Genomic DNA, 144,179 nt, shown 5'->3' with positions numbered 1-144,179 from the left:
ATTTCGATAACATTCAATTCTGGATTTATTCTACCATAAGGCTCACAATTTTTAGGCGAGACATTTATGTGGCGTCCTATATTTCCTGAATACGACTTGAGTAATAGGATGTTAACGACTGCAAACTGTAAGCATATCTAGATTCTAGATGCTTGGTAATACGCATATAGAGCGCGCGCTGCATTCTATTCCGGAAAAACGAGGTCCTTGAACTCGATTCCTCGCTGCATCTCGAGCTACCTGCCCGCTGAGTCGTCCTTTATCCGTCCCTATGGCCGTATGCAAAATGCATCTTTCACGCACGCGACACGCGTGCACGCTTATCTGCGTGATAATATAAACAGGGCGTGGCTCTAGAACAGATTCCCCTGTGGAAACTTCAGCAATGTGAAGTTCGATTTGCATGAAATTGAGTTTCCGAAACTGATTACCGTGTACGCGTCGTTTGATCGCGAACACAGACGTGTAAATTATTAGACCTAACCCTGTCCCCTTACAGCTTTGCTGACTTTCTGAGGGAACGTAACGAACAAGAATTTTAAATATTATTCTCATATATTACTTTGTCAAAACAGTCTTATTGGAAAAGAAATCACATGGTGGAGTGCAGCAAAGAATGGTCGAATAAAAGACAGGAAAAAGTGCTTGGAAAATTAGTTACGAACGAGCTGCTCATTTGCTAAAATGGCTGCCACCAGAAAACAGAAGTATTTATATTTGTTTTAAATATAAAAAGTTGAACATCAGCTGCACTATATTTTCTACAATATATTTCGGTAAAAAGTGAAATAAACGAAAACTGATACTCAGGCGCGTAGGACGACTGCAAAATGACATTGCTAAGAACATAGTTATTCGATATCTTTCGTATGACGTCTGTCACCCACGCATTTATTATGGAAATACAAAAAGCTGAATACGTAGGTGTACCGAATTTCGAAGGCAAACATTAGCAATGTAAAAAATTCTGATCCTCTAGCTCCCAGAACCAAGCGCCCATTTACACAGCAACGAATGATTATAATGTTGCATCTGATTATTTGTTTGTCCTCTCAACTTTGTCACGACTTCGTTTGCAAGGGTACACTGTCACTTAATATACAAGCTGGGTTCCATTTGATGTATTACGTGTCATTCATTTCATATTAATTCAGTCAGGAGCAAGAATTTTCGCAAACAAGAGGGCCAAGTAAAGTCGTCTGTATTTATGTCAATGATCCTGGTAAAAAGTGAGGGCAAACTGATCCACATCTGGGAGATTGGCAGCGGTTTATTAGCTATACATTTCGGGAAAGACAAAAGCCTCTCCATTAAGAGCTGCATGTGATGCTATGGAAAGCTCATCTACTCATCTTCCAGTATCTGTTATTTGATACATTCTTGCTCGAGGATGCAAGGAGCCTCACCTTTGTCTATTTCAAGACGATATCGTAACTAAATGAAGAGGCTCCACAGAGTCGCGTATTTTCTGAAGAGGTCCCTTCTTTTCAGGATACGATATTCGATCTGAGAATCGTTAATCTTAATATATAATGATAGACTGCAGATTTTTAATTGATTTAGTTAAATAATCGAATGCTAAATAAAAATCTACTTTGTTTTTCAGTTACTGTGTTCACATTCTATTTTTCATATTTTCTATGTTCTTGAGCATTGTATGCATTCTGTAACTTCCTATATATTTTAGGTTTCCATAAATGCATAAAAATCAGCAGTCTAAGGTATCATTCCAAGGTACAGGAATAAAAGTAGGGTAAGTGTGTCTATTATCACCAACCAATAATATTCTGAAATAGAAACATTAGTGGAATTGGAACTTGATATAAAAATGTCACTTACTTTTTGCTTGAGATAGATTAAAAATTTGGTAAGCGATATTAGGTACTTACTCTACATATTGTGCAATTGCTCAAATTCTTTGACTGATATTTCTCTTTGTATGTAAGTCCATGTTGCATAAGTAGACGAGACTACTGCTACTTCGAAAGAAATATAAACTAACAAAATTACTCCCTGAACTGCCGAAAGTTACTTTTCCTTATCGAATGTAGTTATCACAGAAGTATGATTTGAATAATATCAGTCCTGGTGAACCGGTTTCGAGCACTCGCTGTCGATTGCGACCTCAACGTCAATTCGAAATCGTACGAACTCTATGCATATCAGGCTATGTGATTAGAGAGCAGCAGTTTTCGAAACGTTTCATTAAAACAACGTAATAACAACTTGGAAGTAATTATCATTCATTATTCAGATTATTTTACAGCGCGCAAGATCAACCCTTGCTTTTCACCGAACCGCCGATTACTCATTATTCCCCTGATATTATCAGGTATATTTAACCCAGGCTCTGATGTACATCACGATCGCTTCATATTGATGAAAAAGTGAAAATACAGCGAAGTGAAAGAGCCAGAAAATGAATGCTCCGAGACCTCTCTCCGTGAGAATATTGTGCAGTGAACGGACACTGTTCACAAAACGCGAGATAATAAATCGTTCGATGCAACTTTGCTCCTCTGACTACGGCGTCGTAACGAGCCCATACAAAATTAAAGGAAAATCGAAAGGAGAGTTAGGCAGAGCTGTTCGAGGGTAATACATAAATTACTACGTGACTCTAACTGGACCAGCGATTCCTGGATTGCGAAACAAAGGATATTAGCTGTTCGCACGAAGAGCTGTGTAATAGTTGCGGCTGATTGTGAGTTACATATTGAGTCGAAGTAAATGGAGCGAGGAGAAAAATGGTCGAAGATTTTACGTTGCTCGAGGAAAGCCTGCGTTCAAATTTGTCCATTGGGGTATTCGTGAGATTTATTAATAGATATTGGCTCACTGAACATTTGAATGTAATGTAGAAGTTATTTCGTACAGAGTATTTTAGACTACATTGAACTAATTGTTTCAATAGAAATGAATGTATACGTTACAAAGGAATATAGTATCTTTTCGTTATAATTTTGTCTATTTTACTTATTAGTGCAACGTAGAAATTTTTCTTTCAAATGAAAATAGAAAATAGCTGCTTGCAATTAGTTGCAGAAATACTTATGTTCATTATGGTATTTGAAAATATGGAAAGTATCGATTTATATAGCAAAATCATTACTTAAAAATGATTAAAAAAAGAAAAGAAAATATTTGTAAAACAAGACTCCATTACTTTGAGTAATATATGCTCTGATCTACTAGCAGCACTCCAGATGTTTTTAAAAATGGGTTTCTTGCTATAAATTTGTCAATAAACTGTGAGCTTATACGGAGAAAACGTTGTATTAATTGATACATACGATAATGAGGAAACATTACTGGGTAGAAAATAGGGATGTAATACGTGCACTACCACCCACAGGTTTAAAATCATTATTCAAGTTAAAGAAAATAATAGCACAATTTATATACTAAACCTAGAATGTACAATTTATATAAAAAATGAACAATTGTGTTAATTTACCTGACTATATTGAAATGAAGAACACTGTAGTTACTCATGAAAGTGTTAATTTTAAATTAAAAGTATTTTCGCATACAGTATAATTTTTAAATGTTTGAAGATTGGAAAATTTGGGAATTTGAAAGGTTTTAATATTTGAATGTTGAAAAGTTCGAAATTTAGAAGCTTAAGATACTCGAAAGTTTCAGATTTGCAAGCTCGAGATAAGTATTTGAAAGTTGAAAATTTGTGTGCTTGGAATATTTGATGGTTAAAGATTGGAAAATCAGAAAATTCGAGAAATAACGCAATATTCGAAATAAAGAAATATTCAGAATTAAAGTTCTGAATGTTTGAAAATTCACAAGTTAAAAATTCGAAAACTATAATGTCTGGAATGTTAGAATGTTTAAAATTGGAGAACTTGAAAGGTTTGAGTATCTGAAAGTTAAGAATTTGAAAGATTCGATTATCTAAAAATTAAAAATTTGAAAGATTAGACTATCTGAAAGTTAAGAATTTGAAAGACTTGAGTATCTGAAAATTACTTGTGAAAATGTTTGTTTGATGAATGTTAAAAATTTAAAAGATTCGAGCATCTGCAAGTTAAGAATTTGAAAGGTTTGAGTATATCAGCGTTAAGAATTTGAAAGATTGGAGTATCTAAGAGTTAAGAATTTGAAAGGTTGAGTATCTGAAACTCACTAATGAAAATGTTAATGTGATGAAAGTTAAGAATTTGAAAGATTCGAATACTTAAAAATTTGAAGATGTGGAAGATTTATTTCACTCAAGTCACATTAATAATTACCAAATGAAGTCTCAACCACAATTTACTTATTCGAATATCTACAGTCTACAATCGCTCCTTCAATTTTTTTCCACTTGTATCCATATGCTTAAACTGTAATCAACATTGCATGCTGTATTTACTAAAACACTCAACTATCTTCGATCATCTTACCACCTCCTCACATGTCTTCCATCCCAACGTAATGCGTTACACGAATATACCTCGCTCATAAATGAATAAAGGAACCGATACGACCTACAGCATACTTGCCTCGGTTTCTCAGCGACGATCGTAAGCTCGTTACAGGATTTACAGGTTTCCTAAAGGGAAGATGCAACGGTTCAACGTCTCGATCATCACGATCCTCTTCCTCGTCTAAGTCGAGAAATTATTCAAGCATCGATAGACGTAGTATTGGTCTATCTCTGATCGACGAGCCGATACGCTTCGAATCAATTAATTTTTCGGGAACAACTAAGCTGCAATTTGCAAACTTTGCGTTAATAGACTGTGGATTTTTATGCATTTACGAAAGTTTGAAATCTGTGAAAGTTAGAGAATGAGTATAATGGACAAACAGTAAATCTAAAAACGAAGCTCAGTAAAAATAAAATTAGGGATAAAGCTACAAAGAATGAACCTTATCATTGCACTCAACATCAAACTGAATACTCCTGTTTACCACTCTTTCCCTTCGTCCACTAAACGCAAAAATGGTCAAAACTAGAGTACTAAAAGAATTAATTTTAGTTTGAAAAGAACTTTAACGAAACGTTAATTATACCTCTGTTTTTCATGCCTCTCCAATGTATTAAAGTAGAGGAGAAAAGAAAATCAGAAATGTTCCGAACAGTTTCTCTTTCTTCATCTCATAATTCAACTGGTAAGGAGATCCTTTCAGCGGAACATTCATTGCACGGCCATTTAATTGAAAATACGCGTAAACAAAGTTCGTTGGATTTCTTTAGCCGCTTCAGTGCTAAAGAAGCAATTCTTAATTTCCCTTGGATTATTTTATGTTACTCTGAGACAGAATATTATCGTCGATGCTGCGAAGACAAAGATTAAATTTAATATCTACGTGAAGCTTGCACTTACTGTACAACGTTCTACGAAGCCTCAATATGCTGCGGAGAGTTTAATTTATGAATGTAATTCAAACATTGTTTAATTTATAAATGTAATTTAGGCGTCTCAGTTTACTGGGCGATCGTAGTCGAAGGTCGAGAAGTTGAGACCTGAGCCTAACGACAGTAAATTATTTGTAAATTCAATTAAACAGGCTAATGGATTTCTTATCTCCACGATAACCGAGGGAACGTGTAAATCGTTGTTCTTGGATTTTGCTTCTTTTTGGAAATGTGGTGCTGAAGTGCAGTCGTTTGATTGCTTTCTTTGTTGAAGCCGCTATGTTCGCTTTGTTGGTGTTTAAATGTGTGCCTTCTATTGTATTGCTTACTTACAAATCGATCGTCAAGTAATTAAAAATTTGTTGAGAAGTTTGTAAGTTTTTGTTTGAGATTGAGTTCAGGATTCTTACGTTTTGAGTATTTTGAGAGTTTGCATGAAGAACTTTGTTAGACATTACATTATCTAGAATTAGACATTACATTATCTATTAAAAGGGTTTACACAGAAAGGTGGTTATTCCATTATTCAAAAATTCCCTTACCAGAACACTTCTGCTTCCCAAATTAGTTCACAAACGAAGGATCCAGGGAAGAGAGAGAAATGTCAAGCTTTAGCAAATCTTAAAAAACGAAAATTCATTTTTTAGCATGTTATCGCTTCGTATTTTCTCATATAACAAAATAAAAAAATTTAATTCACAGTAGGATATAGCTAGTGACAAAGGAACACATACAGAAGCATACAAAAAAATGTGAAATTCAAAATTCGTTAATACTGACTGTCCCCTTCTTCGCTTAGAAAAAGGACTCTACACAGTATGTGCTGAATTTTTTATCTGATTTTTCCAGATGTAGAGGAGGAAAAAGACACTTCTACAAAGTAGAAAGGAGTGACTCTGCTTCGTTTTCAAGAAATTAATTACCAAAAATGTGAAAATTCCTATGTACAAAGGTTAATCGCGGATATGCCAGTCTTCTCATTAAAACAGCTTAGCATACACATTTCCAAGAATTAATTTCTCGAAAAGAAGGCAGAATCACCTTTTCCTATTTTGTGAAAGTGTTTTGTTGTCCCCCTCTACATCTAAGAAAAAAAGATTCAACAAAAAATTCGGTGCATACTCCGTAGAGTTCTCTTGTTAGACTCTTCATATAGAAACCTCTATTCCTGTAGAGAAGAAAGGTATAAAAGGAATATTTATAAAAGCAACATTTTTTCCTCGTTTCGACCTTTTCTCAGGATAATTTGTGCAAGATTAGTCCTACCAACCTTATTAAAATTAAATTTGCACAGTATTGATATATGTACGAATTAGTACGAATAAACATACTGATTCGATCAGTCTTGTCAATTCAATCAGACAGATTCTTGGCAGCCATCTTGTTTTTATTTATGAAAACAAGCCTGAAATTGTCAAGAAACTGTCATGTAAATTTTGCACAAATTCTTCTCAGACAAAAGTGATAAATACTTCGTTCTCCACATAGCACCAGGATGTCATTAAAAAAGGCGAACTATTGCAGTTTCCTGTTTTCAGCAATTCTATACCAATCTATACGTAGCTTAAGGTGTCCAAATCATGTCGTAAGACGTTCAGACATAAACCAGACATAAAATAGCCATTTCCAAGACATTGTGTCTATCTAGGCCATATCTCCTTTCTTCTAAGGTTCTAGTATATATTTTCCTGCCTCTAAAACAATCCACTGAAACCCCCCAAACTCACAATTCAAACAGGGACCAACCTCCACGCCTCTTCCACCGCCTGGCGACAGCCAACTCCAACCACCAATCGCCAAAACACACATCGATCCCCCCAAATTGATTACCAAATTCCAGCTGGTCCGTCAGCCGAGGCGACCAGGCTCCCACAAGCGAGTCAAGGTTGCCGAAACGGGGTGCGAAGAGACTGCAGGTTCCAGGAACGAGTTGTCGAGCGATCGTACAAAGGAGAAAGTAAAAGAATGAGGACAGAGCCTATCGAAAGGGATCTGCGCTGAGCGACACCGGCTGGCGGATTCCAGCTGATCGCAGTCGGGTGTCGAGCTGCAGCAAGCGAGTCAAGGTCGCCGAAATTCAGAGCCGAGGGGATCAAAGGCGGCCGCCTCGTCCAACCGGAGATTGCTAAACCAGTCGTGCCCGAGGTGCGTTATGAGCGGCCGCGGGGACAGGCCCCGAGGTGGCGATTTCCAGGAATCCCGGATCTCCGCGTGGCCTCGTCCGCGCTTTCCTCGCGGATGCGTGCGCCGTTTCCAGCTCGTAAACACGCGCGGAACCGCTGCCATCGCCTTCACCTTCGGAGGCTGGCCACGCGAGCCTGCCAGCGCGGGAAAAATATCGCTGGATCCGGTACCCGACCCGACTACCTGACAACTGGCCCCGCTCTGGCCCGCGCCGCTGCTCTAGCTGGGCCAAGCTCCGGTCCAGTTGACGCGCATTGTCGATCGCTCGGTTTTACGCAACGCCTCTGTAAGAACTAGTTTTCCACGGAGCGTGCACTTGCTGGCACTTTTGTTTCCTGGTCGGCCGCAGAGGAGGAGGCGGGTTTAGGCGCGCGGCTGACCTTTCTTTTCAGCCGAGGCTGGCGGAGCTGCTTTCTGAATCGGTGACGCAGTCTTGCGTCTGATGGGCGGCGTGAAAAAATCTGGAGTCTATGAATTGCTGAGGTTCTTTTATGTTAATTTGTGGGTAAATTAGAGTAGTTTCTAGGCGGATGTGGGCTGCATTGAATGGAACGAAAATATGGAAAGAATTTTAGTGAGAGATTCTAAATATTTAATTCTAAATATTGATAGGAAAGAGAAAATTGTGATGTCTAGGGTAAGGATAGGACACTTCAAAATTACACATAAATGTGTACTCAAGGAAATGGAATCATGGAACCACCCTGCTGCTATAGCTGCTAAACGTCAATAATGATCTAACACATTTTGTAAGACTCCAGAAAATTTGAAATTTAAAGGTGAAGACATGGGATGAAGCCAGATATTGCTCTAAGCTCACAGGAATATGTAAAGGATACGATTAAATACTTCCTAGAATGAAATGTATTTGATAGAATATGAATGAATTCGTTGCTAATGATCTAGATGTCGATGTGACATTAGATTCCCATATAAGAAAAGAAAGAGTAGCTTTTAGTTGTATAGGAATTTTTAATTTCTAAACCTATCTAGTTGTCCAAATCGAGGCTGCAAGTTTATTGCAATTTTTCAGCCTTTTTTTTCCAGCAGATGTCACTGCGGTAAATTTGTCCAATTTGATTTTTAACATAGGAAGATGATTTTGATACTAGAAGTATGGAGATTAATTTATGCCTATTTCTTATCGTATACTAAGTTACAGACTTTTGAAGAAGTGTGTAATATATAGAAGTTAAGTTTATTTACATGCTTTTTATTATTGTATTAGCATAAACTGAGATCGTTTCTAAAATATAAGATGTATGTACGTAAAGTAGTACAACATTATTCTTCTCATTATGACAGCTCCTGTAGATCTAGTATTAATATCTCCAACAGTCCTAATTCTTTTAAGCGAATATTTATGAAGCTTAAATTGAGTTTCAGACAAAGTACCGAAAGATATCTCTGTAATTTGTTGTATACAAAATCTCTTCTTTTAATTGTCCTTTCTAAAGAGACAAAATGTATGGAAAATTCTCAGCCTCAGAGTGTAAAAAATTAATTTAAAACACATAAATATTTTATAGAGCGTTCGGCAACAGATATCAGAAATTTTAATAAGTGTCTCTAAGTGCCAAAATAAGAGGAAAATGAAGAATGGTGAAATCGAGTTTCAGACTTCACTCCCGAGATATTAATTTGCAGATGCACCTTCGAAAGTGGTAACTCAAAAAACGTGATTTCTTAATTACAGCTATCAAACAGATAGGAAAATACACCTCTATTCATTAAAAAAAGTTAAACTACTTTTAACTTTTTTTAAAAAGTTAAACTACTTTTAACTTTTTTTAAAAAGTTAAACTACTTTTAACTTTTTTTAATTACTTTAAACTAGTTAAAGATCAAAATTATATAATTTATTCAAAGAACTCTTCAAATATAAATTCCGAATTATTTAAATAATAACAAGAAAGTTATTTAATACAAGTAACACATAACTATTTATTAAATTAATTATGATTAAGTAAAACTACTCTTTATATCAATATTATGTATTTAGTAAATTAGTTTCTCCTAAACTCATAAATAATTTTTTGTTTCTCCTGTTTGTTTCTTGTGTTACTCTTAAAATACGTGTGCGAATTACTCTAAGAACGCTTAAAGCACACGTGAAATGTGTCTGAGCAGACGTATTCTACTGTCTTATTCTACTAAACCGCTGTGTACAATTGAACTAATGCACGTTACAAGTAGAATGAGCCCCTAAGTCAGACACAAAATGTAGGGGCGCTTCAGGCGTATCTTTAACAGCTCATAACTCGAAAATGCAACCTTAAATCCCATATCGTTATTCTTGATATTTCTTCCATTTTAACTTTTCGAATCACTCTACAAAATGTTTAACACCAGTTGTCGATCACCCTGCATATTAACGCCAAACTAATTCTCACAACATTGTGTCTCTTCTTTCAAACCGAGCAATTTCCACGTTCGTCATTGTCTCATCAACTCAAGTGGACTGGAATTATTCAACTGTATATTTTCATGTACCTGATGCTTCACGTTCTAGTGTCAAGATTCGTTCTCCGAAGCAACGAGAAGAGTGTTTCGCCCATTGGCGTTGTCTCCCCGGGCTTTGCACGAGTAATTCCCGCAAATGAGACGCGCATCGTCTAATTCGACCGTGCTTTTTCAATCTATCTCCATTACGCAGCCGATCAATTTAATTCACTACACTACCCCGTTCGTTGACTTCTTGATTCGCAGTTGCTTCACGGGTTTCGAAGTTGCAAATCTCTGCAACGCAAGCGCGGAAGGTTTACAATTTTCTTTACCCACGCCCTAACTGTGTGATTTATTCTAATCGATAGATAACGTGGTTCGTTGTATTTTTTCTCGGTGTTTTCCTGTTTGGAACCAGTTTGTACGCTACAGTGCATAAGTATTTGGACACTTTCACGTTATCGAAGTATGTAAAATAGGCTAAGTAAACTCCTGTAATATAGTTTTGGCTACAGGTCTCATCTCAGACGATTACACATATAAGATTTATAAATATCGATGAGAGTAATATATATTAGTTAATACAAATTAGAAAATGTAGGTGTTTCATGCATTTCCAGTCATGTGAAAGTATTCAAATGCTTATGCACGGCAGTGTACATAGATACTATGTTCACAAAAGGGCACAGGCTGTAGTTAGCTCTGAATTAGGTTTCGAAAGATACAGGTTTAGGATTTGAGTGCATTATAAGTTCAACAAAATTGTTAAATAGTCCACTTAACAAGACACGGATTTTTGGATACTTTTTGTCCAGAATTAACAAATTTTTATTTTTCACTATAGAAACAGATGATAACACAATGCGTTAGGTATCACTATAATATACGAAATAAAAGTCAACGTACTATTTAATACAAAGGAAAGAAAACTAGATGGTTCATTGGTTGTCCACTATTTTATGTTGACGAAAACTAAATAATTTGAAAACTTGAATATTAGATAATATTAAAAAATGTTACTTTAAGAATACAAAATGGGCTAATGAATGTTCACAAACTTTTAATTAACTTATCTGTTGGAATTACAGCTGAAATTAAACCTGCCGACAATTTGGTGCTTCTAAAATGAATTTTAATTTACTAGTACTTGAGAAATATAAACTCTGCAATGATTCATATTTGTCAAGAATATTCAATAAGCTGGTATAGACGATGGCTGCCATACAGAGATGTCTTAGAACGTCTTAAAGACACTCAGCAAAGTCCTAAAAACGTCCAAAAGACATATATGAAACGTCCAAAGTTACAAATCAGTATGTCTTTAAGACATCTGAAAAGATAGTTATAAAACGTCTCAAAGACGTCGAAATTACGTCTATAAGACATTCAGACAAAAAATAGACGTCTTTAAGACGATCAAAAGCGTAGGTCTCTAAGACATCCATATAGTATGTCTTTAAGACGTTTTATGTATGTAAATTTCGGAAGTCTTTAAGAAGTATATTTTTAAGAAGTCCAAATTATGCCGTAAAATGTTCAAGCATAAAATGGACATAAAATTGACGTCTCTAGGACGTCGTGTGCTATTTGGTAAGCGTCGTGATCCAGTATTTTAGGCAGTACGCAATAATGTTTCACTGAACTACCAAACATCGCTAAAAATACATTTTATTCCATTAAATTACAACCGATTCTGAGAGCATGTCCATACTTTTGTTAAAATCTCGTACTTGAGAAACACCGACCAGAGAAGGGCGAGAACAGAAGAAAGACTGGCTAACCTTGGAGATCGCAACGAATTCAATAAAGTATAATAAAGGACCAGCGGAAATTGTTAAAGGCTTGAACTAAATTATTCTCAACGTGTCACATGTCTTTGAGACCTTCTTCAGAGGACATTCGAGTCCCATTCTGCTCAGGGGTTCCTGAAGCTTGATCGTGAAGGTCCTCGAGTCGTGAAACTTGTTTGCGATCATTTTTCGCTCGCGATGATATTTGGATTACGAATGATCGTCAGGACCACTAACAATTGGAGATTATTAACGCAAAAGTTATAATAAAAGTACTATTGTTGTGGAACGCGGTCACAGAAAACTGTTATCAGAACTTATCTACGATAAGTTCAGTTTTGAACTGGTACATTGCAATGACTGTAAAAGGAGCAACTTAGAATAAAGACAGTAATTTGAATATTAAAACTCATGAGCATGGTGAGTACCTAGATAGTGTATAGTATAGATAAATTTTGAAACATTTATTATTAGTTAACACTTCAAATATTTTAAAATTTATTTAATTTTCGATACATTGTAGAATTTTGTGCATTTCTGTGTATCGAAATTTACCACACATGCATAAAGATCTGTAGTATAGTTATTAGACTAAACTACTAAGTTCTCAAATTTTTATTAAATATTCAAATACACAATTTATCAAACTCTGAAAACTCTGAAGTTCTAAATTCTTAAACTTTGAAGTTTTTAAAGCTTGAAATTCTCAAGCTTTGAAGTTCTCAAACTCTAAAATTTTCAAACTCTGAAGTTCTCAAACTCTAAAATTTTCAAACTCTGAAATTCTCAAACTCTAAAATTTTCAAACTCTGAACTTCTCAAAGTCTTAAACTCTCAAACCCTCAAGTTGCCAACGTCCCAAGTTCCCAAAACCTCAAGTTCCCAAAGCCCCCAGCTCCCAAAACCTCAAGTTCCCAAAATCCCAAGCTCTCAAAACCCCAAGTTCCCAAACTCTCAAGTCCTCAAACTCTTTATTTCTCAACTGCTCAAGTCCTCCAATGCTCAAGCCCTCGAGTCCTCAAATCCTCAAATCCTCATCCCAAAGTGAGATCGAAAACACTGCAAGTTACAAGCAACATCATTTGCTCCTAAACCAGATAAGGAAAGTTTGAATCGCCATTAAGCTAACTTGTTCCCAGTGATTTGCACGCTTCGAAGGTGAAGCATATTTTTTCGCGGTCAGGCAGCCGTTTCAAAGCACTGTGTGATCTGGCGAAGCAGCCGCGTAAAAGTTGCCGTGAGAAAAAAAGTGAGAGCGAGGAGGAAAGAGGCGGTGAAGGTGAAGGAAGCAAAAGTAAAAGCAGCCGATGCATCTCGCGTAGGATCGAGTGATAGACTCGCCGCTCAGGAAGGAGCGATCGCGACCCAACAAAAGTGGAAACCGGCTGGGCCTCAGCGTTCTCGGTGTGAGTGCGTGCCTCTGCACTCCTGTTATCTAATGCACATCGTCAATCGGGCCCTCGAAGATGTTACGGGGACTCGACATTATTCCTGCGAGCCGCGCCATCTATTACGATTTGTCGCGGATGAACGAGAGGACCCCTCATCCCCAGGCTCCGAGATTCTGAGCTTACTTTGAAGTTTCGTGTAAAAGGGTGCCGTGTTGTGGATAGTGTTTTTCAGAAGAGTATTAGCAAGCAGTTGATTAAGTGCTGACGATAACTTTGAAGAGAAACACAGTTTGGATGTAGGTAGGTATGTAAATGAATTCGGCAAGTTTTTAAGAAATATTTGAATTATGTTGGGGGGATAAGAACAGTTGATTGGTGGGATCGAAATCATTCATTTGCAACTTAGAAATAAATTATTAATGGAAACGACTGAAGTGGAAGTCTGTAGTGATTGACATAGTTTTTTTAGTGTTAAACAGTATTTGCAATTTAACTATATAGCTCATGCAAAATCACGTAGATAGATAGTGTTTCTTTGAAACTGTCATGAAACGGGAAAATATTAGAATATTAAATAGGTAGGAGAAACGCGTCGATCTAAAACAGCGCCGAATTAATTTACATACCTAATGCATACTTCTCATAAAGATAATAAAAACTTGTTGAAAGTATCAAGCATTTCCAGATATTTCAAATTCATGTACATATCTGATAGTATAAATTTAGGACTTGACTTGGACTTAGATTGGACCTTTTCAAAACAGTATAAATCTCCTTTTTTAAATGAATACTTTTCTTCTAAAAAGATCAAATTTTCATGTCATGTATCTTTTTAATAATTTCTTATTCTCTGTACTAAGTACAAAAATGGATATTCTAATTCTAATAAAATAATTGTACACCAGTATTTGTAAATGTATATTAATGAATAATAAAAGACTATTTATAAGAAGATGTGTTGTTAAATCTCAAATAATTATTTCAAAATTGTCCACAGTTCTGGACAAAATTATATTTCAATATTTCAAGATATATGATTTTAGAAGTATTCGGGCCAAAACATTCTGAAAAATTCTCGTATTCTTTATACAGAATTAAATTGTTCCCTCCATTCGATATGCCCTTTAGATTGAAAAAAGGAATAATCACGAGATTAGACATTTTCTGAAGCTTTCTTTGTGCTCTACCACCCATGCACGAGGCACGCTAACAAGGATCTAGTTGATCGGACCGAAACTACTACCCGAGGAACCTGCTTCCACGGTTTGTTTCGCTGGCATACGAAATTCAGCAGCGTGTCCCCGATATGCCTTCGTTCTTACCCGCAGCGATATTCGTTATTTATGCAAATATATGCGGCCGCGTGAAAAGTGAATTTTACGAGTTTCGATCGCGGCCACCAATGCATTCGAACGCATTCCGTGGGCCAACTGACCGAGACGACCGGGTGTATTTGGCTCGCGGAACTGTCGTAATGTTCTTACCTTCGAAAATTCTCTAGGAAAGCCATGGCAACCGGAAGTCGCGACCTGGACGGCTGTTCTTCTAATCAAATCGGTTCTTTATCGTGTTGAGTGATGGGAAAGGTGAGAGTGTTCTGTTGTGGTTGATGGAATTTTTTATGTACACCTTTTGGAAAATTGGTGAAGCTCTATTACTCTACATATATATATATTATCCTATGTAGTACAGAGACGTCTTAAAAACGTCTTAAAAACATCCAGTAAAGTCCTAAAAATGTCCAAAAGACGTCTCTGAGATGTCCGATGTTACAAATCAGTATGTCTTTAGGACGCCTTAAGAAACATTTATAAGATGTTTTAAGGACGTTCAGATTACATATATAAGACGTTCAGACAAAAATTAGACGTTTTTAAGACGTCCAAAAGCGTAAGTATTTAGGACGTTCATGTAGTGTGTCTTTAAGACGTTTTATAGATGTGAACTTTGTAAGTCTTTAAGATGTACGCCTTTAGATGTTTTTAAAACGTCTAAATTATGTCGTAAGACGTTCAGGCATAAAAAGAGCATAAAATAGACGTCTTCAAGACGTCGTGTGCTATCTGGGAACCCAAATAGCACAGAGACATCTTGAAAACGTCTTAAAAGCATCCAGTAAAGTCCTAAAAATGCCTAAAAGACGTCTTTGAGACGTCCGATGTTACAAATCAGTATGTCTTTAGGATGTCTTAAAAAACATTTATAAGACGTTTTAAGGAACTCCAAATTACGTATGTAAGACGTTCAGTCAAAAATTAGACGTTTTTAAGACGTCCAAAAGCGTAAGTCTTTAGGACGTCCATGTAGTGTGTCTTTAAGACGTTTTATAGACGTAAACTTTGCAAGTCTTTAAGATGTACGCTCTTGGATGTTTTTAAGACATCTAAATTATGTCGAGGGACGTTTAGGCATAAAATCAACATAAAATAGACGTCTTCAAGACGTCGTGTGCTATCTGGGAAAGTCCTAAAAATATCCAAAAGAGGTCTTCGATACATCTAAAGTTACGAATCAGTATGGCTTTCGTTTTAAAATCTTAAAATTCTTAAGTCTTAAAATTCAGTCATAAGGCATTTTAAAAGCATTCAAATTACGCCTATAAAATCTTGAATTAAAAAATAGACATATTTAAGACGTCCATGTAGTACGTGTTTAAGACGTCTTATGGACGTAAATTTCAGATGTATTTAAGACATACCCTTTTTCCTAGAGATTTCATTCGCTGGGTTAACAGACTTCGATCTAGACACGACCTGAAGGCTTCCCTTTTTAAGATTAATCTTGCTGCTGTCACAAGTTGCCTGTCTGGTTATTTGGTGCAGGATTTTAATACAATGCTCGATCTACGATAACTATAGAAATGTTCTAATGCACATACTGTGCAGCAAGGGATATTTTGCACCCTATACAATGGATGCCTTTTTGTGTGAACCCTTTGTTCCCCCTTTACTTATTATCCATAAATTTCAAAAGTTTCATTGCTTGCACTTTTAGAGCAGAATTCAGTAATGTACCATTAATTTGTTAACCCTAGGATCTAAGTTATTCTTGTAATGTTAGTATGCACTGCAATGTGCATGCTGTTAATAACTCCAGTAGGGGTTTTATGGTTTAATAAAAAAAAAGACAAACGCTGTTAGATGTTCTGAAGACGTCCAAATTGTCATAAGACGTTCAGGCATAAAATGGACATAAAATGGACGTCTTCAAAACTTCCTCTGCTATCTGGAATAATTAACCCTTTGTATAAAAACTTTATAGTTAATAATTAAAATCGAAAGTTAAGGTTAACTGTTATTTTACTGAAGAACATTTTTTCATTTTCATGGATGGTGCCACAAAAATATCTTAAATTATATTAGTCACCTTACTTATAGCTATATCTTAGCTGTACAATAAACATAATTAAACAATGATAGAGAGTCTAGACATTCAACTATTTATGAGTACTTCTGATTCAGTTTTCTTCTACAGTAATAATTTAAGGGTTACAATTTAGTTTACTTCAACAATAATGTTTCTTCCAGCTACTCGAGACATCAAAAGTTTCAAGTTGTTCTCGTTGTTTTTGCTCGAATCGTTTGAGTCTCGCTTTAGAAGGAACTGTTCTCAAGTTTTAATTACGAATTTTTATGAAACTTTGCAGGTTTCTAGTATAATATAAAAATATTTGAAGTATATCGCTAGTTTGTTGCGAGAATGGTATAAATAAAAAGATAAATATTTTGAGTTATTAGGATTAGAAAACTGGATTTTGTCTAAAATTATTATCTCACTTCGCGGAGAATTAAATTTTTGAGTTATGTCATTGTTGCAGCAAATTAGTGATATTTTTTTATCGTCAAATAGCTGTGTTAAAGAAATGAATATAAAAAAATGAGTACATATTTAAAATAAGTACATATTAAAAATGAGTAATTTGAATGTTTTATGCTATAAACAAGACAATTATTGTATCCATATTCTACTTACATTTTAAGTCCACCAATTCTATTGTAGTATTGTTATTCCTTGTTTATTGAATCATCGAGATTATCCCATTTGCCTGAAGATTCTTTTCCACTCACAAGTGTCAATGCTAAACAAAAAAAACGCATAAATTAGTTCATCATTAAGAAACTAATTATTAGAAGTTAAATAGCTAAATGAAACAATGACTGTTAAAAATAATCCTCAAATATAGCTTAAACGAAATAATATCTATGGAAAAAGTAGCAATGTACCATAGTAACTAAAACAGTATTTAAAATGTAATTTATGTTCTCTCAAACAATTTAAAGTAAAAAATTCGAACTACTTCTATAGAGATCGTTACACGCTTAAAAATGTTTAGTTGGTCGTTTTACTTTGTTAACTCTAAGAATGCACATGTAGGTACAGAATTAGAATTACAAATGCTCAATACGTGCATGCACGTGTCAAATTCTCATTGCCAAACTGTTTTCCGAAAAATGACAGGAAAAACACCTCAATGATACGAAAAGTTTTCATTGAAAACTCATTACCATTTTCAAGTCTCAAAGCTTCTAAAACTCGAGTATCTAACATTTAAAATATGTTAAGTAGAGTGATTAAACTATTGAAATTAAAAATACTGTATTTATAAATTTGTTTATTATTTCAACGACTAAGATATTTCAGTGAAAGAAATTGATTAAAAAATACTTCATTCTTAAATAAAAGCATTTAAGAACGAAGATTTAAAAGCCCGAAAGATCGTATCGCCAGACTAATTTTGATTTAAATTTATTTCACAGGCATAGTGATCTAAAATTATTCTACAAATTCAATATAATTTTCATAAAATGGCTATTGAGGACGAGATTCTTATTTCTTGATACTCGTTTCGTTTATCAATTGCTATTTCGGGTATCGTGGAATTCAGAGTCGAGAATAACGTCGCTGCTGTTTTGTAGAGACCTTTTTTCCCCCAAATCCTTGAATTGTTTTTACGAGTCAAACAACTGGAATTCTATCCCCCGTCGATTAACAGGAATCTCAAGATGCAATCAATTTTTATCGCTAAAGTTTTTTGGCCAACTTTCAATCGGCGGCAAAAACGTTCGGTTTCCTGGCACAAAAATTCCATAAGTCGAATAAAGGTGATTCAGGGTTGAAAGAAAATCAAATTCTTCCTGCTGTCTCTCTTTAACACAAGCGCCATGATTTACATCAACAGCCACCATTTTGGCTCACAATACTTCCTTAGAGCATCCACACGATTAAAGCTTGAAATATAGCAACTTTTACAGCTCATAAAGAATAACGTAGAATAATATTGTCTCTGGCAAAAAGTCTTCGATCAAATGCAACGGTATGAAATTATTTAAAAATGTATAAAGATTTATTAAAAATATATTAAAAATATATACAAATTTTTAAAAATTCTATCTATTACCATCTATCTATACGAATGCTGTACCTCTGATTTTAATTGCTTCAGCAAGTCTAGCGATAAAAAAGGTTCCAATTGTTTTGTCTGATGATTAGCTCGCGCTTGCGCCGCGAAATAGCAAGCACTTGCATTGGGAGATTAAAAGAGTCGAGAAAAAGACAAGGTGATGTAGAAATTTTGCATAAGAGCACAGTGAGCGAAGGAATTAAGCCAGAATCAGGTTCGACACGGTCGCGGTGGTTTAACATTGCTGAAAAGTCGATCGCTAATTGATCGAGTGCTTTATACTTTATCCAGTATGTAAAAACTAATAGAATGCATAAATCAAAGAGCAACGAGCTGTGGCATTCGGCGAGTGCCAGCGTCTTGCAACACAACACTGCGTGTACGTATAGAGGGAAATTTCGCGCAAACTTTTTGCAACCACTATCGGCTCAGCAGATGCATAATAACCGTGAACATTGAATTTGAAATATGTTCACTGTTGTAGAACTTACAGCTTATATCTCTTTTCTGTTCTTTATCTCGCCCATTTACATTGCCAATTATTAACGTTCACAAATACTTTATGTTCATAATTGCATCCTTTTGTTTACGATATGTTTCTTTCGATAATTCTCGCAGTTACGCTGCAGTTTAACGCCAATAAATGCTGTGATTTGTGAATTGTGAACTGAAAGAGCGTAAACAAAGGAAAGTTGCAATTAGACTTTAACTTACAATTAATTAGATTTTAACTTACAATTTTCTGTATAATTTTATTGCCGAAGCACTTGATTTATGCTAAACTTTTATATTTAAAATAAATATAAATACTTCTGTTTGATGCTAAATATGCCTGATGGCATATTTTTTATACCATCTTGAAAAATTAAAATGCCTCGAAGCACTTTAATAATTCTCCAATAAACCTGCTTTGTTAAATTTTATAAATCGAGATTTAAAGAAATCTTATAATCTCAAATTTCAGTGCAATATGGACCTTTTTATTATCCAGAATTCCGTGCTTCAAACAGTTAAAGAGAAAAAAGGTCAAGTAGAAAAATGGTCAACGTATGGGATGTTAAAATATTAAAGTATTTAAGAAAAAAATTGATAAACAGACCTAATATTCACCAGAATATTATTCCAAGGGCAAAGAGCTGAATCTAGTCGTGTCTACGATAACTAACATAACGACGCTCCTTCAAACTGGAACATGGTCCAGCTTGCTACAGGAAAGTGGAAACGATCCCGTGGTTGTCGCCAGCGAAACAGTAAAACTGACATGTTCTCCAATTTAAATCGCGCGTCGAGCAGATAGATAGATTAAACGAAAATTAATTAATTCGTGGAACTTAAAAATTAAGAAATTCCTAGAACCCGTGTGCCGCGTCGGTCAGAACAACTGGAGCAATTCAGCTCCCAGCGCGGCACGATTGCAACACAGTTGCGTTCGAAATTTTGCGGCGACCTTGCGTAACGCAGCCACGATCGAACTAGCATTTGGGAAATCGCCGGCTGAGGCGGTGAAATTTATTCATCGCGATAGACCATTGTTCGGCTTCGTTGTTTGACTCCTGTTTCCTTCAGCTGCGTGCGTTTCTGAGGGAAAAAGCGCTGAGAGTGAAGGACGCTCTAGAGTCGGCTAAACTCGGGTTAGTTCGCGATACGAGTTACCTCGCGGTATTCTTTACTGCAGATAGCTGGATAATTGTAAAATCAAAACCTAGGGTACAGAGGGAAGACACACGCGACATATTAAGTATAAATTAACGAATAGCACGATGGCTCTCGTGACATTACCTCGAGTGATTCGCTAGGACCTCACTTAGGTACAGCAGATGATCTATGGATTGGCGAGCCATGAAGGATCCTGCCTGTCCTAGCTTCCGTCATCAGGTACTCTTTGTCGACAGGTCATGAGGTGCATGAGGAGAGCCTGTGGATTAATTCAATTTACTTTCTTTCTTTTCTTCTTGCTTATTCGATTAGTTTTGGTACTTCTATTTATCTTTTCGAGCATAGATTCACGAGAGTGAATAGACTCAACAACTCACGTAAAGCCATAACCGTATTATCCATTTTATAGTGAAAATTTCGATAAAAAAGTTATATACACTGTTTATACATCTAAAATCTTCGCGTGTGGGTGTGTTCCCTTTCTTCTTTTCCAGAATTAGCAGCATTTCGAGCATACAATTTTCACCTAACAACGACCTGGCATAAATCTGACAATTTTCTATTGAATTACGATTTGAATTTCAAAGTTTGTATATTGATCTTTGTATATTTTTTAATCTGCACAGATTACTTGATTTAATGTTGATTTTGTTTATATAATTACATTGATGTTGATTGATTTGTTATAATAATATCAATTTGTTGAACACATGCTCGCCTTGTACATTCACCTGGCACTTTGGATTATCCTGAATGCCCTTGTAGCCACCATAGAGGCATAGAAACACGAGATACTATTCAACAAGTTCTTTCCTTTTGTTTTCTTCTTTCTTTATCGGGCATTGCATTTTCTTTTCGTTGCTCATCTTCCCAACACTGTGATTACTTTTCATGCTGTCTGTGTCCAGTGAATGAACCATTATATTTGCTACACTTTGATAATATATATACTGTTCTTTTTGTTATTTACGTATATATATATTGAGTTCATTAATATATTTTTCCAAGTACAAAATAATCCTAAGCCTCCACCTCTGAAGAAGTAATCACGTATAGTGGGGGCTCGTATGGAGCCAGATGATTTCCTAACCCATTTACCATTATCCTTTTGGATAATTAATTAATAAATCAAATTAACAGTAGATATACACGTGTATCGTGACCGAGCTTTCCTTTTATCTAAAGCCCGCTCTGCTATTGCCACCACATTATTGCGATCATTAGATAGATAACCAGAGTAATTGCTCGGTTAGTCATTTGTAAAGAGCGTGAGTATATTAGTGTATAAAATATATCTCGAGTGGCCTAAGCTAATTCGTAACAAAAATCGTATTGTAACGAGTGGGGATACGAACCCCCTTGCACGTAACAAAACTGATGGCAGCGGGGTTCGTAACCCCCGCGCACGTAACAATATTAATATACTTTTTTTAAGATATCTGAAATTGATATCTGATATCTGATATCAGATATGCGAAAAAGATTTTTTCAAAGATATCTCACTAATCCTAGTTCACACTCTAGCTCTAATCATGTAGATTAATTAGATGTCCGAGTTCTTTGTTTTAGATCATTGGAAATACCAGAATCCTGCCAAACATTGTTTTTTTAACACCTACGCTGCAAGGTTTAACTTCACTGTTATTTAATATTTTTGTATGAAACAAATTGTGCAGTGTCATATGGTATGTATAAACTAATGTGTGAAGCGACAGATCAATTCCTCGAATACTTCTCTTCTTACTGAATTTAAATAATACGCAATATTTTCGGTCATCTACATGATATAACTCCTTTAATTTCAGTAATGTCTAAGCCTGTCAAATATTTACACATATAGGCTAAGCGCAAGCAATATAGAACACTAGATTTTAAGCATCTGCCAAGAATAGATTAATTATTTCTTCCAATGAAGCAAACGCACAAACAAAGAAACTAATACAGAATCATATTTAAATAGTTAAAATGTTTAAAATTTCGTGGTGTTCCATATTACGTACTGTTCCTTATTACTTCATATTTTTTTAATTTTAAATCATTTTTGCGCCAAGTCAGGCCTAATTCGAAACGAATCGGTCAAAATTGGTTGCGCAACAACAAACAGGGAATGCTGTGGCCGCGACTGCGCCAATCTAAATTCCTAATTGCCAGTTCGAGAGGCAAGTTTAATTGCACGATACGGTAGCGGTTTATGATAAAGTGACATTCGTTCGCCTATAATCGCTGGCACTCGGTTCGGCTCGCCTGTTCTTTCCTGTCGCGCGTGTCGCCTCGAAAAACTTATTTCACCCGCTCCCTGATAAACTTTATCGTTACATAATTCGTCAACCGAGCGAAAAACTGGCACACGTTTTCCTTGCACGATTGTCCGAGAACGCTTTGCGACGTAAAATTGCTTTTCAGAGTGGGCGTTCGTGCCCACAGGATCCGAGAAACTCCTGCAGGTCGATTCGATAGACAGATGGCAGTTCAATAAATGATGAAACTGAGAACAGTGACGTTGTTAACGTTTCCTGCTTCAGTGGGTAATTTAAGTCTGATTTGATTATTTAGACTTTGGGGGGAAGCTACATTTTTTTCTAGAAAATCGCGTGGAAAATAAAAAGTACAAAAGGGGAAGGTAATGTGGTAGACCACCACGAAACAAATTTAACTAAATATTCACACGATCGCCAAGTTAAATAAATAATCTGAATAATAAGGTAAAGGTCGCAGTAGCCAATCATGTCCTAGTTAGTGATGGCGACTGAAACGTTTGGAATCGCTTCGAATCTATGTAGGGTGTCTCAAAATTCCTGGTACAAGTGGAATGGAGGTGATCGAGTACTCAAAACTGTACTTTTATACACTCGTCCATAATTCAAACTAAATTTTCTCGAAAATGAAGCACATTAAAAAAGTTTATTCTATATTTTCAATTTCTTTGTTTCATGTACAATCACCCCTTGTTTATATCACCAGTTCTGGGACACCCTATACATGTATTTACTCTCGAACGTTAATTTGAAGTTGTTATGGATACAAGTTAGTTTAATTATAATATTGATTTTTTTGTAACTAAGTTAATTGAATGCAATTTGCTATAACAGTTTTTATTTGTGAAATCATTCCTCCACAAAAATAATTAATATTTAATTCCCTGCAGCGGGGACCGACTACTGTGCCCCCATTTATTCTTACATGCTGAGAGAGATAAGGTCGAACTTTTAGGTTACGTATTCGAATTGAAAACATTTGTTCCATTAGTGAACAAGTTCCATTGAGAAACTGGGAAAGTTAACCTTAATGGCACCGTAATTGGTATTTTTTACCTTGTATCACTGCACTTGTATATTTCACAGCAAAATGCGAATTACTTCCAGTCTCTTCAACGTCTGACGAAAGACTGTCCTCATTGACCATTCCATTTTGAATCATGGGTTCCTTCCTCCCTTCTTCTTCGCTAGCACGCCCCTTCCTAGAACTGCCTTTGGTCCCAAATTATTGTCCATTGGACTCAACTATGGCTTCTCCCTTTTTTTACTGCTATACTTCTCTTATATATGTAGCGAGTAATTATCGAACAGTTACTATGAATACGAATAATGAGTCCACGAATTGGCACAAATGAGTTTTTACGACAAGAAAATTGAAAAATAAATACATAGATAGGAAACTATTGCAAAAATATTCATCGAGATTGTGTATAATTGATAGATATAAACGAATTACTTGATTTTATTCTCTTAACCTTTAATTAGTGAGCTTTGCGTATTATCTGTTATTACTAGCCATGCGTAAAATTTATTCATGGGTTAGGTATTTAGATTAGAATGAATATACAAGGTGTTTCCTTTAACAAGAAACGGTGGAATATCTCGTGAACATCTGGTGAGATAAAAGAAATGTTTGTACAAAAATTGTTTGATATAAGAGGAGACATTATATGGGTTAAATGATTTTTTAATAGGTAGACTAGTGAAGGAGATTTTAAAAACAAATTATTTCTTGTAAATGGAACCTTATATTTCTTTACTTACTACATATAGTATCGTCAGAGACCTAGTTGCTGATCAGAACCCAAGACCTAACCAGTTTAGTATTTAAATACATATATGAAGTTTATTTTTATAAAAATTTGTTCCAAAAAATGAGTATACAATTATTACTGTTATGATATTTACGCGTAAAATTGAGCAGCTTGTAGTGAGACATAATTTAAGCGATCAACTGTTGCTCTCTTCATATGCTTTACTTTAAGAACTAAATTATGATTTAATTGCTATTATTTTCGCACTTTCTTCAATAATAAATTGAAGTCGATACACAGATTTATGCGAATAACAAACAATTTTTTGGACTCGGTTAATTTTTCGCGAAAACGTTAGAAAAACCATGCTTCTTACTCTTAAGTGATTAGAAACAGCGTCCTTGGTGCTTCATTGAATTCGTCTCAACAAATTGAATGTAATCGCGTAACAAATGAAGAAAGAATAAGGTTCCCTTTAAAGAAAATAATTTCACTCTCTCTACTTTATCTACTAAAGTCATTTGCACTATGGTATGCCCTCTTTTCTATACCAAACAATTTTTGTAAGAACGTCTTTTATTATCACAGCAGCTGTTCAGGAGACATTCTTCCGTTTCCAGTGAAAGGAAACACCCTGTACATATCTGATCCTATAACATTCTACTGCATGCAGCGTTCAATGACAGGTGTCAGAAATATTATATGATGATTCTACATGCTGAAGTAAGATGAGAAGCTTCGTTTCTGATTAATCCATTATTGGGGAAACACCTAAAATACACGTGAAATGTGTCTGACTCGAGGAATATTCTACTAATTTCGCTGTGTCTGGCCTAATGCGCGCTGGCAGTAGAATAAGTCCTAAGTCAGACATATTTCATTCTACCCGTATAATTCTATTGATATTGAAATTCTAGAAAATATTCTTTAAAACCCATTTCCATAAATTGTTATTGGAGGGATATTAGTAACCTAACTCCATTGTTTGCGCTTCAAAAATGGGCTTTGTAATTTAAAGGTTAAATAATAGCGAATAAAATACTTTAATGGAAATTAAAGAATTGTTTATCAGTCCTCATTGTCATACAAGATTTTCATGCCATGACACTTTTGTTGTTGATATGCCCTATTTGCAGACTGATTGTTCAAGAAATGTAACAAATATCAAATACACAAGCTCACTCATTATGTCGTTAATAGGAACTGTTTCCATACTTATTATAGGGATTTGCAATGTTAATCGTTGGAACTATTTCTACGCTTGTCTCAATAATCTTTCACGCATTAAAGCTGCGCACTCTTTCACTTTTACTTTCAACTACATTTGTTATGTAATCATATCACCATCCCCACTTCCAAGTATGGAAAAAATTGTATGCAATTTACAGTCCAGAGTCTTTTAGATGAAAATAAGAATAAAGGATGCATTCTAGACTGTTTTTAATGATAGTAAGTATGATTAAAATTTTTGTTAACGAAATATTAAATACATTACACGTACTACTTTTTGATGGTTGAAGTTCTACTATATATTGAAGTAAACTTCTCACTTAAAATATATTGTTATAAATAATATTATCAAGTATAACAGGAGTTGTAATTGTCAGCTTTTCTACATTGTGTCTTGAAATTAGTTTAAGTATACCATTAATTATTTAGAGCGCACTAGTTATCCTTATTATAAATATGTACTTTGTCATTCGTCATACATCGTCGATAAAAATAAAAGCAGCCTGAGATATAGTTTAGTACGAGCTATTGTGTAGTAATTGCACATTTTCAAAATTAGTCGGAATATGTACGTCACGTTTAGTGTCATTTTAACTATTAAAATCTTTGTAGCGTTATTGTCACTGATTTTTCGAATAAATGTAAAACTGTGAAATCTTATCGTCTCTCAGAAAAAGCATCAATGATAAATACTGGTAACAAAAAGGTAAGTATATTGTTAAGAAATATTATTCAATATATATCATATTTTTACAAAAACGTTATCGTAATGACTACAATGTCTACATTATCAACCGAGATCTTATCTGTTCTACTTGAATGGATCAGAAAATGTTCATCTACTTTAATAAAATGAAGTTCTTCTTTATTTAACATAATAACGGAATACTCGTGGAAACTTCTGCATCGTATAAAAAGCTTTACTTGACAGCCATTCAGAATGATGAAAAGATCTTTGAAGTTACTTTCTATGAAACATTCAACATTTTCCAGCAGTCTTTTCAGACTCATTCATTGGGATAAAATCATAATAATTCCTTACAACGAATATTTTAGTTATTTATAAATCTCTGTTATTATTGCCTTAAGAGTAAGAAAATACTGCAAGTGAAACTGGAGAGATGTAAATAAGGCAATGCAACTGAATCAATACGAAAGTGTTCTAGAAACAAGAGCTTTTCCTTAAAGCAGAGGGTAGTTTTAATTTTGAAAATTTCATCTCAAATAAGATGAAACTTATTATAAAGTCGATATTATGAATTGGAAATACTTTAAATATAAATTCTATGGCTGAAAATAGAAAAAAAGGAAAAATTAGTCATAGAAGTTAAAATGAAACTAACTGAAAGCATAATTTGTATAATTTTATTTTACTGCATTCGCATAATGAAGTACCAAATGAAGACAAACTCTGCAGATTTAAAAAAAAGTACGTCAATTCGTGTTAATTTGCTGACTAACAAAAAAATTACTTTGTTAGAACAAATAAATAATAAAATAAATAGCTGTAAATATAAAAGTCTGTCATTTAAACTTACCAAATTTAATAAACTTAATACTTAAGTTAATAAACAATATAAGCCCAGGAAAATATTATATTATGTATGTACAATCAGAACACAACAATTCTTGGTGTTTACATGATATTTATTTTCATGTTTCGTAAGTAATTCTTATAACATTTCTTATACAATATGATAATATAGAACATACTCATGAGCAAATTAGAGAAATGAAAAAGAAATCGATCCATTTCCGCACACTTCAAACTTCATACAAAACAGACGGTATATACACTCTGTATCTTTTTCTCTCACACATAAATTATGGTATACATATGCAACATAGTCACTACACTCATTCTTTAAATTCCTTTTTTCAATGTACAAAGGGTTGTAGAATTTGATGCAACCTTAACAATTTTTCGTCACAATCATTATTACCAAGTAAACTGTGGATTAACAATAGGTAACCATCATGGTCTTTATACACCTCATGTGCGTGTGTCATTGCTCTATTTGCCTTTTGATCTCTGTCATTAACATTTTCTTCCGTGCGTTTGATTTCCTCCTCCCTTTTCATTACCACGTGCGTATTTGTTAATGCGCTTAGGTAACAAGGAAAAAGAGCCATTGAGGTAACAGCAAGAGCTGTTACAGAATTAAAAGAAGATTTAGTTATGAAACATTTCAAGCATCACTGGTGACGGGAAATACATCAACCAGTATTGTATAAAATATAAAAAGTTAATTTCTTGAAGAATTTCGTCCCTGGAATGTACATACGTTAGCTCTTTGTTTTTTCTTTTATGGTAGTTCCACGATATTTCTTGAAATGTATATAATATTGTTGCAATGAGAAAAATAATTTGTTTAAGAAACGATAGAAAAATTTGATAACTTAGATTTAAAGCTAGTTTTAGATCCACCTTGCAAGATGTTATTCGAATTACACATTTCTTTGGTCATTTTCGATTTTAAAATAAGTATTTTTATATCTTTAATAACAGTTTGATCTATTAGCTATTTTTGCTTAATAAGGACTAATTTGATCTTTATTGTTGTGAGTCATTTAACCGTTTCACCTACATTTACTTGTAAACCATTTATCGTATAAAAAAATGTTGCAAACGAAAGTTTGGTACCAAGAGAAGCATAAATGTAATAATTAGTTTTTTTATTATGTTACTTGTTCACTCCATATATGGACTCTACATACCTTAGTATTTTTTGGCTCAGCATTAAATGTCTTTTTGTACCTTTCATATACTTCTCTTTATACCAAACAACTTTTCTTTGAAATATCGTTTCATAAAACCAATAGTTTGCAAGTAAATTAAGGTGAAACTGCTAAATAACTCATTCTCTATACGACTAACATTTTTTCTAGAGAATTTTCCCAAAGCTAGGGTTAAAAGAATTCTACACTCGTCCACAAAATTAAAGACTCACGAGGTACTAAAAGCTCATTATTAGTAGTTATTGGTAGCAGCACACTTTTCATTTAAAATGCAATAAAAGGCGACACAGAAACATTGCTTTTACGAGATCATTATAAGCTATTTTACTACATCTTCCTGCAAGTTCATTGTAAAAAGAAATGCTAAAAAAATTTATTGACATTCGTAGAGTAGCATGAAATTATAAGATTGTGTAGAAAAAAGTCTCTATTCAGTTCTCTATTCCGATTTCTAATATAAACAATTTTTGAGAACATTTAATTCCAGGATGTGAAAGTACACGACGCTTTACACTTTAAGATGAGAACAAGTAGACTTTTCTATGATTTCTTTTCACAAAGTGATAGTTCTTCAAAAATCGACAATTTTTTGTCATAATTTGATGATCCTTTAATTTTGTGGACGAATGTCCTTTAGAATATACTCGTCGCAATATTAACGCCTGAAATTTCATTCAAACGAGAATCTAATTGTTCAGTCATACTTTTTAATTTTCCGTGCTTGTATTACGCATGAATTCGAAGAAGATTCCGCAAGAAATGTTTAGGATTTTGTACTAAAAATACATTGAACCATTACTTTACGCGATATGTTTTAATTACGTGGAATACTTGAGCCTAAACGAATGAGAAATGTATTTCTTACGGGTGCGTTACAACCATAATCGGAGACTTACGCTTATTCTGCCTCGCTAACATGACTTCGTACGCATTTATAGAAAGGAGATTCCATGACTGGAAAGCGGAAACAAGCCGCGAGAAGTGTTTTCCACCGCAAGTAGGAAATACGAAGTACTAAAATACATTCAATTCTTGCAGGTTCAGATGTTACTTGTCCTTCATCCATAAACTGAACTAAGTTATCGTCCAACTTCTCGCTGCTTTCACATAATTTACGTTCTTATTACCAGATATAAATTTTACTCGTTCTATTTATGTAACATAAAGCATGCTTTCGATTTATTCAATTTAAATACCCAGTAGTTAAGTAAGTCATCGACATCCTACATGTGAATCATGAACGTATAAAATCCATTCTCTGTATATAAAAACAACGATCCACTGTGTCTCATGGAACGAGATTACGAAGCCTTTGTCGATGATAGAAAGTTCCTGTTCACAAGTGCAATACAATTTCTTTGTTTGTGTCACGTCATTCCAGCCGATCGATCTCGAATCCTTAACGCGAATCGCCATATTGGTTTCGGTTCAGGAGAACAGTTTCATTTAAAGCAATTTCTCGAGAAACGACGCATCCTTGAGCCTGTTGCTGCAGCTTTGATCAATTCAGCGATGAATCGACGAAGCTAGTGCGTCGCAACAAAGAAGCAGAATTCCGTATTTGTTCGTGAATATTTGCTGAAAGTTGATACAGCTGTTTTCGCCTGTAGGCAACGCTCATGTGAAAGGGCGACCTTAAAAAGTTGCAGAGTTGAGCAACGACTGAAAACAGACGGAAGTTTTACCATGTTTGTTTCGAATCAGAAACGCTTCTTTTTGTCTTGTCTTTTACAGTCCGATGTGTACATTAATTTTCATCTTTGTTCAGGTCTTTTTTCGACTTCGTCCTTCTTATAAAGGCTTTCCTCTTTTTCCCTATTTAGATATTAAAGGATTAGGACACTTTGACGCGTTCAAAAATTACTCGTGTTTTAAAACAAGAGGAGAAAAAAGGAAACATTTGATTGATATAAGTTTTTGTGGTTTATTTTACAATGGCATAAACTATAAAAAAACAGCGTTAAATCTGAATGAATCTTTTTTAGTATGGCCTGATGGTATGCAGGATTCCCGCCAAACGGGTTTAATTGGAACAAAAATTCAAAAAATACTTGAAGCTGGAGTAGAGAGTATAGTATTGTAAAATAAGCCTTAGAGACTTATGCCAATCAAATATTTACTTTCTTGCTATTGTTTTAAAATATGAGTCATTTTTAAATGTGTCAAAGTGTCTTAACTCATTAAATGATGAAGGTTAGATGCTTCATGTTACACTTGCGATTGCTACGTTGAACCTCGATAACTAATGTGAAAGGAAAACCTGAAATCTTCGAATTATAGAGGTTTCGACTTATCGAAGTTTTCGAATAAGAGAGGTTCAACATACGAAAATTCGACTTAGAGAGGGTTTATACTAGAGTTAATAATTTGCTGATTGTAATGATTTAAACAAAGAACAATTCAATTTCAACTTAGAACGTGTTAGTGTCTTAACGTAATTTTACTCAGCGTAAATGCGAATACGACAATTTAAAACAATGATGGGAATTATGCGTTCAATTCCTTGAATGGATATGCATGGATGGAGGGGTAGAGGCACAGCATGTATCATTTTACGTTTTACAGCAATCATTTGTTTGACAAATTAGGACACTTAGCTGTAAATTTTAACTATAAGAATAAAAAATGCACTCAAATATATAGTGTACAGAATGTCAAAGCTGAAGCCTAAATTTCTCCTCTGTTTTAGGAGGAGATATTTTATTAATACGAAATTTTAAAAAACTGAAAAAAGGTACCCTACACAAAAGATTATTCTTTCATGGTATTTTTCCTTCAAAATCATTCAAATTATAGTGTCATGAAAAATAAAGGAGAGATCTAGGTGATCTGCTTCAGCATGAACACCCTGTATAATTTAACTTCAAGTAAGTTTTATTTTGATATATAGAGATTTTCACAGAGGAGCAGAAGAGAATGAATAAAATTTTTGTCTTATAGAGGTTTCTGAGTTAATAAGATTTGAGTTATCCAGGTTCGACTGACTTATGATAGTGATGGAAGAAAAATCCAAGGGTTGAATGATGATAGAAATATCGTCATGTTACTAGAAGACTAATTTATAGTATTTGTATTTGTTATAGTGTCACAGACGAGTTCAGTCAACTCTCCAATAATTGGTTCCGTGTGATTCTAAACTGTCATACGATACTCAGAATTCATACTAATTGTGTTTTCTGTTATTGAAAACCGTGTTATTCGATATTCCAGTTTCATACACGAATGGCCATCCAATTCGAAATTTTTAGTTTAAAAGAAAAATATTTTTGACTATATTCAACGAATCTTACGTTAGTGTAGCTCAAGGATTGTGTTACTTGAATGTTGTCTGTGTAATTAATGATTATAGGGAGGAACAAAAAATTTTTAAGCCTATTAGGTGCTTCTGTTTTTATAGGATTCATTTTTGTCATGTTTAACACAAGAGTAAAAGAAAATAAAATGTCAAGAAGTCAAGCTGAAAGCAACGAATCTGCCATAAGAAAATACGTACTGAATTGCAGAACTTCTTGAAACAAGTTAATGAGACATTTTATAATACGTCGTTTGCGAGTATAAAAAAATATTGATACCTATTAACATTTTTTAGCTCCCACTGTTAATAGAGGTAACGATATTATTTAAAATATTATTTTACGATTTATATTATTTTATGTAACTGTGAATCAAATTAGGAATCCTTAATGAAGCCTAAATGAAAACACTAATCAGTATCGTAAGCAACAAATCTGCTGAGGGATCTGTTTGACGTGCAACTTAAAATTCCTGCTGGCCAAACAATGTTGTTATCGGAATTTTCATGAATATTATGAACGATATTCGTCAGGCGGAATGCTACACAGCAGAAGGCTACATTCCAAAGAGGAAACAATTCAAAGTTGATCGAGTAGTTTCCTGTTTGTTCGAAGAACTTTTTCGTATGACAAAAAAATAAGGCAATAAGGTCTCATTCTTGTTTCAATTTCTTGCTGTCCCGAAGCAAAACACAGCTTGGTTTTTTCTTATTAGACGCCTTCGACACAAGGGAAGAATCGTTTAATTTATTAAACCTACGCAGTTCATGGAAACTTTTATTTTATTGGGATGGTTGCGTGAACATTCTGGATTTTGTTTACTTTCTGCGTCTTATAATTAGGCATACTCATCGCACATCTATTTAAAACCAAATATACCTGAGTGCAAATGTGTTTTCTTCCTCTCGACAGTTCGTCACACATTGATAAATTTGTTCATCTAAATAACTTTTCATTTAATCTTTTATTTGATAAATTTCTTGTCTGTCAATATCGAGTAAATACTTGTACAACTATTATTTCTGGAATAAATATAAAAATGAAGCTATCAATTTTTGCTACTTAAGTAGTTCAAAGTTTCAAAGAAATGAAAATCCACGTGACATCTGAAATTTATTTAAATTGAGAAATATGTTCTAGTCGTTACGAAATCAGGTGGAACTTTCAGACGTCTGCAAGAGTCTTTAGACGAATATATTTATTGAATATATCTGTTTTATTTAAAAATTTTTATAATTAAAAAAGAAGGAACTCGACGTTCCCTCGATCGATAATCGTCGAATCAAACTGTGGACGAACATTGATCTCAAGGGAGCACTAGTTAGTGTTTTGCTATTTCAATAGTGTTCTGACAATCTATTTTCATATTCGTCAACTTATGTACTGTCAGATGCTTCGTCGTTGAAAGTAATTCCAAGAACACAACGTTGAAGTCAAATACATCAAAATATGATAGTCTTTGCATGGGTCTTGCAGGATTATTTAAATTAATCTCAGTATTAATAAATTCAGCAATAAATGCAGAGTCAATGAAGCCAGAAAAATTACAAGAAATAATTGTATCTTCTTCTCAATTTTGATTCTATTCTCTTCTCTTGTAAACAAGTAACAGTAAATAATTAATACAAAATTTAATTAGATTCTACTTTCCCCATGGAATACCATCGAAGAAGAGAACATATGGAAGTCACAATTTTAAATCATTTTTTCGAGGCAGGATTTCGAATCACAAAGCACATTGAGTAATAGAATTTATGGCACAATCGAAATAGTTAATCCCTCATGAAACAACAGAATGATTTTCTACACTTTAGTTGAGAAAAAATAACATAAAAATTTAAACGATATAAACGATACCAAAAAATAGAGATTAACAAGTGTATAGTGAGAGTGTTATATTTAATTATTTATGTATATACAAATGTATTACAAAATTTGTTAAGTTACTAAGTAATATGTAGCGAGCTTATAGCGAGAAGATAACCCTACTTCGGTTACGCCAAAAATTCCTGCACGATCCTTGGTGACAGTAGAACTGTAGAAGTGAATGTCGTCGTTAAAAGGAAAAATGTGTGAAGAGTCCATAGCTCGAATGCCACTCGTCAGGCAAAATTATAATTAACTTCGGCGAGAGCAGCCTCGATTACGATGTCTTCGTCGCGAAGACTCGAAGTTTTCCACCATTCATTCAGTCATTTCGCTTTTGTACAACGATCTTTGCTCAAGAATCCCAAATGTCTAGCATTTGTTAAACAATCACACCAATGCAATCCCTTATAGGCTCTAAACTTCGTTCGATAATTCGATTGTCTGTTGAAATCATCTGAGGTACTTTCTTCGTCGCTCCATATTTGTTCTTTCTTTTTTTTGCCAATACACGAGATGACATTTATCTTTAGCACTTGAAGTACAGGGTGCTTAATAAAAATGGTCACACTTATATGGAGAATCTATACATGTATAGTGTTTCTTTGTTTCTATTTACAGAAACGATGATGATGTAGAATTAGGGATGTTTTAAGAACAGAATACACAATTTGTTTAGTTCTTCGAGGAAAGTTAGATCTATGCAAGTATTCATATTTTTTTTTTTGTGTTTTTTGTGTTACATTGTTCCATAAATATTAGCGGTCTTATTGGCTACTTTAATTTTTATTTATAGTTAGCTCAAGTACTCTGACGTTGTTTGATACGATAATAACAGGGATTCTTTTAGATTTCTTCAGTGGTTTAAAATACGCTTAAATAATATGTACTAAACTGAATTTTTTAATATTATATATTATACACTAATTATATCCTAATTATATTTTAGTTATTGGATATTACTCTAGTTAGTACCTTTAGTTCTATCGTAATTATAAATTAAAATTTATTTTCACTACACTTTCATTACTAGATTTATATAATACGTGTGCAGTTATTATGACTGTTTTATTAAGCCTAATAAGTTCATTTCAGGTGTATGTACAGATATGCAACGAGTAAAAGAAATCAACATTATCTTTTTATAGGAAGAACGCAAAAATTTATGGAACAATGTATCCTTTACTTCGATGTTTGACAAGAATTGAAGATATATGATTTTTAAAAACAATATTAGATAGCGATTTGTAAGATATCAATGGTCTACAAATAATGGTCATTAAGTAATAAAACTTATGAATAAATAAAGATCTATAAGTAATAAAACTTATATGATTCAACAAGAAAACGAGAAAGTTTTTATTATACAGTATTTATGGTAAAACTGCATAATACTAAAGAGATTTTTTTGAGGTACTGAAAGGAAAAACATTTATTATGGCAAAGTTAATTGATTATATTCAATAGCTTGTATAGAAGCAAAAAAGTACTTGTTCTGTCGACAGGATACTAAAATTGTTTGAATTATCTAAAATATGGAACTTGTCGAGAAAATAATCATTGAGATTTAATATTCTGGAGTTTGTTTATATTCGTTGATTCATGTAAATTTGAGCTTTGTTTGTTCAAATCACGATATTCATTTCTAAACAAGCAGGCAGCTAATTGTAAGTTCCTTTAATTCTCGATTTTGTACATCATGAAACTGTATATGAGATCTTTAATCGAGGGATGGTAAGACTACCACGTTTTAAACGATTGTTTTATAAAGATATTTCTAACTTATCCTAGATCATGAAATGTTAATTAGCGTACAGCTTAACCTAATCAGAGAGGATCTTGTATTTATGTACCTTATCGAGTATCTATGGTATTAAACTAAAGTTAGAGTCAGTCTGCTTGATTTTCGGACGCTTTTATTCAGCCTAAGATCCAGACAATGATCCATCATGCTCTCTAACTGGATCTTAACTGAATAATAATGCAGGACGCTAACACGATCGTCTCCCTTCGATTCTAGAGAATTTCAATGTTTTTTTTTCTATTGTCCTCGATTATTTTGCGTTCCTTCCGCTCTTGAAAAAACTAAACTCTTCACGGTTTAAATCGAAAGGCTCAAATGTACATACTAATGTTGAGTCCACCTTTTTGTCGAGTTAACCATTACAATTTCGGTAAAATCTAAACTTAATCTTATACTGACATTAAATTCAATTAATTTGAATAGATTAATTCAATGTTAAATTGTATTAATTTAAATATATTCATTCAATCACATAATTAAAATCCTTAATCACTAATTTCGTATTAATATCAAATTCCTTTTCCATCGCAAAAGTTAAGTTTACAGTCTGTGAAATGTAAAATATTGGACACCAAAGTAAGAAGAAACTGAAATAGTAGAAAATGAGAGATATTATGGAGTCTATAGTGAGAAAATACTGCTTTTCCTTCTTTTATGGTGAATCTTTTCAGTCAGCCAATTAATCTAAATAATATAGAAATTAAATACAAGTAGAAGTTAGAGAAAGTTGAACACAGCTATTATTTTATACATGTGAAAATACATGAAAGTGTGATAGTAGTACCTGTTATTGGTTCAGTTTAATGAATTTCAGAGAGTTTTAGTGAACCTCAAGAAACACACCATGGAAAATATATCTACTTTCTTCTGATTACACAACAATGTAATGATTAACTTTTATTTTATCAACACTGTATGCACCCACAGTACTTAAAGGGTAAAATGTCAACTTCTGTATTCGGTTTTTGGTTTTTATTACAGTAAAAAAAACATACAGTGCTTGTTACCTATGAACTGTAGTTGAGATACTAAATCTGTTTAATGTGCTTCAAAATGGAAGATAAAGATGATCTTAAAATTATGGCCTGTGATGTAAGTGTACCTAAGCATCCTAAATATAGAATTCTACATACACACAGTCGATTCCTTTATGGTATAAGAATACAAATTAATTTGGTGCTCTTAAAGTAAACTATTCACATCCCTATTCCAAGTTTAAATTCTCTGCCACTTTTCTGAAATTTGTAATTGTTAACTTTTCAAGTGGTAAACGGTGAACTAATTAGAAATAATGAAGAATATCTGGAGTATTGCAGATAAATATTGAATTTTGTAAAAAGGCACCGAATTAATTCGTACATCTAATATCTCTCGCTCATCATTACTAAAAGATCTTTTCTTTACTTTCCTGTTCTATCTCGTACAAACATGATGCGATTAAAAAATATTTAAACTATCAACATTTCCTATATTTACAATTCAGAGTTGGGTGAAATTAAACGCGAACAATAACTCTTTTTTATCACGCGTGTGATGTACGCCTGATAACGATTTTTGGACGAACGCTGGACGCAAGTAACAAACGTGTTTGAAGTTTGAAGGATGTATACCGTTTGTGCGAGGAAAGCGAGTGATATAAAAGCTTCGCCGAGACTCAATGATCGTGACAGCAAAAATCATGAACTCTGCTTAATGAAACGTGAAATATAGCAATAGTAAAATTTTCACGTTATTCCTTTGTCAATAGTTCAGCTCCTCAAGCTTCAAATGTGGAAAGTGATTGTCGAAATGAAACAAAAGAACGTGAAATGAAAAGAAGGAGAAGGTTCGCTAAATGAAGAAGGATAAGATTTCTTGGGAACTGTTGTCTGTGTTAGATTAATATTATGTAATTAGCTTGCAATAAGAAAAAGTATATACGTGTAAATCATAGTCTTTATTATTAAATCTTTCACTTGAATATTCGGTACAAGCGAATCGATATTCATATTCCTATCTCGTGTCTATTAAAAAAAGAAAAAAGAACGACGATTATCAATCGCTATGTCATTTCTCGCACAGATACGAGTACGTAGTCTTCACTGTCGGAGTCGAAAGACTCTCGATACGCATAAGCACGTTGCTGTCCGAATCGCACGCAAGTCATCCGACTTAATTCCAGAACTATCAACGTAGTCACTCAGCAAAACTAGAGGACTCACCCTTTCTAGCTTCCAGCGTCTACATATTACTTTCCATTCTTTCCATTCGTTATCGTAACTCACATTTTGTTCGAATGTTGGTACACAGACTGGCTCATTATTCACTGAAGTATTTAAACAAGCTCTTCTACAGATATAATAAAGAAACAAATTAAGTCAGCAGTGATTAGCACTCATTGCATTGCAAGGTCATGTCAGCTGTTCGTAATCACTCCAAAATTATTTCGAACACAAAGTAATCAGAATTCTGCATCACAAAGGAAACCTGCATAACAGGTTTCCAAACTGACCAAATTTCTTTTCACACACAAGAACCCGCTGCCATGGTAACAGATAAATTAATTGCAAAGCATTGAGTCTTACTTTTCTCCTAATCAGTTTTTCTGGTATCGTCTCTTTAATCGTCCCCAACTAGACCAGTGAATAACTAGACACCCTGTGTATTCTAGTCACAAGACAAACGAAAGCATTCGAAGGATAAGTCATCGGGCATTTTCAGCGAACGTGCGTCAGGACAGGAACGCGTTGACAAATTCTCTCACCCAACTCTGGCTCCGACACACTCACAAAAACGCGCTGTGATCGTTTTTCTTTCTCATTCGCCTCAATCTCTCGATCTCGCCCCCTTTGAATGCCGATCCTCTCGCGTGCAGGACGATCCCTGCAGGATTAACAGCTCGATAGAGCTTACGTAAACGCTAAGGACGATCGGCGGGACCTTCGGACAGTTCTCGCCACCTTAATCGGCGCGATCAGCACGCTTTACGATATCGTTAGGCGCTACGCTTCGCTAATTAAAGAGAGACGCTCTTGCGATTAGTCTCGCTTTTCCCGTATTAAAATAGAATGGCGATATATGAATGAGTAGAATGGGCGTGTGTCACTCTTATCCTAATTGTCTCACGCCGTTTAATTGTACAACTTCCGGGAACGAAGCTCCTTTAAATGCTAGGAGACGATCTTGACAGCGCACACGAGAGCTGTGGGATACCCCGAAGTGGGAGGGATAAGGGACATCTACACTGCCCAACTATGGAGAAAGGCAGGAACTACAGAAGAACGTGATATTAAGTTTTTTGCATTTTTGGATGATTTTTTATATTTGTTTCAGTGCAAAATAATAGTATATTTTTAGTAGTATTGCTTTCCTCCGTGGTTGGGTTGGATAGTACCGTCCATGGAGTATTTAGACACTTGGTGGAACTCAATTGAAACGTTCTTTATTTTCATGGAAGTGATCCTATCATTGAGGAATATCGTTGACATTAATATAAATTATCTTCTATGTCTACTCAAAATGAAATTAAAATTGTATGGTGGATACTAGGATTATTCGATTTAAATTCGATTCAAGTGGGACGCAGTAGGTTGTCATATTGATACTAATATCCAATTAAGAAACACAGATGTGGATTTCTTTATGACACTTAAAATGAAATTCAGAGAAAAAGGTGTTGAAAAAGTTAATTACTAAATTACCTAGAATAGTCAATGCTGTTTTTATCTAACAGCAATGTGGGAAATTTGAAGGGATGATTCTTCGTGACAAAATAAGACGAAAACACGTCTGAGAATTTGTCTGACTTGACTTATTCTACTGGCATTCCTGTGTCTGATCTAATGTACGTCTGCAGTAGAATGGTTCTCCAAGTCAAATACGTGTTACAAGTATTTTAGGTGTATCTTTTATAATTAGTAACACAGAAACGAAGTATCAAATGCAATTTCAACATTCTTCAAGTTTTTGTTAACAGTCGATCATTTATGAGCAGAGAAACGAAAGATTTACTTAATTCTTCTTAAGTTTGCTAATATACTTTTTAACAGATAACGTGCTAACTCTTTCTTCTTATTGTTATTGAAATAAACGTATAACCGTTCTAATTAAGTTCCTGTAAGTATCTGAATATTTATAGACGGCAGTGTAGCATAGCATCGACTTTTATCCCTATTTCCTTTCTCGATGTTCTATTCTTGGTTTTGATTCCGTCTCTGGTTTGATGTTCATTTAGCGTAGGCACATAAAATTAAATTAAACTCGGACAACATGCGGCTGTCTTTCGTCGAAGAAATCAAACGTCGCTTCTTTCACCGAAATATCCGCGGAATTTCCCAAACTCGAGAGAAATATGGCTAGACACCGTACAGAATACATGAATTCTAAATAAAATTTATAAAATCATTTTATGCAAGTACGCGTTAAACATAACAGTCACCGATTTGGGGGAAAAAAAATAATATCGGTGGTGTAGAAATAAGAACAGTGAACATTTCTCTCAGCATTAAGATACGTTACACCCACGCAATTTTTAATCCCTTTTTAAGTCTTTTTAATCCCTTTTTTTTTGTATTTGTATCAGTTACCTTGAAATCGCCAGCGTCACGCTGTCGATCGTGATCGAAGTCAAGCGTCGTGTCAGCGGGAGAGCAACACATGTTCCTCAACCCTTGAATAATAACCATAGTGTTGTGTCAGGTAAATGCATTTTATTTCCTTTTCTCTTTCAAATATAAAAATCATTATAATCATCATGGGCGAGTACAGTGTTGCACGGCAACGTACAAAAAATCCGTGTTAGCCGGGCATATGGTTATTATTCACGTTCCAAACTCGAGTATCGCGGACCGAATACACGACTAATAATATAATAATAATAATTAAAAACAGAAAAGAAACTGCACTTGTTCGCGGCATACACGATCCGCCCGAAATATCAAAACGACGCTTCCTGAATTCGAACATTTTCTAATCCCCCCTTTCCCTCGAATCATCCCCTTCCTCATTCGCAAACAAATCGCACATCATTTTTTTTTTCTTCCCATTTTCACGTTTTCTTCTCTTTTCTCGTTGCTCGTGGCGAACTAGGCACGACGAGTAATCGCTCGAAAGCATCGACCACCGCTGCACGCTCGTTACAATGACAACGAGGGATTACAATGAACATATTTACAAACGCAGTCTACGCAGCGGATCTTCTCCCTCGCTTACCGTGTCTCGCACATTTTTCTCTTTTCATCACGCTTCGGCTCGATCAGAGGCCACGCACGCTCCCATTTGAATCGTCGATCCGTATCAGCGAAGTCTCGATCCACCCGCTGGCTGTTTCATTCGAAATTCGCGGCGCGAAGCAGAAAGGGACCTCGCTATCGCTTCCGCTACGCCGAGGCGTTCCCGTTCTCGTGTCCCTTTCGTTCACGGAGATCGCAGAGGATCGTAGGGAATCGGCACGCCTGTCGATTGTTTCTCTAATTAGCGCAACTGATTAGTCAGACGCCTCTCGACCGAGGAAACTGCACGTCTTTGGTACGCTGAAGTCGTTGTCGTATGGCCCGACCCGACTGCGGGTCAGGAGGATTGAACGTACGCTGGAAGGAAGAGAGACAGAGAGAGAAAAGGTGAGGCTATCTTTCTGCTGACACAGAGTTTCCGTGACTGAAACGTGGATATTCCTATCGTAGCAGCAGAGCGTCACGACAAGCTTCTTAAACAGAGGAATCGATCATCTGGATCAGTTCTAGATTGTCGATATGCCACTTGCGAAATTTTGGGCTACACCTATGGGCAAGAGTTATTCTCGGGAAATAGGAAGAGAATGAAGTGGGTAGCTGATTGCCAAGAAGATACCGATTGCTTGGTCGTAGCCTTCCTGGGCTTCCATGACCTTTAGCGAGGGAGACTAACGGGAACTTTCGCGAGACCATCTATGGGGAGGTCGGAGGCTCGACTATGAGAATCGTTGGGATGAAAGTTCTGTAAAAATAAGGATTTATGGAACCAGCACAAAGAGTGATAAAAATGGAGAAATAAGGAAGGATTAATTTCGTGATGGTTTTTATGACTTGATTCTGAGTGAACTGTATAGCCAAATTTTCGTAAGATGAATTAACATGTCGATTATCGAGTGATAATTGAGAATTCGTCACGAAATGTGCGTGAGTTAATCTTGTGATTATTTCGATTCCTCTGCATCATGATTGATTGTCGAACGTGTAATCCCTCTGCCGCGCGAAGTCACGGAGCATTCCTCCACTTCAGTCACTTTTCTGTCCATGAAGATAAGTGATAAGTGAAGATTCTAATATCGCTGATTAATATCACAAAACACATATTTAAAACAGATTATATTTGAAGCCTTCTGGCTCGACGAGTGAATGATTGTATAAAATATTGATCGGCCTTTGTATAATCTAAAACTGCTTTGTTTCAAATGTTAAATAAATTGTTCACTTTCATCTAAAAATTAGATTCGGCGCGTTAACAATAAAATACTTCGTTCACTGGGTTGCAGCAGAAGAAAAAACAAAATTGTGAAACCTGTGAGAAATTAAACAACTTATTTTATAGTACACTTCGAAGGGAATCATTTTTAGAGGAAAGTGCGACCTTGAAAATGATTAGATTCTACGATCGACATCAGAATGTCCCCGATATATTTATAAAAGTATTAAAAAATGTTTACATGGTCCGAACGATATTTAACGATAAGACTCCAGTAAAAGTATGAAAGTTTGTAATAAAAAAACGCGAGCTTTCCAGATCCGCCCGGTTACATCCACACATGTTTAATTTATATAACGAATATAATATATATTGTAACCCTGTCACCTATATTAAAACGAACAGTAATTTAGATAGAAATTGATATATTAGGACAATGATCGATGGTAAAGACGCTATTTAAATCTTCCACGGATTAATTCATCAACGTAACGGACAACAAAACGATGGGAACATTAATCAGATGATTTCATTTTGATTCTACTACATTTATCTTTTCCCGACCAAATCACGGAGCGAGTACTTCGACTTTGTTATGTCGGAAGTCTATGAATCGCAGTCTTTCGATATCTTCGAACTCACGAGGAACATGTCCTCAAACTATACGCGATTTAAGTTTTAAGTCCGCGCTCAGAATCATGGGAAACTCTCTTAATTTACCCCCGATTTCACTTTTTCGTCACCGACATTCGACGATTTCAGATACGCAAGAGTTCGAATTCAAATGCTCGAGTTTGAACGAAATTTCAGCCACGACATTCCCACGACAAGAAACAGAATTCCCTGATTCGATATTCCCCATTCTCGAACTCCCTAATGAGAAATGAATGATCCCCCTTTCTATCGATGTGCATCGAACCCTTAGCACGTTCTTCCTAGAGTCTGGCATTCAATCTCCACTGAAACTTCAGCCAAAGTCTGATGAAATTTTGAAAAAAAAAGCACTGAATTTAGCAGCGAGGAAGATCGATCCTCCGTCTATCACAGGCTATCGAACTTAGGAGGCTAACATTTTCTACAACGCGTAATCTTATTCGAAGTTCTAAAGTCGAGATCGCCGACTCGAGTCATATCAGGTGTTCAAGATTCACGTAAACCGAACGCGTGGAACTCGAAAGCTCAAGCTCCAAGACTCCAGCTGAAGTCTCTGGCCAGCTCGATTCCTCTTCGATTCGCGAGGAACATCCAATTGTTCCGCAGTCGAGAGTCTCAACTCAGGCCACATTCGAGGGTTCACCCCTGGCGCGAAACCGTTTCAAAGTCGAGGGGCCTTCGAGTTATCCTAATGCCGAAGCGCTCTGTCTTCGCGAATTCCCTCGTCCTTCAGAGAAGACGTTCTCGGACAGCGGTGCACGCAAAGGGGGAAGTGGGACGCTCTATCAATGGGGGTGAATCGACGGAAGAATGTTAACAATAGCGATGTCGACAAGGTAGCGGTGGTGGTCGAAAAGTAACACAGTCGTGACGTGGATCAGAGTGGTGGTGGTTGGTGATAGTGGTAAAGCGGTAGAGAATAGACGAATAGAGGTGCACCAGGTGCACACTAGTCAGCCTGGCTCTCCTTAGCATTAACACGCGATATACCAGAAAAACCAGTTTGTGGGCTTTTTATTAGGCCTTTACTTTCGCTTGCAAACTGAAAGGAAGAGTGAGCGAGCGAAGGAGGCCTGCTAGAGTAGCCGATGAGCGAGCGAGCGAGCGAGCGAGCAAAGTGACTGACGGAGCTAACTAACGGGGTCACCAATCGGTACGGACACGCACATATAAAGAGAGACGCGAGCCGCGCACACATTGCCTCTCTCTTTCTCTCTCCGCCTCTCCATGCACACAGGCACGCACACGCAGAGACGCCAGGAGATCCGCATCTGGTGTTGCCTCTTTACGTACACGCGCAATGACACCACACCAGCTGGGATGCAAACGCACGCGCGCACACACAGATTTCACAGCGCACCGACACTCTCGCTCGCGGTATTAAATAATTACGGTATCTAATAAAGAAAGTTATGCAAACCGCTGCTGTGATCACGAGAGACTAGGGTCGTTGCAAGGATTGCTCGATCCCGCGGTCGTGTACGACTGCGCGCACGCGCGGCTGCGCACGCTGTCCCGTAGCACGCGCGCATGCGCGCTCGGGGCTTCTCTCCTTCGACCGAGGAACGCGAGCGATCGGTGTTTCCCCTAGGTCGCGTCGTTCCGCGTCATTCGATGGATTCCACGCGACACTTTTCTCATGTTCTATTGTTATAGGTGTTCCTAGAGAGAAGCGACTCTATTTTATTCGCCCTCACGCTCGCGCGACCGAACAAAAAGCACGTTCGCTTTCTGGGAAGCGACCGTTTGTCTTCTCTGTCGTGAATCGTGGTTCCGCTGTGCGCGTGTCCGTTTATTTGCGAAGCGTGATCGTGTTCACATGGTGCGCTAGTTCCCGCGAAAATGAAAGAAACGAACAGAAACGTGTCTCCCTTCCCCTCCCTCTCTGACAAAAGCTCGTCTTTTCCGTATCGCAATGAATGCGCCGCTCATTCTTGATTTCAATCTTATCACGTTAGATATTATCTAAATGAAATGTGTTCACAGCCACACATTAATATTTATACATAGATTTATACATGTATATTTATATATTTAAATATATATATATATATTTATATATTTATAATATTTTTCTTGCAAACGCCACGCCCGTTAATGTTTGTTTTTTGTTTTTCTAATCTTTACCGCTACCTTTCTCTTAGTACACGTTCTTGAAACGTTTTTTTTACGTTTTCTGTGTTTTCTGGGAAAGAAGAGCGACTGGAACGCCGTATGGACATCGTCTTCTGGGTTCGAACTCCGCCCCCAAAATCATCGTTCCGTTTTCGTTCTTCAATCCCCTTGTCCTTCCGTGTCTTCCGTCGATTTCACCTTCTGTTCCTCCACTTCCGCTCGGAAGCTTCACCCCGTGGCGTCGCCCGCCTTGGACGCCAAGGAAGCTCCTGAGCATACTCGAAACGCGCACAATATTCAATGCTCACAATGTCTCGCTTGCGACGCGCACCGATGAGCGTCTTTTGCTATCGAGTCTCCTCGGACAACATCTCCTCTCTGCGCGTGCATGTATGCGTGTTCTGTTTGTATCGATCGTTCGCATGTTAGGCACAACACATTGTTACTTTGTATTCGTTTCGCTTGGAGTCTTGTAGTCTCTCAGTTGATCCCCTACGACCGGCTAGCAAGTTGCCATCGTGTTTGGTCCTCTCCGCGACAACTGAGTGGAAACTGAGTGGTAGAATTCTCCATTCACAACCTTTTCCTCCCCTCGACTATCAGTCTTTCTGAACCTGATCACTGTCACCAATCCGCTCGAACGATGGACACCATATCCCACACAATCTCCGTGGCTCACCATGGTTCTCCCATTCCGACGAGCTTCCTCGTCTACGTCACTGCGCGGACCGTCTACTCAGTGCTGGGCCAGCTCGAGCGTCAACTGACGACCGAGCACTGGTCACTTGGCCCACGGCGAGCAGTCGACGGTCCGTCATCTCCGAGATCTTGGAGAACACAGGGGCTACGACGGTAGCGATCGCTGCATCGGGGATATTGTAATCGAGGACACGGACCTCCCTGGGCCCAGGTGTCGATAGCCCCGGTGTCGGAGGTCGTGGAGGTGCCGCAGATGTCGGTGACTGTGCCGATGGTGGTCGTGGCGGCGGTGATGGCGGTGCTAGTGGCGACGATGGCATTGGTGTCGATGTCGCATCACGACGAGCACGCCATCCACGAGTTGCAGGTGCACGTGTAGCACGCGGTGGGTATTACGGGAGCGTAGTAGTAACCGTTCGCGTAGACGTAGGTGGCTGGTGGGCCCGGCGGGGCCTGTTGGTGGTTCGTCAGCCGTTGCTGCTGCTCCTGGCAGAAGACTTGATAAGCGAGGTTCTCGATCAGAGCTAGAGTCTGTCGTCTCTCGTGGCCCATCAGGCAGACGGTGGACTCCTCCACCACGTTATAGAGCAACATCAGGTACTGGTACTTGAGGGCTTCCTCCTCGGGCCCGACGAAGTGGTTCCACAGGTAGTTCTCAAGCTTGGCGCGCTGCTGGCTTATATCCGGGAAGTCGATGAAGAATCTCGAGCACATATACCGCTCAAGAGTCTTGATGTAGTCAGGCTGGGAGGGTTTGTACATCTTCACGAGAAGGTTACAGTATTTGAGCAGACCACCGCCACGGATCTCTTCTGGATGCCTCGTTGAGATTAGTTTCTTGTGGAGATGGTAGAGCGCCTCTTGGAAGTCACCGTACACGGACTCGCCTACCACTGTCGGGTAGAAGTTCTCGCCGATGGGCAGCTTGCTGCACTCGTAAAACAGCAGCAGGGAGTCGAGCACGATCTGGAACGAGTCTACGGAAAACTCGAACTGCCGCCTCATCGAGTCGACGAATTTGAGTTCGACGTTCCTGTGGCCGCGGGAGTTGCCGAGGGAGATCAGTGACCATCGGTCGCCGTCGTTGTTCACCTTCACCATTTTACTGACGTACGCCTCCTTCAGACTGCACGTGGTGATGCGTTTGCGGCTGACTCCTTCTGGCAGCAGGTCGAACAGCGAGCCAAGCACCGCGGCCTTCACCTTGTCGTAGTTTCGCCCGCTTGATAGCTCCACGGCAAAGATCAGGTCCAGGTCATTGTATGGCTGCGACTCGGTTGCCAGAACGTGAGAGGCGGCGCCTCCATTCAGCCGGATGTCGCGTACCCTCATCCCTGCGCCGCCATTGCTCGGATCAGTCTCCAATTTGCTGCGCACCACGGTCACCAGGTCCCTCAGTCGGACCTCCAACGTGGGGAAGTTTCCTCTGCCGTGGATACTGACGACCTCGTTCATCACGTCGTTCAGTCGACGAACTTGCTCAAAACTGAGAACTGCCAGCCTCTGCTGAGGATCGGGGCAGTCAGAGTTGTTGGTGGTGCTGTTGTTGTTGGTCTCAGTGCCTCCGGTGCCGCCATTGGTCTTGGTGCTGTTCACTTGGCAGAGGGACTCCATCATAGCGACCCGACGCTGGCGTTCCTCGCCGATCTCCAGGGAGCCACACTGAAACGGGAACGAAATAGGATACGTTATTAACTGTGCCATTTCTGGGCTCGATAAATCTTATAGAAATAGACTGTATTCCCTGAGAGATGTTCTAGAATGGTGTGCATTTTAGGACGTTGTGTTATGAAGTGATGAAGAGATTTTGGAAGTTCTGGTATGGTTCTCGTACTGAAACATTATATATTGTATTTTGGGTGGAATTATGATTTCAGTAATAGTAAAATACGACCTTTTCCTGTTTATGTCACATAGGTCGATAACTTGATATTTTGATATGTCAACAATATTTGTTGGATTTTATCAGTGTACAATAAACCACATCTACGATAGGCTATAAATATTATTTTGTGCTATCATTGTTTAAATTAATTTCATATTGACAGTTTGTAAATTCGTTTATATTTTTTTGCGATTTTTTATTATTCTTTATTTTAATATCGTTCACTCATATTAAAATTATATCGAGTCATATTTAAATAACTATAGTTGTGAAGGAAGTCATGGCAAAATATTGAGATACATGTTTAAAAAATATTAAATAATTTGTAAAAGCTGTAGAAATATGGTAATACTGTAACAAAAATGATTTCATTTTTAAAATACTTTTAATTCCATTCTTGTTCAAACTTTGAATAAATGTTAATTCAAAATAATCCTAATAATTTTATCAGTTACATAAGTCATGTTCTTTTGGAACAAATTTCCCAACATTTCAGGCATTGCAATTAGCTTAATTAGAGAATCAAATATCACAATGATACTGGTGTGTATTTAGTGATGATCCTCTACATAAGCATACTTTTTCATGATCCGGTTCATCGCGCACCAATTAAGATCTTTTGAATTGCCTAACTGATTAAAAGGATCAACAGTAAAAGTTATATAATACCAGACTTCAAATCTCTAATAAGAACTTCGTGTTTTCTTCGTGGTGTTTGAAAAATGAAGAGTATGCTCAGTGGAAAGGAAACTAAAAGTAGAAGTAAAATTCGTGAATACGAGAACTGATTTGGATTGGCACTCAAATGTAGATATGTATATTATAGTTTTAGAGTTACTGGAAAATAAAGCGTATGGTTGGAATATTCACGACCTTCTTGCATTTTTATTTCCAATTCGAATTTTTATTAATGGGACGCAAAGAAGAGTACGAAGTTCAAGCCAGAATATTGAGCTATGATATAACGTACAGTTATGAAATTCATTTTTATAAAATACACCTTATCCTTGCGTATATGAATTACAAATACACAGCACGACGTTTGAAGCATTTAATCATTTATTGATTAGTGAACTCATTTCATCACGCGATCGCTTGTTTTCAACAATCTCCCAGAATCATTCGAGAAACCGAAGCACACGCTGTGATAATTGGAGCAGAAAATGATAGTCCTTAATCTCGAATCTTATCAGCACAACCGCTTACAACCGTTAATGAACGCTGCGACCGCCGATAAAAGAGCATTAATTGATCCGATTGCGTCACACAGGTGAACACAGTGTCGATATAAGCAAACACGTTCCATCGATTAAGTTGCCAAGGGTGACAGTAGAATGTGAACGAACGTGACAGGCAATCGACACTGACAGGATCCGCAGTTACAGTAGTTCCAACAGTGTTAAACTAATTTTGTGTTTAGTTAAGAGCCCAGGAAAATTTGTAAACATCAGAACCTATCATCTACTATTTATTTTACCACAATAAAAACTCAATATTAAATTTACTAGGTATTTAGTCTATTTAGACATTGCCATCTACCAACCACCACAATAAACCGATCAATTTAGAGTTCTAATTTATAAAAGCTATTTACAGATTCTTGAGTAACGTTTCAATCACTTTTCCTAGAATCCTTCCTTCGTTTCAATACCTAGATCCAGCAATAAACCACGCTTTCATTTATATTTATGTCTACTTTACGATCTCAAATTCTCTTTATTGAAGATTAGAAGCGACACTAGGTGTGCGAAGTGTACACATTTATAAATGTCAAAAGGTTACAACTTGGTGATACGTTCGCGAAACGTGCTCAAAATTCTCACCTGTTCTACAGACCCTCAAAGTAGAACGTTGCAACAAACTACTAGAACTTTCGTGGCTCTTCGAGGAAACGAAATTACTTGAACTATCACGAAGAACTTCTGTGATGTAACTCGTCGACTACATGTTGATGTACTGTTTATGTGGATCCGCAAATAACACACAATTTTATGAACATGCATTTAAAGTACATTGGCAATTTAAAAAAAATTCAGTAATAATACTTGGATGTCTACTTTGGGATTAAAAACTTAGAGTGGTAAGGCCATGGTATTTTTTTTAATTCAAATTTGAACATTTAGTATGTGAAATGTTTATCAATAATTTGCAAAGATTGATATATTGGATAATTGTAAATTTTCTGTGTATTATTAGGTAGCCATGAATCAGTTTTGCCATAATACTATCACTAAAATTGAAAAAGTCTAGAAAAATGTTCTCTAGTATTAATTGAAGAGATTTTGGTTTTGTCACAGAAATCTGCACAGAATTATAATTTAATCTCTATTTAAGTTTACGTATTGGAATCACTTTAAGATCTTGTTTCCAAGTTCAAATTACACGCTAGCAATTTGAATTTGCTTTCTGAAAATCTAGCACCAAATAAAATGATCATCGAACTTGTATCGAGACTCTAACACAGGACTATGAAAAATTTAAATAATAGGGAAAAAGTAATGACAGTGAATAAATATTCTGAAAAAATTGCTTGTCAGAACCTGACTTCGCTTAAACTTGACTCGAATTGCTATATTCTGGACACAACATTTCAATTCATTGTACGTTTTCACTTTCACTGAAGTTAACACTAGAACTACTCAAGATTAACGCATACTTCTCTTAAAACACTCAAATCGACGGATTTAAAAAAGAATAAACAACTCAAGAAAAAATAAACAGGTTTGTAAGAAATAAATAATCGTACAAAATTTTCAGCCTTCTCTTCCAGGGAATTACTGATGCGATTATTGAAGCCATAAACGAAATGTGGTCTTACAGTCGATGAAGAAATCAAACTTAGCGACAGCTATGACAGTCAGCCATTCAGCAGAGGGATTTGGAAGCACAGAAGAGCTGATTCAGGTCAGCGTGTACAAGAACATAGCTTTGAATTCATTTCCACACGGTCGCGATAACGCTTAATTATCGTAACTCCATTAAATGATAAGACAGGGTTCGCCGATTATGACCCAGCGTCGTTACTGCTATCGACACTCGGGTCCTCTACTGACCACAGCGATCTAGTGACTTAATATCAATCGATCATACTAGTAATCGATCGTCAAACCGAAATTCCGAGTAGTCGAAAGAACTCATAAACTTCAGGCAACATTCCACCTATAACTCCCATTTTTTGTTCATTTTCTCTAGGCACTTGGGAACGATAACACCTAATCATGGTAACTTCATTAGCTAATAGCCACACAGTTGATTACGGCTCGTTGCGTCACACTTGTCATCCACTTCGCGTTTCGTTCGTCACTGGCACGTGAACGTACACTAACAGTGCGAAATTGGAGCAAAATAAATGAAGAACTGAAACGCCAAGATCCTCCTCCCCTTCACGAACCATTATCATAATCCTGCCCACCGAATCGATCATCGACAAAAAAGGATGCACCCGAGTCACCGAATTAACCAACAAGGAACTTTCACTCGTCCAAAGCACTCTGTTCTTGAGTAACAACGAAGAGAGCCGAGGAAAACAGAGCGACGAGAACGACCTCCGCCACCACCTGTGGAGCACACTTTCCACCACACACTTCGATCGCCTCTGCAGAAACGAATCCAGCGTTAACGAAGCCCACTCGAGGCTTACCATGAAGGAGTGCTCGACTTAGTCGAGTGGCACGGACTCGATATCCACTGGGTCCAACGACGCGTCGAGGGAGGCCTGTTAGGGCAAGCGCGAGCACCGTCGAGCAGCAGACCCGACGTTGGCTGTGGCTCGCTCGATCTGCTTGTTGCACAGCCGGCGACGATACTGTCCTCGGAGGAGGCACTGTCAAAGCGGAGCAGGCGCGAAAGTGAGCACCGAGCGGACTGTGTGCGTAGATAACGACCTCGAGCCACGACTGGCCGAGAGATCCGCTGCTGATGAGAGGCACCAGCGAACTGAGGCCAGCGGAGTGAAAGGCGAATCAAGCGGACTGGCAGTGGCGGTGGTGACGGTGGCGGTGGTAGCGACGGCGACGACGACGACAGCACCATCAGCAAGGAGCAGTATTGGCGTCGCGAGTGCGCCAGGAGGGCAGCACGAAGCTACTATCGACTTCGCTGCGCCGTGGCGTCGCGATGCCAAAAAAGAATCTAGCGAACTGAGAGTCCGAATGTTTGCATCGAATTCACGCGCTGGGCGATTGCGGACGTGTGATGCTTCGCGTGGCTGCGACGCTGTGTAGAGGAGTAGGGAGACAACTGTTGCTCATGGGTCCTGGTAGGGTTTTGGGAGCCTCTTTTTTGAGGATCCTTGCCCGATTTTTGTGCTGATCCTGCTCGCGAATGTTGTGAGTGGAGATGATTTTCGAGGATCTTGTGTTTGGTAGAATTTTTGTATGATGATTTTGGGAACGTTGATGTTTCTGAGGAGATATTAGGTATTAATGTATGCTTAGGAGTTTGGGATTTCTATCTCATGGCAGTGGAAGCGTGTGATTACTGCGGTTGCAAGTATTATAAAAGGAGAAACAATGATTGAATTAAGATTACTTGCAAACTAAATTGATTTTTGGAAACTTAGATGATACTCATATTGTACTGCATTCTTTATAGGATCGAAAAAAGAGTTTCAGAGCTCACGAAAATTAAACTCAGAAATATTAAACAAAATAAATAAATTCTGAGATTAATTAAAACAAGTCTCACATAATTTAATATAAAACACTTTGTCCCTTTTCCCTCCTTTACGACGCTCCAAGACTTCTCGATCTTTTTCTGAGCCTACCCACTGCGAGTAGAATATATTTAGCCGAAAAATCCAGCAAAGAAAATACCTTGATCCCTCCATCGTTTTTTATTGAGACACGTTTAAATTACAATTACGACGTTGAAGTTTGATCAACCAGTCGCTCGAAAGAAGCGCGTTGCCCTAGATCCGTCTCGCGGCCCTCCCTCCTCGAACCGTACCGACTGCTCTAGTACTTTCTATGACGTCATACCGAAGAACGTGTGGGCGTCTCTGAATGAACACGCCAGTCGGGGTAAGGTTATACTCCCGCCAAGGGGAGGGGTATAGTGAACCCATAAATTAAATAAGGTGCGAAGAGCGCGCGTTTGGGCGTAAAAAGATAAGGAAACGGAGTGGGAGTTAGAGCTTTGGTTGGCAAACCTACTGTATAGTTCGTTATAAACTCGTTGAATCTAAAACGTGCCCTTTGCATTTTTGGACATCCTTCTCTGCTTTATTTTCACACTTATCAATTGGAAACAAACTGACAGTGCAAGGAGTAACTTCGAAAAGATGTCCACTATGCTTTATAAACTCGTTGCTTATAGAGTCGCGAATATATAACTAGTGAACATTATAGAGCAATAACGCGTTTAGGTAAACACGATTTGAGCATGAAAAATATTGCTTGCGTAGGACGTGGAATACGGTACGCGTCACACGAGTAGATTAAACCTTATCTTGGTTGGATATCAGGGGACAATTATGCAGAGATAACCGATGACGTCACAGCGCTGGAACAGCTACTATCTACTATATTGGCTTTTTCGTAGTTGTCGATAGTAAAAATACTTTTTTTCTGTTTTAAGCTTGAAAGCTTGTTGATAAGAGAAATGGAGAAGGTTCTGCCAATTCTTTCAGAGCTTATCAAAAGTCTGCTAGGTTCAGAGAACTCATTTCAAAAATTTTAGAATCCCAAAAATATTTAAATTCCTATTTTATTATTCGGCATGATTCAAAGTTCACCATAGCGTCTTTTAACAATATGTGTAATTTTACTTGTTAATAAGTTGTACCTACTTATTAATATTTCTGAATATCTACAGAATGTAAAATTTGTTGCTAGCTTGCTGTAATTTTTTAAACGAACGTCCAATGAATTTATGTCAAATTTAACATGCCTTAAAACTCATCACAGCCACGTTTTCAACACTCTACATAATCGAACAATGGATAGTAGAAGTAGAGGTACAAAGACATGTCAAGTAAAAGGATAGAAATCCAAATACTTCATGAGATCTGTGAAGTTTAGATCTAAAGAGATGGACAAACTTTACTATGTTTTGTGCAAGTATATGGTAAAATATAGACAGTTGAATACCTCAAATTAATTAACTGGATTTAATAACTTAATATACATATTCTTAATCCTCTGTTTCTCAAATCTACTGTGTACAAGCTCCACGTTATGAATCAACAAATTTCGCAAGCTCGGCTCAGAAGGATACCAGGTTAGCATACTACTCAAGTCTGATTGGAATTCGCCATATTCACAGTGTCCTTTCCACCGATTCTACACCCACGCGCGGGAGGCAAAGTCGTTGGTCGCGGGGTGGCGTATTTCCAGACGCCCACACGCTGTGCCAGAGAAGCAGAAGGCTGGACCAACAGGAGGGTCGACAAGTATTATCGATCTCCCCGATACCAGCAATCATCAACCCACGTCAACGCCCAGACCAGGATTTTATTTTTAAGCTCCCAGTGAACTACGTGCAATTTCGGCCAGTGACGGAGATAGATTTTGGTGGGTCAAGTGGTGCTTCGTAATAATCAGGGGGAAGACTTCGCTCTTCCCAAAACCGAAGAAATGAAAGACAGCGCTGTCACTTATATGATAGAACAGTTATTCGCTTATGTGATAGTCACTTATATGGTAGAGATGTTCACAATCGATATAATGTTATTAATTGTACTTGTTCACTAGTTTTATATCAGCTATTTACTTTGATTTAGTCATTTCGAGAAATCTTATATTTTTAAATACGACATAAATTGTACATTTGTCATTTTTACTTGTCACCTTTAAAGATCTCTTCTGATCAGTATTTTATTGATAATCGCAGCGTAATGAAGTAGTTACCAAAATTGTAACTGATTAATATATATAAATTCGTAGAAGATAGGAAACTAATAAAATTGGTTATTTTAAAAAATTGATTTTTCTTTGTCGGTATATTACTTTTCTGTGTTAATGTTTCTATGTATCAACTTTAATCTGTTTAGTTATAAAATTTTAATGACATATAACGAAGAAGATTACTGCGCAAAAAATTAATGACATTAAAGCAACACTTGTAGAAAGATCTTCACAATACGTTCTACAAGATTTTATAATAAATTAATAGAACATTGGGGAAATGGATAATACAAATCTAAGTAAATGGAGAAGAATCGAGAGGAATCGAGAAGAGTTGAGAAGAATTGAGAAGAATCGAGAAAAATCGAGAATCCTTCTGGAGAGTTTAATATCCCCAAATATATAACAATTTGTGACTTTCATTTATTACCATAAAAAACACCACTTCCTATTATTTCACATAATCCATCAGCTGGAATATTAAAATTTTCTGTTACACAATTACGTCCCAATAATAATATACGTTATTGTAATGTTCTCTGCAAACCACAAAACTTGTACTAAGGTACTAATAAATAATAATAAAAAAAAATGGAAGTCCTTGAACTTGACTGTTTTATAAAGCCTTTGGAGGGGACACTCTTTGATTTCTCAGTCGATACCGATATCACCTATCTATTGCATTAATGACTTTTATCGGTATATCGCATACGCCAGCAAAGCTCGTAAATACTAGAAACGCCGAGGAAATGGTCTAAATATAGCCTATCTGTTCACCTTCGAATGGAAAAGCGTCAGTATTATTTATTCCAGCTTTCATTTTCCCCACGAAGAGCTGCGCGTCGAAAGCAGATGTTCGTTACAATGTACCTCAAAATGGAGTTGTCGGGGTTTCTTTTACATCCGGTATAACGTCGACGGTCGGGAAAAGCCAGGAGCTGTTGCTTCACGAATAAAAGGAGGAGACGAAGAAATGGGGTTCGATCGAACGTCGATGAACGAAACGCCGAATGGAACTTTTTCAGCGACGACATAATAGGGGTCTTTTGCTTACGTCAAACGTGTCGCTTTGGTTTGATAATTAAGCTGTCGTTCAAGCGCTAGTGTATTGCAGATTCGACCGAACGAAAACGATCTTACATAACGCCTATGCCAGCTAGCGCGGGGACTGCGACAATTCTACATTGTCATGAATTATTTCATTCTTACATTGCGGCGCGAGTGATCATTGGGGAATGTTATCAGCTGACTCGAGTGCACGCTACTGTGATAACGTTTTACCTTGTTGCTTTAGCAATGTGATGTTTTCTCGTTGCGAACCCATCGTTTTGCTCTGTGGAACGTAACTGCAGTATCAGTGCAATTTGTCAGGGGTTCTGATTGTTTGGAGGAAAATTTTGTGACATCAATATTGTTACGTGAAAGAACTTTATGAACTTTTATTATAAATATGCGTACTTCTAACTCATCAAATATTTAAATTGCGTAGATATATATCTTTAAATTTTTGAATAGAGATATTTTTAAATAATACTATTTTCAAGCGTTTAAGTTTTCAAATGTTGACGTTTTTCAGAACTGAGATTTTCAGATACTGAAACTTTCAAAGTCTCAAATTTCAAATATTGAAATTTTCAATTGCTTAAAATTTTAAATAGTGAATTTTTGAATATTGATATCTGTAACACGTAAATGTACCTATTTGTCTAAAATATCCAAAATTCAATTTGAATTAAATTAAAATACCGTCATATTCCAAGCAAACACAGTTATTGTTATTTGAAATAAATTTCTATTAGAAGAATATCCACAATTTTATGTACTACAACCTTAACCCTGGAATGACACTGTTTTTTCGGACTGCAACAGAGCACACTGGGTATTTCAAGTTTAGTGTGATTTTTACACATTTCTAATATGTAAAAGCTTCTATAAAAATTCGCTGAAATACTTACAAGTGTATAGTTTAAGGTTACCAAATTGAAATGTTAAAAAAAATTACAGAACAGTTTTATTTGCAATTATATTGCAACACAGTAACATGAATTAGTATTTTGCTGGGGCCACGAAAGACTCCAGTGTGCTATTCCAAAGTTAATTTTATTAAACTTCTGGTCTGCGTTCAGGAAACGCAAACTCTCCCTATCTCCTAAGTACACTTATTATTCAGCTGGAGCCTGAAATTACTTGAGACTGCTAGTAGCACTGCTGAATATTATAATAAAGGGCTGTGAATTGACTTTGTTTTTTAAAAATCCCCACAAGAGAAAATCTTTTATTTCAATCCATGATTTGAGGGAAAGAATTAAAAGTATTTACTCGAGTGTGAATGCAGAACAATTGAACAATGTTATGAAAAATCTTGAAAACACAGTGACAGTATGCTCGAAATGTAATAGTAAAACGTTTGAGTACTTATTATAAGCTCTTACAGAAAGTAAAATATTTCATAAAATACTAATTTCTTTAATACTGTATCCCAATACTTTTTTACACAGACTGCTCTAAAGAATCGATCTACTTAAAAAAATATACAGTTCCATTAAAAAAGAAGTACAGTTGCACATAATATGTACACCGATACTCTTATGAAAAAAAGTCGTACTATCAGATGGTAGAGCTCATTAAATAGCGCACAATTTTCCTCTACAACTTCTTTCTAAATTCATCTGGAACAGACCTACAGCCCAGCCCAGTTACTGAAATCACTTTGCATAAAGCTAGATCAGTATTAGCAGTTTCAGCTGAACTTCGAACTGCACTTTAGTCGCGACCAATTTGCAAGAGATCATCCACCTCCAGTTTACGCGATCTCTTCCTCAATTGGATGGAAAACGCGGTTGTGAAATGTGATCGCGGAACAGTTAAATCACTCGTGAGGGATTAGGGTGGAACATCATGCTAGCGAACGATCGTGCATTAAACGCTGCTGAGAAATTCATGGCTGCGCGTCGGGATTTCATGCTGGCTCAAATTCAGTGAAACCTCGGCGCAGAGCCGTGGCCAGCGCTGGAAAAGCCGAGAGGTTTCGCCGCGCATCCGGAAATGTTCGCGCGTCGTCGTCGAATGCAGGTAGTCCCGAGGGTCAGCGATTGGTTGCCGCGAGGGGAATGCACCGAGGAGATGCAGGTTCATCGTGCCACGTGAAATCGTAATGTTTCACCTTTCTGCAACCGTCGTGCTAACGTTTCACTGACTCCGCGACCATTTAATTCGATCCTCCGCGGGGACTGTTGAAATGGGAGACAGTTTGCAGGTTGTTTATGAATTAAAGGGCACGCAGATTGACCAGCATGGGAAATGTTTGTCTGGATGACGAAACAGAGAATTGTTTAAGCGATGAATTATTATGGTACTCCTGAATATTTAGATAGCGATAGAATGGTCATGTATATTTGGGAACTTAGGTAATTGTGATGATTAGGTTGGAGTACTTTTTTGTGGTTTGTTTCTAGTTTCTAGTTTTTAGTAAAGGAAGTAAAATATTTGTAGAATTTGAAGATTTGAATTTAGTTACCTTTTTATATTATGTTTTTGTACTTGGTACATAACAATGTATTGGATATTAATTTAGAGCTTCTCTTTTCTGATTTAACTGACACCTATTTTACTGGCTTATTATGTGCTTAATTATTATGAGTTGTACACTATGTTCTGCATTATTTTAAAAAATACAAATATGTTTTGTACCATTACGTTTTGTGTATTATTATATGATTTAATATTACTTGTAGGTCCTATCAAAACATTTAAATTTGTATATTACAAATTGTACTACTCAAGTTTTCCAACTTTTATGAAAGTACACTAATTTGATATATTTTCTCTCATGCTTTCATTTCCAACTTTCAGGTCCGAAATAAATATTTATCGTATCACTCACCCTGTATCAATTTGTATAATACATGGGGCACAATCACCCACAAAAATAAAGGATTTCCTAAACGATTAGATCAACCAATCCAATTTGACATTATGATCGCACATTTCCTTATTAGAAGAAATCACACAGATAAGATTAGATAATCGCAGCTGTACAAAGGAAACTGTCGGAAGAGTCAAGCTCAAGTCCAAGCCTGAGATTTTCCAATGAGATTCTCGATTCTTCGATCGAATCTTCGAGAATCGAGTAGAAGTCGCGCGCGACAGCGAGCCTTCTCTCACAAACTCGGAGAAGCAGGTAAAAATTTTTCCCTTAGGTAAGCAGTTACAACCGTTTCTTCGTTCTTCGTTCTTCCTAATTCTGTGAAATGCTAAATACACTAATGGCTAATAGTTTGAAATCGTGTACTAAATTGGCGAAAACGAAGGTCACCTCATTAAACGGATGATTTAAGTAACAGTCACGAATGTTACGAGCTTTTTCATTATACTGAAATAAAGAACACTGTAAATATTATTGGAAGTAGTATTTTTAACGATAAGAAAAAATACTGTAACATACAGGGTATTCCAGAAATAGGTTGCCATACATTGGTATTCTACTTCTCCTGCGTCTATCCTCGCTATGCGCGTCGACAGTAGAATGTGTCGTCAAGTCAGACACGTTTCGTCATTCTTCATTTTCGCCTTATTTTGCTAAATAGAATCTCCTCTTCGAATTCCCTTACCTGTTATATAAATAGCTTTTCAATATAGTACGTGACTCCTCCGTATTTTTGATACACGAATTATGGCTTCTATTATGATAAAATTTGATCACTCCTACACAAGATGTTTTACAAAGAAAATGTCAAGCTTATCTAGCATATTAAGAAAAAAATTCTATTCAAAAAATATTGTAGAATATATGACGATATAAACCATATAATGATATAAACCATAAATAAACCAGACGCATTCAAGCTACCTCTATTTTGTTTAATTGCTTATTTGAAACCATGTGAAATTGTTTACATATACAGGGTGTCCAGGTTGAAGCAGACCACCATATCTCTTCTGTTTTTCATGACACGAAAACCATCCACAGTATAATTTAAATGGCATTGAAGGAGGGATATCATGGAAGAATAATCTTCTGTGAAGTATCATTTGTTTAATTTTTTAGGTTTTTGTGTTATTAAAAACAGCAGAGAGTTTAGGTGGCCTGCTTCAACTTGGACACCCTGTATTCTTTCTTGGGTGAGTACTTCACTTTTATTACTACAAAAGGCGCAAACACCAGAGACACAAACAGCTTATCTCAATCAGAACGGAAACGGAATCTCTTTCGACAATTAAACGTATCAATATTACGCTCCATGTTTCGATAACGCAGCTGAATTGTGACATATTTATATAATATTTTTTATTCAGACTAGCCTTCCAAATATGCTAGTACAAATGACCAGTTTCTGCGTGAATCATCTTGTGTAACAGAATTTTTATAAGTAACAGATTGAAAACTTTTGTCACGCGGTGTACATCTAGTCACGTTTCACGCAGACTAGTATTCTGGACAATTAATATCTTCTGTTTCTTTACGTCTTGTAATCGATGTGATTCCAGGAAATGCAATTTCAACGCTGCCGCGGCGCACTTGACTAAGTAACTCGTTGCTCATTCCGTGTAAATGACGTAAGACGATTTAGAAAGAAGACTAAAGAGTTAACGAGTTTATTCTGATCACCATTTCGAGGACGCTTGTACGAAGATTAAGGTGTCTATTGTCTTGTTAGCCTATTGTCGAATGTCGATAGATAAACAATCAATAGCTGGTTTTTCTATTTCATCAAAAGGTTTTATCTGTGTATTAAATCGTACAAATGGAGCTGTTGATTTTGTAGATGAGTATAAAAATTGTGTAAGTTCTGTGTAAAAAATATTCATACTAAAGAGAGAATTTTTAAAATTCAGCAGAGACAGAAATCGACCTTGACTTCTTTTTGACCATTTTCATCCGACTTTTTTAATAATTATAAAAAATGTACAGTTACTGTACTGGATGTGTTGTGAAGGTGGAGAGAAAATAGAAAGTATGAATTAAAATATTAATGACTTCTGTATTTCACGTTAAAGCGTTTATTCGATGAATGCTGTAACAGGGTTTTTGTTAGAGGTGAGATAAAGGTCAATGAAGTCTTCCATGTCATTTACTATTAGCGCTTTTCTTACAGTAATTAAATAAGAATTTTTACGAACTGTCCTATACATTTTTGCAATCTTAAATGTCATTTAGAAATCAATGTTTTATTTAACCTCTAATCGCTATCTCTAATCATTATCTCTAGTCATTTTTAGTGTTAATGACAGAAATGTAGCAGTTGTTTTCCAAAATATAATTGTGAAATTCAATAAACCCAGGTTTGAAATAAATATTCTACGATTCATAAAAATGGAACAAATATTCTAGGATAAATAAAAATGGCATAAGTAAATCAATTTTAGCAATATTGTCACAGTATTACTCATTACAGTTTCGCAACTGGTTACTAGCAATAATCCCATACAGTATACAAATATATATAAATAATTTTATTCATATTTGTCCAACGAGAAGCCAAAATGGAAGCAAATAATAGTTTTATTGAAAGAAAGAAATTAATGGTAATGTGTAACTAAAGGTTATGTGTAATAACTCGTAAATGAACAAATAAATAAATTAGAAAAGTGATTTTACGTAAGAGTTAAACTGAACATCGACGAACTTATAGCGAGTAAATGCTCCAAAAAAATACTTCCCAAAATTGAATTTTCGTATGCAATTGTGTATACAATTTTCAACAACGATTCCTTCGTTGCAGCAAATATTTCATTCGATCGACTTTACCAGTTAATTATTACTGCTGCGATTTTTGAGCAAGGTCTTGAAATAAATGTATAACTATCGTCGGCTGATAAGGCTCGAGGGTTAAAGCAGGTTAAACGATAAGATTCTAATCGTGTGCATGTCGGTAAAAGTTAATTCCCGTGGAGCACGACGACAAACTCGAAGAAATACTGTCTATTAAATTGCAAATTACGACAATGCTTCCCCGGCGCTATCTACACATGATAAAATTCAATTACGCTCGTTTGTTTACAGCCGCTCACGTATGCATTAACCGCGCGAGAATTTGCTTTTGCCTTTTGTTCCGTGAATTTCGAGCCCCAACTTTCGCTTTGCTTCGAGTTTTAATTTGAAAAATTGTACAATTTCACGATATATATTATTAATAGACTGGGCTGTTAATGCATTTGTAAACAATTTGCAAATGCATAGGATACGTAAAAACAGACGAAACATGTGAAGAATACATTACAATACTTGAAAGGTGAAAAAGATTTCTATTGTAATTCAATACCTGTAATTGTGTTTCAAAATGTGAATTTGTATAAACATCCTCAATTTTCAATTACTATACTTTTACGTTGTTTCTTTGTTCATGAATCGTTTTTTCTGCGAACATAGTACCGATACATTGATCGAGATATGAGAATGTTTTATTAAAAGGAACAATCGCTGTGCAAGTAATTTGTTAGCACGATATCGATCTGGGCAAAACAAGGCTTAATGGAATGGTAATTAACGTTACAAGTGTAGGCAATTACAAATCTATAGAAAGTAGGAAATGGCTGGTTGGAACTCAATGATTTAATAAATATTGAAAACTTAGCACTGCACGAATCATAGAATGTCAGTGAATGTAGGATAAAATAGATGTTATATTATTAACTGTATAATACTAAAATTTGTAAGCAGCAAAATATGTAATACATTTGTATAACACCACAAGCTACTCGATGGTTGCTAACGACATAAATAAATAAATTAAGAAATAGTACGTAATATATGAATGAATAGAAGTTAGAATTTCTTTATCTATTTAGAAAACAAATTTATTTATAAGAGGATTTAAAAGAAATAATTTCGTAATCAAATATTTTTTCATGCTGCTTTAGATTATATGTCCTCTTTCGACGAAATAACATAGTGAAGAAATTGTGTGGAAGTTCTTGGAAGATAACACTTTCCTGTTATTCAAGAGTTGAAATCCTGTTGCTAATGATACAAATATTTATAGAGTATATTAGCTATGTACATTCGCATACTGGGTGTCTCATTTGAGCTCATTTGTTACATCACAATTGTTGACTATTATCGATGCGTATAAAAACTGTTAAGCTAGTTTTTTCATTTTCATTCTACATAATTTTTATAACGCTAACATATACCTACTTGTTTGAGTAGGTTGTTGAGTAAGTTCAAGAATTTTTATAAAAAAAAACTATCGATAGAAACGATGCCAAATGTTTTCCCCTAAAAGATACATCTCTTAGGTATATTATCCTAAATTTTCGCGAAAAAATGTGATTAACTAAATGAGATATTGTCGTCAATAGGAGACGTGTTTTTTTGGTGCATTTCAAAACAAAGAGTTGAATAGATACCAACTATAAATAAACTTTAGAAGTTCTTGATGATTTTCGAATTTTAATTTTGCAAAATGCTGGTCCTGTAAAATTGAAGTATAGAATTACAATGGGGAAATCGTATCTTCTTTTTTAATTATAAAAGAATAGGAAACAAAATGTTAAAAAGTGAGATCGACAAAGACTTCTAAATTTTATCTATTTTTAATATCGATTCGGTTTTCTAAGGCCAAAAAATGTTCACCAGCAAATAAACCGCGTCTTCTATCGATGACAATATCTCTTTTAGTTAACAATATTTCTTAATAAAAATTTAAGATAATATAGCTGATTTTTTGAATTTTCGAACTATGAGTTTCCTGCAGTCCACTAGGTGGATGCAATTCCTTAATACTGAAACGATGCGCAGTAAATGTAAATTTTCAGAATTGCAAATGTCCTAATAGGAAAAAATTTGCTTTTAAGCTAATTGTAAAGAAAAGCAGACTCCATAATTCCGAGATATTTTTAAAATTGAGAAGTTTCGTATATTGCAAGGCGTGCTTTTTCACGCTTTAATAAAACATCTCGACTTCGCGCTTGAAATCTCAGCTACAAAGAACGTGACCAAAGGAGAAGGGAACAGTTGAAGCTTCAACACAATAAGAGTGCGATATTCTAACGAGATTGTTACTAGACACTCTGTCTAGTTGACGTAGAAGTCTCGAGACGGTTAACCACCAGAAAATTGAAAACAAGGCCAGCTTCGTGACGAGTACACTACTGCCTAGTCCAGCCTGCAATCAGCCTATCTTGCTACGGTACAATACTTTTACAAGACACTGAATGCAGTATTTATTAACTATACGTGTGATAGAAAGTTAGAGAAGAATAAATGAAATTATAATTATGCGAAAAATAACACTATAAAGCTATGTAATGCAAACTAATGTTGAACGTAACGACAAACTACAGGGGTCCACGCTGAAGCAGGCCACCTAAATACCTTCTCTGATTTAAAAGACACAAAAATTGGGCATGTCATAATTTTGCTTTTTAAAATTTCGTGTTATTAAAAACAGAGGAGGTATTTAGATGGTCTGTTCAAGCTTCTTCTTGTCAAGCTTCATTTTATTTCACTCAGATACTTCTTATCGACAGACTACCCTCTGTTCTCCAATTAAATAGTTCTGTCAAAGTTAATCATACTTCAACCATTTGCAAAGTTCCATTATTTGGAAGTTCTCGTTGACTCTAAACTCAATCACTATGGGATCGAAGTTCCACCTAATAGCTGTTTCGTTCCCTTTGGCTACATGTATGATGGGGAAAATTTGGAGCAAATTACCTAAGGTAGTAAACAGAATCATGTGAACCTTCTGAGAAATCGGTCCAATTACAGTTTTACAGCTTCAAATTTTCTCTAACATCCACTACACTTGTAATGATGCTTGAAATCATGATCACTTTGTGCACCTGACATTAATTCTAACTGGGTCTAGAAGACATAAAACGTAATTATTGTCCTGTCACCAACATTCCTAAAGGTGTGGCTCCAACGAGGCAACTACAAGCAACATCTTGTTTCTTTTTGCTGCGTGTTCCAAAAGGTTTCCAACCAACTGTAACTTAAGGAAACTTATTGTTCATACTGTAGCGACACAATCTAAGGAATATTTGAATTTCGTAGAGTGCATTTGTTGCCTACAATAAATTGTTCACATGTACGTATAAATCGTGTTCTCTCTAGTGGCTACAAAATCGGGCGACAGAACATATAGACTCAAGGAAAATTTGTTTGAATTGCGCACAGTAACAAATAACAAGCGGCGAAATTGTCATCAGTAAAATCGCGTTCAAACTAGTGAAGTTACTTCAATCCAAGCCACTTGTGTTTAAGTATCTTGATGTCAAGTTTGTGTTTACACAAGTCAAGTCACTTGATTCAATTGGTTTGCATTCAAAGCTAACTTGAATTCAAGTTGTCATACAAAGAAAATAAAAATAGTGTTGGAAGAGGTGGTACATCCTGATTATTTAGTTACATATTTTTCAAACAAAAAAAACTTGTAGCAGCTTCCTTACATTCACATGTTTGAAACTAGCCCTGCATGCTAGAGGATACATCTTGGTACTCATCAGTCAATGTATATTTCAAGGCAAAGAAGAGTTGGAAGGACGTCAACTTCACTTGAAGTTGGAAAGGATATTCCAAGTCAAGTAACATAACATGTTCACGTTGGTCAAATTCTCTCAAATCGCTTGAATTCAAGTAAAATGACTAATCTGAACATGCCTAGAGGAAACAGAAACTTGAATGGATGTTTCAAGTCAAGTAAAATAACATATTCACACTGATCAAGTTGCTTCAAATCTCTTACATTCAAACCCCTTGAGTTCAAGTGCCTGGACTGATCTGAACAGGACCTAACAGAAACATGAAGAAATAATGGTAACAAGCAGCAACTTTGTCAAGAAACACTGAACAGTAACAACATGTTGCTCGTTCTTGCCTCAGCGAAGCCATACTTTAACAGTATAATCAGCGAAGTGTTTTTGTTTCGACCTCGGTTATTCGAACTTCCACTGTTTCCAGCAAAGTCGGAAAGTTATTGTGGGAGGAGGCTCGATCGGTCGGTTACGAGACAGGTTGGTGTATTCATCGAAAATAATACGTTCCGCCTCGCGATCGTTCCAATTTTCCTTGTTTCGAGGATCACAGGGTCTGATGCAGACGCTAACCGCAATGGAATGAAAACCGCGACCGCGGATTCTGTTTTTTCCTGGTTAAAACAAACGAAGCCACGCCTCGATTTAAACGAAAAAACACCAGCGATCCAGCTGGGAATTGATTCGTGTCTAAAATGAAATTGAATCTTTGCTTTTCTAGTTTAGTCAGAAAAGTCTATAAGTTATAGTATCATTAAAGGTATCAAGATTTTGTTAAAAGGATTGATCGATTCTAGGTGCTAGAGGAATTGAACTATTAAAATCTGTTGCTTACAGTTTGAAGTATTTTAGCATAGTTTTTGAAGAGATTCGTGTTGAGTTCTTCTACAAGATATAGTTAATTCAAATAAGATAGAGTTCTCTATTTACAAAATTTACATATACATATAAAACTGTACGTGTGGCTTTTGCTATAGATCTTGTTCATTATAAATACAGAGACTAGGTACAAATTTTTGAAATCAATTTCTGTGCTGGGCGTTTAGTTTTCCTTATCAAAAATCTAAATACAGTGAATGAAAACAAAATTGGCTGCTTAGAATAATTCTAGTATATGTAACGAGCTTGCAACAAGATAATACTCCACATGCATACAAAACTCCTGATACACGATTATTTTGAAAAAATTGTATACAACTCCTAACAGTTAAATAAATAAATACTTAGTAAAGTTAGGTATAATTGATACAATACGATGGGCAACAATAATAAACAAGATTAAAGTTACTAAAAGTATGAAGTATTAAAGTAATTTCAATACAGTAACACATTATTCAAACAAAGTATACAACGACTCATGAATTTATTCACGAACAATTACTAAATGCAATACTGAAATTCTAAGAATAGTTTTCGTATGAAAATTTTCAAAATTAAACAGGGTTAACAACTGAAAACGTGGCATAGATAAGAAACGAATATGTACACCACAAGTAGGTTTGGCAATGAACTATATACTGTCAATTAGCGTGCTCATTAAAAAATTATAATATTCTAAAGTAAATAGTGATAACAATATTCTAAAAAAATAATCATAAAATAAAAATATTTAATAATTTAAAACTGTTACTACCTTGATTATGTTCACCAACTGCCGCAAGTTTTCAAATAAAATATCTTTTCTCAAAACACCACTATCGATCCATGACAATCATGCCACATCTAGGTTTATCTTCCAACTCAGAATCACCAATGCAAACGTTGGGAAGCCAGTATCGATACGCAAATACGCTTAAAATTCACGGCCACAGCTCTTCGCCAAATTCCAGTCTGATCAATCCATCGCATCTACGTTTACATTCTGCCTAAATTCCCGTGACACGATCAACCGAAAACAGAGTACGTTGTGCTTCGTGCTTAAACGCTACGAGGGCTCAAACCGTACTGACATCCTCTGATGAAAGTCAAGCGTTTCATAAACACAAAGGACAAAGCTAAGAAAATGATATAATGTTGTAAACAGCGATGAGTAGGTCATTGGAAACTGTTTAGCTTACAATTAGCGAAACGAACACTGCTGTCTTGCTAATTTAATAATATATCCCGTCCTTTTTCCTACAGAGAATAGTTATACGGGGTGTAACAAATATAATCTTCGATATTTTGAAAGGTGATAGGAAATGCTGATTCTAAATTAACAGTCAAAGGATTCTGTAATTTTACAGATACATTAAGGGGTGGTAGAAGTAGAACAAAACGTGTCAATACATTTTGTTGTATCTTTTTTAAAGGTTTAAGTATCTGAGGTCAATTTCCTACGAACATTTCGGATTTTTAAACTATAAGAAACACAAGAATTATCACCCTTCAATATATCTGTAAAATTACAGAATCCTTTGGTTGTTAGTGTAGCATATAAGTGTGTTAACTTTATGGCATTATTATTGCAAAATGAAGGCAAGTCGGACATTCTGTTACAGGCCATTTTGTGCTCCAAATGAGACCTCCTACCATCCCTTAAAATATCGAAGACTACATTTATTATACCCTATACAGAGTTAGGAAAATCTCGAAAATGAACTATTTCATTTTTTGTTAAAAATAAAATTAAGACTGAAGTTATTTCAATAATTATGCATAATATACGATTCATATCAAACTCTTTTTATAGCCACTGCAGCGGAGTTTGAAAATTAGTTAATGGATCAATTTGATACTGATGTCACTTGAATCATTAATAGTAAATTGATTGAAATTACTGCGCAAAGTTAATTGTAAATTTTGTTAAAATTCTGATAATCAACTGGCTCGTAAATTATTTTGTAGATTAAACCAATTTAGGGTAAATATTCCAATATTTACCAGAATTTTAATATTGGAGTGTTATTCATTAAGTGCCATTACGTAGTCCAACATTTTTCAATTCCGTTTTCCTGTCATTAGTATGATATTCTTGCATCATTTGTAAATCTAGAACACGGTAGTTTGGGCTCGTGTACTCAGACCCTAGGTATTTTTAAATACAGTTTTTTTAGGAGCTATTTAAACTTTATGACGCAAAGGTGAAAAACAACATTCCTGTAGATTCTGTACAGTTTTTACGAAAAGTTCCATTGCTCGTTCCATTTTATTATTCCATATAAATAACTAAAACTACCGTTTAAATATAACAATACATAGTTCCATGTGAACTAAATTGTTAAATGAAAAATAAATTGAAATATTTTTTCTACTAATTCTTTGGCTTATTTCAGTCTTTATAAAACAATTTAATTATAGACGTTAGTTTAAATATTCAGATACTAGTTTAAATATATTTAAAATACTGGTTTACTTTACTTCAATATCTATTATTCAGCATGCTATTAAATTTTCAGTATAAGGTGCTTGCAAGACATATAACATTAATTCGACAAAAAGAAAAAATATATATATTTAAAAATATTCTCTACATAAGTGTTTATACTTTTGAAGCACCTAATACTACTTAAATTAAAATATTGTAGTACTGTAAATATTAATACATTCAAATAAAAGATTGCAATTTAAGTACCACATATTTTAAATAATATTTAAAGTTTGAAATAATATTTTAACAATCATTTTGAATATTTCTAATTTCAAGTTTACTCGACCCAGCCTTGCTCTACGATCGATGAAGCTCTAAACGTAGCTCATGTAATATACATCTTACAGTAGAGGATACGAGTTTTACAAACACTTGTGAATAACCGTATACAAGTGCAACGTATCTTTACGTTGCATGCATCGTGTAAACAACAAGTTGCACTCAATCAACCGTGTGTACCTTAATGTGCACACGATTCGTGTAACGTTGCATCGTTTGACAAGAGTACACGCGTGACACAGGCTCGAGATGGATTCCACGAGGCTACGTTATATTGTAAAGAGACGACAATTACGCATGCAAATTTCACGATTTAATGAGTTGCTGGTTTCATGTTTTCTAATTGATTTTTATGTATATACATTCAATAAAGTATTTAAAATAAGAAATTTCTTATGATATTTGACTTCATCTGAACAGAGAGTTCTTCTGAAATCTTCTCAGATATTCGAACAAGATTTTACAGAGAATACTTTTAGTACTTCTAGCACATTTGAACAAAAAATGAAATGAAAAATACTCTCTAATTTAACACGACAAAAATACTCTCTAATTTAACAAAGCGACACAACTTAAAATTGTAGTCAATATTTTATAGAAACATGTCGTATCATATGATTGAAGGGATTTTAAAATACTAGAAATGTATATCAAGATCTATTCTTATTTTTGATGTTTTATTCATTCTCTGTAATTTGGCATTAGATTCATTCTCGAGCTGTAAATTCCCTCGATTTTTTTAACAGTATTATAAATGCCAGTTATTAATATGCATACATATTGTACATCATAAGATGTCATACAGTGATTATTTTTTCGTGTTATGTCACTGCGTTCAGAAGAAATGATCGACAAGATAAACATTAATAGGTGTAATTTGTAATATACAACGCTGGCACAGCTAATGACTATGGAATATTACGTTGGTTAATTAAAGGCGCTTGGACACGGTAATACTCTACACTAAAAAAGCAGCCAAGTGTGGCGGGTTCATTAACTGTAAAATATCGACAGTTTATGTAATAAAAATATGTAATTTAGACATTCTCAATGATTCTATGCCAAGGTGGAGCAATAAATTTGTGGAGCAATAAATAATTAATAATATTGCAACTGAATTGTACATCGAAGGAAGATGATAAGTTACTTTGAAGTAAGAAAGTGATGTAATATTAGTAATTAAAATTTGAAGAGTTTTCATTGCAACTACTACTGTCTCTTCACACTTGTTTGTACACGCTTGTGCAAACGATATTATGGCTAAACATTTATGCACTTATTAGTTACTATTGGAGAGTCTTCTTGATAGACTCAAGCACATTTGAAATAATATTCAAGCAATGCATTATTTTATTTTGGAATGACTTCGTTTTTGAGAAAATCATATTTGAGAATTATTTTCTTTTATTTAACGAAATAACTGTGAAAATAATTACCTCGATACCTGAAATAATTAAATATTTTATACCACAGTTAAAGCCACACACTCTGAAACTATTTTCATCATTATTTGCTTCTGAAAAACAAAAATACAGTTCCCTAATTAAAATCGTTATACTAAAAAAAATAAATCTGACCAGTATTTCAGATAATTATTTTGCGTCTATATTTGAAATAAAAATTACATAGGTCTGCTGATGTTCTGTCAGTATATTCATTCTTGATATTCATTTACACCGCTTCGAAATTAAATCTTGACGTAACTACACAGCATGACAAGGATAATGGAGAACGGAGGCGTCGAACATCAGCTACGGTTTATTATCGTCATAATTTCGTCTTAACAGCTCACTGTCGGCTTCCATCGAACTTGTTTGCACGGAATTTCAAAGAAACCGCTGCGATCTAGCAATCGAGTGATCGCGAGTCGCGTCGATCACAAAGCAGATTCTTTGAAAACTCGTATCCACGCAATCAGGGGATCCCAAAGTGTTAGAGGCCCTCTGTAATTCGCAACAGAATTCAGTGCAACGAAAGACCTCTGAACACTTATTTTCAGCGTCAGACACTGAGTTCCTGCTTCAATTGCTGGCGATTTCCTTGCAAAATTCAAGCTATGTACAATAATTCGTGAATTGGTTCACAAAGGTTCACTTTTGTGTTTAAGTTTTGAGTATACAAAAATGATATTTCTCTTTATTTTCTCAGAATGAGTGATTTCTGGTTTTCAATCGTGCAAATAATGCGATTTTTTATAATTTCAATATTCAAGCCAACATGGTTTCGCGTGTTTTTCTTTTATTTTTATCTTCTTCTCTTTTGTCGCTAATAACTAATATAAGCAATTGATGCGACATTAAATTTTAATTACAGAGGAAAAGAATTCCAAGTATTTTAACATTTAATATTCGAATAGCAAACAAGTTTTAACGTCTTTGTAAAGAAAGTTACAACTCTTATTTAATGTTACAATTTTCCATTGTTCGATCAATTAAGATAAATTACAGGACATATATTTGCAAGATATAAGTCTAATTTATAAAACATATAATTTATACAAATACCATACTTCGATTAAAATTTGTCATGCTCTATTGATATAAAATTTCATTTATTAAAAAATGGAATATTGAAGTATATTATTGTAGTCCCCACAATTTCATCAATTAATAAATGCTTCTCATAACCTACTTTATTCAATGTCACATTCTACTTATTATAAACAACACATCATATTTTATTTAAGTCTATAAGATTTATGCAAAGCTTCTACATCATTTCATTTCACTTTGTAAAATAGTACTCTTCGAAAAAAATCAGAAAGACTACAATTTTGCATTATTTAACGAGTAGAAATAACAAGTATCAAAGATATAGAAAAATTAAAAACAAAAATCTTACAGTGTTATCCAAAAAAAAGTAAACCGAAATAATCCAAAGGGTTACTCTGTAAATGAATAAGTAAATAAATATGCTACGCAGAATGCATAATGCCAGTATTGCGAAAATAGCGATAACCAATCAAAGATCTCTCGAAGCAAGCTATTTTTCGAAATCAAACTGAAAATGTTGAAATTCTACTCCAGTGGCGGAAAGGCAGAAGTTCCAAGTTTCGATGATTTTACGCAAGACGCCTGATTATTGATTCCATAATTGCCGAAGTATTAACACGCAACCAGAGGTTTCTCTAAACAAACAAACGTTCCCAAAACAAATGAAAGCGTTGAAATTCCGCAGAGACTTTCACATGGGGACACCTCGTTATTTATCGAAGTACTTAGCTAACAACGCTGCTGTAAATTTCAGATGAGAAGAGGTATTTAATGACAGCTGATTGCTCCTCACGTGACTCGCATTCGCCTGAAGGTACATGCTGGACAATTCGTCGATGTTGGAAAATAAGCCTATTAATATTGAAAATATCTGTTTTCACGTATTAATATAGAAAATATTTTTGTTTTCATGTATTAATATTGAAAATACTTTTGTTTTCATGTATAGGGCGATTTTGGCGTAGAGGCTGTGGAAAAATGTGTAGATGTGACGCTAAAGGGTAGAAATGGGGAAAATAAGTACAGGATGGAAGTGAGCTCGGTATAGGGGCACTTTTGAGAGTTGGCGGAGGACAGCGTTACAGTAAGTTGCAAGTGAATGTAAAATATGTAAATGATTGGAAGCAGAGAGGGGTTTGGTACATGGGAGGTATTTTGGAATATCGAGTGGACAGTGTAACGCTAAGTTGCAAGTTGTGGAAAGAGATACGAGGTAGAAGTGGGTATTTTGGACACGAGTGTCTAAGTGAAAAAGATTTCGTCTAAGTGAGTTGTAGGAAATGATTGCAAAGTTTAGGATTAAAGTTAATGGAAATTCTAAATACAGTTTTGTTAATTGATTTCCTTACTTATGGGCCTTAAAATGTGTTTATTTATTCCCAATATCTCTGACTCTTGCTTAGTAGCGAAGACTGCGAATTTTCAATGGAGATTACGCGCCTCTGTCTCCGTCATCGACCCTCATGCCCATTGAAATTGCATTGCATAATATTTCGTCGGTCATCGGCCCGCTGTTGACTGAACCTTTCGCTGCGAGGCTGTGTCGCGCCTCGCTGCTTTCCAGCTCCGTGCAATTTGTCACGTTTACACAAATTATGCGCGACTAAGCGACGCGAGCCAAGGAAGATGGCAACGACAGGGATTTACCTGTCTCCGGTCATAATTTCTTCGACGATTTCTACTTGTTGCCGTGATTGCTCACGAAACTTCTGATCTGCGCAGAATTTTATTGCATGAATTCTTGGGAACGCTGCAGAGCGTGATCAGTTTAACTGGAAACCCTGTAATGAGGGTTTGCTGCGTTTAGAATACTACAGCAATTTCGAATGAATGCTGCAAACACTACGAGTGTTTCCAGGTAAACTGATCACCCTGTATTTGTATACAGGGTGAAAAATATCGTTTTAGAGATATTCATTTTTACTAAAGCGTCTAAAAGTGTCCGACTAAAGACTTATTCTACTGTCGACGTGTATTAGGTAAGTCAGACACAGCGAAGTCAGTAGAGTAAGTCCCAAATCAGACACATTTTATGCACAGGTTTAGGTGTTTTCTCAACAATTAACATGAAAACGAAGCCTGAAATGCAATTTCGTCTATCTTTATTTATCTTTATTTATTTTAGTATATAGAATCAACCCTTAAAATTTCTGATTCCTTCTGAGTCATTGAACACTGTGCTGGGCATCCAAGGGTGGAGTCTGTATGATTAATTCCCTGGAAATCCAGTTCAGAATAAACTTCGTTGAAAGCAGGAAATTAAGTAAAGTCTTCCGGATCCCCACCGGTGATCCGTTTTGGAATCACCGTTTTCGTATCTGAGAGTTAGACTAACCCTGATCCATTTCTCCCTAAATTGAATTTAACGCCATATTTCTGGATGCAAAGAATTTTAAATCCGAGAAAAGCAAGCTAAGACACGAACCAATTTGAAACAGAGCTTAGTAGTCGAACAGAATATGAGATAAGTAATACTGTTTTATAATCACATGTTACTGCAAATGTTTATGCAAGTTCCTATTTTCGAAAACACAATTAAAAAATGGTAAAAATAAGATTTGCTTCACCTTTGAGTTATTATAAAATGTATTTATTTTTCGATGTTTTATATACTTTTGCATATCATGTGGGTTTTATACTTTTTGGTATTTGAGATTTCCTATAAATGCATAAAGCTCTGCAGATCAGACCAACAGAGCGAATGCTAGTTTGTCTCCTAGTTTAGTAAAATTGAAGTTATTATGGATGCATAAAATCGTCAAATGAATGAAAGAATGCTCGAGTCACTGAATTTTGCTGAAGTGAGAGAAAAATAAGCATTGGCTCGTTTGGTCTAAACGCACCATAAGAAACACATTGCTGTATCTATGTACCTCCAACCCCTTTCCTGCTTCGAAAGCCACTGCAGTATACATTTACTAGCACTAGCATTAACTACTATGTATTAGAAAATAGTTAACAAATTTAAGAAAAGATTGACAATCCTTAACTTACAATGGCTATCTCGCAGGAGTGTGGGAATCTTCCACTACCATCACTACTATTAACTATTACGTACTAGAAAATAGTAAACAAAAAGAGAAGACTAAAAATTTCTGACTTGCTTTCATGAAGAAACGTGGAATCTTCCATTACCAGCACTACTATTAATTATTATGTATCAGAAAATAGTTAAGAAATTGAAGAAAAGATTGACAATCCCTGACCTCCGACCCCTCTCTCGCACAGTATAGGATCCTCCACCTCTGTCAGCACCAAATGCCTATTTTTCCAATCACCCACGCGTCTGACCAACGCAGGTGTACGAATGCCTCTCGCTCGAATCGAATTACGTCGATTGTGGGTCGGTTTCCGGGTGCATAGCCTCGGGGATCGATGCCTCTAGATGAGTCACGACTCCTCGTCGACATTAAACCCGTTTCTCGCCCCTCGGGTTGCACAATGATCGAAGACGGTCGGCCAGCTGGCCGACTATCGCAGAAATCCGCGATTTTCCACGGAGCACCACGAAATAACACTCCCTACCTCCCATCCTCCTCCTCCTCCTTCGCCTCTATCATCGACGGGGGAATGTAGGCCAGCAAATGCCGCTTTATGCAACGATTCCGTGGCCGCCTATATCCGTGCCGAACGGCAGGTTTAAATTCTTTAGCGCGTCGATTCGCGATCAATTATTTATCAATTTTCTGCCGCGAGGTTTATCTATAAGACGAGTATACACTGTTCGATGATACATGCGTTTTGTTGGAACTCGAGCTTACGATATCGTTACCAGATAGCACACGACGTCTTGAAGACGTCTGTTTTATGTTCATTTTATGCTGAATGTCTTACGACATAATTTAGACGTCTTAAAAACGTCTAAGAACGTACATCTTAAAGACTTGCAAAGTTTACGTCTATAAAATGTCTTAAAGACACACTACATGGACGTACTGAAGACTTACGCTTTTGGACGTCTTAAAAACGTCTAATTCTTGTCTGAACGTCTTATATACATAATTTGGACGTCCTTAAAGCGTCTTATAAATGTTTCTTAAGACGTCCTAAAAACATACTGATTTGTAAGTAATACAAGACGTCTGAGAGACGTCTTTTGGACATTTTTAGAACTTTACTGGATGTTTTTAAGACATTTTTAAGACATCTCTGTACTACTTGGGGTTTTCATCAAATAGCGATTTTCTTAATTTTTTTGCTGGAAAGCTTGCTTCTATTTTGGAGTGGAAATAGCTCAGATAGCACACGTTGCCTTGAAGACTATATTTTAGGTCCATTTTATGTTGAATGTTTTAGGATATAATTTGGATCTAAAAAACGTCTAAGAGCGTACGTCTTAGAGACTTTCGAAATTTATGTCTGTAAGACGTCTTGAAGACATGTTACATGGGCGTCTCGAAGACTTACGTTTTTGTAAAAACGTCTATTTTTTTATTTGTACGTCTTATAGATGTTTTAAAGATGTCTTATGAATGTCTTTCAAGACGTTCTAAAAATATACTGAATTTTAATTTTGGGATGTTTTAAAGACGTCTTATGGACATCTTCAGGACTTTACTGGAAGTCTGTAAGGGAGTGTTGAACATATTAAGTGATGGGAAAAGAAAGTTTGACCTTTTGATAATTCTGCATCTTGCTTTGTCTGCAGGAGCACTGTGAAAAGGAAAGTAAAATTATATCATTAGAAAGCTCGTGGTTTTCAGTTAAATAGTTCAAACCTGTGTTATAATTATTAAAAAGTTATGTAATTAAATGTGGGTGTTGTTGATACCAAACACAAAAACCTTTTTTAAAATAATCAACTTCGCTATACCAGCTACGACTTAAAAAGAGTTACTAGTTCTGGGAAAAATCGAAGATTAAAAATCTAAAATAAATTTACACATTTGTATGATAGTGTCTTTCCATTATAATTATATTTGGTGGTATTATTTCTTAAAGCTTGTGTAAAATAATAAAGTATCGATACATAGGCTATCAAATATTTATTCACCATGACAAAGTGTCTTCGATTGAGTAGTTAGCATATAGACAATAAATGGTTTGCCTGAGGTGAAGGTGAAAGAAATAAGTTTAAGAATTATACTTCAATGACAAATCTTAAATTCGTTAAGACTTTTATCTACAAGTCTGAGGAAAGGTACATGATATTGACTATAATTCTTAATCAATTTTGCAATAATAAATTTTAGAAAATAAATATGGTCTAACAGAGGAACTGAAAGATGATAAAAATAGTAGCAAACAATAATCTATATATATATCTGTTTATAGAACGCCTTGATACATTAAATTTTATATCAATTTATATTTATTTCATTATATATATTTCATTTGTACTTTCTAACAAACCACCAGATAAAAACAGTTAAGAAGAGCTGACAATTACTCATGCATTAGAAATACAACCTTTCTACGCTATCAGAGTCAAGAGGAAACGTTTCACATTCCGCGTGAAATTCTTTTCAACCTTTAAAGCATTAGTCTTTCAGTAGCGTCGATTTTACATATCGATACAACTGCATTTTGTCCTACAGCATCAATCATATAAATTAAACAATCGTATTCACCGTCACGTTCACTTTAAATAATTTATCCTGGGCGGTATACGCGCCAAGGATGAACACGGTTCAATCAATAAAATATGACAAATACGAGTGACACATACCCAGAACGCTGTAAATTCTAACATCTTGCCACTTTACCACGGTGCGAATCGGGAATCCATTAGAAGGTATAGTCACAATGTTTTGTAATCAAAAATGCAGGTCACCCCGTGAAGCTAACTTCATAGCTAGCAGTCAATGTAACACTGTAAGGGTCACTTTTTAGGAAACCTTGATCTCTGCCAAATGGAAAGATGAAGTTGGAAATTACTGTAATAGATATACTTCCTTCCGCTAGAAAATTAATTACTAAGTTACTTCGTAAAATTAGCTAGGAGAACTGATGTTTTTAACTTAGACCAGTCAGGAAATTACCACATAATTTTAATAAGAAGACTATTAAAAAGTTGCCCATGATCTTTTATGTCTTCTCGTAAAATCGCATTTAACTGTTTTATATGAACTATCGACATTAAGTAGACAGAGTAGTATTTATTACATTTATTGTCGTGGCCTTACATTTATCGCTCTTTTTCTAATGAGTCCTGTCTCTAAGTTTTCAGCAACTGCTGAATATTTGAGTATACAGTGTACAAGAAAGTGTAACACTCAGAAAAATTTAAAATAAACTTCAAATAAACTTCAGAAATAAACTTCAAAGTCTGTAATTCCAACTAAATTACGTCGCCATTAAAACACAAGCCACTTATGAATTCCACAATAATTACGCCATAAAGTTAGTCTATTCAGGATCGAAACGAAGAGAAGCGAGAAAGCTAGAGGAGACAAATAAATATTAATCCCCTGGAAAGCATGAAGGATTCGCGACATAGGGATGAACTTTCGCAAAAGGCAACAGCAGAGGGTCGCATTAAGCGAAACTACGATGCAGCCAGGGCGAATTATGCGGTCGCTGTAAACGCACGCAACGCGATGCACAATCGCGGCGATAATTGCATGTAGGCGACACCGAGTCGCCTATGATTTAATCGAACGTCACGCGATTCAGTCTGCAACCGTTTCAATTCCAATAGCGGGAAGCGTGGGTGGTTTTTCGCGTGCAACGAATCGCATGTGCCGACTGCTCTGTTCTAATCTGCGATGTCGAGGGACGCCCGCGGAGCCAACGCTCTGGTAAATTCCGCGCCGAGTCTCTCGAACGATCTCGAAACTTCTGTGCGTGGATTTCTGCGTGGAACAGTTTTCATGATGATGGAATGACAATTGCCTGGGAACTACTATGTTTCTTTCGAGGAATTCATTTAACTTGTTAAATACTGACGCATGTGTGTACGTTTAGTTTGTTTTTGAAGTTCGAATGCTAGTGATAGAGATACAGGGTGTCGTAGTTTTCTCTGGAATAAACATTTATAAACACTTAAATGGTTTATAAAGATGTTATAATAAAGAGATCAAAAAACAATGGACTGATTTCTTGAGGAATGGTATTATAATTTCATTTTAAAATGTTGGCTGTTATTACGTAAAATAAATAGAGTTCAGAGCATTTTTAATTTCTTCTTCATTTTCCTCAATTGCAGCAATTATGCCAGGAGTCTTTTGTATTAATTCCTGATGCATATTAATTCGTGTTTAGTGAAGTTCTTTTTTCAGAGAAAGAATTGGTTCTTCTCGCCCTATCTATCATTGTAGATAATGGTCAGTTAGTCATTACCATATTGATACTATATATTTTGAAGTGGAAGTATAGTATGAATCCATTAAGTAAGCAGTCTATTGTTATTTGGTATTTTCTTCTTAATAAAGCATTTAAGAATCTATTTTACAAGAATCTTATTAATTCGTAATCGTATAATTGTAAATCTATTTTACAAGACAATTCAGGAGATATAGTTACATGATTCACTCTATATACGAAAAATTACTACTATGTCAAAATGTCTCTCAGGTACAACCTTATCAGCATTGCATAATACACACGTATGAAATATATCTAACTTGGAGACTGACATTATCCTGCATAAGTATTTTGACACTTCCATGTTATTGGAGATTCATGAAATACTTACACTTTTTTATTTATACTAACTGCTATTAAATGTTACTCTTGTCAGTATTTGTACACCTTATACAATATGTATAATAATGTATAATCGTCTGAGATGAGGTTTGTAGCCAAAACTGTATTATACAATTTTACTTGGTGTATTTTATGTATTGCAATAATGTAGACGTGTCTAAATACTTATGGTCTCTAATGTGTTGTACTAACACTGCAGCGTCTGACCTGGATAATTGCCGACAGTAGAATAAGTCTCAAAGTCAGACACACTTCACGCGCACATTAGATATATTCTTCCACTACTCATAATTTTTGTCTTATTTTGGAATATAGTATCAGCCCTTGAAATGTCTGACACTTGTCAAATATCTTATACATTTTCTATTTTTCATAAACTTATTTCATTCAAGTCGCAAGCCTGCATCGAGTAAATATTCGATTTCCATTTCGGTTGTTTTAGTCACTATGAAGTAATACATTTGAAACATCTTTACTCTCTTCCGTATGTTGCAGTTGGTAGAAATCTCAACAGATAGACTTAATGAAAGTGGAAAGAGAAAACGGGACTCGACGAAAAGGGAGAAGGCGAAAACCTACGTTGTCGCGACACGTCCTCCTGATGCATAACGGTATACAGAAAATGAAAGCGATCGGTGCAAATGTACGCCGTGAATTATGATGGAAAAAATCAGCGAGGAAAAATTCCTACACGCAAACACCATACATCTTCCAGCTGGGAACATTCCATCTTGGAGATCGACGATTCGAGCGCTGAATTAAACGAGAGGATAAAAACACGAAGTAAATATGTGTGTATAAATCGACAAATTCTTTCTGCGTCATGATTTAACAGTAATGTTGCATTATTGGGTCAGTAGACTTATTTCTATTGGTATTATTTAATTAGATTAATGGGACTTTAAACACTATTTTAATGCATTAAAGATTGCATGTTTTTATCTTTAAGAATACACTATTTTATTGAAAATAATATATGCTATTTTATGTTGAAATGTTGTATATGGAGTACCATTTGTACACTGAATAAAGTTTACATTATTTAAATACTATTGGACGTTAACTGTGACAGCTAGTTTACTGCTAATGTAAGTGAAATTATAGAATAATGGCGTAAATGAGGAATCATTTTCTGATATAAGATAATTGAGATTGTAGAAATTGTTCAAAACAAGCAAACTTAAGTATCGTTAACATTATCCATTACTTAATTTGTTATTCAATTTGTAATTTAGTAATAATGAGTTCATTTTATTTTACATGATCTCATAATAAGTGTAATTTATTAATAACATGATCATTAATAAATGTAAATAAGTAGCTCTTTATTACTTAATATATACTGCTTAAGTACCTTTCAGAATAAGTTCTGAATATGCTTTCTTCTAACTTAGACCTTGTATACTGTACATTTTTTCCATCATAAACTTGTAAATATCGTATCAAATAAATTTATTTACCTCGAACTAATATCACTTGCTATAGCTCTGCTTCAGGTTATTTTTCAAGTTATACATCTTGAGATTATTTCGACAATATGAATCCATTAGTCATTAACTCAATAATTATTTGATAAATCAATGCTTACTAGTTACTAATATTTAGAACTTTCTATCTGGTAACTATGTTCACTTGAACTTGTTCAAGAAGAACTATTAGATTCCTAAAGTGCTCAAAAAAAACTAAATTTTAATTTTAAATTACCAAATTACCATTTCTAATGTCTGTTCATTCACCAACCAATCGCTATCCATTTGTGGCTGTTTGTTCGCTTATTTGCAACAAAGTAGATATCGACAGGAAACCGAGATAATATAAACATAATTAACAACCTACCATTGATTATTCCATCCTGCCTACCACTCCAAAGAGTCATCAGCGAATGAAAAAAGGACTACTCGAACAAAATCGATGAAATAGAGAACAGAGCAGTATTCAGTGTCCTGCTTTACAAATCCAGGAGAAAAAGGGGAAACCAGCAGCCCACTTGGGCAGAAAATAATATTCAGGCGCAATTTGAATGTTTTCCAGGCTCATAACCGGAAACATAGTTGCCGTAACAGCGTGAATCGTGCGAAAAAACGATTCGATCCGATTCGTGGCTCGGGCGAACGATGAAACTGGTTTCAAAAGCGATTCCGTGAACCGGCACGATTAATAAGAGCAGATAAAGAGAAAGAAAGAACGGAGGAGCGACGACGTGAGCCCGAGCACAAAACCTCTTCGGGTGATCTTAATTACATTAATTAAATTCCGAGTTATCACGGTGCGCGGGTAACGTAAGGAGGAAGCAGATCTCCACTAATTACCTTGCGAACTATCGTTATGCGCCGCGAACAACGATACGTGAAAATCTACGTTGCAGTGGGTTGCGTCATCGTCGAAATGAATAAGGTAGGAAAGAGTAAAGTGCATTAACCGCGACCATCGGCTCGATAAAATAGTAAAAACCGACTACGCATCGAGGGACGCGACAGATCAGGCGCATTTGCATCGAACGATGTGGCTTTTGAATGGAACCTGCGTTAACTTTGAGGAACTGAAGCTGTGTTGTGTACTCGTCAGTCAAACATAATCGCACGTAAACGCCAGCGCATCATTAGTCATTCTTCTCCAAATATTTTGCACAGCAACCTTAGTCACCATGTACCTTTGTCCCTTTTCCTAGTTCCTTCCACGTTGTCCTTTCCCCACTCTCTTTCACGTCATTATCACAGCCTATATATATCGACTCCGAAAACGCAACGTCAGACAGAGAGAGATTTTCTTGTACAAAACTTCTACGCTCACATTTGTAAGACATCGCAACCTTAGTTGAATAAACTCTTGTTAGATTTTAAAAAGTGTTGTACTCAATTCCATAAACTCGGAATCCAACAGCTGCTAGGTTTAAGGAAACCCATAAGTGAGCTTTTTTTACATCGAAAATTATGGGATCCTGTGATCTATTTTTTTAATAAGTTACTGAAGTAATTTCAATTGAATTTAGGATGAATAGAGATAGGAATAGTTATATTGAATGAATTTTGAAAGGAATTTTATTTGGTGCTTGATAAATTAGTTAAAAAGTGATGAATGATTATTTCTGGTCATTTAGTGTACAGGATGCTCAAACTGAAGCAGGCTACATAAATATTTCCTCTGTTTTTAATAATATGAAAATTGTCCATGGCATAATTTGAATGGTTTCGAAGGAGGAATATTATGGAAGAACAATCTTTTGTGTAGGATGATTTCTTTTCATTTTTTAGATTGTCGTGTTATTAAAAACGGAGGAGATATTTAGATGGCTTGCTTCAGCTTAGATACTTTGTATAGGGACTATTTTTCAAATAATCAGTTATCATTTTCTAGGGTTCACTACAACCTACAACATGTTTGTTTTCTTTATGTCTCGAGAAGATGGTTTACAATGAATAAAAGGGCAATTTCAGAGGATAATCCATTATACTTTACAATATAATATATTCTAGTAACATTTTGACATGTAATAAGTGCAACTGGGGTACACGATTGTGATATGGATGAGTCTGAGTTTGATCTGAGGCTTAGAATAGAGTGTAGTAGAGTCTATATAACGTCTGAGAATGTCTCAGAATGTACTCTTATATAGACTATTGAGTATAGTAAGAAGAGGATAACCAAAGTCCTCAGATACCTATGAGTAATCCCGACGAATTCGTACTTTAAGATAGAAAGCGAAAACAAAAGTGACCAGCAGTGCTTATTGATGACACAGGGCCAATAGAAGGTTGGTCATCCATCGAAATGGTAACAATTGAAGCTATTGGCATAAGGGTTAAAATACCCCTATTTCCTTAATTTTATAAGAATAAAATTTCTATTCAACAAGGGTCTTCTTATTTCAAGGGCTTTCCTAAAATTTCGTGTTTCAAACACTTAAATTACCATTTTAATTTAAAAATACTGATCACCAACAGACCATCACGCCAGTTTCCGCGTGAGCACTTAGAACGCAACGAAAGGATGCGCCATCGAGTCGTGGGGTGAGAGAGCAACAGGCGACGCTGTGTCGCGGGGTTGTCCGAATCGTTGCGCAGGGAAGCGGGAAAATCGAAGCGAAGGTTTGCATGGCAGCGTGGCCGAGGAGGCGGTCGGTCGCTGCGTAACTGGAAAACGGGGTCATCGGGTGTACACGGGCAAAGACGTCGCAGAACAGCCGAGGATGTCCCAGTTCCGCGACGGGAGGGTCGTTGCACTCGCGTACAGTCAGCGAGCGCAGGCGACGCTCCACGCGCCGCGAGAGAGTTTCGATTTCGCGATCGCGCGCATCCGGGATACGTAATTCCCCAGCTGGGGCTATCGCGAGAAATGGAGTCGCGGCCGAAGGCATCGGCCTACGAGCAAGTTCGGTATGCGAGGGAAACGCGAGGAAAGCACGCGATCCCGCTCCCGTCCTTCCTCCGCCGCGTGCTCACGTGCAGATCGTAACTCGTAACCGTTAATTAGCGGCTGTTGCCGATTAGGAGGGACCCGTTGCTGAGCATATCATTTGTGTAATTAGGAGAAAGCATTCGGGAGAGACGTACCGAGAGCTGCGTTTCGAAAACACTTGTTGATGCGCGTTACGCTGCGATGACGCGTGGGAATCGAGCGGGGGTTGAACAGGGTTTCTGTGGATGAGGTTGTTAATTGAAAGTATATTCATCTGAGGTACCATTTCTGTGTCGAGATCATATCAAAGACGCAGAGAACGTCATAAAAAAGGAATGGAACAAAATATGAAATACATAAGATAATACAATATTTCTATTGACCACTCATGCACCATAAGATGAACAGGAAAGAACAAATTACTGAGTGATCAGTTTAATTGGAAACTATCAGTGTTGGCAGGATTTATTGTGAATGTTGTTGCATTATAAGTGTTGCCAATATTTATTAGAGAGTTTCCAGTTAAACTGATCATCCTGTATAATAGCTAGACTGAGATTTAGGCACATCAAAATTACTCGTGGACATCTTATTAAAAGAACAGATCCCTCTGTGAATAATGTCAGAGCCTAGTAGTTCTAACAATCGACCACATACTAATATGTGAGGACAACAGAACTGTTAAGAAGAACGTATACTAGGAGCACTACGACGAAAGTTTTGCTTCCGAGTTATCAATTATTGAAAAAACGCCTCTATGATGCGCGTAAAGTATGTCTGACTTGACTTATTCTACTGATATGAGAGCTTCAGGCTTGCTTGAGTGAAGCAGGCTGCCAGTAGAATAAGTCCTGCAGTCAGACACATTTCACGTGTCTCATAGGTGCAATTGGAATCACTTTATAAATTAAATGAAACAGAAGTTACTCTGTTAAACACATATTTCAATGGCTCTGAACGATTATTTGAATTCTTTCTATTGTATTAAAATAAGGAACATTAGTTAATGTTATTGAAAATACTAACTTCAAGTTAATAGTACTTTGTTATATCGTATAACCTTAATGAGTATTAGCAAGTGATTTCAAACTCTTGGTCTGTAGCATTTAATGGAACCAATAAAATGGAAGTCACAGAAACAATTCTAAAGAAAAAATTGAAAAGTATTCAATTTACACCATAATATTTCTCAAGTTAAAATTGCTCTCAATAGTAAAGTTGAAACTTTCTTAAATATCTCAGGATTGATGTTTCAATTGCTATATTATAATAATTAAAAATTCTATCATACGCACGCAGTAATTTTAATTTTATGGAAAATCGTCCTTAATTATTTTATAACGCTTCCCTAATTCTGGTAGCTTTTTTGGAACAGTCTTTTGTTCAGTTAATGTCCTGTAATTGTTATTAGTACAATTCATAGAAACTATACCCATATAAACGACACGGTACTCAAAGTGTTAATAGCGCAATAATTATTTCAACTTACTACGAGAAGTAACAAAGTTGATAATTTTACAGTTTTATGTTACACCTGACGATAAATAATAAAGTTTACAGTTTTACAATTTTATGTTATTTCTGATACTAAAAGGTGAAATAGTTGCTGTTTTGTAAAAGCTTTTATAGCTTTACTGAAAGCAGACCAATTTCAACGCATGTCTCTCAGATCCAAGCCAAATGCTTCACAGTTCTCGTGTCGTTTCCGACTAATGGTTACAGAAACCGTAATGCTCACGGAGGAGTTTAATGGACCTTCTTTTTTTTCCATTGGCACATCATAGGCAACGATCATTAAAGCGGTTTATGGCAAAGCGGAAGCGTATCGTTTCACGTGATTATCTCAATATTGGCTCCGTGGAAAAGCTCTTCGATGATTGGATCTCTGCGCATTGTTCACAGAGTGCATTCATGCGACATTCAACTATTTCTTTGCAGTAACCGAGATGTTTCGAAGATTAGAAAACGCCGTCAGAATGACATTCCTTGGAACACGAGTTGGCGTAATAGAGCGTGCCACACAGCACCACATTCATCTACTGTTTCCATGGAATGTATAAAATACGTGTCGATGAATAAATGGGTCACTTAGGACTATCACTGTTACTCGCGCTATCGTGCCTTCCTGTCAAATCGCTAATGTTGTTAAACATTCAAGCGTTCAGACTTCGTTGTCACATGGAATTAGAAGACGAATTTAAAGCTGAAATACAGTAGAATCGATTGAGCAGGCATTCCTGATAACTAGATTGCGAATTTTTATGTAAGATCAAATTTTTATAGATAGATTTTAAAAAATAGGATTTGAATGAAAGCCTATTTCCTTCTTTAAATATCGTGATGGCTACTTTGCTTTTGATATTTCATATATTTTTGTAAATGCATAAGAATTTGCAGTCTATTCATGAGGTTATGGAAAACTGGTCAATATCCTTTTCAGTTCTGGATTGAAAAATGTATTGTATAGAACATTCACACCTTATCGATTTATTAAACAATGAGTTAGCTAAGGGTTAACCTAGTCCAGTAGTGAACCAAGTTCTAAGTGGACTAAAAAATACTAGAAGTTGAATTAACGAAGGGTTAACCTAGTTCAGTAGCAGGCTAAGTTCTAAGTAGATTAACAAATATTAAAAGTAGAATTTGCTAAGGGTTAACCTTGTCCATCAATGGACTAAGTTCTAAGTGGAATAAAAAATATTAGAAGTTGAATTAACGAAGGGTTAACCTAGTTCAGTAGCAGGCTAAGTTCTAAGTAGATTAACAAATATTAAAAGTAGAATTTGTTAAGAGTTAACCTTGTCCATTAGTGGACTAAATTCTAAGTAGATTAACAAATATTAAAAGTTGAATTTGCTAAGGGTTAACCTTGTCCAGTAGTGGACTAAGTTCTAAGTGGACTAAAAAATATTAGAAGTTGAATTAACGAAGGGTTAACCTAGTTCAATAGCAGGCTAAGTTCTAAGTAGATTAACAAATATTAAAAGTTGAATTTGCTAAGGGTGAACCTAGTCCAATGATGGACTAAGTTCAAGACTTGCCCCAAACAATTGCTGTAGCACTAACCTACCGCACCTGCTCTTATGAATCCAAGGCTCGTTCCACTGACGTAAGAGGAAAGAAACACAATAGGCACGAGAAAGAAGGTTCGAGAATGAGAAGCAGGCGGAGTGAGGAGGAATCGATGCGAAGTCGTGTCGCTGGAACGATTACGTTTCGAGTAAAAGACAACGGGAAGTCCCTGAGGCAACACTTATTCTCGGTCTTCATATTTTTCCCCTTATTTTCCTTCGAGTTTCTTCCTACGAGTTTCTTCCTACGAGTAGAGTATTGGATTTCAATAGAATTTTATATTTTCAGTTTCGAAGAGTTATACAGAAACGTCAACAAGTCGCTCATCCCCCTGTTCTCTTCATATTGGAAACGTTTCTTCTTAATTTTTCACAATCTTTGTTCAAACATAATCGGATAAGATTTCTTGTGTTCTATGAGCTCTTGTAAAATATAAAATGTAGCTACACTTTGTTCAGAGAAGAACGAAGAGAACACAGTCTTGTATATTGTATTGTTTTTCTTGCAATACAATATTTTTATGTTTTCTTTTTATCTTTATGCTATTTTGTTTTTTCTTGTTTGTTTTTAAGGACACTAGAATGATTATAAATCTAAAGAATATTGGAGATATAAGTAGAAGCCATAATATATACCATTTTGAACAAAAAGAAATATTTCTAAATTCTGAATTAATTTTTATTTATTTCTTTTTATTTTAAATTCAGCTTCCAGCTCATAGAAATCGTATGTGAGTAATCCTGGATCTGCGATACGTGTACCATGTTTGCATGCGTACTCCAGTGCACGTGGTCAGCGACCCTGACGTCATTAGTCATTGATCTTGATCCCATCGTACGCAGGTATCACGTGTCGTTCATCTGTCGGACAGGTTTCTCTTATTTTTAGTATCATCCTCCACACATGCACAACACTTCCCTCGCAAAATTACCTAACATGTAGAATACGTTCGATTAACACGAGCAAACAAATTAAGTATTTCTTAACTTCAGCATTCTATTTAAGTTCTCAGTTAAGTTCCAGTACATAATTATAGTAAAGATTTAATTAAAGTATTCTTGTTATCGTTTAGTAATAATTTTAGAAGAATTTATGAGGTATTTACGAGCTCGTTGAATTACCCTCGTATCGTTGAAGCTCGGAAATGGTTGCACTTGACGCGGTAGTACGCTCTGTTAATGTCAATGGAATAAGGGATTTTAGATGTCCATTAATGAAATGTTTATTGGGAAGACAGTCTCGTAACAGTATATGTATAATTGTGTAACATGCAAATCAATAAAAATCACAGATCCTTTAAACATATAGACAAGTGTGAGTACGAACAAAAATTATTTTAACAATACACTATGCATCCTTGCTCTACAAGGCACAGTACTGTCTCTCTAAATAATTTAAATTTATACTTGAGTCATAACGAGAGAACATTGTATCAGAAGCTAGTCAAGCTACAATGTAACCTGCTGAAATTACAAAGTTAGTAATGAGAAGCATAAGATAATTACCAATGAACTCAGGTAAACCGGGAACAAGAATGAAAAACTAGATGTGCTTCTAACGGATGACGAACTACGAGCTTATATCGAGAGATACATTTAGAAAGTTAGTTATAATATATGTGTCTGGCTTAATTTATACAGGTATTTATATGTATACAGATTACGTTATACATATACAGTACACATGAGTCGTTTGAACATGAAGTGCCCTTAAAATGTACGATATTCGATTCTTTTAGCGATAACTTATGATAATTTGTGTTCTGGAATGAAAGATATGTGTAATCTAAATACTTCTCCAAGTATTATCATTTTTGTGACGACAGACAATCATATACGAATTACATATTTTCGCAATAAACCAGAGTTTGAAACAGAGGTCGCTACGTCTTTCCCTTCTGCACCCAATGATTCACAAAAATAGGATTCTCAAACTTCCGCCTCATTAAGACAGAAAATATATAAGTAAAATATTCTACAAAAATCTCTGGATTGGATTAATCTTCACGAAAGACTGCACAAACATCTTATGTCACCTAATATTCATTTCTCAAATACAATAAAGTCGTATCGCTAGTATCCCTTCCTTCAAATCACATCTTCTGATTGGACGCGTAAACGAAACACAGGTAAATGAAACAGAATATTCAGTGCAACAGGAAAATCACAAGGGTCTAGAAAAGTCTCGCCCCGGCGGCACCCGTCAGACGTTAAATGAACAGCTGATCGTTAAATCAGCAATTATGTGGCGTCGAGGATCTGCGATGTGACTCGGCTAGCGACGCTCGCTTATTCCACGCATAGCAGGAGCCTAGCAGCTGTGGCCTTCGGCTCTCTGATGACGACGCAGAGATTTGCTTATCTGCAAATTGCTGGGAATAAGGGAGAACGAGTTGAAGAAAAGGGTGAAGAGAGAGAGAGAGAGAGAGAGAGAGAGAGAGAGAGAGAGAGATGAAGCAAAGAGAGAGAGAGAGAGAGAGAGAGAGAGAGAGAGAGATGAAGCAAAGAGAGAGAGAGAGAGAGAGAGAGAGAGAGAGAGAGAGAGATGAAGCAAAGAGAGAGAGAGAGAGAAGAGAGATGAAGTAAAGAGAGAGAGAAAAGAGAAGATAGATGAAGCAAAAAGAGAGAAAAGAGATGAAGCAAAGAGAGAGAGAGAGAAGAGAGATGAAGCAAAGAGAGAGAGAGAGGGAGAAGAGAGATGAAGCAAAAAGAGAGAAAAGAGATGAAGCAAAGAGAGAGAGAGAGAGAAGAGAGATGAAGCAAAGAGAGAGAAAAGAGATGAAGAGAAAAGAGACAGCGGAATAACGAGACGAAGAATCGTGTAATGGGTGGGAAACCCCAAAGGAGCTGTGACGCTACACAGGAAGCGCCACGACCTTGTCTAGGTTAAGCGAACCCTTGCTGGCTTCATCACTGTACTTCGCAGCTGGACATGCAAATAAGCCGTGTCCCCAGTTCCATAGCGCCCGTTCTCAATCAAAACCGATCATCGACAGGGATATATCTGGGACAGAATGGTGTAATCGTTGCACATTGACTCTACGAGGACAATTTTCTGGACCATTGATCCAATTTCGAAGCAGATCGATGAGGTGGCTACTCCAATAGTGCCTGAGTCTGCGCAGTTTTTGAAAATAATTTGGTAGAATACTGAGTTGTGGAACTTTGTGGAACTCGAAGGCTATTTAATATTAGGATTATCGAGGTTAACGCATGTCTACTTTTAATCGTATATCAGAATTCCAGGTTTCTGAAGAAGTTTATAGTTTATAAAAGTAACGTTTATTTAGATACATATTGCTTCAATTTTATTCGGTTAACTGAGAAAAAAATAACGCTTGTAAAAAATAAGATGTATGTAAAATATAATCATATTCGTCACTTTGAGGACTCTGGTAGTTTTAGTGTTAATTGGTAGCAAAATTGCTCGTGATTGTATTTGATTACAGCACGATGGTTGTTATTTTCTATCTTTTGAGTTATTCGTGAAACTCTTGCACAGATTTTGAATAAAGAGATGATCTGTTTGACGTGTATCTTTTGTATCATCTTGAAGTAAAGTGTCTTAAAGTATGCTATACTGTTTATGAGATATTGTTGTCTCACCCGAGTTATGGGCGTTCTTCGAGTAAACATTGTGTTCATGTACAGTGATAAAAAGAAATCCGCGAAGTTGGGATGGGGAGATACAGCATATTAATAGGACATGATAGTACTATATTTGAATTTGTATCATTATCGAACATTGTAATTTACCAATTAAAACAAGTTACACGTGATTTCGTTAACACTGATATAGACATCTAAGACATTCATTAGATATTTCTCGTAGTATTTTGTAAGTACTCTGTACTTTCAGATTTCTCAACTAGTTTTTTACGTTATTCTTATTATAGAGTCACAATTTAGTAACAGAAAATTAACAGCTAGAGATACGTTTCTAGAGTTTATTCACTTTTTGAAATCTTACTTCCATTTTGTCAAAGATGACACAGTAGAAATGCATAAAAGCGAAACAAGTTTGGTTTGAGAGGTTTCAAGGTATGGTGAATAATGGAACGAGCTGATAATGACAAAATCAGTGAGTCAGGATGAAAAGTCAGAAAGAATACGATTAAACATTTAATAGAACCAAATCTATTCGATAAAATAGGAACGAATCTGTCTCTAATGACCTAGATTTCGATGAGATGAAACCCTCACACAAAAGAAAATCTCTGAGCATCAAATATGACGTCTCCATCAAGATGTATATATCTACCTCAACTCAATTAAAATAGGAATTATTACTAAATCACTAATATTAGATTTCTCAGCTCTTCGAGGTCCCAAGTACAGTGTGATTACATATCAATTTTATCTGTTTATTACTATCCCCCTATATTGCATAAATACTTACAACAATAACCATACCATAACTTATCTTCTTGATTACTTTATTCCCCCCGATTAGCTTGAAAAATTAAGTTTATCTCTCATGCAGACATATGCTGACGATAACGTCAAGTAAATTGAAGTAGCAGGCAAACAGAGATTCCTTTCCTCCAAAGTGAATTAATATATGAAAGAAGGGCCATGCACGTACATCTACATTTACATTCACATTACACTTGCAATCCAGAAGAGAAGACCAATTGTAACAGAAATATAAACGAATTGACGTAACGAGTGACATCCTGTTAGCCTAACGGAAACAAATAACAGATCTTGATTATAGCTCGCCCTTTATACGTCACAATATGAAAAAAACTTCAACTCCAGGTTTTCAAAGGGGACAAAAGTTCGTTATGAAAGTGACTGGTACACCCCAGACGCTTCCAAACACGTTTATACCCCAAGGCTCAGATATTTGTTCTAAGCACAGGATTACGTAATATTGGAGAACTCTGCCAAGACAACCGCTTTCAATTCTCCCTCCCAGTTTTTACATTCGCGCGGAATCTACTGGCACGTGAGTGAGCAATCACGTGACTCTGACGCACAGCGAAAGAAAGTAATACTCATTCGGTTGATTTTACGACACTTGCATCATCACTGGACGTGCATCATTTACGACCTCTGCAACCAGAACGGCCCATGCATCGAACTCCCCGTTTTTCTTCTTTCGTTCTTATCAATAGATAAGAGTAATTCTTTTCTTTGGCGTTCGTTTCACACTGTTGCTTCGATTGAAGAAGCACCATCGATCGTAAAGCATTAATCTCTGCACGGCTCAACATGCACGCGAGAAGGAAGCCATAGGCTGAGGGAGAAAATTGATTTGAGATTTAGAGACAAAGGAAATATCGGTCGCTGTGGGAACACAACACTTTGCGTGTTAATTCAGCTGGAATGACTTACTGAGCAAGTAGTCGGTCCTTGACGATGAATTTAATTAAACGAACGTTGATCAATCATCTTTTTCCCTTTGTCACGATGATGCCGTGGTAATGCTCGGGTATTTGTCGTTGAGTTGACTTGCAATTAGTCGATTACTCGATTTAATTGCCTGTCTCGAAGAGATAGTTTTTACTGTAATACTATTTTTTTTACATATTACTAATTCATTTTATCTAACTGATATTACTTTTATCATTTTCGATTCAATATTCCATTTATTTGCTGTGAATGCAACTGGTGATATAAGAGAATGGAAAAATAAGGACAAAGCAAACATTTTTTGAATATTTCTTGTTGCATTAGTTAATACTTCTGGAGTTGGTAAATGAATTAAAAATTAATCTATGGGAATTATTGCTCATCTAATATTAGTTTTGTAAATTTTTTATCAATAAATTTCTACATGTGGTTTTGCAACGATACAAAAAGAGTAAAGTTCAAAATATATTTAATTCAATATTTCCTTTTGCTGCTTGCAATGCGTTGATTAATTCAAATGTTAGAAAATCAAGTCGAATGTAATTTTAAAGGAAATTGCATGCAAAACATTTGCTATACTTCATTCCAAAGCAATCTTTTCGCGTTCTCCAGTTTTATATTATGTTATTTTAAATTAGTATCTAATGAAACCATTTACGTTTTCATTTAACGATAGTCATATAGTGACGTAACAATTTCAAACTAAATACCTAAACGTTTACTTGTGTTATATAAAAAGAATTATTTTTGAAAGATTAGAAAGCTAACGAGAACCGAAGTATGTATAAGACTATCGTCATCGTGCCTCTATTACCATAGTAATTAAGTTCTGCGACAAAAATAATGCCAAGCGGCAGGGGTGAATGTAAAACGCGTGCGATGATTGAAAGTTATTTATAAAAACATCGAAGGATTTACATTGATAAGTAAAAGGTTTATCGATCGTTGAATATACGTGAATTCGAGTTTTAACTTGGCAAAAATTGATAATACAAATAATAAGTCATGAAATTAAGCAAGTAAAGTAAGTAAGAAGTTTCGAATTCCATTTAAAAACCAATTTCACTTAGAGTACATTCGCGACACAAAAACACTCGGTACCTACTAACTTGGTATGTGCAAGATCCTCCACGAGCAACGTAAACGAATATTTCAGTTGATTTTAGTTAATTCCATAGAGTCATTAAAACTTAGCTATTTCCTTCGTCTGCAGAGAATAAACTAAGTTCTAAGGGACTCCAAAATGTAATACAAAACGATACAACTTTAGTTTATTTTTAGTTAAAAGCTAAAAGTTACTAAAAGCATTCTCTAGGAATGTGGATGTAGAAAATTGATTATAACTGTAGAGTTTCTACAGAAAAATGAAGTAAAAAACATTTATTTAAATGCTCGTTTTTGTAAAGCTGATTTTCCAGAGTTGATGATCTATTTCATGTTTTAACTATACGAAAGTCCATAAAATATCCTTCTGGTTCGGAAAATTTTTATTGCAAACGTTATTAACTATTTCAACTCTTTAATATTGTCTACAAGATACAGTTAAGAGTTGAATCCTGTCTTCAACTTAATTTATTGAAGACGACAGGAAGAAACTGATTGCAAACAGTCAATCGTGACAAGAAGCAAGTATGCGGTGAATTTTGTGATCCGTGACGCGATTAGCAACCAATTAGTCAAGCTCGCTGTGATAATGATGTCTGCAGGCATTAAGCTCGCTTCGTCAGAGGCTGAAAAATCCTTTGACCTAGGAACAAGTGTGCAAGTAATCAAATTTGAAACCTTTTGGTCGTGACAATTTCAATTTAATATATGAAACTTCATAATAAACATTTATATTTACTTAGTTTTTAATTAGCTTTTTTTACTTTATACCTATTATTTATCACTTGGCGGAATATTCAACAAAATACATTTTCTTAACAGAATATTCAACAGGAGTATTCAAAAAAATACGTAAATTATCGGGGAATCCACTTTCAATTTTGTAAGTGGCGTCACGAGAATGCTTTGAAATAACTGGTCGTTTATATGTATTGTAGAATTATGCAAACTCAGAGAATTAATAATGACTGGCTACCCAATACGAGCTTTCGCATGTGGTACCACATTGTTCTTATCTAGCGAGGCATTTAAATGTAAAATGAACGAGGAAAATTGAAGACTCGAACAAATTATTTGCAGCCTAAATGTGGATGATGTCAAGCTTTATCGAAACTATGATAGCGAAGAATTCATAAGCTACTAATAGTATCGTACGAAAATATTCACATCGTGTTCCTCGTTGAGTTTCGTATTTTGGGCTCAAAATAGCCATAAGACTGTTCAAGAGACAATAGTATAAGAGTTACTCTCTTGACAAGAAGATAAACTAGAATACCGAAATAGAACTGATTTTATGGTAGTCACAGTAACACAATCCTCCTATTTTATACGCAAACATACCTATAAATAAACGTTATGTCTGTGATTTATGTGCTTTATCCAAAATTTCTAATTTTGGTACGTCGTTAAACATAGACATAGATTACTTTTGATAGTTCTGATGTTAATATGTCTCCAAATAGAACGCAGGCAGATTAATTATCAGCTCAATTCTTAAAATAGAATCGAGTACAATATTTACTCGCAATAGGATCGTCAATATCAGGTATATTTCTTGGAATTACTGGTATTTTCTTTCTCAGTAACGTCTCTCACAATACAAATACCAATTATTGACACGCGAATTATCTCCAAAAGAGAACTGTAACTAAATCCTACAGGACTTTATTGGTTTGACAAACTGATACCCTGTACAAATAGTGTGATTATTTGAGTACTGTAATCTCATTCATTTCATTCCAAGAAAAATGAACAAATAGCTCAGTTCTAAGGTTTGAAAATGAAAATCTGGTAGACCCTTCTATGTGAAACGTTTAAAATTTAAAACACTGAAATAAAGTTAGACCCAAGGAAACTTTTTAATTTGCCTCGAATCGATTAAATAAGTACTTAATATTGTAACTAAATTTTAAAGAACCTCACTGTTTGACAAATTTGATTTACTTATTTAATTGATACCTCAGAATAATTATTGTGAAACTTCGAATATTATGACTTCATTAAATCCACAGCAAGAAGAATAACAGGACAGGTGAAACCTAAGGCCTGAAGATCTGAAAGATCCCTCAACGAAACGTTTAAATTTAAAATTTAAGGTAGTTGCCCTTGACAAGTAAGTATTAGAAATTTAATTACACATGACTTCAATACTCAAGTCTATTTTGTTTCTCAGGACCTAACGAAACTTTTCAATGCATTATTAATTTTCTTGTTAAATTCTTATGGATGCTTATCATCTGACAGGATAAACGTACCAATTACAGTGCTCATTAAGGTTACCTGTTCCAGTTTTGGTTAAATGAAATGGTATTGCTTCATTTTCTCGTACATCTAACGTATTTACATTAAATTCAATATTTGTTCTACTAATAAAAATGCTCTGTAACTAAAATATTAGAACCATTTTAATTATTAATTAAAATACAAAAAGAAGTTCATGCACCAATTACTACCACACATAAAACTGTATCAAGTACTGTATAATTATAGTGTTTTCAGTGTTTCAGAAGTATAGGAAAACGTTATGTTTTCAATTCGAATATGCAACTTAAAGATTCGAGTTTGAGAAGAAAAAATTAATATTTCCAATTTAATAGTACTACACTTTGTTACATGTGAAAATACAAGGAGGGCACAATATGTGGCCTCCACACAGTAATTAGTACTCTTACCCTATTAGTTTCTAAAGGATTCCTAAATTGTTTTCTGGAGACACAGTTAAAAATGTCGCTTCAACAAAGTCTCAGTACATACATTACGTGTTAATAATTAAAACCGAAGGCAAATATCTCAGACGTGGATAAGTAAAATTCTGTAAAATGCTAACCAGATCCAGATAACACTTATACTAATTAATACACCATCAAAATGTCAAGAAGTCCTAAACAAGTGATTTGTCGAGAAAACTACCTTAAAACATCGACATAAACCTAACGCAAAAACGCTGTTTAATCTCCCTCGAATCGACGCTAAATGAAACGCAAGATCTCAGCGCAGAACGCGTATTATCGCCAAGAGTAACGCTCGACCGCGATAACACTGAAGGAAGAACAGCAGCGGAGTGTCCTCGTGCCAGTGGCTTCCGAGCGAAGAAGACGTTATCGCGCGTGCTGTCGTTTCGTAACAGACATTGACATTACAGTAAAAGAGGTCGTTCCCGCGCATATCCGCGGATCATCGACCGCTTTTCATCGCGCGTGTGCGTCTACGTGCGTTTGCAATTTCGTCACCGTCGACGCCTTTCCCGTTCGAACGATGACTGCCGAGGACACGTGCGCGTTCGCGTGAACCAGCCAGAGAGAAGTTGATTTCCCTGGCTCTGGTCGATCAGCTGCACTGGAAATTCACTTGTTTATGATAAATGGCGAGTGGAAATAAAAGAGGCTGCAAATGCTACTGTGAAAAGCTTGTTTCGTGTTATGAAGAGGATGTTTCTGTGGAGACCAATGTAATGAGTATAATGATTAGTCAGGGCGAAAGAAATGGAGGAGGAAAAAGGAATTGTTACTGTACCCTTTTTTTGAATAAAGGCTACAAATTTTTAATTGTCTATTTAGTGTCTCTTTTTTGTTCCATTATAAGTCACTAAGAATGCTTTTGGTAAAATTTAGTTTAAAATCGTACAATTTAATATTGCATAAATCCTTCAGAGGCCAAACTGATTAATCCCACAAATCGAGAAATAATATATTTCGTAAAACAATTTACTTTAAAATTTGAAGTATTTACTTTAAAAGTTGAAGTATGCATACCAATTGCTTGTTTAAGAGAAGTTCACTGGTACCTTTGTTCTTCAGATCTTAAATCCAGATCTGCAAACTAAAAGTTCGTCAAAATGCTATTCACAATTTATTACTTCATGTCGATAGACATAATTATGCAGATAACTTTTTTATCGCTGATCACGTGCTCGACAGACAGAATGCAAAATTTCACAGAAACAGAATTTAATCAGTTCAACTTCTGAGAGGTCCATTCATGGCATCCTAAATGATATTATCGCTCATTCGCAGACGATGGTGCAATCGAAGTGTCGCATCGAGAATAAAGAAAAAAAATTAATGAGGAGCACTTCCTGTTTCCTCATCGACTCGAAATAACGTTGCTGTCATCGTGCAACGTGTATCACATCTCTCGTTATTTCTAGCACGTATTTGCGATCGATCGTTTATCTCGTGAATGCTGTTGAACTTTGCAAACGTAAAAGCGTGTGCGGCACTCCAATCCAGGGCTGCTTGCACGCACATCAAACGATAGATCGCATTATGCACGATCGAGTACCGCAAGCGTGACGATCATTCAGAGAGCTTACTAATCGATTTTCATTCAATACGCACGTGTGCTGTCTCTCTTCTACCTTCTGAGTCTCCTCTCGAGAGTTTACTAAGTTTACTTACTCGTGTGGCAGATTTTATTCGACCCTTGGTGGAACGTCTCTTTGATCTAATTTGAATGGAACTAACCAGAAAGAAAGCATTTTTCCAAAGCAATATTTTTATCGCTAGTTTTTAAGGTTCAATGTTTTTGTGGCAGGTCTTCATCATTTAAGATAGTTCTTAGCTAAACGATAAAATTAAAGACTACGTTCAAATTTTGAGCAAAACTAACTTTGGTCACAAGAAATCCTTGTGTTAAATATGGAATCGATTTACCACATAGTTATCGAGAAATTATTAGTAAAAGTTGATGCATTTTAACATCCTGTATATGGTGAAATGAAAAGAGACTGGTTCTTTGCAAGTTTTTATGCCAGAAATTGGAAAACTGTATTCAAGAACCTTACCAAATGGGCATGAAATTATGTGGAAATGTTGTGAAGCAAATGCACTAATTTCAATAAAACTTTCCGTACAGGTTTTTTGCAATTGCTAATAAAAAGAGAGATTTGTGTATAAATTTTTCTGTCAACTGCAATGAAGTTTGTCAATCAGCTAGTCACTAGTTAGTTGAATATCCTATTTTCGTATTGCAATCCTTATATTAACATTAAACATTTTTCAATAAATCTAAATAGTATTAAAAATTATTACTATTATTTATATGCTATCATACCACTTTTATATTCATCGTTTAGTAACAAACTCCCATCTGACTAGCATAATTGGGTGATGACTATCTCAAGCTCTATGATTCACGATTTATTACTGATTTTTCTTGATCAGTATTTTTATAAACAATACACATATGCTGATTCTTGTATAAAATCGTTCGATGTTAAATTCTCGGGAAAAGTACTGAGAGAATATTAATCACTGAAGATTATAAAGGAGCAATGTTTTGATTAAACTGTATAATTTGCTACTTTTTTCTCTTTTTGGGTAAGTGCAAAAGAAATCTCGTATGAATTTTTATATTCGTGAAAAATCCTTTGATTCACATAGGAAATGGTAGTTATTACTCGTCGAATGTGGATTAGTAATTATACTACAAGTTATAAATATGTTGTGGAAAAAGTGTTTCGTAAGTCTGAATTTACGATGGGTAATTATTGTGCGAATATTCAAATTTCTGTAATTCCTGTTCACTCATGGTTAAAAATATCTTTATCAGTACAATCTACAACAAGATTACTATATGTATAAGCACGAGTATATGCATAAATTCAAGTTTAAATATTTAAAAAGCTTGGTAGATGTTAATTTTCATTTTTATAAAGTTGTATTCCTTGTGAAATGAAAAAAGAATTATCGACTTTTAATTCATACCTAAATACTCATTAATTTCATCAATTCATTCTTAAGGCTAAATTGCTTATTTTAAATATTTGCTGAAATAAACTTCCTTCTTTATAGTACATTTTTGCTTTAAGAATTCACCACTAAATAAAGTTGATAATTAAAATATAAATATTCTAATCCTTTTGGGACATCAGCGCTTTATGTGCAAGTATGACTCTTTATTAAGTCAGAATTTTACTTATTGTTCAATTCAACCGATAAGAATTAAATTCATGAGACATACAGTGAACCAAGTATTAAATTAACTTAATTAATATTAGCACTTTAGCATAAAACATCTACGAAATTTTTCAGTTTCAGTCATCACTTTCTTGCTCGAAGTCATTCCAGTGAACTGAGTGAACAGAGTGGACAGAATGCTATGAACAGTCTAGGAAACTCCCACGATTGCGTAATACACCGTAGTATTCATAATAACAACATGAAAATGGATGTCAGTCTGATGATTGCATCGATATTTTCTTTAAAGTAGAACTTGAGAATTGAAGTTCCTGACAATACTATGGATTATACATGTAAATGTATGCTCCATCGACATCACGCGTTACTCACGGGCATTGTTGACTCTTTTATCGTGGGCAACGTAAACGGAGAGTTAGATGTTTAATCACAATATTAAAGGGGATCATAATTCACTGTTTGTAAGGATGAGACGAGGCTGACGTGACGATACTAATCTTTATGGCCACCACGAGTCGTCGATCACTTGATAAATTTTTATTGGAGGATTACACAGGTCGACGACATTCTGTTTTGGTTTCTGTAATCTTGAAAGTTATTTAATAATGTGTGATGTAAAGCAAAGAAATCTTATAACAGCAAATAACTTCCGTGTGTTTAGCTTAGCAACTCAAGTTCATCCCTTACAGTACTCGTCGTAAATTTAATGCTTTGGGTATTTCATAGTTTAAAGTATAAATAGCTAGACTCTTCATTTGGTAATGTATGATAATTCTCGATTTTTAGAAGAGTTGAAGGAATATTTGTGAAATTTTATTTGTCAATTTTAACGCTTGAAATGTCATGAAGTTATAATATAAACTGTAAGGGATGATTCAAAGCAATGAACATTTACATATGACCCTGTCTAGATTGAATGGAATAAAATTTATTCCCTATTATATTCTACTTATATTTTTATCCTCTTTATATTTCATACTTTATTTTATATCAATATTTTATATTCTGTAATTCTATACATATATGGGGTATTTGATAACAGGTGTTAGAAATATTAAGAAGGAATCCTAAATAAAATAATATAATAATATTATTTAATATTAATTAAATGCAAATTATAATAATATTTTGAGTAATGCCAAGATAAGGCAAAAAATGTGTTTGATTTGCAAAGTTATTCTACTAGTATTTATGTCTGACCTGGCTAATTCACTGTGACAGTAGAATAAGCCCCAAATCAGACACTTTCCAAGCGAATTTTAGATATAACTATTAATTTAATTAATATTAATTAATTTATTGCCTTACTTTACTATTGAGAATCAGTTGTTTAAATTCTTGACACTTGGTATCAAAATCCTGTATATTATTTATTTATTAGACATACTTGATCTATATACTTCATGAAACATAACAAACAAACATTTTCGTTCAGGTTGTCACTTTATTCTACAATGTTAGAATAAATAACCAAGAAATGTGCACATAAACCCAAGCTAACAATTGTAAAAATGTTATACTCAAAGAAGCATTATATTGCACACAATATACAAAACCATTTCAAGAACAATGACTATAATTATTGCATAACAAGTAGCATTAACAATTTTGTTGTGCCTCCAGTCCTAAATGCTACAGAGACAATAGAATTGTCCATGACAAAACAATGTTATTCGGAGATGATCTTCGTGTTCAAACGATTATTTTGCACTCGCGATATCTGTCGTTAATGTGCACATTTTCCCATTCAAGATTCCTCGAAATCCACCCGCGTCACAGGAGTCCAACATGTAACAGATGTTACGAGGAATAAAGAATACTAACAGTGAAGAATACTGTGTAACGATCAAGCGAGTATGCAAATGAATTTACATACACGTATTCATTTGATTATCGATTTAACCGAAGCCTCGTAGTGATCAAGAGGGAGCATTTACGAAGTGCAAGTGTTGCGTAACTAATTGTAAGTAGGCAGACATGTGGTGTGTCGTACAAAGTGGTTCAAAGGTCTTGATGTTTTTCAGAATTAAATACTCTATTTTATTGTTATTTCCTTTTGTTTTTATTTATTAAGTTTTGAAAGTATTAAGAGAACGTAAACGCTGAAGATTCTTTGTAGTTATTTTTAAAAAAGAATATGTAAATGATTTCCATTCTCCATTTCGGGAGGTGAGCTTTTGCTAATCTACTTTTAAATATTTGTTACAGAAACCAATGTCTGTTTGTAATATTATGTTTGTTCTTGTAATAGCCTGAAGGCAAGTAGCTTTTTCTTAGATTTTTCTTTACAACATTTTTTTTCAAAATATGCAAATTGACTAATGGGTAAGTAGACTATCATTACAAGATAAATGAACAAACAATTAGCTACTCCAGAAATGTATAATTTCGTTTTGTTTCTGAAGTTTCAACATAATCTATTTCTTAAAAGTGTATTTTATAAAAGACACCAAATTACTAGACGAATTACAAAATTAGTTCCTCCCTAGTAATCTGACAGTTGATGCTATAACAAACCTTAAAGAAAACAATCTTAAGGACTGTGAATTTCTGAATTTTACAAAATTCGAAGGTAAGCTTAGAACATTTACATAGGAATGTATGCTTTTTGCAGTGTTAATACTAAAGGGTTAATTTTCGAAGTAGTTGCCAACAATGTTTAGGTACTTATATCTCTCATTAGAGAGAAGCAAAAATTTAAGGAAGTTTGCTAAGAGAACATTTATAAATAGGAGTTAGAACAGTATTAGAACTTTTGAGACACCTTGTACACTGTCGTCAGCGTTCTTGGCGTAACGTCGTAATCAGACTATCTAAACGGGTGTGACAAATCGAAATATAGGAAAGATATGATAGAAAGGACTTCGAGTCGGCTCGTTGAACTTGAAATATTGGTTTACTGAAAGTGTGATCTGTAGACAGTAGACGTTTATGTCAATTTATATATTCATAAATATAACTTTATATACTTCTATACTGCAAATGTATTCTACACTGGAAATGACATAATAGATACTTCTAAGTAGTTCATATATTTATGTACATTAACCCTCAACTATGGACACTCAATTTTACGATATGAATACTTTGGTTAAAACCTATTGATATTTAATATTTGTAAAATTAATATAATGTTAAGTGGAATGTGCACTGAAGATATGGCATATGTTCCCAATGTTTATTATAAAGTCTTTCATATTTATATGAGAGCAATAATAAAAATATATCACGTGGAGTCTACCAGACTCCATGTTAATAATTAAGGGTTAATTTCAAATGAACAAACTGTTTCAAAAAAAGCTGTTCTTCTTTACGACGAGTAAATACTGTTTCTAGAGTATTCCAACGTAGAGTTCTAAAGCCATAGTGTCCTTACTGTAGTTTCCTAAAGACGCAATTCCACTGAGACAACACTAGGCACTTGTACCATGTCACAATATTTTTTAAGTTAAATAGTAATATACACATTTCACAATAATTGGAAAATTCTCCCAGACAGAACCACAAAAGGGTTTTCTAAATAATTTTTTAATCAGGTTAAGTGCATCTAGTACTGCTCATTACCTATATCTTTAAAAAATGAAACGCAGCGAAGCGGTCAGGCTGCAAAAATAATAGCAGAGAATCTCTTCTTTGCAATTACAGTTTGGCCACTTTGTTACGTTTCATTTTCAACAAATATACCCAATGTCCAGTATTAGGTACACTTACCTTACTCCAAAATTGATATCCTATTTAACTTAAAAAATATAGCATGCTACAAGTCGCCTAGTGTTGCCTCAATGGAATTGCGCCTTACCAAACGAACAGGAAACATTGTCTTGCAGAGGCGAGCATTAACAAACGAAACGCAGTTTCAATGGATCAGAAGGCAGTATTATAAACACAGGTGGACAGGTGAACACGATCCAACGAAAGCGCATTACGCGAACAGGAAGGTAAAAATTCAACTATTCCTATCGACCGCTGACAACGAGGAACGATTGGATTCAGACGCAGAAGATAAAAATCGTTTGAATGAAACATGATACGGGTCGTGAAACCATGACGCACAGTTGCGTTTTAAGCAGAAAGTATAAAAGACTATCGTGACGTAGCGCTGTTCTACTCCGGTTGGACTTTCCTTTTCCTTCACCTGGACTTCTGCGTGCACCAAAGCACGTAGGATATTCTGGCGCTGGCGACGCGGAGTAAACAAAAATACCTTGCAACAGAGCTTCCTGGTGTGTCTGAAAGGATGTAAAGAACGGAACTGCGGGAAACTCGTGTTCTTTAGGTGTATGATGAGCTCTTCTTTCGAGTTGTTTACGATTTAGAAGCTACTCTTGGCTATGGACTGTTGGGAAATAGAAATGGAGTATTTGGAGTTGAAACGAAGACCATAGAAATTGAGGTTTATTGATAAATCAAACTGTCAGGAAAAGAATAGATGTAATATTGATGTGGGTTAGAAGTAGCAGGTCTCATTTATCTTGTGAAAAGTACCTGGCATGTTTCGACTATCTAAGAAAAAGAATACAACTTCATCTGTTGTTACAAATAGCAGTATGTTTCGGTTTTGCTTCAAGTAATTTATAGGCCGCGGATTCTTATGCATGTATGAGAAATTTTAATATGACTAAAAGCACAGAATTCATATCATATATGTATAAAATTCATATAATAGCAAAAATATACAAAATATCGACAGTTAAGTACGCTTCAGTCTACTAATCTGTTTCACCATTTCAGGAAGATCGCATTTCGACATTTGCTGCGAAAATTAACACCTTATATCGTTGTATCAGAACGAACAGTACATTTTGAATTTTGCGACATAAAATTGATTAATATACAATTATTCATAAAATTATAAAAACGACAGTTATTATAAATTCTTATGCGTTCATGATATCTACGCATACAGATTCTCAAAATTGGATGATTTTAATTAATATTTCCTAGTAAATAAATATAATAAATAAATGACCCATCCTTTAATTAATAAACAATTTACTATTTATGGATTCATATGATCACTGAATCTTCTGCATTTCTGTATTATTTAATCTATCATTATTCTTCTGGAACAATTGCATACTCCAAGCTCAAAGCTGACCGAACTTTCCTCCATGCATACGTGTTTCCGCGAATATATTTCACTCTCGTTTGAACAATGTTGCATTGAAATCTTTCGCGACTTTGAAACGGTCAAACAATTAGGAGCGAGCTCGTCTTTTCTCATGCGGCGTCAAGTGTCAAAAGCAGACGCCTCGTTGCGTTGCCACGCTTCGTTTTCGGTGTTATCGTCATTACAGAGGCGACAACGTGCAATTGGAAATAACGTGTCAGCACACCTGTGTACATTTACTCTTAACGCGAGACTTCATTCAAATCGAAGTATTCCAACGCATTTTCTCCGCGAGCGACTTGCTGCATAATGCGAGCAACCGAGCGAAGGAGAGAGACGCGAGACAGCTCGCTTCGTAAACAACGTATCAAAGCAAGGTGTTGAATTGTCTCAGCTCGCGAATACATTGTGAAAGGCGACACCTTGAGTCTCATTTTGCTCGTCATTGCGTCCGACGAGCACGATTCGACGGATGAGCTGTCGTTTGCAAGATAAGACCTCTTTCACACGAACCTACCTGTATCGCGATTCGCGTGTTGCTGTGTGAAAGAGCACTAAGTGTGCTCGATCCGCCACGTAACTCGCGCGGACGCGTTACGAAACGATGGAAGCATCGTGTCTCGTTATTTCGGATCATCTTTCGCCAATTGATGGTACTTGGACACTTGTCTCCAACTCTGGCAAGCCTAAGCCATTGAAGGGTTCAAAATTAGCTCTAATTCCGGAAGAAAAGAAAGAGAAACCCAAAATTTTTTACAAAAGCTACTATAAAACCATTAGGTGCAATTATGTTTAAGGCTTAATACACTTATGTGAAATCGTGAATTCTTACTGACTCAATAAAGAAGTATAATGGAAAGAGTTAATGGGACTCCATAACACGAGCAACCTGGTTATAGAACTTGCTTGCCCCCAGACAGTTTCATATAAACGTAGTTCTCCTGTATACCTTATTGGATCGCACACGGCTTCGCCACGAATAAAACGAAAATATCCATAATCATAACCTTTGTTCTCTCATTGTCAATGGCTCGATGGAAGAATCACGGTAACTGGTGACATCACGGGACCACGTGTGACGGAAAATCACTGATCGACGCGACGACCGAATAATTGGCACAAAAATCTACCGATCGACCCAGACCGCGAGAAAGTGCCGCTCACGAGTCAGTTGGCACGCCGCGGGACAGAGTGCACAGAGAAAAGTCTCGGTGTAACCGATTACGTAAGGACCCCTTCTAATCGTCAGCCTAGTTTCTGATTCTACAGCTTAATTATCGAGCCGTAAACGTGCGCAGAAAAAGCAGCGGACAAGGCGAGGAGAAACGAGGGACCCCGAGTGTCCTGTTCACATAATGGATTAAATGAAGTCCAAACGCTCGAGAAATTCGGTCGTAATTAAGCGGATTACGTCGTCGTTACACAAAGAGGCCAAACGGAATGAAACTTACGATACTCGGCCAGTACGACTTGGGATGACAACGATAGATCGATGCTTTCACTATTGTTAGGAGATTGATATATCAAAGCTTGGTATATCAAAGCTTGATACATCATCAATGTTTTTTTGATAGATTTCCTCATTTGAGCATGTGTAATGTAATAATGTAGCGTGTAGTATTTAATCTTCTTCTGAAGTTATTTATTATGAGAACTGTTATGGTTACCAAGTTACTAGCACAAGGTGTACGAAGGATCTTGGATAACCCAGTAAATGGACAACTTAAACATGCTGTTCCAACACTTGGATTGCATTCTAGTAACTGAATATACTACTTTAAGACCCTATTGCTTGTTTTTTATTCTTTTTATTAGGTAAATTAGAATTTAAGCTTACAATTAAATAAAATTAGGGATACTATCCAGGTATTGGAAAATGGTTGGCTATTGGGTCTTTTTCTTTTTATGTTAATATGAGTATTCCCAGTTAATAGCAGTTAAGGCAAATGTCTAGTGACCTGTAGCCTCTAATAGCCCAGTACCATGTGCCGATATTTGAACACTAATGGTAATTTTATTTTATTTTAGGCTTGAATTCTAATGTACCGAATAAAAAAATAAAAACCAAACATAATATGTTCAGCTACTGGAGCGCAATTCTAGTATAAAATCGTTTAAAAAGATATTTGAAAAGGTTGTCCACTTAATGACAGTTATTTCGATACACCGACGTGTTTCTTCCTTTTCTGCCGTTTTTGGACCCAATGACTCGCTGGAATCCCACGTATGATGCCCATTCTATTTATTAGCATGCTTTCCCGCCATCGTCGATTTATCCTCGCCACCGCGGAGTACTTCGTATCGGCCGAGGATGTATGGAACTGCTTTCGACATTTTTTACGTGCCTAGCAGCGTGTGTCGGCATGCGTACACGTATCTAGCTGGCATTCTCTCGCAAATCACTCGGATCAATGTGATTCTTTCTCTGCCACACGACGAGCATTTCACTTGGTCACTATTTCAGTGAAACACGAGTGCCTTTGAACGATTTGGGTTATTTGATGCATTGTTGTTAGTATAAGGGACTTCCATGCAGGTGTCACTACGACCCTTTTCGCGTTCTAATAGGGATCAGGACTAGTCTGTGTGTGTTTCAGGAGCTTCTTTAGGAATGCAGGTCCAGAATTTTGCGTACTTAACCCTTTGACAGTCTAGTAAAGTCTGAGGATTAAATTACTTGTTTTCTTCTGATTTTAGACAGAGTGCAATAGACAGAAGAATGAAGAAAACTATATAAAAATCGGGATGTGTACTAATAAACTTAAAAATAAGGATAAAATAGTTAATACAAGACTAAAGCAAATTTTTTAAAAATTTTTCGCTTTTTGAAGCTACTTGAAGCTAGCTTTCTCTATTTGATATGGAGTCTTTAATTAAGAACATTTTCTGGTAACAGACTATTATCATATATGTAACATTATTCGTTGTTTTATGTACCTTTTGTCGCTAAAAATAAAGTATCTAATCAGTCATGCACAGAATTGGAGCTAAGATCCAGATTAAGGCAAAAACTACTAAAGATAGAAGAAAAAGGTTTCTGTAACGCAGAGAATTAAGGAGATGAAATGAAGTACAACTTGATCCGAATAAATTGGTGTCTGTCCGTAAAAGTAATGAAACTACTCGTTCAGTGGTCAGGTTTAGGTCGTATCCACAATTAACCCTTTTAACTTCAGTCGCGACAAAACTAATCAGTGTCTCTGCCAGTATATTTTCCTTTTTTTATTACCGTCAAATAGCTGTCGTTAATTGGCATTAATAGGTTGTTCATTATACATGTAACATCTAATCACATGTAGAATCCTAACTTTGATTTATAGCATTAGTTCATCACGACAGTTTCTCCTTTAATTATTATTTTAACACGTTATTGTGACAAATATATTTTACAAATAATAAATAAACGAAAAAGTGAGAAATTTATTTTCTATTTCATTAGATCGCAAGGTACGAATCCTTAATTTCTTTTCAAAACTATTTTGTCACTTTTTCTCGTTCTAGATTTTGATAAATAATTTGTACTGAGAAATTCCAGATTTATAGATGCATCATTTGCAAAAGTTCCTTCGTTGCAGCATGATTTTTATGGAGTTTTAATAACTTCCGTAGTTCCTGGGTGATATATGAAACAGATAACATGGGGAATGTATGAACGTAAGTTTCGTCACGTATCCCCTAAATTTTGAGAAATTATACGCTTAGGACTGTGTCGCTTCCAATTTTCTGCAACTAATATTTGCTAAAAATGAAACAAAGTCGTGATGCACGAAACGGACTCTAATGGTATATGCCAAATCCGAAATAAAAATTTTAAACCATATAATGGAATTCTTTCATTTGGATCCAACAGAATAAGGCATTCTTAATCTTTGAATATCAACATTTATAAAAGTATTATAGTTTAGAAAAAATACAAGAGAATAAAAATTCATTTTTCTATTACTGTATTGCAAATGATTAGACCCTCTATATTGTAATAATTGACTTTGATTAATACTCAACATTTATCTCTTCTTCTTTATTAAATTAAAACTGCAAATAATCTTTATAGGACTAATTTGTAATCAGTCTGAAAGTTCCTGAGACCATTAAAGCTTCAGCAAACTCTCCTGGAATTAAAATATCAACATTGAGCTGTTTACACAACGAAAGACTGAGAAAGATCTCACTAAACGTAGAATTCCCTACTACAACTACCAGACAACTTCTAAAATCGTTTTTCATCCTAACGTCTGTCTCAAGAAGTCGCCACGCCTCTCATATTCCACCAGCTCATGAAGAAAGAAATACTGAGAAGTATCATTTTCAAACGTTTCTCTCCAAGCTGCGATAGAACTTTGCCGATAAAAATGTCACATTCCTTTCCTCGCGAACAATACAGAGAACAAGTCCTATACATCAGATCTACTTCAGTACTATGTTGAAGGACCGAAGTCCCCGAGTTTGCAGCACATTTCAAAGAGAAACGTCGAATCTGCGATCCCCAAGGAGGTAAATTATTTCACCAGGGTGCACGAGAACCCGAGGCACTCTGTTAAACGAATGAACAGGCTCGTCATCGCTGTCAGCGTCGTTAACGCCATTCTGAGGAATGACAGTGCCTTGCGTTGGAGGACCGATCGCGATGTCTTCGCAAACGGAGCCACCGACTGGGAACGTCCGTAAATACCTCTCCTCTTCTATCCTAAATACCAGAAAAAGGTCACGTTCGCGGCGTGCATTGAGTCTAAAGTCGGACTATCGCAGAATAGGGACAACGACATTGTTCAGCGAATGCATCTCTGCTGATACTTTCACGGGTCGAGCGCCATCACAGGGACGTGGCTTTCTTCTTTCCCTGCCTCCCTTTCTCTATCTGTTTTTTTTCTCTGTTGGTGTCTCCCTTTCAAGAGAACCACAAAGAAAGTGAACGCGAGTCTCGACGCAACCGGGAAGTGGCCTGTTTATGCAACGTAATATCTCTTACATCGCTGCTTATGGAATAACGCTCACTGTGATTATAAACGACATGAGGACTGCTCTTCAGGAACGTTGCCTTCGTTTTGTGGAACAGCTACTCCTGGGAGTGCAGAAATTGGCAGGGAGATTGCATGGAGATAAAAGGGGTGCTTGGTTCGCTGCAAGTAGTAGTCATGAGTATGAGTAATTCTATCAATAAGGAAAATGCGACTTACTATTTTTATGTGTGTTTCCTGTGGAGCCAATCAGATTCACTGACTACTTCTGAGCTCCCAAAAATAGGCGTGCAAAAAGTGAAAGACGTTGATTCGGATTTTTGATACTGCCTTGTATCTTGCGACTTGAGAATGTTGGGATTCCCGAGAACTTTAAGAATCCAAGACACGTTTCAGAACAACCTTCTTTTTAATGCAACTGGTGTCTTGGATTTTCGATTTTGAAGGTGCTTCTGAAGGTGTCTATTTTTACTCTGAGTTGTATTTTTCGTAATTTTGTAGTATGGAGGATTCGAAAACATTAAGTCAGTCGTGGTCGAGGAATGTTGTCCTTAAATGTAATTTCTGATATTTGTGAGCCCTTTTCTAACTCTATAAACAGTGCACTGAAAGAAAGTTTCTATAGGTTTAGCAGAATCCATTGCTTTTCATATTACAACTTCATTATTTATTATTACTGAAATATTTTTCACAATGCATCACTTTTTTAATACACAATATCTTTATTCAACAGCAGATAAAATCTATTGCAGTCTTTTGATCCTTTTCATATACATATTATTTAATTCACCTGCATGAAATTGTGTCGAACAGATCCTCAGGGAAATTGCAAAATAAAACTAGTCAGCAAATATAAAGCTTTAAATTACCCCGAACATTTCCTTTGGGATTACTGTTTTAATAAAAATTCAATTCAATTTTTTTTCAGATGGAAGCTTTCTTTATTCTAAATGTTAAAAAGGTATGTTAAAGTAAACTTATCGTAATCAAGAAAAAACTATATTAATAATATGTCAATTATTCAAATTATGCTTAACTCGGCTAGGCATTATCTAGTGTCTGCGTTATCTTTCCTTCTAGATGCTGTAGGATCACACGCTGCATTGTCATGAAGTTATTGACATACTGATTACAGTTGAATTGATTATCGCATAGAAAATCTATATTCAGCCATTCAATAACATGTCACGAATGGATAGACATACTCCAGCGATTGACAATAGGTTAATACAGTGACGTTTACTTTGTCACTTTACCTGCTACTCGCTACGATGATTACTACAAACTGCATTAAATTTGCATAACGATTCTGCTCGTAAAAACAGCTATTTCTCATTAATTTTTTACTCCGAAAATCGAGCATGAATAATCAAAGGTTAAACACTCTTCCACTGCCTTTAACTTTCACTAACAGCAAGCATTAAGAACAGCATACACTTCTCACACAATTTTTTACTTTCATGTTACAACCTTTCCAATCGTTAAACAGTCGATCATTTTCGTCACATGTAAAAACCATTTCATTGCATAACCCAGAAACATCACTTGTGCAAACATGCAGAAACTCCAACTGACTATCACCGCTCAATTACGAGCAAAGAGCCGCGTGCAAGAATCCCTTATCAGCCGTATCGTCGAGCATGCTCGTTTCGACAGTGAAAAGAATTCGAGGACGAGGCGTATTGGTGATACATTCTGATGTGACGAATTTCACGCAACGTTGTACGTCATCAGCTGGCCCTTCCCGCATTTTTAATGGTGTAATTTCTTTCGGGACGTAATTTATCGCGAGCCAGCAGCATCGCGTAACATCTGTCAGGACAAGCAACTGCGAAGGAAGGACGTCGCATTCGCTTTCGTGGATCTGCGAAAAAAACACAGAAGTCTCGTGGAAGGTGAATGTGTCCTCGAAGGGTCTCAAGGTGGAAGCGCGAAACTGGCCAAGGACGAAATTGGGTCGCTTGGTTCGGTTGGGTCTCTGTGCAAAACTGCAGAAACAGTTTTAATACTCGAGATCTGAGTATTTTGGCACAACTGTTCCTCAGGGACTAATAATGCTCTTATGGGTGTAAAAATAATTCAAATGAAAAGTATACTACTAATGGAGAGTTTCATTGATGGACCATTTTATTAACAATTTTCTTTGATCAATTTGAAATATTAAATTCTGTTTTTGTGGTTCTGTTATAGTACTTTGTTATTAATAAACTATTAGGCAAATATCCTTTATGGTAAATTTTGTGTTCTCATCTGTGTAATTTGGTAAAGAATAAATGATCTCTCGTGTGAAAATCGTATTTTACTGTTCAGTTTGTAAGGGACTAAAGAATCTTTCAACTGCAGCGCTTCAAAAAAATGAGGTTAACTTTGGGAATTTTTTGGAGGAAACTATAAAACGAATTTTTGTTAGAGTGTACATATGTTTTTGGCTAGCATTTTATAGTATTTCTTGATTTTTGTAACAGGAAAATTAATATCCAATAATGCCAATATGTACACCAATCTCATGTATACATATATCATGATAGGAGATACAGGATATACTACTGCTCGATGAGAAATAGTCTAGAAATATTAATTGAAATGGAATTGTAATCAAAATTAATTTTTTGGAATATGGAATCTAATTTTATAAGAAAAATATATCTAAGTGGCCTCAGAACAATTTTCTTGCGTTCTATGAACTTGTTATTTGTTCCCACTCGCACACGTATAGTTCCTCTATGTGATCGTTCATTCGCTCGAGCGACATTAATATGTAACAGGGACAAGGTTTGTTTTCCTGGATAAAGAATTCTGCGAGTATTAAACCCTTGACAAGGCTGAATTTTTCACGCCAATAGAGAAAGGGATTTGTACTTATTTAAATAATAAAAGAAAGGTTTCCACCCTAGTCTAGCTTTCTAGAGTAATAACTTACAAAAGTCTCTTCCTACTCTTTTTGTTTTTCAGAGTATAAAAAGAGAGAATTGATAAAATTCAATTATAGTTAAATCAGTCTCAAAATATCAAAAGTTACTCATCTTTTCTAAGTCAACTAAATGTCCTATTACCTGTTAAAAACTAACACTGTTAGTAGCTAATGAAGATCCATTGTTAGTTTCAAAAAGGCTGCTGGAATAGGAATTTGAGTCACTCAACTGACCCACGCCACTCTACTAATTAAGCTATTAAGGTCATCAACAATTTCTTTTTCTTTGCTCCGAAAGTGGCTGATGTCTGAAACATCAAAAATTCGAAATAACGCGAAACCTACTATCACAACACAAAAGCGCATAACTACTTCCGAAAACAGTGGAGTACGAAAAAAGTCTATATACTTAAGTGCTGGACTTGAATAGCCCACTTGTTAGACGACTGCTCCATTAATTGAGCTATCCAGGCCACCTACAAATTCTTTCGCCGTGACTATAGTATATAAAACTGCTCCAATGAAATAAAGTTAATAACTAAATATATTAACCCATCGATACAAAAGTTCACTGTGCATCCTGTCTCGAAATCCACTAAATATATCATTATTAATCATCTCTAGAAATACCCTCAGGTGTTTAACGTACACTCCACAATGATTATTCTCACACCCATACGCAATCACAGCATTTAGAAAATCAATATTATAATAGAAGGCAATTAAAAGAAAATGAAGTATTGACGTATACATTAGTCTCAGCTTTGACATTTACCATCAGAAATGGATCCTCTAACGAGGCTCCCACACAACAACTAAAGAAATATCAATAGTATGCAGCATCTCTAAATTGAGACGTAACATTTGCGTGGCAGTTTCGTCGACACTCGATAGTCTCTCGAAATATAGCGACATGCATGTGGAATTAGTAAATGGTTACGCGCTATAAGTCAACACTTTTGCTGCCCCTCTACCGCTGTTTATTTTAGAAAAAGATCCTCTACTATCTGATAGGCAGTTACCTCTGGTTGTAATAATGGCTTCTCAGCCTGTCGTCGTTGATAGGAAAGTCAATAAGACACTGCCGATCGGCAGGTTTATCGACCTGTCGCGACGGATGCGTTACCAGCTTCGCTGAGCCAACTGTCGTCGTTGATAGAAATAGCACTCGAAATTATTACATAAAATCGTTATGCCCCGAGGAGAGTTAACTGTCTCTGTTTCACTACTTCCTCTGACGTCTGATCGCGAGAGGTCGTCATACTGATCGCTTGGATCTTGATGCGAGATCATTTCAATGAAGAGAAGCGCAACTTTCTCAAATGCAGTAATAACTTGCTGTTATCGTGATCTTCGCTGAAAAATAGCCTTATCTGAAAATCAATCAGACGGTAAAATAAATATGTTGGGAGAAATTGGCAGTGAAGTGACAGATATCTTGGGAGATAAGAATTCCAGCCTCTTGGAGGACTGCAATCAGTTATTATCCATCAATTACAGTGCCTTTCAAGTGAAAGCTCACGAGCTCTGTGGAGTTATCGCACTCTCGTTTCTATTATCAAGGAAATCACACAATACTCTGTTAAGGTTGCTATGATAGACTAATGTCTGTATTGCCAATAAAACCTGCATGCAATGCCCATATGCATTACTAGTGGAGCAAAGGAAGGGAATGCAGGCAAGTGAGCAGCTTCATTCCTGGACAAAGCTGGTCTGTTATATAGGGTGTTTGGGGTGATTGATTCTTGGTGTTAAAATAAGACCACTATTTGATGCGTCAATCTAGGCAGGAAGAGTAAAGCAGGTGTCATCTTAGGAACTTTTATAATCCTAATGTTAATAAACAAAATTGTTGGCATTTAAACAGTATAGGAAAAGGGTACTTGGATACCTAGTTATTAATATAAGGGATAATTCAATCTTAATCAACTAGAAGTGGGACTTTATTTGATCATGTATCTAAAAATTGTTCAGAAAGCTGTCACTCAAATATTTTGACGAATAGAATAGATGTTAGGTTGAAGAAAATATACAAGTGAGAATAACAGCTACCAGAGTGACGTTTGAGCTTAGAGCATTGTCTAAAGTACAAGGAAAGATACAGAGATAGCCCTTGATGCCAAAACAATGACTCTAGAAAAGTCACTAGTGGGATCTGATATTTAGAAGATTAAATCTGGTACCATTAGCACATTTATATAAAAACACTTTTCACATTTAAATTTACATTTAAAAAGCTACTTCTTTATGAAGCTTCAGTGCTTCAAATTCACGCGTGCATTTCACACATAGAACATTCTCTGATTCTTAGCTCAAAGCTTTGAAATTATTTAAAGTAATCTATATACTCTCTTGCACTGTCAGGCATTTTGATAAAATCGAAGTATACTTCGTGATCACCTCAAAAACGTAGCCAAGCGTGCCAGTGAGGCTATATCGAGGAAACAGTGTATCCGTGTTCTGTGAATCAGTTGCGTAACGAAACGAAAAGAGTCGGTGACGATTAACAAGGCGTCACACAATGTAATCGCGCATCTATAATAGGACACGGAACACTGACTTATTCACGAGTACGCGAGAGTGTCGTGCTCCGCCCACGAATTCCCTGGAAACGACGTCGCGAAATCGCCATTTTATCGCCTGCTGGCCCACTTACTCTTCCCTATCTAGCCCAGCACTCGTTCGCTATCGCGGCCGCGCCATCGAGGACAATGGCCAAACGCGAAGATAATTGCGAAGACATCAAACAGGGCGACGTTGAAAAAATGACCGCTGAAAAGTGGGTTGGCTACGATCTCGAGCGTGAAAAATTCTGACGTCTCAATGAAGGGGGTCACGAGGGGAATCACGAGCCTCGACGAAATGTTACACTTTATGTCTTCTCGCGGTTAAGTGTCTTGGCCCGCCGAGGGCGAGGAACACTTGTCGTATTACGGTTGGGAGGAGAAGTTTGACCGTATAATGCAAGCAGTTGTTCAGGAGTGATATACTGATGCAGAAGTTACTCGAGCAGAAAAACAGCAACTGCACAAGGTCTATAATACTTTCACGAGTGTGGTTTGTGGCGAGTTTCACGCAGGCATGCGCAGTGCTTCTAAATTTGAATAAAAATGTTTTAATAGTTACTTGTTTCGACTTTTTCTATTACGGGTTTACGTGTTGATAAATTTGCTTACTATTAGTCACTTCTATTAAACTACACAAATTGGGTTTAGCTAAAGATTAATTTATTTTTCTTGGAACTGATGTTTGTATTCGTGATTAATCACTGATGTATAGGGTACTATTTTCTATAATTTTTCATTTTTTAGAGAGTTTCTCTACTCTCTTTGATATTCGAGACAATGTTACTTACAGAGTGATATAGGACACATGAGTTATATAATATGATAAATTTAAAGTAGCAAGCAATTTTTATTTGAATGAAATATGAATTCACATAGAATTCACTAGAATTAGAATCAATTTACTTTTATTGAATTATCTGCAAAAATTTACGTTCTAATTTTGTCCAAATAAATGAAAGTTAATGAAAGCATATGATGACACGATTAACCCACTACATAGAGCTCGAAATAGTTCAAGCAATGCACCTGTTCAGTTGTTTCTACCATTACAGTATGTATATAAATATTCAAATAAATTACATATTACACAAAATTTAGGACGAATGAGAAATAATTTTAACTGAAAGAAAATCTTACTTCGTTTTTTTTTCTAAACCACTTGTACACCTTTCAGACTGAACTGGCACAAATAGCCCGACTTCTGCTCACGTTCGTCGAAACGCTCAAGAAGAAGAATTCGACAAGATTCGATTTCCTTCAGAAACGTTCGCTTTCTTCGGCACCGTGCGTGGTTCGATAGATTTAAAATTCTCGAGAAACGCCCTTTCATCTGGCGCACGAAGACAAGCGACCTCGAACATCCGGCAATGTGGGACACCAAGCCACTCGCATCGCCTTGTCGATAAGAATATGCGAAGACCTTGACAAAGGCGACTCCTCCCACGAGTGACCAAGACGAGGTACACCGTGCACCGCATACGACACACTCTGGTTTCTCCTGTCACCACGTCACTGTCTAGCTAACCCGATTCAAACGAATTTTCCAGTCACTCGTTTCGACATCTCTTCAAAGTTTATGCTACTGAAGAGACAAATCTACTGTATATCGCTGAGAAGGTTGTATCTAGAAAAATAACAATCTATATGGTTACTGTAAATTGAATCACCAGATTTCACATGCACTTCGAACGTAGCATATTACTAGCCAAAGTTTATACTTCTGAAGAGACAAATCTACTGTATATCGCTGATAAGGTTGTATCTAGAAAAATAATAATTTATATGGTTACTGTAAATTGAATCACCAGATTTCACCTGCACTTTGAACGTAGCATATTACTAGCCAAAGTTTATGCTTCTGAAGAGACAAATCTACTGTATATCGCTGATAAGGTTGCATCTAGAAAAATAATAATTTATATGGTTACTGTAAATTGAATCACCAGATTTCACATGCACTGTGAACGTAGCATATTACTGGCCAAATTGGTCATAATTACAAATGGAATAGACGTATCTCCTATATATGAAAATTTATTACTATGTCAACACGTGTCTCAGGTGCAACTTTAGCAGCTTTGCACAGTACTGTGTTTTCAAGATACAACCTCGTGGCATATTGAGAATGGACTCAGAGAGTGAGACATTTTTTAGATCAACTTATGTGCTGATGGCAGGCTCGTGTTATCGAAAGAGGGAGTAGAAATGAATAAAAGTGAAACTAATTTTATTTATGTAATTCTAAAGTACGGGGAATCAAAGTCGGATGTTCCTGTGGAATCAGTTCACTGATACAGAAACCTTGTTCATGTATAGCGGTGGTTAAGAGAATGTTTAGAAATAGACAAACTAAAAAATAGCATAAATTAACAAGGAATTTCTTAGAGTAGGTTGATCTTGAACTGAGAATATAATCTCCTAAGAATCCTCTTACTATAACAGCCAGTTTCACATGAGTGGAAACCAAACCACTCATCAAACCACAAAATAAACTGCATCTGCCCTACCAACCCTCGATCCAACCCAGACATCCACCTGTTACACAGTTGCAATCCTATCGAAAACATTCAAGGTGTCATCAGACCACAATCCTATCGTGATCGAACTTCCTCCACTATACAAAACCGAGCTTGGTCGCTCTTTTAACACAAGACAACGAGTAAGCTATAGTATAATCGATAAAAGAGTGGAAAAACAAAGACCTCAAACGTCCTCGCGCGATGAAGAAAAAAGGTCGATATGCAAAGCAAGCGGCAGGAGACTGTGATTTGCCAATCATAATGCGATCGGTTATTGCTTGCCAGTCAGATTTCTAGGCGCATACCACGCCCTGGTACGCGCTCATGAACCTTGAAAGAGCAACGACATTCCTTTTAAAGGGCTGTAATAGAGCGTTCTCGCATGAAACGCGCCGCGACGACGCGACGCTTAAAGCAAACGTTGCATGAGCATCCAGTGAAATGCGTGGCATTTCGTATTTTGCTCTCCTTAAGCTATGTCCCCACTGAAACAACAACGAGGAACATTGTCATTTCTTGGTGCTTATAGAAGAATATTTGGAGTTTGCCTCGGTTTAAAACTGAGATTTATTGTTGGCAATAAAAACAGGAAGAAACTTGGAAACATTCGATAACAAGTCACGAATTTTTGAAGATATACTACAGTACCTAAGTATCTGGATACTTTGACATTATTGGAAAGGCATTAGATAGAAATACCTATATTTCTTTTATTTATGCTAACCGATATCACATGTTATTTTCATTGATATTTCTAAAGCTTATACAATCGTGTGAGATGAGTTTTGTAGCCAAAATTATATTGTAACTAATATTACAGAATTTTACTTTGTGTATTTCAGATATTGCAATAACGCGAATGTACGGTAATGTACATGGAGCAGCAATAACAAGGAACTTTTTGTTGCTTCAGTGGAGACATTGCTTAAAGCTGTCTACACTGAGGCAACAATGGGGAAAAGTCGCTTTGTGTAAAACATAAGAAAAATGTAGAACACACTTTCAGAGAATAGTTCCTAGGTACAAAGACATGTAGTTTCCTAGTTACACGCTATAAGAGGAAACAAAAAGTTCCTCGTTGTTGCTTCAGTGGAGACACGGTTTTAGACTCACGAAGTGGCCATTTTATATTTATAAATATAAAAAGCTTCATATCGAACAATTAGATAATACCACGAGAGCAACGCAAGGAAAGGAGATGAGTTATTTTCGTTCTTTTATGAGATTATATCTGCATCGATAGATGTTGAAAAAAAACGATACATTTTTAGTGACTTTACTACCATTTTGTACAGCTTCAGTTTTCTGCAGAAAATTTACATACAGCTTCCACTACATTTAATAACACTCATACATTCGTTCCCTTCCTGTTTGTTCCGAAACATTAAGTTCGTGATTCTCGACACTTTGAAACTGGAACAACTATAACTCTCAGACGAGAAGATTACTATTCCTAGGAATAAAAATATTTTGTATTAAAAACGTGAACAATCATGAAATATAAAAATTTACCTTAATATGTCTGCTAGGTTTTTTAAAAAAAATATATAGTGTTTCATTTTCTAATAGCTCAAAGAGTGTCCTCCTCTCAGTACTTATCAAAATCATGCAAATATTTTTAAACTGCAAAAAACAATATTCACTGAATAGATCTATTTCACAAGACACTGTTTACTTCTAAAAACTTAAATCTATCGAATTTCATAGAATTTGTACACTTTTTGGAGACGTGACTTAGTTGACTAATAAATCTGTAGCTGCATGGCAAAACAAAAAGGTCCTGTATTTCTATTTTCGAGACATTGACGTTCAAAAGTACGAGTCTCAGTTCCACATAATGAACTTGTATTTTATTGCAAACTCGTTATTTAAAAAAAATTTCTTAAATTCAACCCGCTTCTGCCAAAATCATAAATCCTGTCTTGTAGGCTTTAATTAAATTACAAACTCAATTTTTCGAAACTGTAATCTACGTCGTGTTGATTTAGAGTAACAAAAATAATTCTCTGAAACCTATTGACTGAATACCCATTGATCGTACCTACAATCAATGAATACTAATTCGTAAAATAGAGCAACGAACCTGGCACATTCAAAACAACCCTATTTCCTTTCAACGACCAGTCGATGTAAATAAACCACTAACACCGTAACTACAGAGAGTAATCGTTTCCTGACGCAATTAACGAGTTAAGTTTCAGCTTACGTAAAAATCCGATTAATTCCACGCTGGCGAAGGACGCACCTAAGACCTCCAATTCCGCAAATTACACTCGCACAGAAGAAATACTAACCCGCGGACAGGCGAGGGTTCTAAAGTTACGGTTCACCAGTGCCAGTAAGAAGGAACGCTCCGACACCTTGAAAGGATGTCTCGCGTTTAAGTAGCCAAGAAAGAAGGAAGAAGTTGGAGCGCTGCGGTTACTCCGCGACCCAGTTGCGCCGCGATCGGTGCTGATCAGCTGGAACGAGTCAGGACGAAGGTAACTTTCAGCGATTTACCAGAAAACAGACTGCTGCCAACGAAAGTGAAAACTGTGGAGCTGATGGAGGCAAGGGAAGAAAACGTACGTATCGGTAATAAGCGTGTCTGCGTTACAAATGTGAGAATATTGAAACATTAAACGAACGATCTGTATTGGTACTATTACGCAAGCTGTTTCTTGCTCGATTGGTGAAATTGAGCTAGACTCTATCAGCGCTGTTGGTTTCGAAGGAAAAGCTGATTTGATTGAGGGGAGGCACTGTTTGAGTGGACAAGTTCATACATTTTGAAATGCTCTAATGTGTGTGTTGGTATTAGATGTAGGGAATGGTACACACTGCTGCAGGTGGTTAAATTGGATGATTTATTCTCTAGAAAAATGTGAACATACGTTGATAGTCTTAAATTTTGGTTTAAAAGTTATTTGAAAAAAATGATGTTTTCTATTGATACGTATAAAAAGGATATATTTCTGGGAATTTTATTAGTATATGAATTAGTTCACGTTTTCGTCACGAAACATAGGAGTGACAGTGCGTTGAAACAGATCTTAGTTACTTAAAGTAGTTCCAAAATATAGTGAATGTAACAGCAAATATGAAATACACTATAATAATACTATAATGGGGAAACACTGTGTAGTTATACTAAAAATAATCTTAAAACATTTATGCTTTGAGTATTGCAAAATGTATGTACTTTTTATTATCATTACTGTTGAGTTAGCAATATCTCGTTGCATGTTCAAGCATAAACATTTAAATGCAGCTTTTAGCAGTTAAATTATAAAATTCATTCGCAGCTATTATTTTCTATACTTTGAGCATAATCCTATGCAGAAGGTATTTGCATAAATATTTGATAGTTGATATCGACTGTCATGCAAAGTTTCACTTTTCATTCCTTAATGTTCACAAACTTAGAATCGAACAAGTCATAGAGTATTAGAAGCACGTTTTTGAATGCACCACTAAGGTTAAACACAAAAATGAGAAAGCGAAAAAATAATGAAAAACGTTGATGGTAAATTAAAATAAATACCAACACATAGCTTGTTCACCATTTAAAAAATGGAAATTCATCATGAACTTCACACGCTTATTATTTAAAAAGGAGTAAGAGCATTATTACTTCATGGAACTTCTAACAATAAGTAGATTCGCTAAGTGTGCCCATTAACGTCACATTCTACTGAATGTATCTACCACATAGAAATACAGGGAGTACTAAAGCCAATACACTCTACTCGTTAATAATATTGCGACTCATCATTAGCAGCGAGTACCCATAAAGAGTTAAAACACACGTTTCCCATATTAATTACTTCGTTAACGATGTTATCTCATCAGAGATGAGACTGCAATGTGATGAAACAATAATTGAAAGAAATACGAACGACGACTCTACAGAGAGTGAATACTCCACACAGTCAGATAATTTAAAAACTGTCTGAAGATAAAAACCGTGTAAAATACTGACGCTCTTTAATAACACCTATTCACAATTTACTAGCCATCGCCACTGAAGGAAGGTAGAAGAGATCAGCCTGTCTGCAGAAACCGATAATCCCTCGTGAAGCTCATAGAGTAGAAAATTCGAATCGCCGTGCTAATGGCAGCTCCTTCCCAGCTTATCGTCCTGGAAGGAGCAAAGGGAGACAAAGGAACAGAGGTATTAGCGCTGCAAAGAGGCAGGAGAAGAAAGTGGCACGAAATCGTGAGGCAGGACCTCCTCCCGAGGTCTTTCCCTCGCTGGCCGATATTCGCTGTTCTTTAATTGGTCGTACGAAGTCGAAGTCGTCGGAGAAGGTAACTCTTTCGTCCCGTGTACCGTATTTAGACGGTCGATTAATTATGCGCTCTTACCATACACGGTAGTCACCTGTTTCGAACGCTCCAACACGCGCTTTTACGTCTTACTTCGGCTCGACTGCTCTAAATCTATGACCGCGCGCGACACATACTTGATACCGTGCCAAGAGACACCATTCGAAAAATTTATGTACAACTTTCTATGATTCGGAAGGTTAACGCCACACGCCCACGCTCCTTTGCATCATCGGCGCTCATGCATTGCATCCGATTGTTGCTTCAGACACCCACTGCAAGCACCTAGTACTGGTATTCGTTTTCATTCTGGTCGTATACAATGTATGGAATTTGGGTTATTTGATGCAGGGTGTTGAGCAAAAGTGATAACGTATGAAGACACTTTTTTAACGATGTAGAATCGATAGTGTATGTATTTCATTTTTAAAGGTGTTCTATTTTATTATTATTATTGATGCACTTTTGGGATCTCCTCTAGGTCTCCTAAGATTGTTCTATGTATTAATAACATGTGTTACTACTTTTTTGAAGATGCCTGTATGGTAATAATATGAAATTAATGATTAATATTTTGATTTAGAATATTCTTGACATGATATATTTTAGATAATAATACAGGCACTATTTTGTCGTTAAATTTAGCAAAGAGGGAGCTGTTGAAGAGTTCCTCGATAATTGTTCTATTATTTATCTTGCTATAACTATTTAATTGTTTAATTATTTAAATATCGTAATTAATTTTGACACGTGTAGCATAAAAATGAAAGCATAAAGAAATTACGACAGAGGCTGAACTACTGATTTGAATTTGTATACTGAAAGTGTTATGTCTGTATATTAATTATAAAATAAAGACATTTTTAAGACTTTTTAATTATTAGGTGGGTGAATTATAAAGTATTTCTAGGGTTAGTAATAAAGAAACATTGAATGAAACAATTTTCTCCTCTTCTTGTTATTCATTACTTTTTTAACTTCTTAGAAAGAACGTATGGATAACTTTAATCCTGAAATTTAAACAATGTTATATGCAATGATACATAATAATTTATATTAACCCTTTCAATGTGAAGTTCAGCATTATGTCGTAAATAAACATATAGATATAGTGTGCTGCGAGAAACTCTTAGAATGACAGTAGTATAAGTCAATATTTTCTGATACTGACTAATAAAGGATTAAAAATTAGCATACAATAACAATAAATCATTGTGTACTTAATTATTCAGGATCTAATAATTCGAAAATGAGCTTTTATCCAAATAACAAATAGATCTATTTCTCAAATTAAATAATTGTTATAATAACGATATGTAACTTTAATCTTCACGTTTTCGTCAGACATACACCACTGCTACTTATTTTATTACATGATTATCTTTTAGAATATTCAACATTTATGTAATATTTCCACTAATGAATATTTCTTTATTGTACTTTTCTCTTTTGAATAATATTCTAGGACACATTTAGAACCTGTACTTTTCTAATGGATTCCGACCACCACGTGGAGAATGCAATCGAGGAACTCGGAAATTCAATTCTTGTGATTAAAGGAAGCCAGGCGAATGCTTTCGCCAAGAGGAAAAGCCACTAGCTCATTAAACACCGGGGAACGAAGCCAAGAGATATGCAAAGGAGTTGGTTAATCGGCCACGCAAAAGCGAGAAAAAGGAATTCCCTTGAATGCAAACATGACTTTGCCAGTGGTCGTTTTGCCAAGCTGCACAGGAAGGACGAACATATTAAGTGTTTCTTATAAACGTTCGAGTCTTTATAAGAATGTTAAGAAAACACAAGCATACAATAACAAAGATATTTTATGTTAAATTTCTGAATTATCTCTACTTTGCAGTAATATTATTTACTACTACTTGATACTCAATTAATACTTCCATAGTGAAGGTCGATTGCGATTCAATTTTGATAGATAAAAAATAGAAAAAAGAACAAGTTTTGAAGATTTTAGAGAAAAACAAATTCTTGTACCCCATTTTATTTATTATTATCTATTTATCTTTTCAGTACTTCTAAATTTCAAAAATAAATATGTTTATAAGTGTAGGATTAACACTAGAACTGCTAATGCCATTAAAATGACGGGTACAATCATATTTTACATATATTTCATTTTTTATAAATATTATTCTTCTCTCAGTTAACGTTAAATAAAATTAAAGGAAATTTTGATGTAAGATTAAAGATTCATATAAGTACTTTAACTACGAAAATTCTAATGTTAAAGCATCTCCAAAGTCCGCCCCCATGTTTGCTTAAGGCAAATTTAAATTTTTCACACTGGGAACCATCGCGGATGGTTCGTCCACAGCGAAAAGTGTAAAGTCTGTTTTCATTTGCATTTCATCCAAATGAGCATTGAAAGTGAACAGTGAAGTAGAGCCTCGCTCTACTTCTGATGCAACAAATGGACGATTCATCCGTAATAAACCTAAAGTGATAAATGTAAACCTAATATTTCTAATACTTCGCGATATTCTTCCACAAGGGATAAAGTTATCAATTCAATTCTGAAACTCAATATTCCACTCGTTGGCATATCAAAAACTAATCAAGTGACTTCAACCAGTGGACTGCTGTAAGCATTCCACCTTCCATCCTTCATTTCCCGCGTGAACTGTGGATGAATCCTCTGCGACGATCGCTCAAACTGAAAAGTCTGAATTCGCCTTTACACAAGCTGTTAAGCAGCTAACTTCAAAGTCAAATAACCTACCATGTATAAACCTGAAAGTAAACTGAACCAGCTCTCCTAGGAACACGTCTTCCCCCCATTCCCCCGTCATCCCCCTGAATACCACAGTTCGTATCAGTGACACAGCGTCGAGGAAAAGGGGGACAAGACGTCGCGCCAGGTTCGAGGGAAATAGAAAAGCGTGCACACGAGCCACTGAAAGCCGCACTTGACCCGCGATGCACGTGACGTTGCCGCCGTAAAGTGTGCAGAGGGGAAGAAAAAAAGAGAAAAGGAGAAAGAACAGGAAAGGTGGAACGCGAAAAATGGTGGGGGCCGCGGGTAGGCGCGGGCATTACGCTTTTGCGATGGAACGCACGTCGTAAGCGCACGTTTTAATGTCAAGGAAGGCGCACAACACGTTTTGCAACAATACGAACGTGGGCTAGCAGCGTCGAGTACGAGGCTAACCTTTACGTACCTGCTGGTCTGACCTCGAAAAGATTAACCCCTACACTGCAACGAAAGTCCCCATTGGGTTGTAACGCTGTACGACACGCGGGCTCGCCGGTAGCCCTGTCGTGTTACCACGTACCGCCATAAAAGGGTTACCTGTTGGCTGCCAGAGATTATGGCTGTACATGGCGTGGAAGAATAGACACGTCAAGTCGGCGAGGCAGAAAAGTGTGGGGAAATCTGAAGCTGATACTCGTGGAATTATTTTAAAGGTTCCTCGCATCGCGGGATGTGAATACGAGGATGCTGAGAGAAAATTGAGGGAAGCTAGAAAAGGAACTTCCTTTTATGTTGATGCTAGATGAGTCAGTCGTGGTTCCTACTGGAGTAAAAGTAGATTCGTGTAAATAGGTTTACAGCTGCGTGGCTCTTGAGTGCAATCATGATAGTAGATTTGCTATACTCGCTGACAAAGATTCCCATTAATCCCTGGTTTTGTAAGCTCTTGGCTGGCAATCCTAGTTCTTTCAATAAATGCTTCATCTTGATGAGAGTTCACTAAAAGGTTTAACAGTTAGTCTGCTGCTCTACACAATATGGACGCTGTTTACTCTGTACCTTTGGTTCTTCCTTCTTTTTTAAGTACCATTTCACTACTTCCAGAAACTTTGTTGGAAATGCATTCTGTTCTTCGAAACTGTGCATCGAGTTCTCACAAGCTGTGAATTCTTGTTACACTAGAATGATTAAAACGTGTACGAATAAAAATATATAAACATTAAATATACACGATTAATGTGAGTGAAGGAGCTAACCAAAGTTCTTTCTTTGCCTAGAAGAATCATTGAACTATTTTAATTTATTTCATATCTAATGTTATTAAATATAAATTATTTAAAGGGGACACTATTGTGTGTATTATACACTTTCTTTCATAGCTATGCAGAATTATTTGCTCCTGTTCTCAAAGATGTAAGAACCATTAATTTACGAATAATGGGATCTAATATTTCAGAATTCTGAACAAATGGAATTTAAAGCCTTCCGAGTAGACAAGAAAGTCTTGACAAAGGATAAGGCATTTTTATTCTGAATCCTTGTCCTTGTCACGAACAGAATTTCTATCTCACGGTAAAATAAGCTTTTGTTCCGAGACTTTAGAGAAAAAATGTCACTAGAGGATGTCATCAAAAGATCGCATGTCTTAAGACAAATTTTTTGAATATTTCTCGCTTAGAGAATATAAAAATAGTACACATATCCTAGAAAATATTTCCTAGAAAAAAAATCCAAACAATTTAAATTAAATTTTTAAGCGTTTAATGTAGTATGAGGACTTGGTTTGACATATTTCACTGTTATGTTATATATTCAAAAGAAATGTATCTGTAACATCATCTCTTCGAATTGTTTGAAGTTTTTCAGTTCCACTCTTGACCAAAGGAAAACAAGTCGTCAGCGGATTAGACATGAAATTATAGTAAATGAAAACTCTCCATTGTTAACGTACATTAAATTTAATTTTATGAACCAGAAATATTTACTAAACGAATTAATTAATTTCGTTGATTGAAAAAAAATTTCTATGTCTACATCAGCGATATCTTCACTTACTCCATAAAGAGTAAGATTTCTATTTCAAAATTTCGAGAGCTCATTCTTCCAGTAAGTTGAAAGAGTAAAGAAAGAATATTCCAAAATACATAACAGGTTTTCAGAGAATTTATTTCTCTCGATAACAAAGACAACTATGCAAATATTTTATTAATCTCGTCCAATATATCGTCTCACGTAAAATCAATTTCTTTTCCACGAGGAATTATAATATACTAATATAACAGCCTGTACATTAGCTTCAGTATCAAGAAAAGGAATATCGCCTTTGTGTACAACATAGGAATCTTATTCATCCATACTTTGAAAGCGAATGTAAACACTGTTCACAAAGGGAATTGATTAATCGCATGGAATCTTACTCTGGCGACTATAATATTATTCTTACACATAGATATCTGTATCTCTCCCAACAACCACAGAGCTCGTCTCGATCGTTACAACTGAAAAGTCAAACATTGATAATTTCAAAATAAAATCAATATCTGCAAATTTCAGTACTACTGAAAATATGCAATTGCAGGAGAGAAATACAGAGCTCTATAATTTCCAGCGATATTTTCCTTAATAAAGCAGACATGTTCCACAGGCAGTTTCGTTTTGGAAGGACTACGAGGGATAAGTGTTCTCCCAAGAGAGAACTCCAAGCAATCGGTTTACCGCACACTTCTGTCGTCAATTAAATTACCATTATTGTTCATCGCTCGTCTTTGAGCAAACCAAATACATGGTCGCTCGTATCAACGTCGATTACTGTTCTTGTCCAAACACGACGTGTAAATAAACGTCGCGTATAAATAACAATTCTGTCTATTCCCGTCACCGAATAATCTAACGTTTTCAGCCTTTCACGGTAGCAGGATATCCGGCTCACTGGGACAGCGGTTATCTTCGAAATAGATAATGAGAATTTGAACACACGGTTGGTGAGCTTCCGCGAATTTATAACGCGTTTAACTGGAAAGGCATGAGTTGCATATATTACATTTCCTTTTATAGGAAAAATTGTTATTAGAATACAATTCTTTGTGATTTCGTGGTTGGTTAGCTATGAGTTTAGAGCATGTAGAATATTTGTTTTTGACAATGAAATAAGTTAACACTCGCAGAGCAGTCGATGGGTCTTTTTCGACCCAAGAATTAAAGTTATGTTGCCTAATTCTTTTCTAATAAATATTTTTAATGTAAAATTTCGGAAAATGGTGTGCTTCAGAATATCACAATGTACAGAAGTTAGAAATAAGGAAGAAGTAAGAAGTATGGAAAGATCAGGGTCTAAAATGATTCTTTTTACTAATAGTCTGAAGAGTGTTAATGTGTTGGCAATTTAGATTTATCTTTCTAAGACCAGGACTTGGGCAAAGTAAGACAATTATTCGTGGAAATAGACGAGATAACGACGAGATTAGAATAAGTAAATACTGTAATCCTGATATATTATGTGTGTATATTAATTCGGTGCCTAATTCACATATCTGTTTGTAGTAACTATTTCAACGTTAAATATTTTTTCGATTTAAAGCAATTATTGAGAAATGATACCAGTGTTTGCGTTATTTCATGTGACGTAAATAGTAATCTAAGTTCTAATATTCACTATTTAAGAAGACTTTGCTAGTTTTTAAAATACGTCTAATTGTTATCTTTTCCTAGGAGCACATGTTGAAAGGTTTGCAAAATTTAGCTGTTAAGGCTGATCCATGTGTCTCATCTTCTTAACAGATTTAAAGTTTCAAAGATCTTCAAAATTTATTTTTAAATAGTCAAATATTCAGATATTTAAATATTCAAATTTTCTAACGATAAATAAAACTAGAGTATTTTTCAAAAAGGCACCCAATTAATTCATACGCATAGTAAGTTATAATTAGGATTACGTCCTTTATAACAAGTTAAAATGCTTAATTCTTTCCATTGCCCATAGTTCCTCGCTACAAACTTTCCCTCAACTTCATCAATACTGTAGAACTTTTTCTCAAAAATTCTATTTAGAACTTTCAACCTACCTGCAGTAGCTTCTTTACCTCTTTGAGCGCAGAAAGTTCTAATTGAAGAACTAACAAACATTATTGGAAAAAAGACATACCAGATGTGAAGTATATAGAAAATAAAGAAAACTAAATTTTTCAGAACAATCGTACACGTTTTCAAATTTAATATAAATATGCAATAATATCCAAAGTAGAAATCTTGCATGAAGAATTATGCTTGACAGGAGCAGATTGAGTACACACTTGAATTCAGAAGAAGACTAAGGTAAATATGCCCCAGTAGCCCACCATTTTTTGGTATCTGAATACTAGTGCTAATTTTATTTAATTTTAAGCTTAGATCTCAATAAAAACCAATACTGCTATTAAAAAGCATGAAATATTGTCATAAAATAGTATATTCAGTTCCTGGGATGCAATTCTAGCTCTAGTTGTCCACTTAATGGAATATTTGACACCTTATGTGTCCAAGTACTGGCACATTTACCTCACTTAATACAAGAAAGTCAAAAAAAATTAATCGAACTCTAGAAAAAGAAACTGGTTCTTTATCGTTAAGTGTCATCTTTCGAATTATGACACTCTGAAAGTTCCGCGAGGACTGTGCATTACTTGACGCTCGTATCAAAATTGTAATAAGAACATTACACAATGCAGATACGACCCATGATATTTTAGAGAAGCATAACCCATTACGCCCACGCTGTCGTGCAGCGACAAGTGACCCGTTTCGCGTGTGTAGCTTAGAGATCATTGTATGGCGCAGAAACCGAGCTACTAACTCTGTCCTTTCCTCTCCGTCTCTTTTCTTGCTTCTGGCGTCGTTAATTTGCGCAAGGAAAAAGGGGAACATGGGCGAAATGCACATCGATTCACAATGGAACTCCTACTTCTGACTTCTTGTTTGTTTATTATTAGAATATTAAGCGAGGCTGTTCTAATCAAGTCGAAACTTTAACCTGCTTAAGGGGTTAAACGAAATAAAACATTTTAATTATCATTATCATGTTAAGGAACTTAACATAAAAAGTATCTCACGTAATATTGATGTATGTAATATTAGGTTTAATTACTGTGCAAGTGGTAAGAAGATACTTCCACCTTCTCATTTCTTTTTAAATGGCAGTATTCCTATTCCAGAATTGCGGAGATAAACAAGTTCATGTATATGTATGTATGAAGAATGCATTAATAAAATCAGCATATTTATTATATAAAGTTTTATAATGTAACGAAGCTTTTTGCATGATGTGGAAAGAGGAACTTTGAATTAGTCCTGAGAGTAAGCCGTTTGATGAATCTTAATGCAGTTTATGTTTGATCTCGTAATTGGAGTTGCTGCTGCTGCCTTCATTAGTATGATTCAAAACAAATTTGACACTAGAACTATTGGGGTTAACGTATGTCGACTTTTAACCAAATATCAAAATTACAGATTTTTGGAGACGTTAATTTATAAAAACTTTATAATTTATAAATTATTTACATGTCTTTTTAATTTTACTCACCATTAACTCAGAATAGAACGTTTGTAAAAAATGAAATGTATGTAAAATATAATCGTACCCGTCATTTTAATTGCACTGGTAATTCTACTGTTAAAAATTGTATGCAATTATTATATTTATTGTGATTATAAGTATTAATACTGACAATGAAATACTATTCGTAGTATAGAACTCGACTAACAAGAGCAGCAATGTAGATCTATTGATCCCAGGTTTCTTCTTATCAGTGGAGCACAATAGTAACACTCTTATCAGGCGAAAATTATACTTGTAGTTTCATTAACCTTTAATCACACATGTTAGCAATTAATGACTTTTTACTCGATTTCTTGCATTTATCATCTTTGCTATGTGCAGTTAATATCATTTATCTCATGTATCACTGAATACCATTTAAATTTTTGTATTGGTAATTATTTCAATCTATTTAACAGTATGCTAGCAATTAAGGCCTAAAATCGAAAATATCAAATGGAAGTTAACAATTACACCTCTCTATAAAGGCTGATAATCACATTAGATAGAAGAATGGATTACATATTTGCATTTCATTAGTATCTCAATCAAACTCTATTTACGATTAGGTTTTTTACAGTTACTCTTTGTGGAAGAATCCAAAAGGTGTGCTGGCCGAAGACACTTCTGTATAAATGTTACGTGTCGCGGAGGCGCATTAGCTTCATCATTGACAGTGTCAATGACTGAATAGGTTTCAAAGGAAAATTAATTGTGCGTTGAAGCATCATAACGATCTACACTATTGACCTGATGAAAACAACATGCTACTTTTTCTGTGAAAAGCTACGCCCCTGAATGACTCTGGCAATGTCAAGTCGCAGAATCTCGTAGTGGGTGTGACATTTATAATGTTCCATACAAATGAATAATACGGTTATCGATCGACCATTTCTGGAACGAAAATTTGTTGTCTTGAAGTTCTATTAGTACGTTCGCTCTTTCTTGAATTAATAATAATTCCTCGTATTTAGTGTTACGCTAGACTTAAAGATATAGAATAAAATAGTTTTCACACATTCATGAAGTTGTTGCTTAAGTGAAAATAAGTTTTCAAAATCTATGTTAACTCTTTTCGATAGGCGAATGATTTTCGTTTAAATTATTTTATGGAACCTTCTTGACATAATCTAATACATATTGATTTTATTAGTGAAACTGATTTGGAATTATGATAATAATAACTTCAAACTGCTAATTGAAATCATTTCTGAGAGTTCTGATATTTAATGATTACTATGAAAATGTTTAATCAACGCTGTAACGCGAAGGAAAATTCGATCAAAACACTTCTTTTTCATGTGCATGTCGAAATTCATCTGGTCAATATTTCACTGACACGGCTATCTGCATTCTGGCTAACCAACGCAAACAACGTATCACGTGCCTCACACATGAATGATTCGGATACGATAAGAACGTTCATTGTGCCTAAGTAAGAATCGAAATACAAAATCCACTACTACAAAGAGCTACTAATTATAATTATAATGACTTACGATTTTAAATCATACACTTACACTCTGCACAAGTTCGACAAGCAAATGCCTCGATGGGCGCTAATTGAATTCCGAAAAGTATTTTAAATGTACACACTGAAAATAGAAGCTGACTTTTGTTAAAATAAAGAATGATAAGGATAAATACAATCAATTTGCAAACAATGCTCTCGAATTTATAAATAGAATTATCCGCTGGAATAATATCAATATTAATCATTCTTTATGTAATTTCACCATTGTTTTATTACATACTTAAAATTGTCGAAAGTTTGAAGTTTGTATATGAGAAATGGGGAAGTTTAAAATTCCTGGAATTAGGTTTAAAAAAATTGAAATAACAATAAAAGGTCCCAGATGTAAAATTATGGTTTCCATTTTTGATTCTTTAACTAGGGAGGTGAAGGACGTACTATATTTCATCAAAAGTAATTCGATTTATAACGAGTTTGAGTTCATTTTGTTTCAAAGGAACCTCGAGAATCTATCGCGAATCTCTAGAGCTAAATAAAAATTATGGAAATTTTGCAGCATAGATTATAATGACAACTCATGAACGAAGAGCTATGCAGTTAGATGGTTTGCTCTTATTATGTATCCTCTATCGTGGGAATAAAGACCGGTTTCAATGCGACCTGAACTCGAGAAATTCCTAGAAGGGAAACGCACCAGTTTCCCGTAGTAGACGATGCTCCAATCCCAAACATGTCGTATACACAAAAAGGTTACTACATGTAGAGAAATACTTTTCACTGGAAGAAAAAGCGAGTTCACATTAGCACTGTATGTTTTTGCATTGACATTAAAAAGGAAAACGCGACAAATTTCTAATTATTTAGAATTTAGAGTCTGTAAACCACTTTGTACAAATCTTGACGTTTGCTGATACTTCTGTTATGTCTCACAATTTCTTATTAAAGAGTACAAATACTGATTCATGAAATAGATTCAAATTTGGCGCCCAGTACACTGTAGCTCTTACGCATGCGTACATTGATTGCTGCACGGTTGCACAGTAGCACAGCTTAGAAAGAATCCAAAATGTTTAGGAATACAATTAGACAAAATTTCAACGATCAGATCAGGAAATCAGAAAATACATAATAGTTTAAACTAGTAAAAGGATATAAACGTAAGACATAAAAGCTTCGAAGTATCGAAAGCGTGCCAGAGCTTACGACACATGGTGCAAATGAAAATTTCTCAAATTTTGCCAACTCAGATTTTGTGAAAGCTAGTGGGAATTAGCTAGGCTAGCTAAATTAACTGAATTAATGTTTAGCATAATATCTCGTATTACGAAACATTTACTAGATTAATTGAGAGAAATTTAGAATAATTTTAATTAATCGTACGCATCTACTATTCTACTTGTACGTACGTACGTAGAATTATGATGGATATAAGTAATAACAGCGTGCATTTGGGAAAAAGCCAACTGAGTGTGAAATTCAATGACTAACAAACAGAACTGATGTATGTATCAACAATCTTGAGTAATATTTCATCACTTTTGTAACACACTTTTTCATATATTAGACTGTTAATTTGCCGTGAACAGGTGCAAGTTACTATCACCTTCGTCCTACATAAAAGTAGCATTAAAACCATGAAAAATTTCTCTCATAGCATTCTCCCTCTAAACAGATTCTTCAATAAAATATCATTCTTGGATTACAATGCTGATCTCATTACAGATTTCCTTTTAGATTCAAAGTTATTTGAAATAATTCCCTAGATATTTCAGCACCACTTTTTGCGCGGCAGATGTCCTTCGGATCGGACTAACAGCCTTCACTGAGGATATAAATGTAGTAGAATCACTAAAGATAGTTCTACATTTTTTATTCGGCAATGTTACACAACACCGACGTTACAAGTCATGCAGAAAAAATGTTCTAAAAATCTAAATATGATCTAATGATTTCAAATTAGTCACATTTATGTACAAACCATATAATGACCTTAAATTGCAAAAATTTGCATAATTTCTCTACTGTTTGCAAAAAGAAGGTGTCACTTGTTTCATAATTTATTGGAGCATAAATTACTTTATTGCTATGTAGTCATTAACTGTTTAAAATTATTGTCTCAGAATGCTATGGCAGTTTCTTTCTATTTCTCATTTATTTAACAGAAAATGGCTTAGGTATATACACAAATTTATCAATCTGCCGCTGAAGAAGTCAAAAGAAACTGGCTTAAATTATACAAATTAAATATGAGAAATATTTAACAAATAAAGAAGATAGAAGCTTTTTTTAAACACTCAAGTATGAACTTGAAAATTCATTGGTTTATGTACAGCAGCTATTTTTTAAATAAAAGTCTGTGACAAAGCTAGACTGTTGTAATCATCGTTATACATACATCATACTTTCTACGTTACGTGTCTGCAAAATATCAAATGTAAAATGCGTAGTTTTCTCATGCTACGGTAGATTATTCTACAGCAGATTACTGGAGAACCATCTTGTTCTAAGGTAGATTACGACCAACAGCAAATTCTTCTGCGCATGCATGCAGTTATATGGAACTGGCTAAACTGGTTTTGCTACATAAGCAATAATTGTTTAGATGATCTACGACAAACTGATGGGAACAGCAACTGATCGCTAATGGATTATTAACGAGCTAAAAAAATTGTTTAATCTTCATCATTTAGGCAAAAACAGCTATAAAACAAATTACGTTGCAAACAAGATACAGAAATTCAGAGTATGCAAATTTCAGAGTGTTAAAAGGGAATAAACGAACACAGGGATGAAGGAATAAAAAATACTTAATCAACTGGAGCCCTAAAATTGATCTTTTTGATATAAATGCTACTGACATATTTGAAATCATTCAGTAATGTAAATCTTTTCGAAACACACATTTTATGTGCACAGAACAATCGATCTAAAAATATTATACAGCCACGAAATGTCAGAATAACTTTCTAAGTTATTAAATCTGGAGTTTGATTTCAAAAACTAAACAAAGGCGTGACCATCGTCTTTGAAGCAGATAATTTGAAGTTGCACAAGTTGATGTGTTTAAGTATCAGATTTATTAATTGCAACGTTTCTAGTACCTGTCCACTTTCTGGTACCTGTTTTAATAATCACGTTTTAAATTGCATTAAACTTCAGACATGAACTGAAAATATATTTCTTTTATGAACCCTTATTCGAGGAAGCGATTCAAAATTACAAGAAGATACACCTTATGATATTTGCTGGTAGTCTAGTTCTACTTCCATGAATAGTAGTAATAAAAACGCATTTCCAGTTATTGTCTGAAACTCGAAGTAACTTAACGCTGGTATTACATCAGACACTAGAAAGTAAGTAGTAGAAACGTCAGAATTATTGGTTCTAATTTAGAAATTTGTACATAGTCTCGAAGGACATATTTTGAAGGAGACTTTCGATATAAAATTTTTAAATGAATTATTTTCGAAACTTTATTATCATATTTCGAATTTGAAAAAGAACAAGACTTAAAAACGTAAGTTCGGCAGTTTATGGTCCACACAAGTCAATTTTATAGCTAAATTGAAAAAATGCAGAGAATATTTCTTATGAACGTGAAATTAAAATTCGATATTTCACACTAGAAGAATTAATTTTAGAGTCCATGTCGATTAAATGTTTTATATTCCTCTGGGGAAGTACTATAAATTTCTAAACTCTTAGATCCTTCACTTTGACCCTTTACTATTCATAGACTGAAAATTGAAAATAGATACAATCCTAACAAAATGAAAGAGGGATATCGTATACAATTTTTAACTTGTTTCTAACACTTCTTCAGCTCAGACTTTCCAAATATCTTATTTTCTAATTTCAACAGTAAAATGAAGTTCAAATAATTCCCAAATCTTCCATTCAATGTCACGGACCTTCACAATAATACATAACAATAAGCCTATTTTACACCTAGCCTGCATTAATATATTCAACAACACGCGCTTAATAAGTTCCACCAGCACTTTATAATCTTCCCGTTTACTCAACGCATCGACATTCGTCACGGAACCAAGTTCACAAATTATAATTTCATAAGGTTGCGAGCAAGAAAGTTCGCTCGTGACGAAGCGACTTATTGCTCGACGTTGCAACAAAGTCGAAGAAAGGAGGAAGTGGCCGAGATGAGTGAAAGGTTCGCGAAATCCGCCATTGCTTAGCTCCATCGTTTCGTAGAGTCAGAACCCTTGGCAAAAATGAGCAGCGAGATTGATATAACCCTGGGCCCTAACAATGCTTCATCTGAAAAGAAAGGAGGAAGTGAAAGGCGGAGCCGAAAATCATAGCGCAGGTTGATCTGGTCGCGAGCTGCATTTTATGATGAACGACGCTTTTGGCGAGAAAAATCGGAAACATCGTGACGAGGGTGAGACAATGAGACGGGGGTCGAAACGAATCGTTGGGGGGAGGAACGACACGAAGAAAGGAGGAAGTGTGCAAGTGAAAGGCGCGATTGGAAATTCAGTGGCGTGATTGCGGCTCTGCTGGACGTGGTGCACGTCATATCGCGTCTCATCGCGTCGTCGACGCGTCACGTAATGTCGCTATCTCGATTCGCTCTTCCAATAGGAATCGACGGCCGATGCGCAAGTGAAACGCCGCGATTCCTGTCAACCGAGACACGAGAGATAAGGACGAACAGCTGTTGCTCAATTGCCAGGAAATATGGGCATCGTTTGGTTTGATCCTTTCCAAGTTCCAGTTATTCGCGACACCAAAAGTGTTGCGATTCAGTGATACCAGCTAGATGATACAGTTGTACTACCCCAAAAAATTTTCAGTCAAACGCAACAATACGAAGTTGTTCAAAAATATCGTAGCTTTTGAAAAGGTAAAACACTACCATACTGAACTCATTTACCATCAAGAATCCAGTTGCTGATCAGAATGCAATTCCTGGTCAGTTTAGTATTTTAAGACATATGGAACTTATTTTGATAAAAACTTGTTCCAAAATATTAGTTATGTTAATAATAATAGGTGAAATTTAATAGCTATAATTTTAGTGACCAGCTATTGTTTTCTTTATGTGTTTTACTTTAAGAAGTAAATTATGATGTAATTATTATTTTCGCATTTTTTTCAATAACAAATTGAACATGACACAGATTTATGTGAGTAATAAAAAGTTTTGGATTACCATTATATTATCGTGTTACACTTCAAAAATTATAATATTTTTAAATAACTGCATACTGTTGGGTTTGATTGAAATGGTTTTGCCAGGGGTTGTAATAAGAAATATACAAAATAACAAGAAATGTGAAAACAGCTAACAACTGTTGATTCTAATGAAACTTACACGTTAATTACAGCTGTCACACAAATATCTGAAATGTGCTTTTTTAAGCTATTAAGATTTTTAAAGAATTGTTCAATGTCCATCATGCAAATTTTGATAAAGATAAATATGAATAGAATATCACAGAATGTTATCGAATTAATGAAGCAAGAAGTTCTGAATTATTTTGAAAAAATGGTTCCACATTGCTATAATTCTATACTGATACAATGAAATAATAAATGACAGAATTAAGTTTTCTTTTCTGGGCTTATAGTTTAATATATAGTTGCATTTATCAACTAGATGTATCCATCTTTCACTCTCAAGAAAATCCCAAATAAAATATTATTCTTAGAAAATCGATAAAACAATAAATCTGATACAAGATAAAGTAATACTCCAATCAAAATATTTGCAATCTTTTGACGAAAACATATCGGGAAGTAGTCTAAGATAAATTTGATGCTCGATGAAAGAATCTTTAAATAAATTTTGAAATATATTTTCATAAATTCACGTGATACCAACAAAATTTAATTGAGAAATGTTAAAATTCTAGAATAAAAGCAAATTGATAAAAAGAGCAGATAAGAAAATTTTATTCTGAAGTATTTAATATTTTATTTTGAACAATATCATGTGTCGAAACGTACACGAATAAAAAATATAGAATATGCCAATTATAAAATGTGCAGTGATAATTTGATATTCATAAAATGTAATTTTGAATATTTTAAATGGAATACAGTTAATTACTTCATCTTTTAAACGTTTAATTCTCTATATGTTAATTAAAATAAGGTATCGTGCAAAAATTATTTGCTCTGAAAGTAGAATAGGATTTTTGAACCTGGAATATCGATTAAAAAGTAGATTGTGCTTATCATGTGTACGTTCTTTTAGCTAGATTCGAAACTACTGCAGTTATGCAAGTAACTTCAGTTTTGTAGCGATAAACCGAGTTGCATTATATTTGCCAGTTTTATTCTCAGTGTGTTACTTTTCTTATGCTGTCATTGATAGTTTTACAATTATAATACTTTATAATAACGAGGCATTAATTTTCATATGTCTTGATAACATTTTTCCAAAATACTTTTCATTATAATTATTAGACAATTTTGCATTATACCACAATGTAATAACAATTTATATAACAAGTAATATTATTATAAGTATTATTACACAATATTTTAAGTATCAATACATAATAGTATTATCGGAACCTGCTTCTTCAGAACTAATGTGTACTTGTTGACCTCTCGGCTTCTTGTGAAAGCATTTAGTAAATATTATTTTCTCATAATACTATAATTTTAACTCTAAAATGATTTACTCTTCTTCCACTATAAAAACTATTGTGAAACTCAATATTACAATTCTTAGAGTTAATGTAAATCATTCATGATATTTATATTATTACACAAGATGTACAATTCCACCGAAAACAAACCCATTAAAAATCCTAATTCAATTACTATAGTATTGGTCTAGTAAAGAAAACTAATTACGCCATTTTCTCTCGTTCAAAATGTTTACATTTATTAACACATTCCTGCACAACTGTTACCCCAAGAGAACAGATTAAAGTTCATCTCACCAGCAGCAGCAAGACCAAAATCCTCAATATCTCACACGCAGCTAAAAACTGAACCACAGAAATTTTCAACAGAACGTTAGGACGCCATTTGACCGAGAGATTCTCCACGCAAACAGAGGCTTCAGTGGGATTCTAAAGGATTAACCTAAAACGTCACAACTTGTAACCTTCAACCGTAACGACGGATGAATGCGCAAGCAAACAGGGAAAACTGAATACTAAACTGAATATAATGCGATTTATCGACGACGACATAACAGCGAAGGCGTAAAAGTGCGTGTCGAGGGATTATGTTAACGTGGAGCAGCCTGTTGCGCGCCGTCTAGCAACGCACAGCGTTGACCTAGGTCACGTCTTCTCAGCCTGTGTATTTTCGAACGGGATTTCGTAACTGAATCCAACATACACGATCGACCCCGCGCAAATTAAGTCGAAAAAGAAAGATCCGTTTCGTGACAACGGGAGAATGTGGAGGGGACACCTGCGATGTGTGTCACGAATGAACAATTGATTATGACGAATCCAAACTACCTATACGATTGTTCCCCATCTTACGCTTTAAAACAGTGTTTTCTTCTCTATTGACTTTGTGTAAAATGAATGCACAAATGAGCATTATGCATGTCAATTATCTATATTTAAATTGTGGAAGAACCTGAAAGTTTGACGTCGTATAGTAGGGGTCACAAATATTTATACAAACTCAACTTTTAGTATTTTAAGATACTACTGCTAGTTTGATAGTTTAAAATATTTTTTTAGAGGTTTGCAATCACAAGCATATGTACTTAAATTGAACACAAATATTCTTAATACTTAATGTTGCGTCAATGTCCAAGTAATGAAATTAACTTCAAGAAATTTACACCATGTTTTTAATAAATTTGGAGAAGAAGAACCAAAGTAAGTTCTATCAACCTAGATAATTAACATAATACTTTTGAAAAATCATACCATACCAAATGAACGTAATTCGATTACCAAGGTCCAGAAAACCTTGCCTATTACGCCATCTTATTTATGAAACTAATAAATTCGAATTCGTCGCGTTCCAAATATTCCCAAAGGGCCAGCTAATGTTAATTAGCATTGAACTGCTTATCATTTCGTTAAGTTCACACAACCGCGTCCTGCTACCGTGTAAAACGCAACAACGCATCTTTTCCTCAGTGTGTATGATATAAGCGTCGACCTAATGGGTTAATCGCGATTTTGCCTCGGTCGTATCGCGGACAACCTGTTGACTGCGTAATTAAGCACGCACAGCATGCCAAAAGCAGAATCTCGCGGTGCGCGTGCATTATGCGCAATCGTCAGCCTTAGCTAATCTGCTTGGCTTTCCCGGTCGCGACGCGATCGAACAGTTGACACAAATTAAATAATCTTATCTTCCCACCAGCGACGTGGTCAAGATTGAAAAGCGAGTCTGTCACGTGCCGCTGCATTCTATTGTGTTCTATTACGTTTTAGAATACGCTGCACTATTGGAAAGTGTTACGAGAGCTCAGAGCAATTGGGAGGACACATTTTTTATTTCTAAGCTAGAGGGAGGTTCTATACACTGTAAAAGTACTTTTTTTCTATTAAATATAGAAATTAATTCGGTGATCTTTATATTAAATCAATTATAACTTTGATCTTTTTTTATGTGAAGGTATTCTGAAGTTACCTGAAAGGTGGAGCAAAGTTATTGAATGTAATGGAGAATATTTTGAACATTGAACTTTGTATCGCCTTTTTTTAATAAATACATGGTAAATTTAAAAAACACACTGAATTAATTTCTACAGCTAGTATATTATAGAATTTATTTAGAATTTACGTTGAATTTGTGATAGTTGTTATATAGGGATGTTCGATGACACGTGTTAGAAATGTTAAGTAATTCTATATGCCAGAATAAGGCAAAAACAATGAATAATGAAATTGCTTTTGCGGTTTCTTTTCCCAGTTATTAATTATTGAAAAGGTCGAAAATACACATGGAATGTGTCTGACTTTACTTATTCTACTGACACTGGTGTGTCTGACCTGGTTACTACTGTGCAGTAACCGGCAGTAGCATAAGCTCCCTAGTCAGACACGTTTCACATACATTTCAGGTGGATCCTTGCTAACTAGTAACTCGGAAAGGAAGTCTCATTTTTCAGTTCCGTTTTGTTTCAACACATAAAACCATCCCTTCAACTATCTCCAATTTCATTTTCCACGCATTTTCGAATATTTTACTTTTTGCCTTACTTTTTCTTTGTTATTCGTATCTGAATCAAACTGAAACTATAGAGAAAATTACCTCTTTCAGATTAATACTGTTTCGTCAAAGGTAAAAGCACGCAAAAGAGAGATAAATTCCAGAAGAACTAAGTTGATAACGATGCATGGAAGCTACAAATAAGTTAATAAAACATACCAAGGGACAAATTGTATTAAATAGAACGGGGAAGCGAGGTACTGCGACTCGACATTTATTGCGTGCTATTCTTTGTTCTAGTTGAAAGTAGTATTTATTGCTCCAAGGACATACGAACACTTTCACGGAGACCGAATATAGAACTTATTGCTCGGTCGCGGAACTCGCGAGAGGAAAAGATGAAGATTGCGTGGGGAGACGATTAGCAAGAGAAAATTGATCTCGAATGTAATGCAAGGTTTTGAAATTTTTTAATTAAGTATTTGGAGCAAACACTGATACGTTACATTGAATGAAAAAAAATAAACCAAGGGTTCTTAGTGGTTAATTCATTACTTTATTTATACTGTTTAAAATGGATAGACGATTGTAGTCAAATGCAGTAACTCATGTGAAATTTTTGCGCGATCCATAGACGCTATAAATAATTCTACAACGTGAAACGTACGCTAAATTCTGTTTTTTGATTTTTATTCCTGCTGTTGCATTCATTTTGTGCAATCTGATATTTGATTAATTCTTTATGCACATTCGTACTTTAAACACATGCATTTATTACAGATACGCTCTACAGACCACCTGAGAAAGATTCCAAGAATTTGTTGATAGTGAGTGTAAACAAATAAAATGTTTCTGGTGAAAAAATACTTACATTTGCTAATATTATATACATATTGTGTTGATCAATTTTGTATCTCTTTTCGAATAAACTTTAATATTTCTTCAATGCACCTGAATATTAGTCTTAAGAACAACCTTTTCCAAATACTGAAATAAATATTGCCACGTGTAATACTGTACTTACAAATTAATCAATTCCTAAAACTTCTCTTTTTCAACATTTTAAATCAAATTTTACTCCTACAGCCTAAGAAAAAAGAATCCTAAGCCAAGGGCTTAATAATTATACAGTAACCCATTCATTTATCTTTTCTCCTGTATTAAAATCAATGTGTGACCACTGTTCACTCCAAACTGACAAGCCCCATCGCTTTCAATGATATTTAGGGTCATAAGAAATGATTTACTAGAAAATTAACGCTTGCTAAGAAGGTCAACAATATTCCAGGATAATACCAAGATGATAGTTAGATATAGCAAGGTAAGCCTAAAGTAACCAATAATGTATTATAATAGTGTTTGCAGACTAGGCGTGGAAATGATGTGAATGAATAACCCGATGAACAGGATGCGATAAAATACAGCAGGATAATAATAATCGATTCTATCGCATCGGCAAAGACTTCTAATCGCCGCATTTTGCAGGACTCCGCGTGTAATTGCGTTTAACGGATGAATTAACAATCATGGATAACGCCCGCAGTCGGTTCCAAGAATGCAAACAAGTACTTGACCTTGGCGAGTTGAAAATTCCTAGAACGTAACTGGCGAAATTGTGAACACGAACGACTGTTTGCGCGCAACCTTTTCGTCATCCCAAGGGGAAAGCAATTTTCCAATCGCTCTGTATAGGCTAAACCCAACATGTTGAAATTACGATGGAATTTGATTTCACTTGTTCAAATATATCTATCTGCAAATTTATCTTCGTGCTATTTCGTATTAGTTTAATATTTATTTCGTTATACGAGAAATAAATTGAAAATTATTCAAGCTTGAAATTTTGGAGGGAAATTCTTTGTGAACATTTTATTGCCAAATTAAAATCTAGCTGTGTTAAAATTAACATTACGCCTGAAAATTGGGTAAGTGTTTCAATGAATAACGCAATAGTCATGTAATTGCATTTAGAGTGAGTTGGGGGAAGTATTTTTTAAAAATTAACTCAGTTTCTCAGAAGATTTCTAGACAAAAGCATTTCTCTGTTACTAATCTGGATTTGTGAGTAATTCAACATGTTGAAATAATACTGACAACAATAATTCGATGTATGTATTTATAATTTTTCGGATTGTGCTTATTAAATATTTAAAAAAATGTAATAAAATAATTTGCATTTGCAGAATTATTCTTAAAATGGAGAAAAATACCTAAACACTTTTTTCTTTGCCCACTACTATATCCAGTTGAATTTGTAATAACTGTAATACAAACACGAGGTTAGATATAAAATTTGTTATCCCATGTACTTCCTAATTAAACGAGATTATTTTATCTGTTACGGTTCCGCGTTACATTTAGAATACTATTTCATTCGAGTTCCCATTGACATGAACTATTTATAACAAGTCACGTTAAATGCTTCTGCCTAAAATGATACTCAATCCTGCCCCACTATCTATAATCCAACCCACCCTATTGGACATCCTCTCACATCCTCCAAATATTCCAATATCCAAGAACCAACACTCCATATGCCATTTCGAAAACAAACCGACACAACTGTTCAATCCCGTGTCTATTCAAAGTCTCACGGCTCGTTTTCAAAACATTACTCATCGCACGCAGACGCTACAGTTCTATTTCAGTTGTTCCCAATTCAAATTTCACCCGGCTCCGATCCAGCATTCCTCAGGCACGAACGCAGGGAAAACAGCAGGAGAAAAAAGGGAAATCCATCTACGGTCGCGGCGAAAGGAAGAAAAGGACTTAGGAAAGGTCGCGCGCCTGCGCGTAGACGTACGTTCTCGAAAGAGCGCGACCGTTCGTATATCCGCGTTCACGGACATATACGGTTGTTTTCGAAACACCATCGGTAAGGCAGACCTAGGGTCATGTGCCGCCGAGAAAGAGCTGGTCAGACACCCCAGGAAGATTCTGAGCCGCGAGAACTCGAGGCGGCCAATTGCCACCGCGTCTAAATTCCCTCGACGACGCACTTCTTTCTAGAAGCGTCGATTCTTGGTCACGTACCAGCGCCGCCTCGCCAGCGCATCTTCCTCGTCCGGCTTCGGGCTCAGGTTAGGTTAGCCGACGCGGTAAGCCGAGTGCCGCGTTCGAAACGGATCGGCGAGGGCTGAGATCGATAGTCGAAACTAGGAACGCGGTTTCGGAACGCTACCATATGGAGCAATGACTCGCGGGGAGTATCGAGCGCGAGGTACTTACATCTTGCAAGAGCCTCTCCTCGCTGGGGTCGGGACGCGGCGGCACAGCACGTCTCACTGTCGTTCACGATGTCGAAACACGCTTCACACGTATCTGATTCGTCCACTTGCTGGGACTCGTCCGATTTACTCTCTACGCTTGTCGTCCGGCACCACACGTGACGTTTCGACCGGCGACGTACCAAGGGGAATCGAATCGACGAGAATACACTGGCGGCTGGTCCCACGCTCGGCCGATCGCGCACTGTGCGTACAGTCACCAGTAGATGCGCTGCGCCTCGGTCCTCCTCGGGGCGAAGGCTCCCGACGAGACGTCCCTCTCGTCGACGGACGCGAGGAGCCGAGCGAGAATCGCTGGGTCCTTGGATCGGCGCGACCGACTCCGATTTAGAACCGCTGTCGTTAAGTCTTCGATGCTCGTCCTCGGGGATGGTAAACACACAGAGGCTGGAACGGGGGGTGATTCGAACGGCAGCGACGCACCGTTTCCGACGGGGCGAGTTTACGAATACAACATCGGTTTACACGTCGACGACACCACAAGTCGCCGCGGCGAACCAATTGACACTGACAGCCGCGCTCAACTCGAGCGCGCACGCACTCTGCCACTCCCCCCACCACTGTCACCTTCCCTTTTACTATAGACACCTTCCCTCTCTGCCCGAGCTATATTCCCCACCCTCGCGAACGTCATCCGCGGCTGCTCTTCCTTTCGAACGATTACACGCGCTCCTGAGTCACGGCTCTCCTCGACTTTGACGTATGCAGGTTACGTGCCCGACGAAAAGCCCGAATGCCGGCCGGCGAAGTGACAGTTTGCATAAGCTGCACTTGGACGAGGCTTGAGCTTACGAGCGTAGGAGTCTTCGTGATAACGGGGGAGGGATTCTGCGATCGGATGCGCGGGGTTGTTGGAAATGTCAGGGATTATGAACTGCGTTAGGGTTAGGATTGCTGGATTGAAATGGGATTGAGTGATTGGGGTCATTCACCGAGTAGAGCAGTGGGAAGAAAATTGTCGCTTTTACTTTCGGAGAAGTGGCATTTGATGAATTGATAGAGTGGAAAAGTATATGCAGTTTTAGGGTAAGGTATAAGTAGATCAGGGATGGTCATGCAAATTTCTGTTCTTAGAAATACAGTTCGAAAAGTGGAGCTTAAACACAAAATCGTTTCACCTTTTAAATATCATGAAGTGTATTTAACTTTCGGTGTCTTCTATAATTTTGTACATTATATGGATTCTATTATATTGCATATTATATTGTCTATCCACGCATCGAAATTTCCCTATAAATGCATAAAAATCTGTAGTCTACTTATACAGTATGTCCCACGAAATCCTGGACAGTCGATTATTTGCTAACCTAATAAAAATACGAAAAAAGTTTTTATATGAAATTGAATGGCAAGAGGGGGCTGATTTATTGGCCGTAACAATTTTTTTTTATCATTATTATTTACAGAGATATGAAAGTTAAGTTTGGATTTTTAAATGGGATTATATATATTTTTTTTTATCAATAGATAGTACGTTTCAAGACGAATTCAGCAAACATTAATGTATACACCTTTTTTCAAATAGTTTTTAAGATATTACGCGTAAAAGTTTACTTATCCTTAGTAGATGCTCTTTGAAAATCATATGTGAAATAGTGTTCATTACTAACACGTGACTATGAATTTAATTTACCAGATTTTTGTACAAGTGGTGGAGTTTGAAGCGATCGAGATTTGATGTCTCCATAATTAATTAGTAAAGGTACGCCTAAGTAAAATGCGCGTGAAACGCGTCTGACTGGGTTACTTATTCTACTGTCCGCTTGCATTAGCCAAAT

The 144,179-nt window shown here is 35.7% G+C and overlaps 1 protein-coding gene across 5 annotated transcripts; it reads right to left on the bottom strand.

Annotated features, from left to right (window-relative positions):
- Positions 1-37,084: 37,084 nt before the first annotated feature.
- Positions 37,085-142,944, bottom strand: LOC143182612 (terminal nucleotidyltransferase 5C). Of its 5 annotated transcripts, XR_013002492.1 has the most exons (3): positions 142,343-142,944; positions 111,876-112,226; positions 108,610-109,806 (listed from the first exon to the last, which is right to left on the bottom strand). XR_013002492.1 is itself a non-coding variant. In XM_076383723.1 (2 exons), exon 2 carries the CDS (start codon positions 46,670-46,672, stop codon positions 45,392-45,394), a length of 1,281 nt encoding a protein of 426 aa, XP_076239838.1. In that variant the 5' UTR covers positions 46,673-46,717; positions 142,343-142,944; the 3' UTR covers positions 37,085-45,391. The 5 variants fall into 5 exon arrangements, 2 of the variants coding, with proteins under 2 accessions (XP_076239838.1, XP_076239836.1); XM_076383723.1 differs by lacking the exons at positions 108,610-109,806; positions 111,876-112,226 and adding an exon at positions 37,085-46,717; XM_076383721.1 differs by lacking the exons at positions 108,610-109,806; positions 111,876-112,226; positions 142,343-142,944 and adding exons at positions 37,085-46,717; positions 50,581-50,815.
- Positions 142,945-144,179: the final 1,235 nt, after the last annotated feature.

The sequence above is a fragment of the Calliopsis andreniformis genome, chromosome 8 (assembly GCF_051401765.1).
Source record: "Calliopsis andreniformis isolate RMS-2024a chromosome 8, iyCalAndr_principal, whole genome shotgun sequence".
NCBI classification, from domain to species: domain Eukaryota; kingdom Metazoa; phylum Arthropoda; class Insecta; order Hymenoptera; family Andrenidae; genus Calliopsis; species Calliopsis andreniformis.
The sequence above is the reverse complement of the archived record's forward strand: the minus strand, read 5'-3'. Positions and strand labels throughout refer to the sequence as shown.